The sequence below is a fragment of the Podarcis cretensis genome, assembly GCF_951804945.1.
Source record: "Podarcis cretensis genome assembly, chromosome: 9".
Taxonomy (NCBI): domain Eukaryota; kingdom Metazoa; phylum Chordata; class Lepidosauria; order Squamata; family Lacertidae; genus Podarcis; species Podarcis cretensis.
In genome coordinates this window covers 42,907,264-43,051,442 of record NC_137178.1, presented here as the reverse complement: position 1 = coordinate 43,051,442, position 144,179 = coordinate 42,907,264, and positions in this window count along the sequence as shown.

The window sequence follows — 144,179 nt, the reverse complement described above, 5'->3', positions numbered from 1 at the left end:
GATTCCTATTTGGTACAGCAATGCCAAAGCATTTTCTTATAGCAGTAGCATGAATGCTACATAAGCTGAGCCCTGAAGATAAAGTTAGTTCAATTTCTGATATAATTTAAGCTGATGGCATCAAATTGTAAAAGGTGTTTCTTCCAATTCAGACACACATCAGAAAGAAGGCAAATGTAATTTCGATTATTTTTTGATTCTGTGAAAAGGAATGTTAAATATAACAATAAAATGTTGCAGTGATGAGTGGTCCCGTTCAGGATTCCAGTTGGCCAGCCATATGGTTTTTCAGGACACTCTATTCCACTGTCCTTTCCCCTGGGTTCTGAGGCCACAGAGTGATAAGCGCCTTGGGATAAGTGATCATGTACACAAGTCTTTAAGCGATCATGAAGTTGAGGGTTGTCATGGCTTAGACATAGATCACATGCTTGCCTGTGAGAGATCCTAGAGTCAAAGACTAGCATCACTGCTTAAAGCACAGCGGCAGCAGGATCTGAAGAAAAGCCATTGCTAGTTAGTGTTGACTTTCATGGGCTAGTTCAGGTGTAACCAATGTGACACCTTCCAGTTGGACTACAACTCTCTTTAACTCCAGCCTGTAGGGCTAAAAATCAGGTATGATGTCTGTTGTAGTCTAAAACTACTGGAGAGTATCATGGGCACTGTCCAAATAGACAACGGTTCTAAGTTGATGCAAGGCAGCTCCTTATATTCAATAAAATCTCTGGCAAAATAATATTGTTGGATGTATGTAGCCATCTTTGATAATTAATGATTATTGAGCAGAGGTCTTAGTGTTCGCACACACTCACTCACTCATGAAGTCAAAAAAAGAAAATTTAATGACAGACTCAGTTGAAAATCCTTTGTTCTGTTTCTATTTTTATAAAAGCTACAAGAGATTAGGTTAGAATTTCCTTGTATAACAGTGATTGCCATGGTAACTAAACAAATTTAAAGCCTTAGGTGCTCCCCACTCTCAAGTCTTTCCTTTATATTGAATATAAGGATCTCAAGTTTTGTCCTCCTGCCCTCCAAGTCAATACACTGTGTATTGTTATACAGAACCCTATGAAGAAACCTGTTGAGTTCTCAACACCTGTGTGGAGCCTGTTTTTAGTAATTAAGGCACAACACACAACACACTAACCAAAGCCAAGTTCTTGCTATTAACTTCTATTTGCTATATTCTATTCTATTTGCAGTAATTTGCTCTTACACCTTCCATTTTTTTAACATGTCTTGGGAGTTCAACTTGTGAGAAGGTAAGTGAGACAACTACATCTTTTATCTCTGTCTTCTTATTCCTCCTGTAATTTTTCAGAATTAAAGTCCAGTACTAGGCACACTTACTTTGCCGTGAGACCTGTTTTTAACATGGTAGTCTTGGAACCGATACAGCTAGGTAATGAACCTCATCATTCAGCATCAAAGTGAGCTCCTGCTACTTCCTGATATGGAGCCACTGTAGATACAGGTAAGGTAAAATCGGAAGCTCAGCACCACCACTCAGCACCATTCCTAGAAGCTCTCGCTAAACATTTACCCCTATGAATATTTTGCAAAGCCCACAAACTTGACTACCTGCTGACCAAACTCTCCGTGGTCAACTCACCTTTTGAGAGATATCAATAACTGAATTCTCCCATTGCAATTAATAGAGCTAAGTTAGCGATGTGCGTTAATTTTAATGGGTCTGCTCTGAGTATGATTAACACTGGATGTAATCCATAATTATCTAAAGAGCCTTGCTGGATCTGAACATTCTCATTCATTAAAGGTTTTAAAGCAGAAGTTGGATGGCCATCAGTCATGCATACTTTAGTTGACATTCCTGTAACCTCACTTCTCACTGTGAGGATCTCTGTGTCCAGCACTGGTGGAGCCAATTCAGTGCTCCTGCTGGTGTGTTTCCACCACCCCTAACCTCTCAGTCATCTTGTAGCAAATCTCTTCCTCCTGGAAAGCAACTGCAACCCACCTGCTAAGAAGCTAACATAGTGGCTCTGCCCTACACAGTCCGCCTCTTCTGCATTTCAGTGACACCTCAAATTCTTTCCAATTTTTGCCCCTTGCACTTTGGGTGTTACACTGAAGTTGCAATTACGCTGGTGCACTAATGGTGCACAAGAATGACACAAATCCACTCTGCTGGAGTATCTTTGGACTCAGTAGCACTGGGGACTTATTTTATTTTTGTCCAGGGTGCTTAAGTCAAAAGTTGAATTGTACTGTTATTCTTTTAAAAAATATTAGTAACAGTGGTTTGGGTACTTGCAAGGTAACCTGTTTTTATGTCAAGATATATTAGTTTCCCCCCCTTTGGTTATATTTCAGTGTGAATTTTTGAGTCAGATACTGTTATATTATAAAAAGCTTTTCCTATCTCTTCCACTGTTAAATGTTTTATACTGTAATGTATTATAACACAACACTTAATAAATTTTGACTTGGCACCCCACAGGGCAGACACTATTTCAGCCTGACTTCAGCACTTCATGATTCTTTCTGCAGAGATTGGGGATTTGTATTCCCCTCAAATTCTGCAGAGATCCCCAGTCTTTTATATATACAGATGCACTCAGGCTGGATACTTTTGAACTGCATGGACCTTGGATTAGACCACGGCCTCCTAAGACTGATTCCTGAATTAGCTTGTTGCTCCTTAGATTCTCAAGGCTGATTTTCTATCATATCCATTCATCAAACCCATAGGAAATAATGTATCCTGGAGATGAATTTCAGAGATTTGCTTCAAGAGGCAACTCCCTCATATCCACCAGCTGATAAGTATTTTATGCATGTGTCAGGAAATGGTCCGAATGGGAGGATTGGGAAGTGTATTCTCAGTCAGATCAGTTTCTCTCCGAAGAGGAGGAGAGGAGGAAGATTCGCTCCCCTTCTCCCCAGCAGTTTTGGTAGGAGAGAGAGAGAGGAGAGAGAGGAGAATGCTGCACAGCCTCCGTAGGAGTTACCTAGCTATGAGATAGTGGAAGAAGAGGGGGAAGGGAGGGAACAGTCTCCCTAGAGAGTCTGGGCAACCCCTCTCCCCTTGGGCTCGTAGGTCTCTCCATATTAGAGAACAGAGAATGCAAAGGGGTGGAACTTCCCATTGGTGGCCAGGATGTTGCTGGGGACTGAGGGGGAACTCTCTTTGTGGAGAGATATGGATTCTTGCCTTGCAACCAGATGACTGAATAAAAAGGACTATAAAAGACAAACTGCTTGTGATTCTTGACTGTGAAGTTACCAGAGGAGGAGAGGACTCTCCACGCCTGACAGTATGTTGATTTGGTAGATGGCATGGTGTCAGCAATGAAACGACCTAGTGGTAAATCAAATAGGCAAGATCAATTACATGAGAATATTATCTGGCCTCTGCGGAAAGACATTAACCATGCCAGAGGTTTTCCAGTTCTGCCCCGTGGGTGCCTGTGATACTCAGGTGAAAACCTTTGATTCCAGCCTGGAAGTAACCCAGTTCCACCATATTATCGCTTTTTACCACACTTTAATCTTAAAATAATACCTGAAGCAGCTTACAATATGACTTAAAATACACAACAAAAATACAAACACTAAAACTGCATATTAAATATGATAATATCCAGAACAATAATAATATATTCCACCTGCCCTTGCTATCCTCAGTCTCTGAGATTCTGACTTAGATCCTGCCTAAGTCCATTCCAGAATGCTGTCCTCCCTATGGTATCCACTCAGAGGTCTCCAGCCCTAAGCAGCAGCCCTTCGTAACTGTAGTCTACCCCGGGCCACTCTGGACACTGCCTGGCCCAACTGTTAATCTGAATCTCTTCTAATATCTTCCACCAGCACCTTCTCCGCTTCTCTATATCAGACGTTTGGAAACAGTGTGGTAGTTCAACATTATTTCTGAAGTGTGAAACCCTGAGTGTTGGCTCAACAACATGCCAGAATGGCATATCTTCCAACATGACATGGCCCAAATCTGGGATGCCATCTTTTAGGTCCACACTCTTGTGTGAGTCATATGACTCGTATGAGATCACGCCCCCCCCAAAAAGTGCTATTTCCAGGCATAGTGGCCCAAAACACATGTTTTGGGGCACCATGCCTGAAAAAAGCATAAGGTTGTGGAGGCCATTTTGGCCACTGTCCTCTTGTGAGAAAAAAGGGATGCCCCATGTTTATTGGGGTAGTTGATGGGTATGTAAATGGGTTGGCGACATCACAGCAAGGCCAGACTGTTTCCATTTACAGACAGATGATGCGAGTAAATCTCTACTGGATCTCATCCACAGTTACCTGCAGCAAAATGTTTGCTCACAGACTGTTCACTTCTCTCATAGGAAAAAAAGAAGAAGTACTGTCCACTCTTGAATGTATTTTCTTCTAGTTATTTTTTAAAATTTTATTCAGTGTGCTAGTTTGAAGCAACAATTAGATGCAAGTAGGCTTCTTTTCCTTTACAGAAGTAGGACAGCTTGAGATGCTTGCAGTACCAAGTCACAAGAAAAAAGGATGTTTAGATCGCATGCAAAATATTTTATGGTTTATGTAAATCTGCGTGCAACGGTCTGAACAAAAATACTGTAAGAGATGCCTTTCTGGACACTTTATAATTTAAAAACCGATGGCAGGATACACTGAAAGGATGAGAAGATTATATATATTTATTTACAGCTGGTATCTGTTTGTTTGTATTGGGATTTATTTCAACACAGCATTCTTTAGTCAGCTTTTATTTCATTTAACTCAACTAAGAAGAAGCCATGCATCCACTTTCAACTTAAATAATAGTGACGTGCTACTCTGTATCTCCTTTTGCTTAAACATAAGCTTCACACCCACATTGATTCAGAGCCAGATATTGGGTGGGGAGGTTGATCCTCAATTCACTTGGGGCAGACTGGCCTGATCTGGAGGAGGGACAGTTTGTGCCAAGCCCAATCCTTCACCCTCCTACTTCTCAAGCTCTTCAGATGTAAGTGTGTAGTGCTATTCCCTGTCTTTCTCCCATTCCTTTCTTAACCAGAGTCCTTGGATGAGATCAGGGCTACAGCAGCATAAAGGAGTGAGGATGGAGGGATGGGGAGTACCCATCTTACCATTTCATCTCTACAACAGTAGATCCTGACATACAGCAGTTAACAGCATGAGCATGGTTAGTCTCAAGGGTCCTCATGTATTCTTTGTCAAATGGAAGCTTAGTGCTGAGTAGAGGAGGTCCACATGATATAGGGTTAGTTCACAAAGGGATGCAATTTCTAAGACTTGACAACAAATATGTCAGATTATCAATCTTTTCAGAGTTTTATGGGGTGATTGCTCACTTGTGACAATCTATTAGCCTATTTGCCATTTTGCATGGCAAAATTTAACACACTTTAACACCCATCCCTCTTGCTAAATATGGAGTTGTGCTGCACTTATTGTGTGGTGTGTGGGGCAATTACACAAACTAGCTCATTGTGTGGTGGATTCTGGTCTAATGAAATTATGCACATACTTCATACAATAAGGTGAGCACAACTCCATATTTTAAAAGTGGGACCAAAAGGTATGACATATTTTAAATAAACTGTTCTCCATGAGTTTTATTTTTCTACAGTTGTCCATGTTAAGAGGACAACCAATTCAGAAGCCATTCATGTGCTTGCTGAGGATAGAAGCTTCATGTAAATACACCTGGTGGGGATAAAAGGCAGAACATTAGTAGCTGATGGTGGGATTTCAAAGTGAAAGCAAGGTTTGATATGGGAATTTTTGCAGGTTATTATTTCCCGAATTTTGTTTTTCCCATCCCAAAGGTTAAGCTATTGTTTGCTCACCTTACGTTCCATCAATTATTAATTCAAATGGAGGTAACTTGCTTGACTGAACTTTGCATGGTTATATGAAGTGCCTGGCTAAAACAATTCCTTCTTTCTCTAAAGATAAGGAGAAATAATCATAACTGCATGAGCTTTAAGTGCAGCCTCAGTACTGCTCACAGGGAAATAGGTTGAGGATTGCTGTGCCAATGTTCTCATACAAAATAGAGCACAATATGTTGTTGCTGTGAAATGTAAGGATTTCAAAGTTCACTCACTTCCCCCTAAATTAAATAATATATATGTGTGTGTTTGTGTGTATTTAGATTGTCACCATTTCTTATTTCTGTTGCATAAAAATGCAAACAGAATGAATATGTTGGGGATAGAATGCCTTCCCATAGGCTTCCATGTCCTTCTGCATTTGCAGGATGATGCCCATGTGGCAAACAAAGAACTGCCAGTGACTAGAGCAACCAGAAAAGATATGTTTCAGGTTACTGAAGCAGGATTTGAATGTGTGAAGGATCTCATAGGATTAAGAAACGATGACAGTTATCCAAACAATGAGAAAAATTCAACCTCCTGCTCTCCTGTCATCACAAAGATCTTTCCCCCATCCCTCTTCTGGGAGTTCTCCTGACCCTCCACAGCAGATATAAAGGAGGAGAGGTGGGAAAGTCCCACTGCACCACCAGGAGCCCCTGTACTGGCTTTTGCCAGCATGCTGGGTTTATGGAATCTGGGCCTAAGTCCTATTTAGCCAGGTCAGAGAACCTCAAGCACAGGGAAAATGTGTGGTGTTCCAGGCCAATCTCCCAAGTCTTTGGACTCTCCTTCCCAGGCCCTGGCTCTTGTGCTAGGCTGGACTGTGATAATGTCTCTTGCTTGCCTTGATGGAAACCCTTAACTTCCACATGGTTGGAATGTAGCCTACTGTATGCTCTGCCTCTTTTGCCTTGGGTCCACCTACTACTACCGTTTAGCCCCCAGAAGATTGACCATAAGCGAATGTCAACCTCGGGCTGAAAAATATAGTATATATTTGCTATATGTCTGCTACAAAGTAATAGACAATCTCCCATTAAAACGGTAAAGGACCATGGGTGGTTAAGTCCACTCAAAGGTGACTGTGGGGTTGCGGCGCTCATCTTGCTTTCAGGCTAAGGGAGCCGGAGTTTGTCCACAGACACCTTTCCAGGTCATGTGGTCTGCATGACTAAAATGCTTCTGGCACAACGGAACACTGTGACAAATGCCAGAGTTCACGGAAATGCCGTTTACCTTTCCGCTGCAGTGGTACCTATTTATCTATTTGCACTGGCGTGCTTTAGAATTGCTAGGTTGGCAGGAGCTGGGACAGTGCAACAGGAGCTCACTCTGTCATGGGGATTCGAACCGCTGACCTTCTGATCGGCAAACCCAAGAGGCTCAGTGGTTTAGACACAGCGCCACCCGTGTCCCTCGCCCAGACACGTAATACCTTATGGGAACTGCTCCAATCCATTGGTAGATTCTTTGCAGTCCACACTGAAGAATAGGGCATTAGTGGGGGAATCAATACAAATTTCAGAGTACAAAGTTCAATGGAAATGTTGCACAAAACTCTCTTTTTTCAAAGTTCTACTTCTTGTATTTTGTTTAAAGTTGTGCAACCAGTCTTGCATTGGGGAGCCTAAAACAGGATTCTTGGAAATGTGCAAGTACTATTTATAATGGTGGTGCCTATCACAGATTCATTCTGGGTTGGACTGGATCAGAAAGCAAGACAATTCCAGTTCTACGTAATGGTATTCTACAATAATCTGGAAATTAAATTAAATTAGAGGTTCCAGGCAGCACTAAATAAAAGAGAGTTGCATCATCCAACAATGGCTTGTGACAATAATTCTTCAATAACATGAATTCACAGTGAAGTCTTTTTCAGTAATGGTTTTCTGCACTCATAATTAAATGTTTTATTGCTTCCTGGTCAACATATTAAGGAGCAATTCATTAATAATGCCCTAGCCACTCTAAACTGGAAACAATGCAATGGACAGAGCATGTGAAGAGAACGCTTTTTATTTAAGGCACTGCAGCCCTTAAAAGCCTCAGTAACAGTTTATCAATTCATATTGAATACGCTGGCACTGTTAATGCAAATATTAGGTCCCTCCTCCTTTTTTAAAGACCTTTATCATTTTTACATGGAAGTACAACACAAAACAGTGGAATGCAATGACTGGATTTGGCAATGGTGTGATTTGAGGTTTCTTTAAAAAGTTAATGAATGAAGGATGGGCATGTGTGGAAGCAACCCTAGAATTAAGTTAGATGAGATATTTTTATTAAAAACAGGGCACTTAGTCACTGTACAAGCTCTTTGAAATCTACTGGCAGGTAGAATAAAAGCTAGCAGTTTAGGACACCTTGACCTCGTTTATGCTGACGCTTTCAGAAATTGCATTAAGAGGCTGCCAAATGCTTTAAGATGGTACTCTGGGACAGCTTTAGGCATGCACTTACAATGGAAAGAGTGTACAGTTTTTCATTCGCATGGCTCTTTCTTTTTAAGTTTTCAACTTACCCTGTCCCTAAACAGAATAAAATGAAACCCTAATTTTGGTATGTTTTCATTTTTTTGTATTCTTTCAAACTTAAAGCAATAAACAGCACCAATAAATAACAACAGCAACAGCAGCAGCAGCAGCAACAACAACATTCATGGATGGTTTATTATCAACTTTTTACTTAAAATGTCACTACAATTTTTATTTTCTTTCACAAAAAGAGCAACAGCTGCACAGTGAGTCCTCTCAGTACACCTACAGATATGCAAATTAGTCATAGTAAAGGTAAAGGTACCCCTGCCCGTACGGGCCAGTCTTGACAGACTCTGGGGTTGTGCGCCCATCTCACTTAAGAGGCCAGGGGCCAGCGCTGTCCGGAGACACTTCCGGGTCACGTGGCCAGCGTGACAAAGCTGCATCTGGCGAGCCAGAGCCACACACGGAAACGCCGTTTACCTTCCCGCTGGTAAGCGGTCCCTATTTATCTACTTGCACCCGGAGGTGCTTTCGAACTGCTAGGTTGGCAGGCGCTGGGACCGAGCAGCGGGAGCGCACCCCGCCGCAGGGATTCGAACCGCCGACCTTTCAATCGGCAAGTCCTAGGCGCTGAGGCTTTAACCCACAGCGCCACCTGCAGGACAATATGTGTGTTGTCTATCACAGCCAATGAGAGAAAGTTTTGGGATGAACAAAATAAAGTGTTATATATATATATATGTTCATACAAGGATGTGGTATGTTGTCAGCAAAGTCCTTGACATTGTGCTTTTAAATATCATCCCCAAGAGAAGAACTGTTTTGCCACTTTATTCCCATAAGAGACACCACGAACTTGTTAAAAGAGAGTACTATTTGATTTAGTAATTCTATAGAGATTCAATTTATGGAGTCACTAATTTCTTCCTCTGTTTCTGATTCTTTCCTGATATTTTCTATGTTCCCTTATTGTTCCTATCTAATCATTATTCCTTTATTAATCCCCCCAGTATTTTTAGTTTCCTCTCTCCCACATGATAAATACATATTGCCTGCCAAGCTGTTTGCTGAAGCAACTCTGTCCTTCACCTTTCTGCTAATATCTTGATCCTAAGTATGATATACCCAAAGGTAGCTGTGCTTGCCCCAATGAAATCAGTGATACAATGAAAGGGCAATATTCGTTTGACCACAGCAATGTAACAAAGCTATAAGAAACTGAGATTTTGTGCTTGATGGTCACACTGGGTGACATTCAACTAGGTTTTACTTAGAGTAGACCTACTGAAATGAATAAACATGACTTAGGATCATTAATTCCAATGGCTCCACTGAGCAATACATAGTTGACAATCACCCACTGTGTCTATAAGTAGAACGCTTGTCAAATTCATTATTCACTTCAACTTATCATATAAAATGTGTAAAATACATATAGTATTTACTTACTTGGCCTTCCTTAACTAATAGGGTTCCTTAACTTCAAGGGTTTATCAGCTTCTGCTTATGAGTGTGATACAGGAAACCTCTAACCCTTAACTTAAAGTGTTTTCCTATTTTATTTCTGACTAGGGATGGACAAATATGCTCTTTTTGGTTTATCTAAATTCCTATTTCCCCCCAGTTTTATTAATTTCCCATGTTTCTGTTCGCATCATAGTTTTAAAAAGTCATCATTTTAGTGCACTTTTAGTAAACATACATGCATTTGTATGTCATTTCCCCATAATTCCTTTTTTGAATGCTGTTTTCACTAACATATACATTTTTTACCTGTAATATACACATTTTTATAAACATGTTTGGTAAAGGTAAAGGTAAAGGGACCCTAGACCATTAGGTCCAGTTGCAGACGACTCTGGGGTTGCGGTGCTCATCTCGCTTTAGTGGCCGAGGGAGCCGGCGTACAGCTTCTGGGTCATGTGGCCAGCATGACTAAGCTTCTGGCGAACCAGAGCAGTGCATGGAAACGCCATTTACCTTCCCGCTGGAGCGGTACCTATTTATCTACTTGCACTTTGACGTGCTTTTGAACTGTTAGGTTGGCAGGAGCAGGGACCGAGCAACTGGAGCTCTCCCCGTTGCGGGGATTCGAACTGCTGACCTTCTGATCAGCAAGCCCTAGGCTCAATGGTTTAACGCTACCTGCGTCCCCTACATAAGTTTGGTACACCAACCCAAATAGCTGTGCTTCTGTTTGCATATTGTTTGGGGAGCTGCAAATGAGGAAGGTTCACATTAACATACAAACTAAACTCACTGCCCCACTTTTTGTTTTTGACCTTTTCAAAACCATACATAAACATCAATCCTTAGTACTGTAATATCACTGGGACCTGATTATATTTAGATGTATAGGATATTTCTTTCCAAAATGTCTTTGTGGCAGATGGTGCTTCCCCATCTGTGGTATTTGAACCCTAGTTCCTGTATTCCACGAACCACCTACTGCCATCTGCTCCTTCCACCAAGTAGCATTATTAATTTGCTCCATTGCCTTTCCAGAGAAAGCCAGTAGAAGGCAATTTGCTTCTTTCAAATTTACCAGGGATCTCCCACTTCCGAGCTGCTTGATCTCTGCTTTTACTTGGGCCTCTTCCAAATCATCAACCAATTTTGGCATTTTGTCTATTAGCATGGAGTCTGTTACATTGTCTCCCAAGACAAACAGATGCCAACCTTCATACAGATTACAGGTGACAATATGTTGGTCATATCTAACAGTTCAGCTGCACTGGCACAAGGGACTTCTCTGCTTGCAACAAAATTTCCTCTCTCTCTCCTCTTCTTTCCTCTCCAGTCCCCTCAAAATTCGTTCAAGACCCTTGCTGCCACAACTGGAGACAACTCTGTACTCATAAGAGTTGTCTCTATTGAAATGACCTTGTATAAACTCTTGTATCTTTAATTCGTTACTTTATATGAATACAATTAGATTCCAGAAATTGGGGGGGGGGTGTTTGGGGGGAGAGGAGGGGATAGCTCTTGATTTAAAGGTTGACCTAGCAATGGCTTCCCCTGTCTTTCAATACAGTTCCTCCATGGCTTCCCATCCTGTACTTCATTGGCATATCATACTTGATAAAGACAGGGTACCATTTTGGCTGGTGAAAGCCAGATCAACTGATGTTTGTTTGTTTGCTTGCTTGCTAGATGGCTGTAATGTTTTATTCTGTTCCAAGCCTTCAGGATGTGCATTTTATTATGTATTAAATTTATATTCCACCCTTCCTCCCATAGGAGGAAGGAGTTCCCAGGATTTGAATATATGACAAATAATTGTATTTTTTTACTTCTCTCATTCAAGCAGTAAACCTGAATTCATAGTTCAGCTAGTAATTCAGAAGGCCCCTGACCTTTGATTAATGAAAATTCGCTTGTATTCAAAAAGGGTTGTTTTATACACTTATCTACTAAATGAAGTATAACCAACATAAAAAGTGACCTTGCAAGTTACTTCACAGCTATTTTTATGCATTGCTGCAATATATTTGCATACTACAGCAGGGCTAGTAAGTAATCTTCTCCTAATGTAAATTAGAAGTTGGCTAGGCTTATCAAACAAGACACAGCAAATTAACAAAAATCATTTTGCCACAGCACATAATTACCTCCAGGGAGCCTGTCTGAAGTTCTAAAATCAAGGCAGAAAACACAATGGAGTTTTACAGCAGATTTGGAATAGACTTCTGAATGCCTTGATGCCAACTTAGTAGAATTATTTAGTAAATTAAAAGAATATGTGGTAGATGTTTCGTATTCGTTTCAGACAATGGCCTGATTCAGCTAATATTCTTCCTTACTTTGTTCCTATTTATGATTTAGGAGGTTTATCATGCTTTCTTGCCTGGCCTATTTACTACATCTGTTCCATCTCCACCCCCACATGTTGGAATGTCTGCGCATGGGCATAATGTTTGAAGAGCATTCAGTGTATCTAAGCACCAAACAATATGATTAATTCCTAATTTATATATATATATAAAATCTTCAAGAGTGGACATTTGAACCGTATATCTCAATTAGAGCTAGACTGGTGACTGTGAGCGGCTGCCGAGACCATATAACACCAGTCTTGAAAGACCTTCATTGGCTCCCAGTACATTTCTGAGCACAATTCCAAGTGTTGGTGCTGACCTTTAAAGCCCTAAATGGCCTCAGCCCCGTATACCTGAAGGAGTGGCTCCACACCCATCGTTCAGGGCCGAGTGCCTTCTGACTGTTCCAGTAACTGTAAGAAGTGAGGTTACAGAGAACCAGGCAGAGGGCCTTCTCAGTATTGGCGCCCACCCTGTGGAATGCCCTCCCATCAGATGTCAAGGAAATAAACAACTACCTGACTTTTAGAAACCATCTGAAGGCAGCCCTGTCCTGTTTAGAGAAGTTTTTAATGTTTGATGATTTATCATGTTTTTAATATTCTGCTGGGAGCTGCCTAGAGTGGCTGGGGAAACCCAGCCAGATGGGCGGGGTATAAGTAAATAATAATAATAATAATAATAATAATAATAATAATAATAATAATAATAATAATTTTGCCTTGCCTGGGCTTTGCCTTAAACTAACCTGTTCAACATTGTTAGAACAATATTAGATACATCATTCTAAAACATCACAGGACATACTTGTAATTTTAATCGTATTTCTTACCTTGTTGTTAGTTCATTTTCATCAAACTGTTGCTGGGTGCTCTGTGGCACCCTCTGGTTTCACATTTTAATAATGCGTTAAGAACATTGTAAGCAATGCAATCATTTGTTCCTCTGTGTAACTGCAACCATTCCTTAACTCTTTCCTAGCGTTAAAAACACGAGTGTAGATCCACCCTTAGTGTCTTGTTTTCAACAATAGCGAAATCACAGATGCTTCTAAAGATACTGTAACCGTGCTAAACTTTATCCCTCTTCAGAAATGACACCCACACATTCAAGTGCATAAACAGGACGTGGGGCTGCACCCGTTACCCTGACTTCTGGTATCCATGCCTCCATCTGTAGCAGGGATGGCTTTGTATATACAGTTGGCTACAGAAAGACTTCCATGCTGCCATGAACCCCAGTAATGCAGGGGTCTCCTGCTTGGTAACTACAACTGCACATGGAATCTTCACATGAATGTGCTCAGGCTTCCTTGCTACAGCTGTGTATGTGTGGATGCCAGGCAGTAGGGCTAGCTGGTTTGGCCCCGTTCCTCGCTCAAAGAGTTGATTTAATGTGTGGGCATCATTTCTGAAGAGGGCTAGAATTTCCATCTCAGGCACTCCAAGGATGCTATATACATATTATTATTAATTATAGATCTGTATAACACCATCAATGTGCACAGTAGTTTAGCATATGGATGGGTGGGGAAATGTTCTCTTAAGATTCTTGCAATCATCAATAGGAAGGATGAAAAAAAGGTGGCATCATGTACAAGTTCTGGAAGAGCATTTTGGCAACCTTTTATTTAAGTGTCATCTGCATTAATCACTGTCCTCCTCATTATATGTCCACACTGAGTGGCATTACTGTTATCAGCTCAAATTAGAAATTCTTTAGCTGGTTATTTGGGACTGAAAATAAGCAGCTAAATTTTCCCTTTTACAGAAAACCTGTGTTTCCCAGTGCTGGCACAGGCTGAAAGAAGGCTGGCTGGACTTCACTCACCAGTCAGTTACATCCACACTTTCCAAAGAGTTGAAAGCCAGAGAGTTTCAGTGTGGGAGACAGTTTAGTACTGAAACTGATGATGAGAACCATTGGGAGAGTCAAATGAACACTGAAAAATTAATACTTCTTTCTCTCCCACACAAATAGAAAGGCTATTCATTTACATGGGGACCAGATTATGTTTGTGAAGAGAGTTTTCTGATTACAGATCTGACTTGAGCTTAATACCATCTGACTAACACATCACTGATATGTAAATGTAAAAGAAGTTGAAACTGTGCTTTTGCCTTCACAAAGCTTATTGTTCATATTCAAAACTTGTTACATCACTCCTAGATGTTCTCCTCAATGGCTTAATCACAGCAAGTCATAAAATAATGGTTTATTGTGAATGCCCAGCCTAGGTTTTAATATTATCAGGATCTGGAATAATAAAAAGGTGTGCATTTCTGACCATATGTGGAGTGCTACCAGAGTGAGTACACATGTCTGCATGAGAGGGAAAGGTTGCTATTCCAAAAAGAGTGGCTTCCATTGAAACTAGAAGCATTGTCTTTCCTTTCCTTTTTTTTTTTTTTTTAGAAAATTGTACTTCTCTAAAAATGTTTCCATTTCTCCATTGCTATGTTGAATGGATCATTACATTTACGAATTCTCACATTCGAATCCAAGATTAGCAGGTATTTTATGCATCTTGGCTGTGAGTCCTAGAAGACCTGCTCCCTGCCTTGCTAGCCTTTCCCCAGCTGGCTGACTGACTCCAGCTACAAAAGCTGAGGCTGCTGAACAGACTCTTGGGTGGGGGCATAGTTTAGGGTTTGATAGATAGATAGATAGATAGATAGATAGATAGATAGATCTTATAATTTATTTGGAAATGGCTTGATTTGGTTGCGTGCTTTTTGATGTGTTTTATTTATATTTTATGATGACTTCTGTCATGCTTGTGATTATGTAAATATTTTTACGTTGTAAGCTGCCTTGAGGATAGTTGTAACTATGGAAAAGTGACATACAAATAAAATTATGATGGTGATGATGATTCTGGGATTCCTGGAGGCCTTGTTGCCTGAACAGCAGTGGCTCATGCTGTAGAGCGTGTTGTGGTGTCTTTGTGCCTTGCAGATCATGATTGTGTGTCTGGTGGAGTCTGGTGATGACATAGATGTGGAATAGTACCATGTCTGGCTACTAAGGAGTGGGGGTGGGTGGAATGTGGTTGGCACAGTGATTGGTGATTGCTGGGAGTCAAGAGTTGGCATGGCTGCTAGGGAAATGGCTGGCAAGAATGATCCATTTAATTGTGTGTGCCTGCTGCTAGTATTATCTTCTCAGCTTCTGCGTATAGGAGCATATAGGATCCCAATTAAGCATGCTGCTAGTGTGTGTGAAGATACAGGAGCGCTTGCCTTGACTATAGAGCCCAATAATGCAGTGCATTCCTGAATAAAAATGTGTACATGGCTCTATCCAAGACCTAAATAGAAACTAAATTATGCAAGAGTATGCATGGAAATGGGTGAACTTTAATTCAGCCAGAGGGTTTCCTGTGGTGATGTATTGCTTGGACCAAGAATCTGGAGGCAGTGATGAAATCCTCAAGTGTATTTTGCATCTCCTTACATCACCCTGATGTACTAGGGCCATGGGAAGACAAACTCACACCTTCGTATATTTGAAATATTTGAAGCTTGTACTGATTCTTTTAAGGGGGCCACTGGGGCTTCTTTCCTTACTCATATAAATAGAATGACAATATAAACCCTAACACTGGATATAATTTGAAAGTGCAGAGTTTAAGTATGCATTATAAGTCTGCTTGTTAAAATCCAGGCTTTGCCAGGCAAGTGAATAAATCAGTGCTAATAAAAGGAGAAAAGGTCTTGCAGCTTCTATAACAAGCTGATACAGTCACCTTTCCCACTCCAAGGAGGAAAACAGCAGGTTCCTTTTCTTTCAGCCTCAGGCAGAAGAATGGAAGGGCTCGTCTGGTAACTCCTGAGGGAAAGAGAAATGTTAAATAAGTTCCTCCCACACTGTTTTCAGAAGAATGCATGGCTTCTGACTCCTGACCCATCTATCGCCCTGATATCCAGCCCTGAGAGGAAAAAAAAAGGTGCCATATTTGACTAGCTTGGCAAAACAGGGAAGGAAATGGTGAAATATAACAGTTGATCAAATTCTATCTTGTCTCAGGCCTATTTTCATATTCCCGTAGGATACTGTCAAGTCATGCTGCCAATGCAGAATTGTTCTCTACAGTGTATTTGCGAGTACTTTGTCTGGGCTGGTTTAAAATAGCTTGAACGAGGGTTTCAGCAGTTGCAAAGCTTATTCTTGGGATATTTTCTTTCTCTTCAGTATTTTGCCTACCCTTTCTCTACCCCCAGCTCAAGTTTAAATGATACCTTTTGGATTTATTCAGTGCTCGATTCAAGAAAATTACCATTTTACAGTTCAAATCAGGAAAAATACAGTAAATGGACAAAAGTACAAAGATTCACAAAATGTTTAGGGGTATGCGTCCTCCTGCGTCCTCCCAGAAAAAAAAGCACTGGATTTATTTATTTGATTCCATTTATGAATTGCATCCCATAAAAATATCACGAAGCAATTTTCATATGCCTACGTTAAACCTTAAATGCTTAAAGGTTGCAGTTGCCACAATGTGTCCTTTTGGACACAGTTGGACCTGCTTCTGAGCAGAAAATGCAAAGGGTTGTGCTGTTAAAAGCTGCAACCTCCACAATAAAGATTATACAAAAGAAACATTATACAGAATAGACGACAGAAGGGAGAAATTTGCCCTTCAGACACAAGGCATTTGGCCTCACCAAAATAAATGTAACTTAAAATCAGGTACTGTACTTTAAGATTAGAATAAGCTCCAAGTAGTTTTATGCAGTAACAAAGTGGCCCCACTTGGTTCTCCCCCGCCTGGGGTTGGGGTTGGGATTTCTCCAAGATGTTATTTCTGGCTATTAAAGAGCTAACATAATCTTCATTAGAAGGAATTTCCAGGAAAGAGGCTACTTCTGGGAGTGCTTCACAGGTGTGCCTCCTGCTTTTTGGGGAGGTTCACTGGAAGACCTTAAAGGGGTGGGGGGAACAAAATGGATACTTTAAGAAAATTACACCAAGAACTGCAGAGCAGCCAAGCTGGGAGAGAGTAGGGGATGTGTGGCCCAAGGAGTTGGGGGCTGAATGCCCTTGTGCTCCTGCCCCCATGTACAATGGTACCTCGAGTTACAGACGCTTCAGGTTACAGACACTTCAGGTTACAGACTCTGCTAACCCAGAAATAGTACCTTGGGTTAAGAACTTTGCTTCAGGATGAGAACAGAAATCGCGCAGCGGTGGCGCGGTGGCAGCAGGAGGCCCCATTAGCTAAAGTGGTGCTTCAGGTTAAGAACAGTTTCAGGTTAAGAACGGACCTCCAGAACGAATTAAGTTCTTAACCTGAGGTACCACTGTATTTGGACAAGAGACTACAGAGAGTATTACTGTCCAAAGTATGCAGCCGTAAATCAGATGAGCAGGGGTTTGGGGGTCCAGAAGTTCATTACTGGAAAATCAGTGCTCTGAAGTGGTAAACCCAGCTGAATGACAATTCAATGGGATTGAAAGAACAATGTGATTAGCCATTTCACACATATATTGAACCATGTAGGATTACTGTGTTTGATCAGAAAACTGAATCTGGGTCTGTAGATACCACTCTCTTCTCACCTCTCCTGCACCCAGGCCCCACCATCTTCAATCCACTAGAATTTTGTGACATTTGCATTCCTGCCCAGGAGGAAAGATTAATTGAAACAAATCCTGATATGGGCTCTTCTCAAAGTACTCTGAGTACATTTTCAGTGTTGTGGCCCCACTTAATTCTTATACCAACACTAGCAATAAAATGATAATAGAGAATTGATTTTGATGCAATTTTAATTTAAGAATTGTGGACTTTTAGAATATAGCAAAAAGATACTGCTGCTTTTAATTTATTACCCATCTTAAGGTCCCAGGGCAGGTTACAACAGTTTAAAACACAACATTAAAATGATGGTGCAATAATACACAGAACAAGGACAATTCAGAGTTAAATGATGGGGTCTTGTTATTATATATCTTGGGAGCTGGCTTCAAAAGCATACAGGGAAAAGGTTCTAGTGGTCACCTGTCCAGAAGATGGACTTTATTGGGATGAATGGACTGCAGCCGACATGTTTACAGTATTCTGCATGAAAGGAGGATCATGGCAAAGACTAAAATGGAATCATTGAAAAGTACACTTTAATTTTTAAAACATAGTTCATGTTTAAGTGAAGAGGAATAAAAAGCACATTTTACTTTGAAAAGTGTAGCTCAGGTTTAGGTGAAGGAGAGGATTAAAATATTTATCATTAAAGCACTTTGATGTTTAAAAGGATGGATAGAAGGCAACCTAAATGGGATGATTGCATGGTAGGATGGGACACACAAAGTAGCTGGGATTGTGGGTGGGTGGATATGAATTTAAAGGGAAGTAATAATGAGGAATGTTATTTCAGCATCTGTTCAGGTACTCAGGCCACATGGGCACTACAGATTTAAGAGTGGTTTAACGGCCATTCCCTCTTCTTAGTGGGGTTGGTGGTCGATGGGTGGGATCCAAAGGTGTCCCAGAACTTACATGAATTTTGGGCAATTTTTTGATCTAAGGGGGTTCATTTCAAAAGCTAGATAATGGGTGCACTCAGATGTGAGGAATATTGAGTTGGTTTTTCCTGATTATAACACTAGCCCTTCTGTTCTGTTTTCTAATGTTCCTTTCACACTCCATTAGTTTCTCCTCACCAATTATCTATATCCAGAAGACATATGCATATTTAGATATTAAACTGGAGGATGACATCAGCCATTGTTAGTTACTTGGCAGGCAGCCCACACCTTGTTAAGCTTTGGCCCTATACTGGTTTGTGGCTTACTTGGTCATCATCTTTTAGATTATCAAACATCATCAAGGAATGTAGGTCTGAAGAATATGTTTCCATATGAATAGCATTTCCCATGAATCAAGCAATTGAACCCCACCCCCCCGAGAGAGAGAGGGGAAAATGATACAACACAATACAGAACCACTATAGAAAACGATAACATCTCAAAACAGCAAAAACATAGCAACATATTTGGGAGGCATCTTAAAAAGCCCTTTCCTCTTCACCTTCTTTCTTAACAAGGCACATCCTGACTCACAGTATGAAATAGTTAGCCCACTAACACATGCACATCACCCTAATTTCTGTCTTCCAGCTGCACAAACCATACAATATTTTATTCTACTCCTGCATCCACAAGCACATCACCCACCCACCCAGTCACTGGAATATCTCACATTCCACACTCAATCACACTCAAACTGCTATCACTAACCACTTCTTCCACCCTACTATTTTTTTTTATTTATTTTTTTGCAACAGCACCAGGAGACAATGAAATCATTCACTGGACAGAACCATATAAAATATCAAAACAAATTCCCGCCTGTCAATCACATAGATGTACTGCTATCCTGGCTAGTAATCTTGCTCTCACTCAGGTTGCTAATTTCCACCCAGGACTCTCACTCAAGGATAGGTAGAACTGCACTCATTCCTCTCACCAGTGAGTACCCTTAGACATTTCAACCTACAGGATAGACACTCACAAGATATATATGTTTGTGCCTACACTGAATGTTACAATGTACCTACCAAGGATTGTGGCTCCTACTGTTATCCAAATTTCCAACAGCTCATACTGCTCCTGCTGAATACAAGATCCCAAGAGAACTCTGTCTCTGGTTGTTTCACTCTTTTTCAGACCTGCATGATTCATGGGGAAAGTTCCATAAAAAGCACACTGAAGGACTTTTTAATGAGAGCTTTTTTTTCATCCTACATACACCGACATCTTTTTATTATTGCATGAGCCTAAGCATCCAAATTTAGCTCTTTGGAATTAAAGATAATCTTAGAGCAATATGTTCCACTGTGGCTCCATCTCAAATCGCCTGACAATGTGAATTTTATACTGGCACCTTGACATGAAATATTGCTTGATGTTAGGGTGCTGGGTCTGATTCAGTGCTCTAATCAAAGCTGAAACGAATAGAGCTTTTTTCCAGTTCACAAATACAATTTTAGCAAATAGTTGGAGATTGTATCCCATTGTGACTTTGCACGCTATTTTCACCCATTCTAACTGCAGCCCTCTATGTCGTATCACATGTTGTTCCAGAGGGTCCCCCTTAAAATAAGATTTTAGGTGGGGAGGTGCAGGGGCTGCATTGGGTAGGAGAGATCAGAGCAAATCAGATACTCTGCCCTGCATTTGCAAGTGAAAGTGCTTCTGTTAGTGCAAAACCACCATGGGCTACAACCTTGGGTTTGTGATAATTTCATCTGAAGAAGTATTTTTGTCGGACAGTTGCAGTCAAACCTAACAGTGCTAGTTAGTATATGAAGGGGTTAAGGACCACAGAGTTATCAATTTTTAGAGGAGACTCACTGAAGTCTCATACCCTTTTCTGTTTATATGATAAGGAGGATGTAAGGTTTGTTTCCTGTTCTCTCACTTGCTGCATGTGATGGGGGCAGACATGCTGCAACATATCTCCTTGCCTCAGACATAAGTCTGAAGCTTCTTTTGCTGAATTTCTACCCAGTAAGCTATACCTGCAGCTATACCTCCTATTGTTACAACATAGGATAACGCATGACTGTGACCTCAGATTGAGTAAGTAAAGCATTTTTGAACGTACTTCAGAGTGTGGTCTGTTTCCTTGCATTAGAGGAAAAGTGGGGAGCCAGCTGCCTCAAACAGCTGGAATGTATTAAAAGAAGGTTTCATAACCTATTCCTTTGTTTTTTTTTATCTGCCTAACAATGGGGTTTAAACTCTGCTCTTTACGTGCTAGTCCTGTGGTTTTAAAAGAGACAGCCGTTTTGTTCTTTTGTTAGTTACCCCCCCCCCCGATCTGTAGAGGATTAAATATGGCTGATATATCTTCACACTAATACACATCATATTTTAACTCTAATGCTTGGTTACTTTGCTCTGTTTTTCCTTTAATTTAGTGGGTTTTTAAAAATCCACTTAGTCATTTTGAAATGCATTGACCAAGGCAGGTCACAATGTATTAAAAGACCAAATTTCATTCTAACATAATACGGTCCATAAAACCACAATCTAAAAATATTACAAACAACACTATAACAGCAGAACAAACATCAGCAGAATAAAAGTGCATGAATATAAAAAGGCAGCAAAAAATTAAAAGCAACAGCTATTGAATACAGAGCATTAAAATGTCAATTAAAAGCAGTTTGGAACAACAACAAAAAGACTTCAAAGACCATCCTAATGTCATCAAGTCAGCACAGGGCTAGGGCTCTGTGTTCCTGCTTGCTTTTCCTATTTCATCTCATTATGCTACTCTACTTTCTTTCTTTTCCTCTGGCATGAGTTTAAAATTGAAAACAACAACTGTCAGACTCTTTCTTAAAAGTGTTATTTGTGGTTCGAGGACCCGACCCCCGCGAAGTAAAATGAAGACACAGGGACACGTGATATAAGGTTAATGGGCTAGAAAAGGCCACAACTTTATTGATTACAGCAATGAAAAGGTATTGGCTTAGGCATTGGATCGCGAAACAAGTGGGTTTATTCACCAGGGGTTCATCACCTGTTGATGCTAATTCAACTATAGGCTCACCCCTGATGTCACCGAGGGTCGTGCCATGGCCTCCCGCCAAGCAGGCTTCGGACGGAATACACGACCGCCAGATTCCATTAACGGAATACCCCTAGAAATTGAAGGCATAGGCGATGGCCACACCTAGCACTTCGACACACCACAACACATTATTCCAATGCCTAACCTACCCACCAATACCACCAAAAAGTTGTGACGATTGCTACGAGGTAGGCGAAAAAACCAAAAAGCCTAATGCCAAATGGAAAAACTCCTACCAGGCCCCCCGGGCAACCGGGGCGACCAACCTAAGGTCCATAGCAAGGCCAATGACCTAAGCCCTAACTCAAAGGGAGTGGAGGGTGGGTGACTCGCCCAGGTCGACAAAGAGAAATGAGGCCAGGGGGGAGGCTGGCACTGCAGCATAAAGGCTGCTGGACACGCCCCCCATGGCACCTGGTTGGACAGCCACTGGGGGGGGCGTGAGTGCCAGCCAGGTGTGCTGGAGGCAGGGGGCAACGCCCCCTGCTAGGAGCGGTGCTCGGGCTCCCGTCCACAACCACTCCCCTCTCTTTCAGGGAGGAGAGTCTTTGTGGTTCGAGGACCCGACCCCCGCGAAGTAAAATGAAGACACAGGGACACGTGATATAAGGTTAATGGGCTAGAAAAGGCCACAACTTTATTGATTACAGCAATGAAAAGGTATTGGCTTAGGCATTGGATCGCGAAACAAGTGGGTTTATTCACCAGGGGTTCATCACCTGTTGATGCTAATTCAACTATAGGCTCACCCCTGATGTCACCGAGGGTCGTGCCATGGCCTCCCGCCAAGCAGGCTTCGGACGGAATACACGACCGCCAGATTCCATTAACGGAATACCCCTAGAAATTGAAGGCATAGGCGATGGCCACACCTAGCACTTCGACACACCACAACACATTATTCCAATGCCTAACCGCCACCCGAGCTAAAGGCTCGCCGCCAATACCTTCAAAGCTGCAACCAATCCCAGATGCTTTTGCTGACACTAGCTAACCAAATGTCGTTCCCCAGATCCGATAAGTGGATGCCGTCATTCCGGTATGAAGCTTGGTCGCCGATCCGGATACGGTCATGATAAATGACTCGGCCATACATAAAGCGCACCCAACGGGCTACCGCCCGATTTACGAGTTTCCTGGTTCTTATAATGGCCATACCAAACAGTTCTTTTCAAGAAGGAGGACCAGAACACCGTTGTTCTGGGACACAAGGCTGCAAATGCATTCAAGTCTCTTTTTATGCTCCACAACAAGTCCACACTCCTTCTGTTAGCGAGGTCATTCTCCCCAAATGAATTGCAAGGATGTCGGGAGGGCCGAACTTGGCTACTTTCTCCCACAGCAATGGCATAAGCTCCTCCCAACACATGCCTCTTGTCGACAACCAGGAAACTCGAACACCATGTGGAAGGCCAAGATTGTGTGCAAGGCCGCAGCTCACCGCTTGTACGCGGGCCCAATGAACTATACTGTGGCCGCAAATCCACACGCTTCTCCTGAGCATAGCTGGGGGTAAAAGACAGAAAAGAAAAGGCGGATAAGTAGGGTAAAGCTGCAAGTCGCATATTAGACTTATAACCATTGGATTTCCCACCGGCCCATTTCTTTGATCCTGTCCGCCAGTAGCCCCAGGTGCAACCCAGGCCGTGGTTGCAACGCCAATCCTAAATGAATGTGCAGCGTACTCCTGGGAGGATAGACCACAAGCCTCAATAGCCTTGTGAAGTACTCTGGTGAATTGATGCCTCAACAAGGGTGACCCATCTTCATGGACCAGAAACGGACCCGGGCTGGGCGGTCTGAGGTAGAGGTACCGCCTAGTGTCCTCTACCGAGCATGGGCCCTGCTGTGCCGACGCCGTGAGCTTAACTAGGACACCTTTACTAGCCTGATCAGTCTTGGACTGACATATACGCACTGTCATGTTAGAATCGGACAACTGCACGTCCTTGCACAGGAGGCCGCGTGTTGAACCTCATGCACTAACTTCAAACACCACCTCACCAACTCTAAGCGTGCCAAAAAGGCGATAGCGTAGCAAATTGACCTGAGTTTTATGCGTATCTGTGATAACAACTCGGAAGAAATCGGCTTACGGCCCTCGGCCCTGTGAGGTTGTAACCTGCCCCAACCCTCAATGGCTCTATGGATCAAGAAGTCGCTACCCGGGTCATGAGCAAATGTAGCTTTTGAAAAGAAGCTGATGGCGGCTACGTGAATATTTAAGGTTTTAGGAGCACGTCCCAGATCATAGAGATGGGAAAGGTACTGCAAGACAGCGTCAGTGGTAGGAGGTACGTCATGTGAGAGCCCAGATAACCCAGACCTGAAACCAAGGAAATCACACCAGGCCTTCTTGTAGGACCTGAGAGTGGAGGGTGCCACGGATGCCAATACTCCCTGTATCACTTAGCGTCTCCCACGTTCCACAGGTGCTCCGGAAAGGCAACAGTTGTGCTCCAGGTGCAAGCAACCGGAAGCGAGGTATCGGAAATCGAGACAAGGCATCGGCTATGTCATTATTGGCTCCGGGTACGAATTTGGCTTTAAGTATTATGTTGTACTCAAGGCACCGGAGGACGAATGCCCGCAAAAGGGAGGAGATCCTCTCAGACCGAGATGACTGCCTGGCTAGAATGTTCACGACCACCAGGTTGTCGGTCCAGAAGCACACGCGGTGATCTCGAAAATCTTCCGTCCAGATGTGAACGGCCACCACTATTGGAAAGAACTCAAGAAAGGTGAGATCCCGAGTGATGGCCTGACCTTGCCATGCCGTCGGCCATTGTAGTGCACACCAGCGCCCCTTGAAGTACAAGCCAAAGCCTAAGGACCCAGCCGCGTCCGATTGGACCTGGAAGTCTGATGACAGATTCAAGACATCCTGCCATAGAGATACCCCATTGTAGTTCTACAGAAAAGTCGTCCATACCTCCAGATCTGCCTTGACCGACCTGGGGAAGCAGACCCTGTGGTGCGGGTGTCTAAGACCACTGACAGCCTGGCTAGGCGGGCACAGAAGGCGCATTGGAGTGGGCCTGGAAATCAGAGGCTAAATTAAGGATTTCCAGCCATAGGGAGACTCCGTTGTGGTGTTCCAGAAATCTGATCCCCATCTCAAAATCCGCCTTGACCGACTTGAGAAGTCTTACTCTATGGTGCGGATGCTTGAGGCCCGCTGACAACCTGGCTAAGCGGGAGTGAAATGGGCGGCCTGGTGAAACTACTCTACATGCGAAGTTGAAATGATCTAGCAAGGACTGGACCTGTCTAAGAGCGACTTTTTATTATTATTATTATTATTATTATTATTATTATTATTATCATTATTATTTCGGGAAGGTTTTGACGAATTGTTTCCTTAAGGGCAACCATTTTCCCCACTGGCAGGCGGGTGGATTGAGCTGCTGTGTCAAGCTCTATACCCAGGCAAGTAAGATCCGTTGATGGTCCGCCTTATCTGCTGTGAGGGGAACTCCCAGCTCCTGGGCCAGAGCTGAAAAGGCCTCCAGAAGGGAGGCACATTCGCCAGTATTGGGCTTCCCAACGAGTAGAAAGTCACCGAGGGGAACTCCCAGCTCCTGGGCCAAAGCTGAAAAGGCCTCCAGAAGGGAGGCACATTCGCCAGTATTGGGCTTCCCAACGAGTAGAAAGTCACCGAGGTAACATGTCACCTTGCCAAAGTAATATTTCCCTTGAAATTTTAATCCCAGCCAATGAGAGTCATTGGGATGAACTGGCAATAGACAGAAGGCTGACTCCATGTCACGTTTTGTCAAGAGTGCCTCGTAACCAAAAATCCGAATAAGTCTTAGTGCCCAATCGAAGACTTCAATCGAAGAATGTGGAGAGGAGGGAGCAGGATCAGGGAAAATGCTAGACCCGGAGGGTCCCTATCATCTGTTCCCTGCTGCGGGGGCTTCCCTGGCACTGGCACCCCGCCTTCCCTAAAGGGCTGCTGCCTTCTGCAACACGCCACGGCTGGAAGTACCCCTGCACAGCTCTCGCACTCGTGCGGATACCTACAAGACTGCCTTTGGCATGACCCCTTATTGAATTCCCAACGTACCTTGACCTTGCGCTTTGGCTCCCTTCTCAGGTCCGGCTTACCAGTGCGATAAGAATCTAATGGCTTCTTCTCAACATACGGGATGACCACCACAGACCAGGTGCCATCTTCAATTAGATCCCAGCATGCTAGATGGATCCTGGAAGCGGGCTGCATATTCTGCAAAGAACCGGAAGAACTGGACGCAACAGGGTTATTGACACAGGCCGGCGGCCTCCGCACAGGCGACCCAGTGCAGATTCTGAGGGCCAGAGGCCTAGTTTTCACTGCCGCAGTTACTGCCAGAGAGCTTGGGCCTGTGCCTGAAAACTGAGAAACGTTGAAGAGGGCGGCAGAGGTGCCTGGGAGGTCATCAACCTGGGTGAAAGGCAGGCTCTCCGGAACCACCTGGGAATCTAGTATCGTATCAGGGGTAGCAGCGGAGGGCATGGGGTTAGGGGTTGCTCGAAAAAATGCTGCTCATAATCACCAATGAACGATCTAAAGGCATTTATGTAGTGCGTAATAGGTTTGGTGTTATTATCCTGTCCATGTGGCACCCATGCAGCCTGAGGTGTGAGCTGACTCCGCCGCAGAGCACTTCCTCTTAGGAGCCATGGATAACGCGCTAAAATTACTGCCACAAACACGTGCTGCTGTTTACAAGCGGTTGTACAGGCACCTGTTATAGATTCTGAAACGAATGTACTAATTAACAATTGATTCACTTATAATAAATAACAATTTTTTCCAATTATTTGGTTAAATGTTCAATAGTTTATCCAATTAGTATGTGAGGCGTGCGTGTGTTATTTATTAAGAAGATCAAACCTCTCCATTCTGAAGGAAATCAGCCCTGAGTGCTCACTGGAAGGACAGATTGTGAAGCTGAGGCTCCAGTACTTTGGCCACCTCATGAGAAGAGAAGACTCCCTGGAGAAGACCCTGATGTTGGGAAAGATGGAGGGCACAAGGAGAAGGGGGCGACAGAGGACGAGATGGCTGGATAGTGCTTTCGAGGCCACCAGCATGAGTCCGACCAAGCTGCGGGGGGCAGTGGAGGACAGGAGCGCCCGGCGCTCTCTGGTCCATGGGGTCACGAAGAGTCGGACACGACTAAACGACTAAACAACAACAAATATATATATATGTATTAAAGATGCTTCCTACTTCATATTATAATATCTCGTTCAATATGCAGGGGTCCCATACAGGGATCAAACCAGCAACCTAGGCATTATCAGCACTATGCTCGACCAGTTGAGCTATCCAGGCTCTCTAGAATTGTGTGGGACCCCGAGGGTCATTTAGTCCAACCCCTTGCAATGCAGGAATATGCAGTTGTTCCATACAGGGATCAAGCCACCCACCTTGGCATAATCAGCCCCATGCTCTAACCAATCGAGCTATTCGGGCTCTCTAGAATTGTGTGGGGCCCCATGGGTCATTTAGTCCAACCCCTTGCAATGCAGGAGTATGCAGTTGTTCCATACAGGGATCGAACCTGCAACCTTGGCCTTATTGTCACCATGATCTAAGCAACTGAGGGTTCCGCAATATGTCAATTATTTATTATAAATTTTGTTTTTATTTTTATCAATTTTATTTGTCTATTTATATATTTATCTTTAGATTGATTTATTTAATTAATAATCTATTTAATCTTGGTATGTGATGCCATTCCACTTATTCTCTTTATTATATATATATATATATATATATATATATATATATATATATATTATTATTATTATATAATAATACCCTTTATATTAATGTTATTATTATTATTAATAATATTAGTATTATTATTGTTGTTGTTGTTGTTGTTATCATTCTATTATTATTTATCTATTATTTATTTATTTATCTATTTATTGTTATTATTATTTATTATTATTGTTATTTATTACAATCTAATCAAGGAATTATTTGTTCAATCGATTACCACTGTAAGTAGAATTAATTACTGATACTATCAATTGTCTACCGTAACTGACGATATGAAATAATTATTCATCACTTGACTGTTCCGCTTGTATATGTCTATAAATTTATTTATGTGCAGTTAAATCAAATATATAATACCATTATAAGATCATAAAATGATAAACAATCATTAATGAAGATATCCCTGTATCAGTAGCAATGTACCAAGCCTAAGTCCCAAGAGCTATGGTGCCCCAGCGGCACAATACATAAATAAAATGATCAGCAGCTAAATAATGAAGTAAAGTGAGCAGCAGCTAGACACGTGGAGCTGCTCTCTTAAAACAGAGAAGCCACTCCCATTACAAAAGTAAATTTCATGGAAGCAGAATCTAAAGCATCCATTAATGAAACCAGGCTGCGAACTAGGCTTTACTTTACTATACAATAGGAAACAACACTCAGCAATCCTTTAGCTGCTAAAGAAATAAAGAAACACCACACAGAAGCAGGAAAATTACAGGGAAGCCTCAAGCCAAACAGCTCAATGTTGTCCCCAAAAGCCAGGTGGTTTTGAATGCAACAACTGCCAAGTAACAAAGTATGTCGGCCTGGCAATCACCTAATCCGGTAAAACAAAGGACAAAGATTAACTCTGGGGAAGCAGCCTGGGGAAACTCTGCCTCTTATGAAAGAGAAGGCTGAAGAGCTATTGTCCCCCTGCCTTAAGGCCAGCACAACAATGGCGTATCTATGGCTACCCAAAGAGCCAGCAGGCAACAATAGCTATCCTTTTATGGGGCAACAGCAATGGAGTTTCTATGGCACAACAGAATGAATCGCCAGCCAGACACAGAGAAAAGCACACTTTTAAAACAACGGGGGGGGGGGGGGTGCAAGCCCGGAGCACAGGGAAGTTTTAAAACTAAATGGAATAAAGAAAACACCCAGCTCTAGCTTCTCTTACTGTGGGGCAACAGGGTTTCCAATACAACTACCAGGAGAAGACACCAAGCAAACCCAGAAATACTATCCAGCTTTAAACCAAGCAAGGGGGGGTGACATGAGGGAGCTCAGAGCACCAGGAAGGGTGTAATGGAGAGCAGAAGCAAGCTGAGACAATAGCAAAATTGGGGCAATGGCAATCAGGGCAATGGCAATCAACTGAAGGAATTTCGAGCGGAGCTGCTGCACCCTGAAATGGCAATCAGCTCAGGAGAAACAAAATTCCAAGAGCAGTGGGGGGGGGGGTAATGAAGGGGGAGGGGGAGAAGCCCTCACGGAAATACACAGCAAAACAACAGTTTTAAAATGCACCAGCAATTCAAACAAACGCTGAGACTCACACTGACCACGTGCGCAGTACGCGCTCATAGAACCCACCCCCGTAGCGCTCAGATTTCCCTCCTTTCGAGCACGCTGCAATGCTGCCGACAAAGACAGGGAGAGTGTCTGTTTTAAAATTGGAGAACAGCAGCACACACACACACACATACAGAGTGATTGAATTAAAATCGGAAAAGTGCAGCACACACACACACAGAATGTTTGATACAAAGTCGGAGAAGTATTTTTGTTTTTTGTTTTTTAAGATGTTGCCAGCAAGAGCAGCCTCAATCACACAGGATATCCAGGCAGGATTAAAGCAACAACTCGCCAAAGAGCAAGGAGGGAATTAAAGTAAAGGAGTAAGGGGGGGAATTAAAATAAAGGAGTTTGGGGGCAATTAAAGTGACGAAGTAAGGATTTAAGGTCAAACGTTCAGCAATCGTTCTTACACCAACCACTCAGACACTCCAATTAAATAAATCAAACCAATACGCAGTAAGTAGGGTAGAATTAGCAGCATAAAATAAAATTAAAATTAGCACTCTCAAAAACGCAGCTGTGCTGGAAACACACACTGGAAGACCCCCTACACAGCGAAAAGGCTTTGGGATCAAAGATGAAACTAGGAGGGTACTATGTGAAAAGTAAAGGGGGAAAAGGCTTTGGGATCAAAGATGAAACTAGGAGGGTACTATGTGAAAAGTAAAGGGGGAAATGATGGTGGGAAGGAAGGACGATTTAAAGACAAGGAGAAAGGAAAAAGTAATCACAAAAGTAATGAAGGAGGATTTGAGGGCAAGACTTCCCTTTCTCAAAAGTCTTCTTCAAAGTCAGCTCCACGTGGCCGCTTCTATGCAGGAACACGGAGGTGAGGAACCTCCTGACTCGCCCAGGTCGACAAAGAGAAATGAGGCCAGGGGGGAGGCTGGCACTGCAGCATAAAGGCTGCTGGACACGCCCCCCATGGCACCTGGTTGGACAGCCACTGGGGGGGGCGTGAGTGCCAGCCAGGTGTGCTGGAGGCAGGGGGCAACGCCCCCTGCTAGGAGCGGTGCTCGGGCTCCCGTCCACAACCACTCCCCTCTCTTTCAGGGAGGAGAGTCTTTGTCCAATGAACACGGCATGTAAATATGAACAGAACCAAATTTCTCCTCCATCCCTGGATGGGAGAGAACAAGAAGCTAAAAGCACCTTGCTGGTGTAAGTATATTTCTTAGGGAATCTGATGCAGGATAGCGGTTCTGCTACATGTTCTGCTACACATGTTCTGCTACACTTGTCTCAATTCACACTCAATGTGTATATTTCTAAATAAAATATATATTACAAGAAATGCCACCAATTTCTCACTGTGCTCTCCCCTAAGGAAACCAAGCCCTGGTTATCCTGCCTCTGGAACTTCTTATTGCTCAGCAAAACAGGGAGGACATAGCAAGATTGCACTCTATTAACTGCTGTTGATTAACTCCCTCCATCCATGGAAAGACTTTCCCCTTTCTTTCAGAATATGTGACGTCTCATGATTAGGACTACCACAAGCTAACCAATCCAAAAGTGGCTAACCAGCAGTTCATTACTGTTCCAATATTTATTTTCTGCTCAAAACTGCTGAAGAAATCCTCCTTGCATTGAGAAAAGTGTGTGAGAGAAACTCTTTAAGACTCCTTAAATAAAATTAAGGCTGCTTACATTTGAAAGCCCCACATATCCTCTGCACATGAATGTGCATGTGGCTTCATGATCACATTGAGAGACAAAGGTGTTAGCATTTTCTGGAAGAGACATAGCTGCTCACAATGTAAGTGGCTGAGCTCCACACTGAAAGTGGTCAAAATATTGAAGGCTGTGCTGAGATCATTTAACGTGAATTTGCTGTGCTTGGCCTTATCTCCATGACAACCATTACATATGCTTTGGCTCATAATCATTGATTAAGATGAAGTGGGCAGGTGCTCATGTCCGGCTTGACTCAAAAACTGGGCTGGAAAGGGTCATGCACGAACTGATCTTTCAGTCTTTACAGGATGGTCACTCACTTTGAAAACTGCAGCTTTTAATTTTTTTTTTTTTAAAAAAAGCTTATATGATTAGAATTGAAATTTGAAATGGAGACATCCTGGGCTCAGTCTTGTACTCTGCTTTGCAGATAATAAAACTGTGTACTCAAATGTGCTCATCCTGACAGGGGAAATTAAACTCCAGCCATCTGGAGGACAATGTGGAAAATAAAACTCTCAGCATGAGGCCAAAGAAACCTCATAAACTGATAGATTATATTGGGGATGATTTCCTATTGCTGTGTAATATCTGCTCTTTTATTTTAAGGCTTGTAGAAAGCAAAATGGCACTTTTACCTTCCTTAATAATAAAGGGTGGAGGTCTACAATAAAATGAGAAACTTGGCCTGAACAGCTGTTGAAATTATTTGGGAGGTACCTATGGCCAACTGAGGAGTGGCGGTAATTTCTGAAACGCAAAGTGAGAAATCAGCTGTGTGTTGGTACCTCTTCTCAGTGTGTAATAAAGAGAAAGCTTATTTGCTGTTTACACTTCATCTCTCTGGCTGTGAATCTTCTGGGGGAATGCCTGTACTGGTCTCTGAAGTGGATGACAAATATAATTGAGAAGAAAAGTGACAAAACCATGAGCAGCACAGAAGAGGATCCAACACCCAAGGCAGCTTGCAGATGGAGCTTACAAGGGCCTTTTGGGTCTCGCCAAAACCGCTCACGGGAATACTGTGAAACTCTCAAGCTGAGCGATGAGACACCTTGTACTCAGTACATTATTAGACATTTCATCACAGGAATGACCTTCCTGTGAAAAATACAGCTTTGACTGGAGAAAGCATTTGAGTAAATAATACTTTCTCCATAGCTATTAATTTAGAAGTTGTATATGCAGAAGATCATGCAATTTTTAGAGGGGACTCCATGATGTCTCATCCCCTCTTCCCATCCCCTCTTCTCCTGATATGATTGTGAGATTTTGACCAGCTTCGGCCCATCTGAAGCTGAAGCTGATACAGGCTCGTCATATCTTGAGCCCAAGCAGAGCGTCGTCACACAGCAGAAGGATAAGCAGTATGTGCCACATTCTCAACTTTATTTACGCTTCTATGCTGAGAGAATACAAACATGCATCTTGCCTCTGTGAGAGCAGAGAAGCAACTCCCTCTCGGAAACAAAGAACACCGAGAGAACAGTGAAAAACAGGAAACCAGTGAACGTCACATCCAGTCTCCCATTCCCGTGGGAACCCAACAGTAACTCTGACTGTGGAATGCAAAACAATGTCCCGTGACTGCAGTTGCTGCTCAGTGAGGGAAATAGAAACCAACAATGATAAGGAGAAAGTAAGGCATGTTTTCTCTCTTGCTGCATGTGATGGCAGCAGACATACCACAACATATCTCCTTGCCTCAGACATAAGTCTGAAGCTGCTTTTGCTGAATTTCTACCCAGTAACTTATACCTGCATTTCTTAAGGATCAAGATAGCCTGACTACGCTATTATAGTCAGAAAGGTATATGCAAGCAACTGTTGCATTTTGGGGGGTGTAGGGGCATTATGTGACCAAGGCTCGTTAGTATATTGCAAGGTGAATTATAGGACCTTGACAAAAGATGGTCTAGTAGGCAGAGCCTAAACATCCTTAACTGACTTTGAATTCAGTTGGATTTATTTCCATGAAGGATGTAGCAGTTATAACTCAGAAATCTGTGTTATGTAAATAAATCTAATTCATGTATAATCCCTGATCTTCTGTGTCATCATAATATCCCTGAATTTTCAGTATTCCTTGGGTTTAAATTATCCCTGAGTGATGCTCATTCAATCTACTCCTATAAGCTCCAGAGAAGACAGTTTGACAAATGCCCATGGGAAACGTCCTTCAATGAGAAGGCATACCTAGCATTCAACCAATAGATATGCAGCTGAAATTTGCACCCAATCAAAGTAGGTAGTCCCACCTATATGAGATAGAAGGGCTTTGGCTTTTCTAGGTATAGAAGAAAAAGAATCAAGATTACCTATGGGTCTTTCTATCCAGCAATCCCACACTAAAAACCACATGCCTGTATGAAGCTCCACATGAGGGACATCGCCTTTTGCCAAACCTTAGTTCCTCTACATGTGGATACATCTCTTAAAGAATTTTGTGCTATTGATAAACAGACTGGTCTTAGGCTAATCATATCATTCATTGGCTATAAAATGAGATCAATATCCACAAAGATATAAATACAACATTGTGTTTATTATATGTGTATTATATGCATCTGTCTTGCCATGTAATGTGTGGCTTGCTTCACTGCTTTTCTTATCTGAAAACATTTACTAGCATGGACTTTTAGTTCATGCTTTTTACTTGTGGTAATTATTGCAGTCTCATGAGTAGTGAACAAATTCAGGCAGACAATGATATGGGTTAGAAAAAATGGCCACAACCTTATCGATTCCAGATCTAGGTGGATTTTGGCTCAGGCATTGGATACATATCAGTTCCAACCTCTGGGTTGGAATTTTTAGGGTTGTACTAAGGATTATGGTCTCCACAAGATGTCAATCTACCATAAAGGCCATCCTCAGGCCACTCCTGGAAACTCTACGGCCCATCAACCCCACACTTGGCTTCTGGGCAGAAACATCCACTGATATCCCTCTAACAAGGTACACTGAATCCACTGCTGACTAGGATTCCACCCATTGCCTTTATTATAAAATTTTTCATGAAAAACTCCAGTCATATCAAATTGCACATCACATATTTTAGCTTATTGGACCTCCCTCAACTTCTCTGACAATCATTCGTAATTCAAATCCTATCTTCACATTCCTTAATTTTAATATTGCCATTAAACACTATATTTCTGACCTTGTTTGCTTACTAGCAATATTCCTTGTATTTTCACAAAGCTTCTTTAAAGCACACTAGCGTTGTACAGTCCTCACAAACAGTTTTCAAATACTCCGTAAATTTCCCCCAGTCCTCAAAGAACCTGTGATCCTTTTGAAATCTGATTTTCCCAGTTAATTTATCCAGTTCTGCATAATCTGTTAGTTTTGTCCTCCATTCTTCCAAAGTCGGCACTTCTTCTTGTTTCCATTTTTGGGCCAACAGTATTCTTGCTGCGGTGATTGCATACTGAAAAAGTTTACTGTCTCTCCTATTTATGTCCATTCTTGTTATTCCCAGCAAAAAGGTTTCTGGTTTCTTAACAAAGCTATATTTTAGCATTTTCTTTAATTCATTATGTATCATCTCCCAGAACCCCCTTACTTTCTTACAATCCCACCACATATGCATGAATGTACCTTCTTTCTCCTTGCATTTCCAACACTTATTACAAGTTTTGTACATTTTTGCTAATTTTACTGGTGTCATATACCACCTGTATACCATCTTCATTACATTTTCTTTCAATGTGATACATGCTGTAAACTTCAGATTTTCATTCCATATTCTTTGCCAATCATCTATTTCTATGTTATATCCTAAATCTTTGGCCCATTGAATCATAACCACTTTTACTTCCTCATCCATTGTATGCCATTCCAACAGAATTTTATACATTTTAGAAATTATCTTGCAATCATTATTAACAATTTCTGTTTGAAATTTTGAATCCTTTTCTTTGTACCCTTTTTCTTTCACATCCTTTTTAAACATTTCACTTATTTGATAATAGTGCAACCAATCATAGACATGTTCTTTTACTTGTTCGTATGGTTTTAATCTCCACTTCCCCCCTTCCTTCACCACCAAGTCTCCATAGGTGATCCAGTCACTTCTCATATTAATTTTTTTGACACCTATAACCTCTAATGGGGATAACCAATGTGGGACCCCCATTTCTAGTATATTTTTGTATCTGTCCCACCCATTGCCTTAACTGCCAAAAGCTGTGACAGTTTGCTGTGGGGAAACTGGGTGTTTGCAAATGGGGCCAATCTGTTTGCAGGTAAATTCCTTTGCAGCCCTGAATTGGTAACCATAGCCCCACCAACACATCTGCCAGTTTTCTCTATTTTCATCGATGAGATGCTGGTGGTTACATACAAGGTAAAAAAAAGAAGGTAAAGGACCCCTGGATGGTTACGTCCAGTCAAAGGCAACCATGGGATGCGGCACTCATCTCACTTTCAGGCTGAGGGAGCCAGCGCTTGTCCACAGACAGCTTTCCGGGTCATGTGGCCAGCATGACTAAACTGCTTCTGGCACAACAGAGCACTATGATGGAAGCCAGAGAGCACGAAAATGCAGTTTACCTTCCCGCCACAGTGGTACCTATTTATCCACTTGCACTGGTGTTCTTTCGAATTGCTAGGTTGGCAGGAGCTGGGACAGAGCAACAGGAGCTCACCCCATTGCGGGGATTTGAACCGCCGAACTTCTGATCAGCAAGCACAAGAGGTTGAGTGGTTTAGACCACTGCACCACCCGCGTCCATACAAGGAAACATGAATCAGGCTGCATGGGCGTGAAATCTAGCCTGTATTATATATCTAACAGATGGGGGGAAATAAATTACTATTGGTCAAATGCGCTGCAAGAGCCTTTAAACCACTTACTCTGTTGTAACTATAGTAACAATGAGGCCATTTAGAAATCGAAGAAGCAGAACAATATTTGCAGTGTTGCTAATTTGTACGTTTATTTCAAACCTCAATCGTCTAGGCACTTTTCACAGTCTAAAAATGGTAATGTTTACAACAAAATTAGAAACAGACGGAGTTGGTTTATATTGAGGGAAACCATTGGTCCATCTAGGACAAGGCATAAATCTTTCACAGACCTACCTGGAGACACCTGGGATTGAAACCTTCCACTGATAGAACATGCTCTATGGCCCTCTCTAAAGTGGAAAATATTACATTCAAAACAGGAACAGGGAGATTCTGCATTGTATATTGAAGTTAAAGCAACTGGGAAACATAATTTCAAGAATTCCCTCACGGTTTTGAAAAATAACATTTTAAAATATGCATACATATCCATTATTCTGAAAGACAGGTGAGGGATGATCCAAACTCCCTGCACATTTTGGGGCTGGTAATCTAGCATTTAATCCTGGGAATGTCAGAAGAGGATGTCAATGTTCTTTTTATACCTGACATTTGGAATGGGCCCCTTGCCTGAAGAGCTCTCTGCTCTGTAACAAGCCCACAGCCTTTTCTGCTACATCAAAGCCCTTTATGAGATCAGGGAATCTGTGAGTGGAAAACGCTTAGAAACAAGCATCACGATAACCGGATAAAGTGCTCTGCAAGATAGATAGCTTGTAAGAAGAGCTATTATTATTTCATTTGTCTTGTCGTTTGATGGGCCAAAGCACTCCAGTGTTCCTATGACGCTCGGCACTGTTTGGCAAACTGCATAGGTGGTGGCGGGGGAGGGGGCAAAGTGGTGCACCGGTTAGAATGTTTGGCCAGTAGTGGGGAGGCCCAGCTTCAAAACCCCACTCATTTATTTATTTTAGTATTTATATGCCACCAGTTCACGTAAAAGTATCAAGGCCATGAATCTCAATGGGTGACCTAGGGTCAAACACTTGCTCTCAGCCTAACCTCTCTAAAAGGGTTGCTGTGAGGATCAGTGGGGAGGGAGACAACCACGTATGACGTTAAAAATAATTCAGTTATGTTCAAAGCAAGAGGAAGAGCAAGCAAGTAGTAGGTCCCTTGTGTGGAGAAGATGGAGAAATGCTCTTGTGTGACAAAGAGAAGATGGAACTGTTCAACGCCTAATTGGCCTCCATCTTCACCCGAAAGGAAAGCAGTGCCCATAGCTTGGTAAAGAGGAGACTGGAAGGGCTAATATGATAAGCATCTTCAAATATCCAAAGGATTGTCACATGAAGGATGGAGCAAGCTTGTTTTCTCCTGCTCCAGGGGCTAGAATCTGAAGCAACGGATTCAAATTACAAGAAATGAGTTTCTGACTTGACACCAGGAAGAAATTTCTGACAGTAAGAGCTGTTCAGCAGTAGAATGGACTCCCTTGGGAAGTGGTGGGCTCTCCTTCCTTAGACGTTTTAAAAAAGAGGTTTGATGGCAACCTGTCATGTATGATCTAGTTGAGATTCCTGCATTGCAAGGGGTTGGACTAGATGACCATTGGGTTCCTTCCAACTCTACAGTTCTATGATTCTAAAAAGGAAACAAAGATTTATGACACTCCACACTTTTTGGAATGTAGGTTTCCTCTTCAAGAGCAACCTTTTTTTACTTTTGAAAAATAAGCACATGCTCCAAATTGCCTTAACAACAGGATACACCCCTTAATGTAAAAAGAAATAAGCGGATGTCAATGAAAAGCTGTTGCCATAGTAACGAGGTGCACAGTCTAAGGGCAACAGTCAAGTTTAATCTATCAAAACGCTTCCTGTCAAAAACATAAGAAAATCCATATAATATCTGTGAGAGAGGGGAGGGGGGGGTTAATTATTATTTTTCCTAAGATGCACTACACACCTAATTCAGCTACATTCTCCATTCTAGGCATCTGATAAGATGGGTTCTAATCCACAATAGCTCTTACCATGATGACATTTATTATTCTTTCTGTTTCATGGTTGTTTTTGCTACAACAGACTAACAAGTTTACCCCTCTGGAAAGGGTTGCAGTCTTAACATTAAAAAATCTGTTGGGGACATTGTTCATAGGGGAAGTTCTACAATGATTTATAGGAAATGGCTGTCTACTCCTCAGAAGGTGAAAACAGGAAAGACCATTTTTTTCTTTCATTTGGAAAGAAAAGGGTGAAAACCCCCACCTTTCACCTAGTTGGACCATTGGCCCACCCATGTCAGTACAGTCCACACCAGGAACAGCCAACACAGAACCTACAATATGTTATTAGAATCCTAACTCACATCAGTCCCAATCAGCATGTCCAATGGTCAGGGATGATAGGAGTTGTAGTTCAACAACATCTGGAGGGCACCACATTGACCATCCCTATTCTGTACCAAGGATAGCTCATGAAACACTGGCTTCCTCCCTTAGATCCTTAGGCAAGTTCTTCCATACACAGTGATTTTAACTGAATGGCTCATGCAATTCATCAGTGGTGGGGAAAAATTCCTAAAGACATGGGCAGCAATCAGAGGCTATGGAAAGTGTCATCTCACAACATCTGAAAGAACACAGGCCCCTAACCACTATCACACATATGATAAGTACAGTGGTACCTCGGGTTAAGTACTTAATTCATTCTGGAGGTCTGTTCTTAACCTGAAACTGTTCTTAACCTGAAGCACCACTTTAGCTAATGGGGCCTCCTGCTGCCGCTGCGCCACCGGAGCACGATTTCTGTTCTCATCCTGAAGCAAAGTTCTTAACCTGAAGCACTATTTCTGGGTTAGCGGAGTCTGTAACCTGAAGCTTATGTACCCTGAAGCATATGTAACCTGAGGTACCACTGTACTACAATGAGGGAGGAAACTGGAGCTCATCCAAAGTGTCACGTCATTAGGAAAGCTTATTAAAACATATTCAGATGTTTCAAGTCTCATGTGGGACTCCATTTATTAGTCTATTATGTTCTTTATACAATATGCCTAAGAAGTGATATTTTACTATCTAGATATTAATTTGACATCTAACAGTTATATATGAAACACATTATAATTGTTAATAGGTTATCATTATAATTGTTAATTGGTTATCATCAGCAGTTAAGACAGAGAACTGAGCTGGCCAATACTCCATAGAGTCTGACATGCAACATTTAACACCAGCTCAGTCTCAGTGTGCATTCAAGGCCTGCATTATTTTTTTTTGCCCTTTGCTTCTTGCAATGCCTCCCCTGAGGATTAATTAAATACAGAATTCACAAGTGTGTTCTCTAAAGGAATGGCATTTCCATATATTTTACAATCCCCAAGTTGCAGGTTGGTTGCAATTTCAAATCAACACATTCTGTAATAATGGGCAGCTGATATGAAACAGGACATTGCAATAGTACAGTATGTAAAATATGTTCATCTGTGAAGGCTCACCTATAACCTTGTCACTGTGTTTATAAACACAAGAGGAAATAAAAATAAAAATATCCACTTAAAGAAATAGTTTAGGATGTTTAATTCTTCTTCTTACTATTATAGCAATACAGGCAACCTTCCTGTTGGCTCAGGGGCTGTGCTCCAGGTCATTGTACACTTGTGTGAAATTGCATGTAATCGAACACCCATTGTAAAAGCCAGCAAACACCCCGTTCTGCCCCTGTCCTGCCCTGCTCCACCCCCGTTCTGCCCTTCTAGTGATGTTTCAGTGACATCTTTATGATGTTTCTGGGTCACTTCTGGGTTTAGCACTGTATCAGACGTGTCTAAACCAGGAGTTACTTGCAATCATCATCATCCCCCCTTTCCTCCTAAAGAAGCCCAAAGTTGTCAGTTTAGTACACTGCTGTTTTTAATGAATATATATATTTAAGTTGATATCCTAATGGAAATTTAGTTTCTTTTCCTATGATACAGAAAAGGTGTTTGACCCAACAGATAGATTTGGGTGACATTATGCCTTGACTGCAGATATAACAAGAAATCCTTTAGACACATGAGCTGCACACACATCACATGACGGCACACACACAAACATGTCCATAGTTTGTGTTTAAACATTAAATAGAATTGCAATTCACCATCTGTCTTTGATGCAGCTTGCTTATTAAAATACTTAAATAAACTGCATTCAAGGTCTTGTAAACATTCCTTGACCTAGATTTGCGAAGCTTTCTGAAATTTTGTTTCTCTGGATACTTTGGCACATCTGCTTGGGGAGGAAAGTGGGATCTACAGTCGTACCTTGGAAGTTGAACAGAATCCATTCCAGAAGTCCGTTTGACTTCCAAAATGTTTGGAAACCAAAGTGCGGCTTCTAATTGGCTGCAGGAAGCTCCTGACATTCAGGTTCCAAAGAACATTCGCAAACCGGAACAATCACTTCCAAGTTTGTGGCATTTGGGAGCCAAAATGCCAGAATACCAAGGTGTTTGGGATCCAAGGTACGACTGTACTTTGGGGGGGGGGGAGGGGAGAGTGGTTGTCTGCCTGGAAACTTTATTTGCTGTGAAACATTTATTAGTTCATTTCAGGCATCACTCAGTCTCAGTATATCTTGTCTCAGTATTTCTTGCCCATGCCTAACTTCTCTGCAGTTCCGGGTTGGCTCTGGGTTGGAGGGGTACCTTGGCAAAGGCAGAGATGGATTTAGGGCAGTTTGACTGGTTCTCCTGAACTAGGCACCGAGCCGGGGGGGGGGGGGTTTGCCACAGGTCATTGCAACAACGACATAGTGAACTGAGCAGAATGGAAGGCAAGAGGTGGGTGTGCCAAATTTTGACTTCACACAGGGTGCCACCGAAGTCCACCCCTGGCAAAGGGAGCCTTTCCCTAATCAGTGGGTCTCCCCCTGTGGAGTGGCATGAGCCGTGGTGAGATTACTTTGGAGGCATGAGAGGACAGCAACAGTTCTTTGATCTGTTTCCAAGCTAGTGTCAGTCTAGGACATTGTGAGAAAGGGATAGGAAGACTCCCTGATCTAGCCAGCTTGCACTGGTTGGTGAGGTGGGGGGACAGGTGTCAGTGGTGGGCCCACCTGAACACTGGAAATCCAGCAGCCACTGGAAGAGTGAGAACATGGTAACAGTGGACCATATTCATTGTTAAAGTCCTACCCATGCTTGCCTGCTTGCTTGTGAATGGGGTTGGCACATGAAAAGAATGTGTCTTGTATAGTCACAATCTGGCCCTTGGTCAAATAATACAGAAGCTTTTATTTTAAATACTTTTATAGTCATGCAAGCAGGAAGAAATAGATAGTTCAGTTCAGCAACTTATGATTGTATAAATAAATCCTAGACAGGAAAAAAACAAAACCCACCATAATATTTTCAGCATGAACCAATGTTCAGGAAAACAACCCATTAGGATTTCGTCTACATTTTCTGCCCTGTAGGGATAACTAAAAAGGACACCAAGATGCAATGCCAGCTCAGTTCTAAAGAATTGTTGCAAAATGCAAAATAGCCTAAGCACCTAATATGTCAGAAGAAATCCATTTTCATTGCCGGCACATCAGTGTTTCTAACAGAGACTTCATTTTGATGGGCATTTCAGATTTTGACTGGCAACGTTGAAAGCCGCATTAGAAATATATATATAAAAAATGAAAGCAGATGTTCGGATGCCTTTTGAGGTTTCAGAATTTGTTTTTCTATGTGTGCATTTTCATGCCCTGCAAAATGTTTGTGTAGCTAATGAGCAAATAGCATTTCCACCAGAAACGTGTGCGTGTAGAGCTTGCAGGCAAATTTTTACACTATGAAATATCAACTAGGTTAAGTCAGGGGAAGCTGCCTGGAGTTGTGCTCTGCAGATTGCACTTTCATCTTGTTAGCCTAGGTGTGTGATGAGAGAAGAATGAGGAAAGGTTTTATTTTCTAAACAAATATTTATTTTCCTTTGTACTTTTCTAAGTGCTCTCAATCTTTCTGCATGAACAACAGTTGCATGCAATTTCCCCATCCTTCATTGCATCACAGGTTTCCCCACTAACCACTGGAGGCTGGTGCCTCAGGGTAAAATGGGCTCTGCCCCACAACCTCAGCCTGCCCTCAGCCAGCCTCCACCCAGCAGTCTTCTTGTAACCAATCAGGGAGTAGCTTTCTCTGTTTTTGGCTCTGGCTCCACCTACTGCTGGCCAGCAGCAGACACGGCAGCCAATGAAGTAAAACAGGGATGCGGAAATTAGTGCTTTCATTTATTTATTGCCAAAGAAGTGTTACAGGCGAGGGATAGAGGATGTAACAAACACCAGCTGCAGATTGTGGAGGTGTATGCTTGTTTAGTCTCAATGTCTGTTCATTTATTTATAACATTAAGGCCCTGCCTTTCTTCATAGGCTCTTAAGATGGATCTCACATCTAATTATATCATCACAACAATTGGCCCAAGATCAGCCAACAGCTGAGTGAGGATTTTAACCTGGGTCTCCTCATGTCAGGGACCGTGCTGAGGAGGGCTGCACTGAGGAGGAATGGTGGCAGCCTCCCCCCCCTCCTGCTCCTGAATCTTCCCAGGAGCAGGAGGACAGTATAGATTTGGAACAGCGGTTTGCAGAGGGATGTAGTTCAGAAGGCAGAAGCTGGGAAATACTGGATGGGGAACATCTAGGAGAAGAAACACTGGAAGAGAGAGGGATAACAGATTCACAGTCTCTGGACAGCATTCCTCCGCTCAGCCCAAGGTGAAGAAGAGCTCAGAAAGTGTCAGAACAGAAAGCGCAGAGGGTACAAGCTCATTTTACAAGACGTAGGAGTGGAGTAGATTAATAGGGACGGAAGGGGGATGTGATCCTTAACTGGGAGCACCACCATTCTGATTAGATGATTTCTTTTGTCCTTTGCTGTGTTTAATAAGAAACTAACTGGTAAGAATTTCTTTCGTTTGATCTGCTCATTTATGGCCAGGGGGGGAGGAAGCTGATTCCCTGAAGCCTGACACCTCACTCTTAGTCCAAAACTGTAACCACACCACCACACTGGCTGTTCCATTTCCAGTTATCACAAGCAAACATTTTCTTTTGGTGTGATCTGTCTTCATTTGGGAGGGGTTTTGCTTTTTGTCCCCTAATAATAAGATTCCTGTCAGGTTCTGTATGCAAGCATTCAGCTACACAGTCTTCTCTGCTTTGTCTTAGCTGTAGCTTTTTATAAATGCTTCTATTTGTTTAGGTTTTCTGCACTGGCTGTCAGTTCAGCTTTAGCTGAAATCATTAAATCCCCATCTAATTATAGTGTTGCCATTCAGACAGCCCATGCTCAGAGTCTGTCAATGTTTGTGTTAGAAATCCCCAGTCTTGGGGCTTTATTGCAAAATACTTTGTGAGACATATCAGGGGAGGGGGGAGGGTATGCTTTTTAGAGAGGAAAGAAAACAACACATTGTAATCATTGCAGATGTGATTTTATTCCTTACTCAGGAGGACTGTGACTGTGATGGAGGCTATAGCTCCTTAGCTTTATCCCCACCACTACCCACTGCATACAAATATATTTCTTCAGTGCTTTCACGGTATCTCAGCATTTAACATGGTGGATATACTTTAATGACATATGAGACATTTCTGCTGAGGTTCCAGGTAGTGAAATTATGGATGTAGTTTGTATGTTCATCAACAGCTAGCCATTGCTATAGGATTCCAGGGATTATTGACAAATTTTAAAATGAACAATTCATCAAGTCCATATAGAATCCTCTGAGGGTTATGAAAGATTTTTTAAAATTGCTGATCTTCCAACAAAAAGATATGGTTGCTCCCCCAGCAGAATGAAGACACACGACAACCACTAAATCTCTCAGAGAACCTACACAAGTAGACAAGGTTCCCAACTTCAAAAGTTATGTCTCCCACTTATGAGCAATAGGGATAAGGATGAGAATAGTGGAGTTGATGCATTTATTCTGTTCTGCAATAGATAAATGAGGGTGGTCTCCTTGAGATTAACTTCTGCATCTAAAAGAAACATATATTGCAAGGGGCAATGCTGATGGCCACTCAGCAGTGCAAATCAAATGTTTTAAATATTTTTTATCCATTATGTGCAGGAACACTGCGATGTCTTTAATGAAAATGAAATGAAATGAACGGGTGGGGGGATTGTTGTGTCTAGGAGTAGAGCAGTGACTGATTATTTACATAATTTCATGTTTGTATATCTGGGTAATTTAGTGAGAATGTAACATAACTCATTGTCTTAAACTAAAATTGGATTGAGAAATGATTTATTATTTTAAAATGAAACTCCAGCTACGAAGCTAATTACATATGTCAGAATCAAATACCTGCCCTTCACTCAATTTATCTTCTGTGTAGGTATAGGCAAATTTACCCATTTTGGTTCCTCATTTTTCCCAATCTTAAATTCAGTTTGTCCCATTTTCACAGTGCTTGCAAACTCATTTTAATTCATTGTGAAAATATGTACACAGTTTAATGCAGTTCTAATATATGTATTTTTGCAAGCAATTCCCCCTAAAATAGAGCATTTTCCTCTAAAGTATACATTTTTGTGTATGCTTTCCCCTCATATATGCATTTTTGTACCCCTTTCTTTGGTTGGAGATGCCACCATGATGATTTTAGTAAAGCTCCATGACCTAGCATGAATTTGAACCCTGATCTACCACTGGTAGGAGGACCTAATACTAGCACCTGAGGCCTTTTGCGTGGACAGGCTGAGTCCCCAGATCCCGCGCGGTCCCCCCCGTCATGTGGAATAACGACTCAAGACAACGTGCTATGGGATTAAATTGGCCACAACTTTATTAAATTTCAAATGTGGGTAGACCTTGGCTCAGGCATTGGGCGTTCTCCCTCCCCAGTCCCCAGCCGGGGACCTAGGGAGCATCAGGGTTATCCAGTGTGTGTGTGTGGGGGGATGGGCCGGCTCTGGAGAACATATTTTCAAGCAGAGATAGCCGCCCCCATTACGCCGCCGCCGCAGGGGAGAGCAATGACGACCTTTCGGCGTACGGTCAAAGCCTCCCTTCAGAAACCCCTTTAACGGGGAACCCTGCTATCGCCGCCGCAAAGAGGAAGATGGACTAAAGGATTCCGCCCAAGGCCTGATACCGCCAAAGTTGTGACGTTTTGCTACGGGAAAGGCGAAACCTGCCAATGCAGGGAAATTCCTTTCCGGCCCTTAACAGCGTCCTTAACGTAGCAGCGCCCGCATACCTGTGAAGAAAAGTTAACCTGCAAAATAAGACATTAACTGAGGGTGGGTAGGGTGGGAGAAGCTCTGGAGCCAAGTGAGGATTCCCAGGTAAGATCCTCCCTCTATTGTGTGGGCAGGTAATCCCTCCCCTACCTGGCCTGGTCTCCTTGGCAACGCTTCCCCCAGGTGGGATTGGACAACTGACTGAGGTAGGCGGAGACCTCCAGGTATCCCACCTGAGGGAAGGCAAAGCCAAGCCTATGCTGTTGGAGCCACTCCAGATCTAGGGGCTGCGTGCGTCCACGCAAAGGGCGCCCCCCGTTTTAGGCGGGGAGCGGTCATTGTGGAAAGCTACTTGGTGTACAGACAGAAGGCTGAAATAGTTGTCTTCTCTGTATTTCAACAAAGCTCCAGGCACCCAAGGAACTCTTTGGTCCCTGGACTGGGTATAAATGCTTCTAAGTCAGCCCTGTTTCTCTGCCAGGATGACAGACAGATTTGAGCCTTGGTTATTTAGTTATTTTTTTTTCTTAGTAGCTACATTCTTCTGGGTTTCTACCTATTTCCTTTCCCATTTTTTTTCTGTATGTCTACCTGATTGACTGCCTTGTATGTTCTGTCATGGACTTCCAAGCTCTGAATCTTTCATTCTCCAGCATCCTGGACCTTGGATTTCTCATACACAATTCCTGACACCCTAGTGGGTCCTCTGTGTCAGCCAGAGAAATGCAAAAAGTACATAGACATCTCACACACACAGTCAGGTGACATTTGATCACTAGCAAGCCTACCATGAAAAAGCTGCGAAATATGTCAGAACCCAACACAATGATCTAACCTTTAAAGGTAAAGGGGTAAAGGGACCCCTGACCGTTAGGTCCAGTCGCGGACGACTCTGGGGTTCTGGTGCTCATCTCGCTTTATTGGCCGAGGGAGCCGGCATACAGCTTCCGGGTCATGTGACCAGCATGACTCAGCCACTTCTGGCGAACCAGAGCAGCACATGGAAACACTGTTTACCTTCCCGCTGGAGTGGTACCTATTTATCTACTTGCACTTTGACGTGCTTTCGAACTGCTAGGTTGGGAGGAGCAGGGACTGAACAACAGGAGCTCAACCCGTCGTGGGGATTCAAACCGCCGACCTTCTGATCGGTAAGTCCTAGGCTCTGTGGTTTAACCCACAGCGCCTCCCGCATCCCTATGTTGTTGTTGTTTAGTCGTTTAGTCATGTCCGACTCTTCATGACTCCATGGACCAGAGCACTCCAGGCACTCCTGTCTCCACGTCCCTATACAGGAGGTCAAAAGATCAGTAGTCCTACTTAATTTCTAACCATGACCCTGTTCCTCTTTGGGTAACTGAATTTATTTGTGTGACTTGTTCAAGTGGGAGAAAGTATGCTTGCTTCACTTTCCAATTTGCTGTTGCTTGATATTCTAATTGAGTCATCTTTTGTGGTCAAAGCCTCTGAGACCCCCTTCTTAATTGTTCCCTCCCCCTGTCCTCCAGGTAGCATTATAATGGTACAAAGGAAAGTGATGCCTCCCTTTAATAGCCCTACTTTCATTTGCTTTTCTTTGGAGAAATGTTCTGAGTAATGTAAGCCTCTCTTATTACCAGTATCCTTTGTGTACATGCTCATACTGTTTCTCTAAAAGAAAAAAAAACAGTACCACATTCACTTCCAAGTGACAAGATTCTTCCTATAGGGAAGTTTTCAATGACTGTTTAGGGAAGCTTTTAAAGACTGATATTTTAATGTATTTTTAATCTTTTGTTGGAAGCCGCCCAGAGTGGCTGGGGAAACCCGGCCAGATGGGTGGAGTATAAATAATAAATTATTAAATTATTATTACTATAGCGTGTTACTCAGTGGGGCAGAGGAAATCATTACCTGTGTCAACTATGCATCCCAAATCTTCAAATCTGTTTTTAAATTTCACTTATCTAAGCAACTTTATTATGGATACAGACCATTGTGCAAAGTGGAGTGTATGCGTTTGAACTACATACAGGGAATAAAGCAAGTCTTATGATGCTGAGGTAGTTTAAAAAGCTCTATGCAACAATTTTGAACTATGCATTTCTACCTCCCCAAAATTCTAAATTCTGATGTGGTTGGCTTTTTGTTTTTGTTTAAAGCAGATGCCTGATTTACACCCTTGAATGCCACACTGTCAGATTGTGATATTTACACACGCTTTATACCCTTGGCATGAATGTTAACAATCGTACCAACATAAAAAGACTTACAAATATTTTGAATGTCTCACAACTCTGCTGGTCTGCTTTGTTTGTTTCCTGTTGACTACACAGTCCACACAGGCTGGTTTGTTTCCAAGACAGGAAGCAAGTTGGCCTCTTGCTACAGCTGGAGCTAAAGCTCTATTCTCTCCTTCACCGAAAGCAAATTAAAGCCCTGTCCGGCTGGCAGCGAGGAGATGAACTCCAAGCCCTCATAAGCTTACTACGCTGCTTACTGCAGTTCTGTCTTTATATTTTATACACCATCAGTTCATTCTGCACATTCTTTGGTATAGAAGCCTTTATTCTTTTCAAAATAAGGTCCTTGAATTAATCCTTGGTCTTGGCTGAGGTTGTGCTCTTAGTTTCAAGAGGTAGAGAGACACCACTGAAACTTGTGTTTTTTGCTCAGACATATGAGTCTCGGAGCTCCTAAGGCTCACCTCAATTTTTTTTTAAATCTTTGCAGGAGGATTTAACTCCTTTCCCCACTTGCCATTAGAAAGAGTAAGGCTGTTGCCTTGGGCGACAGATGCTGAGGGACAGGGCAGCAGTACCCACAACCAGCCAGCACATATTGATTTGTATTTATTTGCTTCAATAATTTATATCCCACCTGTCACCATCAAAGATAGACCTGGAGTGGCTCATTTTTTATATTTTAAAAGAATCAGATAAAAATATCAAAATACAATGCCAGGTACAATAGTAAACCTAAAGAACACAACAATATTGCATCTTTCTAATCTGGATTTATTGACTTGGAATAAATGCAGTCCACAATAACAAGTGCAGAGAAGAAATACATATGCATGCACTGAAATAATGTGTGTGTGAGAGAAAGAGAGAGGGAGAGAGGGGTGTGTGTGTGTGTGTGTGTGTGTGTGTAAATTTACTTTTCCAAAATTCTAACTGCAAGTAAAAAATACTTTTTTGTTAAAGAGAAGACAGTTAGGCACATGGCTTCAGAGAGCTGAAGACAATTTTTAGAAAAGGGACCACTGCTTATGGTATATTTGTTCCTTCACTAGTAAGTAAGCCTATCTGAAGTGTTTTTGTATCATTTTAATCACCAAAGTGCAATCAACATAGTAAGCGTTACCCCTCTTAAACTTCTTTCAGGTATCTTAAAAATCGTATATTTACAGGTATAGTGCTGTTTTCTTCTTTAAGCTTACAATTTCAACATCTATAAATATAGTAGTTGTGCTTAGGCATTTGCTTGAACCAGCAAAGAGTTAAATCAGGGAAAGAGCAGGGTGTGCACACACACTCTATTTTCCAGTGTCCCTGAGCTTAGAGACAGCTCTTCAGATCTTCACACAATTAGTGCAAAGGTCTGAAGAGGGATTTTAAGTGCATTCAATTGAATGCGCTTAGAAACTCATCCTGCAACTGGAAACCTTGTAATTGGATTCCTACTCACAGAGAGGTTTCTAAGCGTGTTCAATTGTATGCTCTTACAAACCCTCTTCTGACTTGGTGCTAATTGCCCAGTGACCTGAAGAGCAGTCAGGAGATGTTGAGAAAGGGGCCTGTGTGTGTACCCTTTCGGTATTCAGCAGGGAGCGGGTGGCACTGTGGTCTAAACCACTGGGGCTCTTGGGCTTGCCGATCGGATGGTCAGTGGTTTGAATCCGAGCGATGGCATGAGCTCCTGATGCTCTGTCCCAGCTCCTGCTAACCTAGCAGCTCGAAAGCATACCAGCACTAATAGAAGACTAGGTACTGTTGTGGCAAGAAAGTAAACAGAGTTTCTGTGCACTCTGGCACTCGTCACAGTGTTCCGTTTTGCAAGGAGTGGTTTAGTCCTGCTGGCCACATGACCCAGAAAGCTGTCTGCAGACAAACGCTGGCTCCCTCGGCTTGAAGCGAGATGAGCGCCACACCCCATAGTTGCCTTTGACTGGACTTAACCATCCAGGGGTACTTTACCTTTACTTTAACCTATTCAGGAAAAGGCCTGAACAAATCGAGTTGGTACCCTGCATTTCAGTTTGCATGAAATGTTGATATGCCGATTACATTTTGAATTAAAGTTAGGTCTGACTTCTTGCTATACAGTGGTGCCTCGCAAGACGAAATTAATTCGTTCCCAAGTCTTTTCGTCTTGCGAGTTTTTCGTCTTGCGAAGCACGGTTTCCCATAGGAATGCATTGAAAATCAATCAATGCGTTCCTATGGAAACCGCCTTCAGACCAGGTCCGGGGACAGTCTGTCCCCCGACCTCTTCTGAAGGCCGGCGGGGGGCAAAAGTCTTTGTCCCCCTGCCTGCCTTCCCGGGGGCTTTTAAATCGCCCCGGGACAGCGGAGAATTCATCCGCTGTCCCGGGGCGATTTTAAAATGCTCCCGGACGGCTTTTGAAGGCAGGCGGGGGGAGCAAAGACTTTTGCCCCCCTCCCGCCTTCAGAAGAGGTCCAGAGGGCTCCCCAAGCTGCGAATGTCTGCCCCGCGCGAGGGGCCCTCTGCTTCGCAAGACAAAAAACTCGCAGGACTTCCCCTGCAGGGCTCCCCAAGCGGCGAATGTCTGCCCCGCGTGAGGGGCGCTCTGCTTAAGAGCACCCCTCGCGCGGGGCAGCAGGCTGCTATCCGCAGCCTAGGCAGGAACTCTTCTGAAGGCTGGCGGGGGAGAAGGGCTTTTCTTCCCACCGCCAGCCTTCAGAACAGCCTTCTGAATGTTGGCGGTGGGGAGGAAAACCTTCCTCCCACCGCAAGTCTTCAAGACAGGTCCGGGAACAGAGGAGAAGCGCGGCGCACCTTCCCCTCTGTTCCCGGACCTGTCCTGAAGGCTTGCGGTGGGAGGAGGGCTTTCCTCCCCACCGCCAACATTCAGAATGCTGTTCTGAATGTTGGCGGTGGGGAGGAAAAACCCTCCTCCCACCGCAAGCCCCGGGAACAGAGGAGAAGCCCTTCGCGCCTTCTCCTCTGTTCCCGGACCTCCCACCGCAAGCCTTAGGACAGGTCCGGGAACAGAGGAGAAGGCGCGCTGCGCTTCCCCGCTGTCCCCGGAGATTTCCCTATGGGCTTTCGTCTTGCGAAGCAAGCCCATAGGGAAATTCGTCTTGCGAAGCCGCTAAAAAATCGGAAAACACTTTCGTCTTGCGGGTTTTTCGTTTAGCGAGGCATTCGTCTTGCGGGGCACCACTGTATTATGCAGGGGGCACAATAACATGTTTCGGGAAGTTCCTACACAGGCCCCATTGAAATTATTGACAGTGGTCTTGTTCACACGACATGGCATGTAGAATGAACACATGGAGGAGGAGCAGTAGTGAGCTTCACTAGTTCCATTCCCCAGCAAAACATGTTCAGTATAACCCATGAACAGATCCTGCACTTTGTATGTTCAGTGTGCAGTGTGGGACCCTACCAGAATGTCTTTCTTTACATTAGATCATCTCTACATTGGAACACTTTTCTGGGAGGATGGTAATGTTTCAACAAGCTCCCAATCCTCTTAAACCCCAGGCGTTGAAGGATCTATTGAGAGAGCCAGTTTTTCATGTTGCAGATTGATTATGAAACTGCCATGTAGGAGGCATGATCTGCTTAGCTTTTCATGAACATTGGCATGAAGTCCAACAAGGTTTGAATCCAACTTCACTTGATTCTCACACTGCAATTGCAAAAAAAACCCAATGCGATGTGCATGTATATTCCATGTGGATGCATATATCCCAGCCGGTATCAGTTTGTCGAAGGATTTTGCTTGGTTTGGATAGGATATTAGGCTGCCTTGGCAGATTTCCCTAAATTGACTTCAGAAGAGGGTAGAAGGGGAGGGGTCCACCCTACCTCCTTGTCTGATATTAAAATTTAAGTACAGATGCTAACAAAATCCTGACAAACAGTGGACATTTTACTTGAAATGGGATGCATGCAGCATAATATGCAGATTTCAGAACTGCTACAATATGGTGTATGTTTTATTTAGAAACTGATGGGAGTTTACTGTGTTGCCAAGTGTCTATCACAAATTGGAATGAAATGTCTCTTGCAAAGCTATTCTTGAATACCTAGAAGAATCAAAGAGCAAAAGCCAGATTTATTGCCAAAGATACCTCCATGGACAAGAAACCCTTGAAAATGCAGATACACTAATTTTTGCATTCATGTGATGCCAAATGCAGCTTTTTAGCTTTTTCAGTGGCATTTTATATTTGCTGAGGTATGTTTGTGAATAACAGGGTGTTATTTTTAATTATCACCATAGCACTTTTGAAATATGCTTTGCACTTTCACATTTTCTCACATCCGTCCTATGAAGTTACTTGCTGTAAGGGCTACTGAGTCAATCAGATTGACCACAAATATACTGGAGCTTGATTTGACCATATGAAGCTGCTAATACAGATTCAGGCAAATGGTCCAACTAGTTCAGTGTTGTCTACTCTATCTGACAATAGATCTTCAAGATCCCAGTTCATGATTCTCACTACAGGATGAATCCTACTTTGTGCAATTAAAAAATGCAAATGAAACACAATGTGTACAAGGGAAACACCTCAGGTACACTCTAGTGTCCCTGTATGCATCAGGTACGCATGCTCCACCCTAAAATGTTCTGCTTTGTATGAGAAGATCTGAATGGGTCTTCTAAGCATGTTCATCTGAATGCATTTAGAAGCCTTCTGGTAGTATTGCCATATTTCAAACAATGAAAATCCGGACAAAAGTGTTGTTGAACTTTTTTTTTCTTCAAAATTTTTGAGTTCTTATTTTGTTTTTTTTGTTTTTTGCCCAAAATTGCTTTACAAATTCCATTTTTGATCTATTTTTATGGGGAAATGGCAAAAATGGTGTTGCTGCCATGGGTTGCCATACGTCCAGATTTTCCTGGTCATTTCCCAATTTTCACCCAGACAATATCTCCAGCTGCAGTATTTTGGATATGCACTCATGTAGTGTAATAAATTCATTTGCCTCAATTTGCCTGAACTTCTTAATTAATCAATAATTATAATTATAATTTCATATTTTGTTCTTCCTTTTTTAAGTTTCTTTGTACCAGAATGGCACTCAGTTACAGAATGTTTTTGGGAAGATGATAGTTTCTCTCACTGGTTTACAGATACTGTCATTTCTGATATCACAGAATCACAGAAACATAGAATCAGAGAGTTTGAAGGGACCACCAGGGTCATCCAGTCCAACCCCTTGCAATGCAGGAATCTTTTGCCCAACGTGGGGCTTGAACCTCACAACCCTGAGATCAAGAGTATCATGCTGTACTGACTCAGCTATCAATTTATTCCTAGAAGAAAGGCACTCTGTACATGCTTAGAGATGCTTCCTCCCTGGTGGTCAGTTGTTAAAAACCAAAATTGTCTTCCTATCACCAATTCCCCCCCCCCCACCTGCTCTATGAGACATTCTGCCTTTGGTGGCAGGTGTTTTGTTTTCAAAAGGTGGGAAACCTTAGTTGAAGATTTAAGAAAGGCTCATAACTTATTTATACTTAAAAAGCTGACCTTAACTCTGGATCTTCAGAGACTTACAAATTACAAATGTGGCATTTGGGGGACAAACTAGGTCAGGCTTTGTAAATATAAGGCTCTGGGACTTGCAAATCCTCAAGCTTCCTCTTGAGGATTTGAAGTATGATACATTTAGACTTACAATGCTTAATGTGTGCATATTAAAGCAGCATACAGTAGCCATAACGGAAGCTAATGTGCGATTCTTATACGTAGCCTGACAGTAGGTTGCAGACTTTTAAAACTGGGTCATTTGAAAGCGAAGCTCTGAGATCTTTGTAGCAATGAAAACAAGCATGAAATTAAAGCATGCATTTAAGCATGTCCAGTTCAACTGGATGGTAAAGCTTTCTAAAAAGAAAGCTGTGGAGCATATGTTTAAGATGCTTCTTAGGCAAAGAAACTTACTTTAAAAGCATGATATGAGTGGTAAATTTATTGGGGTTATATCAAAATGATAGAACAAAATTTTGCAATGGTATGTGCAAACCATTTAGATATGCAGCCTATTTCCATTCAGTGTGGTGCCTAACAAGGATGCCTCTTATCCCTCTTGTTTTTCATCCTCTCCCTGGAACCCCTGGCAGAAGTGTTGACACAATATTCACTTACAGAAGTTTACCAGGAGAGGGTGAAAAGCAGCAGACCAACCTTTATGAAGAAGACATTATTTTAAAGCTAAAGAACCATGCCTGAGCGACGCTGACGTTACAAAAGGAGCTTTGCTTTGCTGAGGAAATAGCAGGACTTGGAATCAAATTTTGACAAACCTATTATAAAGTTCTTTCATATTCAACCTTCAGAGCAGGTGCATATCTGTAAAATTGCTTGAGTTCCCTAATGACATAAGGCATTCAGCTACTTAGGGGTGCATATCCCTAGAAAACTGTTTAGACGAGGGGTCAGCAACCTTTTTCAGCCATGGGCCGGTCCACTGTCCCTCAGCCCTTGTGGGGGCCAGACTATATTTTGGAAGAAGAAAAATATGAACGAATTCCTATGCCCCACAAATAACCCAGAGATGCATTTTAAATAAAAGGACACATTCTGCTCATGTAAATACACGCTGATTCCCAGACCATCCACGGGCCGCATCTGGCTCATGGGCTTTAGGTTGCCTACCCCTGGTTTAGACTGTTCAGTTTGAAATCTGACCCAGACTGAGAGAAATTTGAACAGATGGGCTAAGGGGAGCATTCAGTTACCAAGCTTAAGGGAGGATAGCAACAGTACAGATGAGGATCATGCCTTGATCCTTTTTTGTTTTAATCCCAGGCCCTCTCTATCATTCTTTCAAGGTGAGTGGTCACATCTGGCTATGAAAATTCTTTCTGGAAAAAAATGATGAACTATCTAATATTAATTTATATTATGAGGCATTGCAGCTCTGGCACGTGGAATTTATACTGGTGAAAATGCACAAGGAATGGACAAATCTGGAAGAGGATAGTACAGGAAAGTACTTTTAGACACATTACGTTTACACAGTTGGGGAAAAAATCTTAACAATTTCACTATGTTATGGACTTGGAAAAAGTGGCAAGGTCAAATTTCCCCAGCGTGTTCACCCTTAATCCCTCCACAGTCAGTGATTCTACAATACATAAGGTAATATCAGGGTTATTTTTGAATGTGTGACTTTTTCAAGAATGATGCACCTGTTACTCAGGAACAGCATCAGCTGAGCATGGGTTGGTTGTGTCTCCATCAGGTGACAGAGCCACACAGCCACTAGACCCCTCACAAAAACTGAAATTACTATTTTACACTTTAGCCATGTTGTTAAATGGAAAGGCCAGTAAAATCTATTCCAGCAAATACAGGAGAACCTGTGTTAAAAGTATATCGCAGGGTATGAGAGTGTGGTGCAGATCTCCAGAATTATATCAAACATGGCCCCTGGTTGCTGGTGAGGCTGTGGAGACCAGGGTACATATTTTCACTTATAGTGTACCTGTGCCCAGCTTTAGGAATCTTGTTTAATGATATTTAAGGATATAGGAGTCACACTTAATGAACAAATTCAAATGTCACCCCTGTCACCCCTCCTGTCTATACTTGAGGGTTACCTAGAATCATAGAATTGTATAGTTGGAAGGGAGCACAAACGTCAGTAGTCCAACCCCCTGAAATGAAGGAATCTTTTTGCCCAACATAGGCTTGAACACATAGCCCTGAGATTAAGAGTCTCGTGCTCTACCGACTGAGCAATACTAAATTTAAGGAATTACTGATCTTTTCATTGGTTGATGTGCACTTATCTATTGCACAGAGATGGAAGACCTTACAAGACTTAAACCTTGCACTATGGTACAAGGCTTAGAACGTTGCCGTAGCTGGGAAAAAAATATCCATTTAATCTTTGAGCTTTTTAGGGCACTGCAAAAACATGACGCCTTTCATGCTGCACGGTGGAACTTTATATGTTAACGAATGCCACTTTCAACAACAGCTCACGGCAGAATCGGTTGACATCTGGAACTCTTGAACTGACTCTTGTTTTCTGGCACTGACATATGCTTGTCATCATCCTCTACCCTGTTCGTTGCTTTTGTATTTTATTTGTCTGTTGGATTTTTGCTTTTGCTTTCGTATAACTATACTGAAAATCAAATCTGAGTTCTCATGTGTATTTTGCGATTTGTATGCCATTGTGCCTGATACATACACATAATTGCAAAGCAATTTCCCCTAAAGTAATGCATTTTGGTGTGCTGTTTTTTCCTAATACATGCTTTACCCCATATACATATTTTGGTACACATTACCTGGCTGTAAGTGCATTGAAAAATTTGGAGAAGCGTGAATTTAAAAGGAGGGCTGTGTTCACATATAAATGTAAACAGGATCAAATTTATTCTCCATCCCTACATTTTAAGGGAGGAAATCCCTGAGGCCTCCACCAGTTTCTTGAAATTCAGAAGATTGTCTCCTCTATCCCTCAAACTCTGAATGCAAAAGTAATTATTACATATTGTAAATAATACTCTGAAACTATTAAGAAACTTGCATCTCAGGTATGCTCACCTGGTGCTCGGTTATCTTTTTGTGTTGGATGAAAAGTTGCTGTTTCTAACTTGCCCTAGTGGTTTTGGTTTTGTTGGGCAGGGTGCTCAGTTTGCCAGATGAGTTTATCTCACTTTTGAAAAAGCTGTTTTGCTGGCTTTTTCTTCTGTTCCATTGTGTTAATTTCTAGTGAGACGATGATATATTCTTTTTTAAATAAACAACAACCCAGTTCAGACTGTTTTGGGTGGCTGTATACCTTGAAACGCAGGTGGCGCTGTGGGTTAAAGCCTCAGCGCCTAGGGCTTGCTGATCGAAAGGTCGGCGGTTCGAATCCCTGCGGCGGGGTGCGCTCCCGCTGCTCGGTCCCAGCGCCTGCCAACCTAGCAGTTCGAAAGCACCTCCGGGTGCAAGTAGATAAATAGGGACCGCTTACCAGCGGGAAGGTAAACGGCGTTTCCGTGTGCGGCTCTGGCTCTGGCTCTGGCTCTGGCTCTGGCTCTGGCTCTGGCCAGAGCAGCGATGTCACGCTGGCCACGTGACCCGGAAGTGTCTCCGGACAGCGCTGGCCCCTGGCCTCTTAAGTGAGATGGGCGCACAACCCCAGAGTCTGTCAAGACTGGCCCGTACGGGCAGGGGTACCTTTACCTTTACCTTTTTATACCTTGAAAAGCAATAAAGAAATGCTTCAGACAAATGAAAAAATATATATTAAAAGGAGTCTGGAAGGCCAGAAACTGAAGACACCATAATATCCTTTCTAATTAATGCAGATGCTAACTAAAGATGTGGAAACAGATTTCTTTGGAAATCAGGACTGGAATATATTAATTTTGGTTGCCTGCTAAATCAGTGCTTTTGTTTTTCACCTAAATACATATCTTAGAGAACTGCTTCTCCCCATCAGCTGACACATTAGCATAATGTTTACAACCAGTGAGGTTGTTGAAAAGCTTTAAAACAGAAAGTACTGTAAATGCCCTTTAATTGGGAATGTGATATCCTCCCATCTGGAGTGACTCACTGCTGCAGCAGTCTGTAGTTAGTAGAAGCTCTTCTAAAATAAACCACGTTGTAGTTTTCATCCCAAATGACTCCAGATTTAGTCACACTTTGTCCTTTGCTCATGTTGCATTCTTTTCAATACTGAGTTGTGAATTTCCCAACTTGAATTTGATAGCAAATTATGTTTGTCACTACTAAAATAAACTGGTTTTGGCAACTGGTAGGATTCTTTGGAGACCTTTTGTCTAGACACATGACTGCACTTTCCTGTATATCATGTAGGATCCAGGTATGTGTATGTAGACTGTTGCTGCCCCTAGGGTTTGCTTCTGCAGATCTGAAATATATAATCAAATCACCTTTATGCATGTTTGTATGTAATCTGCATATGCTTTGAATGGACTCACAAATAAATAAAAATAAAACAAGCTTTAAAAAAGAGTTTGACTTACAGTATCCTTTTTTATGGCGTAAGTACTGCTGGGTTGTCATGTGTGGTTTTTGCATCATTTTAAAGGATTGTATACTCTATGCTCAATTTATACAAACACCGAGAATGCACAGTTCCACTATCCTACCATGCGTTCAGGGCATGTGATTTGTCATCTATGCAAATAGGCATTTTAAATGATTTGTTTTGCTTAAAATCAAAACAATTTTTTATTATTTTAACAGGAATGTACCTTGGCAGGTATATGGACTCAGCAAATTTTACATTGCCTACTCCTGTGAAACTATGGAGTTATTTGGGGACAGAAAACATCCCCATGGAAGTGGGTATATAGGATTCTGCAAGCTGCCCATTCTCGACTTCTTCTGAGGCCAAGCAGTCTGGCTGGTATTCAACTAAGTTTTACAAATTGTAGACTTATTAAAATGATAACTATGAGCATAACTATGTTAAGTCCATTAATTTCCATGTGTGTAGTTTGAGTAAAACTTAGTCAAATACTCCTCTCAGAGTCCTCAAATGTGAAACAAGAACCTCTAGTTCTATCCTCAGGAAAGGTTGGGGAACCAGTGGCCTTAGAGATGTTTAGGGACTCCAGCTCCCATCAGCTTCAGCTAGTGGAACTGGTGATGATGGATGATGGGAGTTATAGTCTGACAACAGCTAGAGGGTTATAAGCTTCATATCTGTGATATATCCTATTGCCCAAGGCCGTGGGCTCTCATGTAAATTCTAGGCATAGCAGATTGAGGATGTAGCTGTTGAAGAACCAGGTGATGTCAGAGAATTAGTTTCCTAGTCAAGGGACGGTCCTTCCTAAAATTGCAGCCAGGGTGAGGCTTGGACTCCTAGTAGGGTATATCCATTGTGTAGTTCAGGGCTGGGGGGGGGGGTTCATCAGCACAAGGGCCATATTCCCTTCTCAGCAACATTCCAGGGTCCACTTAACACCTTAACACTGGTGGTCAGGACCAAAGGCAATAAATATAAACACTCTGCTCTCTATTTTCCTTCCAGACAAGCAAGTGTAATTATGCATCTTCAGGGTCACATTATAGTCATGTATAAAAGAGGATCACAGGAAGGCCAGTGATGTGACTAGAGAGGGGATGTGGCTTGGAGAGTATTACAAAGGCCTGATGGACTTTTGAAAGGTAGCATTTGGCCTGAGGTTCCCCACCTCTGGTCTAGGTGTTCACAGAAGCAGACCTTGTTTAAACAATTCCCAATGCCTTTGGGAGTCTCCCATGTGAGTTGACCCAGATGCTGCTGTGCCTGACAACACAGAAACTTCTATCTTCTCCTGAAATTGTTCCACAGGTCACCCTTCTTGGGCTTGTTCAGCATTTCATAGGCTTGCAGCTTTGCTGGAACATCCCAGTATTCATTCTTTTTAGGCCATAGACCTAAAGCAATCAATAACAGTATGACATGTGCTTTGGAGTGGGCAGTGATAGTTCAATTAAGAGATCAATAAGATACTTCCTAACCAAATGCCTGTCAATGATAAATCCATAACAGTTGTGTAAACTGTCTTTTTAAACCATTCATTGAATAATCCATGAGCAGAACACACAACATTAGAGGTGTGCTTGGGCACCAAGATTTGCTTTTTCTCTGTATTTGTTTATTTATTTTACAATTATAATCTATTTCTGAGTCACTGTTCTCCATAATCCCTTACGGGAGTGGGAACTGTTATTTGTTTTTTCTTGAAATAATTCAGAGATGTGTCAAGAGGTGTGTATTCCTGCTTGCTGCTTCTTGTTGCTGTTGTTTTAAAATCTTTTCAGCTTCACACTGTCCTTTGCTTTCTGGGCGTTATGTCCTCCAATAGCCTTACAGGCTTTTGATGGGCCTTAAAATGTGAAGCTGTCCCAAATGTCTGAAGAACGCTGAATAATTTTTCTTGTTGCTGTTGATAAAAGTAGGATTTTTTTGTGTTAGGAATGTGTTGTTGTTGTTGTTGTTGTTGTTGTTGTTGTTGTTAAAACCTTAAAGTTGTTGTTTTTAAAGCAACAGTTCTGCTGCTGTACTTTAGTGAAAATAAAATAAAATCCAGAGTTCTTTAATACTCCACAAGCAACATATTGGACAGCCTCACTTCTTGCAAAGCCCATCGACACATAACAAACATAAAGATATGGACAAGCATATAAAAAATCACAGGAACAGAGTGACACAAGTCTTTGCGAGGGCCCTGATCCATATCAGGGTAGGATAGTTCTTGACATTGTACTTCAACCCTGAATGACCCCAGTTTGCCTTATTATTATTGTTTAAGCCCACACAGAACAGATGCATATTCCTAGCAAATACCTTTTCATATATGTAGGATAATACCAATTACAGCCAGCAATCTGAAAAAAATATATTGTGCTCTTGTTCAGAGCACTGTGCTTTATTAAGTGCTGCTATGGGCTATTCTTGTTTATCCATCCACATAAAATCTCTGTTGTGTACTGCTGAAAACAGGAATGATGTAGATAAGGAATCCAGACGGATATTCCAATTCTTGTATCCTTTCAGCAGTTACCACATAGACCACCACCACCAAGGCTGCAGAAATCATGCTGAGTGAGAGACACTCATAGCTGTGTCATTTGATTGCAAAGTATATAGGTGGAAGCATAGCAGGAACTGGGTAAAAACTGGGAAGGCTGCAGAGCACCACCTGTCAATGCCGTCTGTTAAAACTGAACTTGTAAAACTACCATTGTGTTAACATGAGGGAATAGAAAGGCCAGTCTGGCAGCTGTGTTTTTCCATATGCTAGTTTGTGCATATGCAGGCTAATAAACCGAAAGGCCACTGTCCAGTGTTTATACTCTCGTTGACACTTTGCCACATTTTCTTTTGGTAAATATTTTTATTGATTTTTTGGAGAATATTTTTATTGAATATTTTTCTCATCTTTTCTACGTATTATTTATAGCACTTAATAGTATAGCTTTATGTTTCAGACACACCCCTCCTATGATTCCTAGGTAATTCCTTCTATCTTAACAATTTTAAAATGTCATATTAATTCCTGGGAAGTTAAATCTGCAGCAGAATCATCTATTGCTGCACTGTCTTTCCTAAACAATTACGTGATGTATGTGGAATGACTGTATCATCCAATCTGTAACACCCACAGCAGCAACAAGCCCTGCTGCTATATTTGTGATATAGGATTTAGGTTTGATAAAGCAGGCTGGGCCCCATGAAATAAAGACATTCTTTTCCTAGCTGCTCGGAACTGCAACTCTTATTTAAGGCTCAGTATGAGGTACACTACTGCTGAAACAATGGTCTCATCCATTTGCCTCACCGTTTGCCCCCAGGAAAACCCACAGTTTGCCATTGAATAGGTCCATATGGCAATTGAGATATCCACAGATTACTTTTTGTTCTGATTCAGCAGCAAAGAGCATGTTTTCCAGGGGAAAGCTGCAGGGCAAACACAAAACCACTTGGGCCCATGCCTAGAAAGCATGGGACAAATGGAAAACCACTCAAACCCATGCTTTCTAAGCAACAGGACAAGTGTGGATGAGCCCTGAAAACCTGACCTCTGTTCTTGCGGAGTCTCCAGTCTGAGCCCTGGGTGGAGCTGTCCATGGTATCATTGGATCCTGAAACTCTCAGCTCAGCCTAGACCAGGCTTCCTCAAACTTGGCACTCCAGATGTTTTGAGACTACAGTTCCCATAATCCCTGACCACTGGTCCTGCTAGCTAGGGATCATGGGAGTTGTAGGCCAAAAACATCTGTAGGGCCAAGTTTGAGGAAGCATGGCCTAGGCGTACTATTCTTCATCTTGTTTTGCTTGTCCAACACAAGCTTTTTCCTTAGGTCAGAAACCCCAAACTGCTCAGGCCATCACTTGAAACAGAGCACATCTGTCTGATACTCAAATTACTCAGAATGTGGACATATCCATTTTACAAAGCATTGGGCCAAACTGAACATAATTGTGTTAATGTAAGTAATGTACACAGATGTGGGACTGCAGAGATGGACCTTTATCTTTCTGCCATGCTCTGGGTGGTTCCTTGGGTAGCTACCGCTCTGCCATGTGGTGAATGTGGGTCCTTAGACAGCTCATCTGCTTCTTTCCCCTAATTCACATGAAATGATAGGTACACAAATGCCTGCCCTATAGCAATCTGAGTTGCTTTACTGAAATTCTCTATCCCATTCTCATAAGAGAGTTCTAAATCAGACTATCACTGATCTTTTAAATTAAAGAGTGTTACAGCTTTGCAGGTCTGGGAAAATGTTGATCACTTTCACTGAATTGCCATTTTAAAAAAATACAGTAGTGAATCAGATGGCCTATTTTCTGTGTTTCCTTAAATAATAGAAGTCCTATTCTATATGTAGAGCAGCCAAATGGTAGGGAGAAGTCTCAGCTTGATTTCAGTGGAATGTAAGCATATACTTGGCTGCTTTCTGAAACCTGCACTTACACAGTATTTTGTGGATAAACAACATTGATTGCATTCTTCTTTACAATTCCCAGCAGACACCTGCCTTTCCTAAGGTGAAATCTAAACAGTAATGACATCAAGTGGGAGATTTCCTTATTGACTTCAGTGAAGGCTACAGTTAACTCTTGACATCTGCTGCTAGCTGCTAGCCAGGTCATTTCACCTTTATGCGTGTTAATTTTATAACTATGTTTAAATTATATTAAAATGAATACATTTTGACATATCACATTTTATAGTGCCTATCAATCAGTCTTCTCAGTGATTTACAAAGCACTGAAAACCATAAAATACAAAATACAAACAAGAATAAGCTTAAAACTTGTATCAATGGACTAACAATACTGCCAGCATACAAAATCAGCACAAATTAGAAAAAAGCAACCCCACCAAAAATAGCATAAAATCAATATAAAGGTCAAAAACAGCAGGGAAATGGATGTAAATAGCACCAAACTCCTAAAATGTTCTAATAGCATACAACTAAAAATATCAGCCAATCATGAGTTTCCACAGTGCTTTCGGGGGGGGGGGGGAGTGAATGCAGTGGTACCTCTGGTTAAGAACGTAATTTGTTCCGGAGGTCTGTTCTTAACCTGAAACCGTTCTTAACCTGAGGTATCACTTTAGCCAATAGGGCCTCCCACTGCCGCCGCACAATTTCTGTTCTCATCCTGAGGTAAAGTTCTTAACCTGAGGTACTACTTCCGGGTTAGCAGAGTCTGTAACTTGAATCATTTGTAACCTGAAGCGTTTGTAACCCGAGGTACCACTGCAATGTTCTATGTGGTTCCCCTTGAAAGCAGTAAATGACAAACATTTGAAAATCAGGGTTTGCCAACTCATTAAAGAGCTTTAGTTGACCTATCATATTTATTTGACCAGTTTAGTCAATTAAATGTAAACAATCTTGGAAATGATTAAAAATCAAAACCTCATTCATGTGCTTTTTAAAATGCTTGTGGGAACTGGTAGAGAACCTAAAATTGAATAAGCAAAAGCTGCTACACATTGTTAGAAATGCTATCTTTCATTATTTCTTTTTAATGCCCTGTTATAACAACATACCAAAACAAAAAAGCCTCAGAATTATCCACATCCATGTTATGAGACACGTATACCTGATGTTGGGCCTTAGGAGTATTCTGAAACTTTTACTTGTGTACCGTACTTCTTACCTTGCTGCCTAAATGATTCCACTATAAGCTACAAGAAGCCTCAGACTTGAATTCCCCTCTCATATAAGATTCTTCCTCCATTAAAATTAAAATGTCCATTCAAGTATGTCTTGAAAGTGCTAACTAAAGCGGCCATGTTAGCTCTTGAAGAAAAACATGCCACATTTCCACTGTGTCAATGACACTTAAATGACAGCTGAGATGGCGGTGAGGAAATCAAAGAGGGTCAGATGATTGGCCCTAAATGCTCATGACTTTACACACCTTTGAAATGTACACATCATCAAAGCTTGAGTAAAGCTGTCCTATTTGCATCACACATAAGTTCTTACATTCTGCCCTAATTTAAATGTGTTATTTAAGAACTATAATAAAATATTAATAGGAGTTCTCATCACTTATTTATTTGATTAGCTTAAAAAAGTGTTATGTCATCACTCCATGGGAATTGGGTAAATGGGGAAAAATTAAAGTGATAGTTTTAGACTTTTGACATTTATGAAATGAACATTTTATTCTTAAACTTATTTCTAGGTCAAAAAACTTCGTAAGGAAGTGTGGGCCTCTGAGAGGGCATGCTGCAGCAGACTTGCAAATACTTAATGCAGTGCACTTTGTTTGGTGCCCTTTGGTTGCACGGGAGCTGTTCACTCATGCACACCAGCACACAAAAATACAGAAGGTTGGAGGAATTGATGGATGGAAGGAGAAAAACGGGAAAAGTATCAGCAGAGCAGCAGAGTGGACATAGTTTCCTCTTGCGTGTTTTCTTCACTTGAATATGGAAATTCTCATCTTTCGCTCTACATGTTTCCCCACCATAAATCCTAAAGTCTATTAAAGGTTAAATCCTAAAGTCCTAAAGTCTATTAAATCCTAAAGTCTATTAAAGGTTACAGTAGGGTATCTAGATATAGGCTTAAAGAAATGACATCTGTCCCAGCGCATTGGAATATCGATTATTAGATTTGTAAACCAATACTGGATTTTGTTGTGTTCGATAAAAGATCTGGTACAGAAAGAGAATCAAGTTAGGGTTGCTAATTGCAACAAGCACTGAGATAGCTATTAAGTAGAAAGATGGTGAACACCCTAATTCAGTAAACCAAGGTATTGGAATAGCTTAATAAATTTACAAATCTGGTTTTGCTCAGTGGTGTTTTTCTAGAAAAACAGGTGCTCACCATGAATTTCTTACAGTAAGTGTTGCACTTTTTAACAACAAATTAAAGAGGTACCATTGAGTACCCCCGAAAGAAAGCACCAATTTTGCTAATGGAGAGGCTTATTCCTTAATATCCAACCATCTCCAATGGTTTACAAATGATTCCAATTTCCAAAAATGATTGGATGTTAAGGAATAAGCCTCTCCGTTAGCAAAATCGGTGCTTTCTTTCGGGGGTACTCAAGGGCACACAGTACCGGCACCTCTTTTATTTGTTGTTAAAAAGTGCAGCACTTACTGTTAAGGAGGCATTTGGGCGGAGTACAATGAACACCATTTATGGTTCAGATTAAATGCTTTCTTCGTTAATGAACCTGTAGAAAGAACTGAAAAGATCTACTGCTTGGTGATTAATAGATTTAATTACTAGGTGTGTCTCTCTGTCTGTCTGTCTATCTATCTATTCAGTACAATTGGGTGCAACTAACACATGCCATACATTACTGTGTCTTGCTCTGCCCAATATTCCATACATCCCCAACTAAAGTACAGTAGTACCTCGGGTTACAAACACATCGGGTTACAAACACTTCCGGTTACAGACTCTGCTAACCTGGAAGTAGTACCTCAGGTTAAGAACTTTACCTCAGGATGAGAACAGAAATTGTGCGTCGGCGGCATGGCGGCAGCAAGAGGCCCCATTAGCTAAAGTGGTACCTCAGGTTAAGAACAGTTTCAGGTTAAGAACGGACCTCCAGAACGAATTAAGTTCATAACCAGAGGCACCACTGTAAATATTAGAGCAATCTCAGATGGGGAAATGACACCCATGACTTGTTATGACTGGAGATGTGGATTTTTCTTTGATTCTAGTGGTTATTTTGCCCACTAACCCATCTTTGTGCAGAATAGGAGCCATCGAAAGTCAACTCACTCCCCTCTTCACAATTGTTGTACTTCACTATACTAAGGAAGCTACAAAAACGAGTTGTTTCTTCAACAGAATAAGCTATATCGATATGATTTTCTCCCTCCTGCTTTCCTGCAGGTTGAATAATTGCAATATCCTGCTGATACTGCAAGTGAATTAGATAGGCATCAAAAATAATCCCCAGGATTCCATGTTTGAAGGCCAGCTATGCTTGTTTGGAACAAAGTTCTACTCTGACAGAACAAAAAGGGTCTCACTTCCAAGCTAAGTATGCTCAGAATTTGAGGATTCTAATTGGGATTGTACTGCCAATTTTAAAGTCGAACAATGTCCTTAAGATACTTCTGGTCCAAGTTCTTTGCAGCTTATACCGATCTCTTATATTCCACCTTGATCACTGAGCTCCTCTGATGGCACATTTCTGATGGTTCCCCATGCCTCTGAGTTTCAGTTGGCCTCAATGTCCCAACTGTGGTTTAAGCAGGCTTTGTCAGGCTTTTAACATTTTTATATAGCTATGATTTTAGTTTTAAAGTTGCTCTGCTTGATCATTGCTCTCTGTTAAATGTGTATTAAATTATTGTTTTGCATGTTGTTGAGGATTCTTTTTCGTAACCCAAAGGTAGGATATAAAGGGGATTCTAAGTAAATAAACAAATCGTTCCCCTTATTTCAGATACCTCAGCAGCAAAATGCCCTTAATGTTTGGACCCTAACACCCACCCACCCACCCTCCTGTACAGAATGCTGGTTTCTGGAACTAGTGATATTGATTCATGTGCTAAGGAAATGTGTTCTTACATAAGGTATATATTTTTCCTAAAGCAAATCTTTGGGGAAATCAAGATATTTTGAGCAATGCATCCACATTTTCCTCTTCCCTGAAGCTATATAATAACCAGAGTTCAGATGGATATATACACACAATTGATTACCTGAGAATATTCAGGTAAAGTGAAGGTCATAAGAGGCAAGAAATGTGGTAGGGTGTTTTTTTTTTTGCCATCAATATAATACATTACCACCTGCATACAAAATGTTAATGGAAGTGACTTCATAATAACATTTGTTCTTTGCACAAATACCAATAGGAGAACAGTCTTTATCTCCACTCTTAAGACAAAAAATATATTGCTCATTCATAAATGTGATGTGAAAGGGGCATGCAGTTTAACCATTACCCTATTCACATATTAATGGTGATTTATTCACACACAAGAGGTGTGTCCTGCCTCTGGCTCCAACCCCAACATTCCATTTCCAGGATAGCTCCACCTTTCATGCTTAGTTGTCTAAAATGAACGCCTGCACATGAGCAGCTATATGCAATCTGTAGGCAAGTGATTTGTGAACAGAGCTCACAAGAAACAATTCTAGATTACCAGAGCTCTGGTCTAGTTTTATACTTTCACATTTTATTGTTGTACAAAGAAGCAATATATAACGGTTAGTGACTGGTGGGATCTGCCACTATATATTTTTTTATTTTTAAAAAATCAGATTTGGAGCAGTTCCTGAAAACTGTACCCAGTGGTGGACTTTTGTCTTTAAAATTTCAGTGGCACCCTGTGAGAGACCAAAATTCAGCACTCCTTGCCTCTCACATTCCTTTCTGCTCTATTCACTATGATATAGTTGTGAAGCCCTGCAATACATTCAAATGTCAGCACCCAGTGCAGCAGAACCAGTCACACCTCCTAAAATCTGCCTCTGCTGTAGCTGATGTACTAAAGGAGTAGGATGAGACAGTGAGGAAGGCTACAAACAATCCATGCTTCATTGGTCAACTTGGTTCATATGGCTCTTGATACAGTTGATTATGCCTAGGATTTTGAGTTTGCTTCTGCTGGAGGGAGTGTCACATGACATTGCCACTAGTAGAAAAGCTCACCAGCTTCCTCTTCTCCCTGTAATCACTTGTGCTCCTAAAATTTGCTCTGGAGTTTGAGAGGGGGTTGCAGAGGAAAATAGGAATTGGCAAAATTGCCTCCTCCCTTCTGCCAGTAGGATCTTTTGCTGGCTCTCAGTTCTGTCCATTAATGAAAATTCATGGGAGTCTCATTAGGACGCAAGCCATTATATTTTCTCATTCAGCTGTGCCTTCAAGTCTAACATTGTTTTTTGGACAGTACCGTCTTGTGCAGTGTCTCAGAAAAATAAATTATATGTGGAATAGAAAGTACACAGCATGAAAACTATATTAGTGTGTCATGTGGCAATAGCTCAAGTAAAACCAAAGAAAATGTTAGCATTGAAGTTCCTGTTTCTGGCTATCCACTCTCTAAAGCAACTGACCTTTATCTGAAACATATTTTTATGTTAGAGGGGCATTTACCAAAGATAAAAGATAGACTAGGTCATAAAGCCAGCTTGTACTTTGCAGAATAGACTTTATCCAATTGGGGAAGGTAATATTGTCGACATTGAGTGTTGCAAGAGAATAAACCATCTTCCTTTCTACTTTGACACGATACAGACTTTTCAACTTCAAGAAGATACAGTAGGATAGCAGAATTGGATAAGCAGCCAACCAGATTTGAAATGGGTGTTTGAAAAGCCTATTTATATTCTGTCCACCTATTGTTTTAGCATAGAAAAACATAAAGCATTTGCGTTATAACTACAAACTCTGCAGTACACTGATTTTAACAGTATGTCTTGAAAATTACTGGATCATTTTAAGGAGATGGGATAAAAAATGTGGACTAGTCACCAAGACAGTGTCTCCAGCTACAATCCCAAATCCACTTACCTAGGAGTAAATCACACTGAATCTGAGTAGACATGGTTAGTATAGCACTATGATTACTGTCTTGGTGGAAACGGATTCCTGTTGTGCAAGTCAGGATATCCAATTTGCACTGCCCATTGCAGCTCTTTGTCCATCTGTTGGGAAGATCAACAGAAATCTGGTGCTCCAACTTACATGAGCAGAACTGTTTTCTGCTGAACCAAAATTACCATTGGATATAGCTCACAGAGTTCCTTGTTTCTTATGAGTAAAAGAACACTAAGTAAACAAATGTCTAACAAGAGAGTGGGTTTAAAGTGCTTTCGTTTGCTGATTCCACCACTAGTTCTGACATAGTACTTTATTGAGAATACTTCTATGGGTGGATGTTGGAACTCTTGCAGTGTGCATTTCAACCAGTTGTTTAAAGAATCTATGTCCCAACTGGTTTGGATGTGTGTATATGTGTGTATATATTCCTTTGTATGTGTCAGAAATCAAAACATGGGTGAGTATAGCACACTTTTAGCAGATTCCAAATAACAAACAATTCATAAGACACACATTACCAAATCTAAACTGTAACTATTGGCTAATCAATTAATCAAACGGCATAAAATATTTAAATCAGACAATATTATTTCGTCTTTCCTGATATTCAGGAGTGAGTGTTGATGCCTTAGTAGCCTAAAATGGCACTGCTCACATATGAGAGGGAAACATAGGGAAACCCCAAGGTTTGTAGAAATACAAAACATTTCTAGAAGAAGGAAAAATGTTCAGTGTTGGGGACAAACTACAGAAACAACTCGTTGATGACTGAGCATGCCCAGTGGTCACAGAATGTTATTTTTTTCTGGGAGTGAGGGGGAAATGGAAAACAAAGTGGCTGATCAAAGCTGACAGCGTGGAACAGCAAAGAGGACAATTGCACATTGCAACATTTTGTGGCAGGTCCTACATGTAACCTCTAAAAAGCCCCCACTTTCCCCATTTCTTTTATAACATTTTCTCTCCCTCTTCATAGCACAAAAGCTGGTTCACAGTCTTGGCTGCTGCTGTGGCCAACTCTCAGCTTGACTGGCAGCCTCCCCCTTGGACAATTGTTGCTGGACCTTCTGTCTAAACTCTCTCTCACAGGCTCAGGAGGCTGAGATCACCCTCCATTCCTCTTTAATGTCCACTGTCTGACAGATTTTCCTCAGGTTCCAGAGAGATCTCTCTTCCCAGCTAACTGTTCTCAGATGTCATTTTTATCCCCCTTTCATCAGTTGACCTCTTTTTTGGAATTTCCTAGTTCCCATGGCAACAGTAACTAATCAGCAGCCTGCCTTTCACCCTGGGTTAACTTTTAGTTAGCCACTCCTCACACTACCAGAAGTTACCATGGTAACACATGGCGACACAGGACATCCATGTTCATCGTCTCTTTTCATCACAGTCTTTCCCTCTTTATAAAAAAACAGTCTTTATTTTATATCTCTTTCATTACATTTTTTAAAAAAGAAAACTTTGTGTCTTTTCTGGTATGCAATTTAGAAGAGTACATAAATTAACATATAAGCATCAAGGAAAGAAATCAGGATAGATAGTCTATTGCGCATCACTTCAATCTACAAAACCCCATGAATACAGTTTGGGGTAGCAAAGGGGAGATTAAAAATGTATAAAATCTTATTGCCTTTTTATGTATCAGACATTAAGATTCATTTTTCATTATCTTTGGAAACAATTATATAGCATAATAGGTATAAATGGAGAAAATTATTAATAAAACCAGAAGAACTCAAGACAGATACATCATTCCTTTTGGGTAGTACAAAATAACTGGGAAACTCCTGAGAATTAACGTCCCTGTTGTGATAGCCTGACTCTGCAGAGTTGTTAAAGCTACAGCCTCTTATCAGTCAGGTGAGCAGGAAGAAAGGGAATGAGATAATGGAAAATAAGAGGAGGTAGGGCAATAAGCTGCTGTGTGTCAATCGAGAAGGAAGAACCAGATCACGGCACAGCTTTACCATTGCTTGCTACCTCACCTGATGACACAGATGTAATGCTGCGTGTGTTGTTTGAGTGCAAACTGAAACTATTATAGTGTGTGTGTGTGTGTGTTCAGAAAATGGTCCCGAGGCAACTAGTAGCTTTATAATTTAAAGGGGGGGTATGGAGAAGAAGTAAGAACATGCAATTTTAAGAACTGGGCAAACGGTTTGAGCAAACCGTTTGGTAAGAAAGGCTTGGAAATCTGATATGGTGAGCTCGCGACGGGATGGTGAAGAGTGAGCCTGCGTGGCTGGCGCAGCAGCAAGTTAAGCTGCCGTCCACGCCCCTTCCAAGGCACCTGGTTGGGCGCTTGCCCGTGGGCGTGGTGCGCCAGCCAGGTGAGTTGAGTGAGTTGAGTTGAGGGTGGCTTGAGGCGGAGATCGGCTCCCGCCCACAACCCCTCCCCTCTCTTTGCAGGCGGAGAGTCTTTGGAAATCTGATATGGTGAGCTGACTAATCAGCACCAATCATGGGTTTTTAAATTTTGAAACTCTCCAACTTAACCCTCTTTCAAGAAAATCAAAATTGGACACAACTAGTTTTATGAGTTAGTTTTCTGCTCTGTGTGACTTCCAGTGTAGTATAAAATTGACACACAGGCAGTATGAAACTCACATATGCAGTTTTATGGGGTATTTAACATTATGGGGTATTTTTCCTACCCTGAGCCAATTTAAATGTGGCAAAATGTCCCAAAACATGTATGTTGTGTCAGAAGAAGGGCAGAAGCTGCCATTGGGGTGCACCACCCAAATATCCTGAACTACTGATGTCAAATCCAAGACTGTGGTCAGACATTGTCTTAAGACAAACCAGCGTGATAATAGCCTTAGTCACAGAAACCAGATAGTGAGGCCCATTACAGTGGATATTCTCAGATAATATATTATGCAGAATGAAAAGCACATGTCTAGATTTGACTTTCTACCCAAGTAAGCATGGTAACCAAATGAAATCAATTAATATTCAGAGCTGCTTGTGACATTCATCCTTATTTGGAGTGCCTTATGGCTTGTCAGCTTGCAGTGAACTAAGTTGTCTGTATGATCCATTTTAATTCAGGATGCCACCAGCCCTAAGAAGAATGCATCAGAGATGAAATGTTGCCACAACTGGCAGGCATTGATAAATATGAGATTAAGGAATGGTACCAGATTCAGAGGCAGTCCCCAATTAGCCATACTTGGCATATATTATTGTCCTGCCATGCACCAAGTAGCAGCTTGATTAATAGCCACAAGCCAAGCGGTGTCATTTGTTATGGAAGAGCACATTTGTGTGTACATGTTCATTACGGGAAGCCATTCTTTCATCCCTTCAATCTTTTTTGCCTCCCTTGATGATTCCTGTCATGGAACTCTGAAGCTCACAGAGCAGTGCAGGGCACTGTGAGAAGCCTTCACTGTTGATTATTGGTGTCTCACATGGAGCAAGCTATGCTTGAAGGACCCCCCATTGGAGTACAAAGGCTCCCTTCGCCTCCTGACTACAAATTGCGAATAGTATTTCAAAATGGTGACTATAAAACGAGAGCTGCAAAGTAGAATGAAAGCAACATTGTACAGAGCAGTTTGGTGAGCCTTGGTGGCTCATCCTGAAGGCAAAGGCATTTATTTATTTCATCAACTGTCTCAGAGTGGCTTGCAATAGCATCACAATTTTACAACAACAACAAATCATAAAAATGAAATAACTCACAAAACAAGGCACGGCAGTGCAATAAAATGGGACAAAATGTTGGGCCAGCATAAACTCTCAGACACTTAGGCAAATAGAAAGGTTTCAGCCGGCATCAAAAAAAGCAAAGATGAAGCCATGCATATGGAGGAAACAAATTCTAGAAATTGGGTCCTGCAACAGGAAATACCATGTTTGCTATCCTCAGCTATCTTCCCTCAGAAGATGGTGGGACCCGGATCAGACTGATACATCTAAACAGGTTCACACAAGAGCTGGCAGTTCTTCAACTAACCTCATCCCAAGCTGTGGTTTTTGTAGGTCCAAACCGGAAAGGATCTCTCTGCTTCTGGTGGTGATGGGCTGGGGTGTGGGACAGGTGGAAGTATATATTCACAAATGTCTTTGGATTCCTGCTATTTTGTCAAGCCAAAATTGATTTAATAAGCTGAGGAATAAGGTTAGATTGTGAGAAGGCTTTGTTGTTCCTAATGGCTCATGTATCCCTAACTCCTTGGGTGCTGGCCTGCATTGATAAGTTAATTATCCTGTGTAGTGGGACAAGAAACCATGGCCTGAAAAGTTCTAATTCAGTAATTTCATCCTGAGTCTCTCTTTGAAATTCTTTTGTTGGAGATTGTCCAGTTTTCTGTTCAGCAGTGGGAGATTGAAGCGATCTCTCACTGGTATGTGAACAATGCCATTTCTGTTGTGACATGGGCACAAATACTTATTTATGTATACCTAGCTGTCCTAAGCTAATACACCAAGCATAGCTTCAGCTCTCAGCACAGGCTTCCTCAACCTCGGCCCTCCAGATGTTTTGAGACTACAATTCCCATCATCCCTGACCACTGGTCCTGCTAGCTAGGGATCATGGGAGTTGTAGGCCAAAAACATCTGGAGGGCCGAGGTTGAGGAAGCTTGTCTTAGCTGAACTGAAGGATTATGTTGCATCAAAACCACACACACCCAAAACTCAATAAAGTACAGAAATACAGTATAAAGATAAGGCCTGTTGGAACAATACAGATACACACTGATGTTACAATATTATATATGAATAAGTGTACAGAAAATCCACATAATCTTGATGTCTCTGTTGCTCTCTCTCACACACACACCACATCACTTTTTGTTGGCTACATGTGCCAACATAGCTGGTACCAGATGGCAAGTACATGCATGAGAAATCATCAGTGAGATGGCAACATGGTCAGTCTTCCTGCCAATATCCATGCAATATGTAGCTTAGCTCTGCTAAGAGATATTGCAAAGCAGCTGGACATCTATCTTTGCCTGCAGCAAGGCAGAAACTGACCTTCTGGCTATTGCATGGACTTTTGTGATGATTTATATTCTTTTGACAGTGTCTCGTCCTATTCAGAATACATTTTGTAAGACATTAATACAGCGGAAGAGCAGACAGTTAGGAATGAAGTACAGTGGTACCTCGAGTTATAAATGCCTCAGGTTACAAACACTTCAGGTTACAAATGCCTCAGGTTACAAACGCTTCAGGTTACAAACTCCGCTAACCTGGGAGAGTCACCTCTAGTTGGGAACTTTGCCCCAGGATGAGAACAGAAATTGTGTGCCGGCATCACAGTGGCAGCAAGAGGCCCCATTAGTGAAAGCAGGCCTCTAGTTAAGAACAGTTTCAGGTTAAGAATGGACCTCCAGAACAAATTAAGTTCATAACTAGAGGTACCACTGCATAGTGAAAGTGTAGAAGTTCCAGGCACAAGGTTTGAAGTAGGTCTGAGCCAAAACTACTTGCCCATTTTTGCCAAATTTGAAGATCATGCCCTGCTCTTTGGATGATCATGAGCCCTCTTTCCAATGTACTTGTCAATGTTTGTTTGAAAATTTCTATGTGTAAGCTGGTGCTTAGAACGTGTGACCTCATGGATCATAATGGGGTGTGCATGTGCCTGCATATTACTCGATTTCTTGGAAGGTTTGCTGAAGTTTGAGAAGCTCATGGAGTCACACAGGGTCAGCAGACAGGTAACTCATAAGTTGTACCTGAACTGCATCATAAGAGGGAAGTATGGGCTTCATTATAGCTACCTGAACTGATTTGAATGAGAGTGGAGATGTTTGTGTCCATTACACATCATCACTGCAGTCTAAGCAGAGTTTATTGTGGAGTTACAGTTTAGATTTTCAGAAAGGTAACCGGATTAGTCTCTAGTACAGTCTCATGTCACCTTAAAGGCTAACATTTTATTATGGTGTGAGTGTTCATGGACTTCAGGCCACTTCAGGAGATGCATTGGGCAGTGGCAGCGGGGGGTTTACAGTTTTACAATTCCTCACTGTTTACCATTTCACCTTCCAATTGTGTATATATTTGCCTGCAGCTCAGGACAACACTTCATGCCTCTGATTAAGTGGCCTGAAGTCCATGAAAATGTATGCCACAATAAATTCGTTAAGTCTTTAAGGTGACACAAGACTCATTGCTGTTCTTACAGTTTAAAGTAATCATAACAGACATTTTCCCAGACCATCTATTAAACTCATCTTTGGCATTCCTTAAATTTTCCCAGAAAAAATATGCTAATGGATGTATTATCTTGATGGATTGTATTTTAAATATTTTGTGGCTGTCCCCCCAATGTAGACATCATGTTTTTGCCCTTACAGTGTCTTTTGCTATGTTTTAATACAGCATTGGTTTTTGTAACTTTGAAAGCCTTTAATTTAATTGCCATATCACATACACTCTGGTTTTCTTTATTATCTTGGGTAATAACGAAAAGACACTTAAAGGAGTTTATAAAATGAAACAAATTTAAGAGAGAACCCACATAAAAACCCAAATATAAAACCAAATGGTAAATACTATAAACACATGTGTTGTAGTACACCTACATTAAAACCCTCAGGTCTACTACATAAATTTGAAAATAGCCCTTAAAAGGTCTGGGGAACAGAAAACCTAGCAACAAAGTAAGCACTAGGGAGAGTATTCCAAAATCAGAGGGCACCCCCATAAAGGTCAGTTCTCTCATGGTCACCCACTGAGCTTCAGATTGAGGGTCAGTGTCATGGACCGGGAGTCAGCTTCACCTGCTGAACAGCAGCCTGAAGGGGGAGAAGGCAGAGTGACTCTACCTGCAGCTGATCAGCCTTCAAGGACACAGAGGAGGGGGCATAGATGAGAATGAGCTGACCCTAGCCTTCTTAAGCAGAGCTTTCAGCAGCAGTTAGATGCTGGAAACAACGCTTGTAGTTCCTGGCCTTAATTTGCTGCTTCCTGCTCATCTTGACCCTTGATCATCAGATTCCCTGATCCGTGGACTGTCTGAACATGTAGATTGTTATTTGCCTGACCCAAGGACTGGACCTGACTTTGGATCTTTGGACTCTGCCTCCAGGCTAGTAACACCTCAGAGACTCTTCTGGTTGGCTGGTCTCCCACTCCACTGAGCTCTGCATGTTGTTGCTCAGAAATGAGACTACAACAGTCATCCTGAACAAACAAATGCTGTATGTGTGGATGGGAGGCCTCTTGCATCTTTCTGTGTGCTCAGTCCCTGGCTTCTCATGTGTTGAGTGGGAAAGATCTCCAGGTGGCTTCTGCTCATGGTTGCTTGAACATGATTAGAATGTTAAATATAATTGTTTAAATGACACTGAAATGGGAATGGCTGTGTGTATTGCTGAAAGGTTTAACACTGGAATACTCTACTGGAGTATGCTAAGCAAGGAGAGCTATCTGAGCTCCCTAGATGGGTTGATAATTAACTATTGCTATCTGTTAGCTCTGACATGGTGTTGTAACCTTAGATCAGATGGGAGGCTACTGAATTACAAATTCACCATCTTGGAAGGATGGTGGCTGAGTCTTTGTTCTCAGTCTCTGTGAGAGTAAGATGCCTCTTCAGGACCTACATAGCCTAAGGGGCTGGAATGCAGACTAATGGAGCCTGTGAGCTATGTTTGTCAGTTCTGATTATACATTTATTTGATTTCTAAGAAGATGAACCTGTGCTGGACTTGCACAAAATGTTGTATGCAATTATTTGGATGTATCTTTGATGTTTTCATTCAGTTTTGAAAAAAGTTCTGCAAGTAAAGTTCTGAACAATCTAATGGGTCTGGATGATACTTCATTCCAAAAGGAGTCAGTTTTTATGCATCCAGTCACTTCAAACTGTGCAATATTAATATCTGCAATATAGAATCCTCCACTCAACTGAGGAGCAGTAGGGTGGGGGCAAGGCTGCACAAGTGTGTTGCTGTCCTGGTTTCCCAGCACCACACATTATTGCTGCTTAATGTGAAGGTGAGGGGTGAGGTGGGAGTTCAGCACATGGCAACAGGAGAGTCAGATTTGCCCTGTGATAGCTCCCTCCACCACACTGGATTCTCTAAGAGCAGTTACACACCATGTTGGGAAGCTGGGAGAGCTGCTACTGCTGGGAACTCTGATAAAATTGGGTCACCAATCAATGTGAGTAGAAAACCCCAAATACCTTCATTGCACAACAAATGTAGAATCACATTTCAGGATTCCTGTTTGGAAACTCCTTTCCTATGTCATCTATTTCACAGGTCTTATCCTCCCGCAAGGAGGATTTTTCATCATTCTGTGTGAAACCATTAGCGGAGAACATCCCCAAGATTAATAGTGCTGTATAATAGTTATATAGGAAAATCTTATGATAGTCTTTATTATACTCTGGTCTCCCTTTGATAGCTCAACATGAAGGAAAATGGAACACACTAAAAATATTACAAGGCAAATTTGTATTCATTAACTGCACACAAAAAATCTTTGTACTGCAATTTACATTGCTATGCAATGTTTCAAGTTCAATGTCTATGCAAATGTAAGCTTTAACGATACATTTTTATGAAAGCTACTGTATGGGGTCCTCATGTTTTATCTTGTGAAGATAAATGGCAAACCTTGACTGTGATTGAAAACCGTATGTATTGGTATAAATTGTAAGAGGTATCCTGAAATTTATAACCTCAAATTACTTTAGTTCATAAAGACTAAATTGTACTTGTGAAAAAGAAATGGATTTTTAAAACAGAAATATATATTTTTATCAATTTCTATTCAGGTTTTATATTGCATTGGTATCAGATTTTGGGAGACCTTTCATCCTGTTATTTATAAGCACTAAGTTTTCTGCATGGTTTTCTAGGCTATTCTAATTCAGTAACAAAATTATTTCATGAACCATACCACAAATTTATTGAAGAGCAGTGTAGAGTGATGGGCATCCTGTAAAGTGGCATATTTCTTGCTGAACCCTTGCAACCCCTACCACAATCTTGTTGTGTGATACAAATCCAATCTCTTCCATTGAATTTCTTATTTGTTGAAGTAGAACGTTGTCATCAATGATAGAAATGGGACAACAATTTTATATCGCATCACCCCATGCCTATGTGTATGAAACAGTACTTTATAGTACAAACTACTTCTTTTGTCAAAAGTGTACAGTACAAAAAACCCAACAACAACCCACAGAAATGTAGTGAAAGATGTTTTATGAGCATGGATCTATCCGCAGTTGAATAAGGATGAGTGGGTGGCTAAAAAGCAATTCAAGGAATGAAAGCTTCTTGTAAGGACCTTGAACAATTGCATTCATCAGGACATTTATAGGTGTCCCTAAGAAAACTGTGGGAGGGGGAAGAATCTTTCCTTCTAGGTCAAGAACCCAGTAGAGGAGACAGGACATCTTCAAAAGAACTGTGTTTATTATATGGATTTTTTAAAAAGCAATTCTAGAATGGACCTCAACAACAGATTGCACTGAGCTCTAGTCATATGACTTGAGTCCTTTCCCCCTTTAGAGACTTTGTGTGAAGGAAAGTGTCTCTTTCATCCCTTCCCAAACCTGGAAGTTCATAGCTGCTCACACTTTGTCTATGGTAAACTAACATAACTCATAAAGTGTAGGGAAGGAGCAGCATGCAAGGAACTTCCCTTGTTATAGTTGTTTCAAAATGATCAGTGAACCTTTCTGTGGGAGTTTAATTTAGTAACAATTTGATTTTAAGAGAGTTTCAAGTATGTACCAAAAGGAGGAGTTATTTTGGTGCTGGGTTGTAGAACCAGAATGATTATCTGATAGTTTCTGTAGTAATGACATATTTTCAACAGCAGTTTAGGTGAAAGGCCTTGAATCGGAATTTGAATGCTAGGCACAGTTTATATTTGATGCACCATTTGAAGTGCTTCATGATGAAAACTCGATATCCATGGCAACCAGGTACTTCTCCAGGGGCAACATATGACAAGTTGCATCAGTCAAATATGCTACTGAAATACTTGAGACCATAAACAATTATAATTAAAAACAACAAAGCTTCTAGCTAGCAGTAAATAAAAAATTAATGATATTTAAATTAAATTGGTTTTGTAGTCAGGGAGTGTTCGCATCTAGAAACTGCCATGAATAACACATGAACTAGAGATGAGAGATCAATTTGAATGAAGATCTGAGAACCAGTCGGTATTTAGCTTTTTAAGTGACAGGATTATATGTCATTTTTAAGTAAAATTGCAGAATAAAAATAGGTCTCTCTCTCTCTCTCTCTCATACAATACTTTGAGAACTAGTTAGAATTTGTTTTTCAATCATTGGTATATAGCAGGGATGTCCAACAGGTCAATCACGATCTACTGGTTGATCCCTGAGAGGTTTTGGTTGCTGGCCCCCCTCCAGCCCCCCTCCCTCACCCGGCCCCACCCCGCCCCCATCTCAACAACCTTGACCTGAACCCCAATAAAATGGCGCTTTCCCCCTCCCTAAAAAAAGCTCAATAACTTTGACCTGAAATGGGGTAGATCACTGCCAGTTTTTAATTCTGTGAGTAGATCACAGTCTCTTGGACGTTGGCCACCCCTGGTATATGGAGATGGGACAGAAGGCAAACAAGTGGACATGGAAGACTTAATGTGGACAATCATTAACTAGGCAGATAACAAACTGTGCCATATTTAAGATGATCCCATGAACGAACTTCCTGATACACTGTAACCTTTGTTACTATGCTTGCTCTACACATCTGCAAACTACTTTTGCATGTTATGTGAACAAGACCTTCTGGTACATGAATGACTAGGGTGAATTTAGCTCAAATGCTAGAGAGGCTTCTCCCAGGAGTAGACCTAGCTCTAATCTGCAGGGGGATAGGCTATCATAGTTGAGTTAACTATTGAAGACTGTCCCAGAAAAAAAGCAAAGCAAATAATAGAGAAGAGTGAGAAGTGAGGTAATGGTGACCAAGGAGGCTACAAGGTAATGCTTGGAGGTTTAAGAGAACAGGAGGGGGGTTTAAGTGGTAGATTCCCTCCATTATATTGGGTCTGAAACCAGATATTTGCCTACAATGTAGACATGCAGAACTTAGATGTCTGTGATTTTTTTCCATTTTAAATTGTGTTGATTTTTATCATTTGCTTGAATATTTTTAAATACCTGCTTTTAACTGTTTTTAATGATAATTTCCATTTATTTATTTCATTTTTTGTAATCCACCTAGAGGTTTTCTTACTATCAAGTGATACATACGTTGTGCTAATCAATTAATTGTATCAAATATTTATTTACTTAAGGTAGCATTATCCCCCCCCCCCGAATGTCACTGTGCTCAGGGCAGCCTGTAGCTGCACAAAACCTTTAGCCCTGCTGCTGACATTATGCAGCTTGTTCTTGTTGCTTTCATGTTCAGCTGTTACATCTGTAGGGAAGAAGCCTTCTCCACTTGTGGAGGCACTCCTGATATTCTAGGGTTCTAAAATGCATGGAGAGCATCCATGAGGGCAGAAGGCTCTGTGCTTCAGATGTAGCAGCAGGACACAAAAGTAGCAGAAAGGCAATACTTGATGATGGGAGTGAGGCTAAAGCCATGGTCCTGGAGCCTCCTTCTGCTTGGGTTTCCACTTCATAGTAGTAATGCCTGAAGAGAGACCCAGTTGCAAAATAAACTGGGAGGTAATTTCCCTTCCTCCTTCACTATGGGCAAACTTTGTCTTTGTGTGGAGAACCTCTGAACAATCGGAGGAAGCGATGAGGAGGTTTTCACAGCCAATAAAGAGAGCTGTGGTCAAGGGGTTGATAAGATCTAATCCTATACCCACATTGCCCCAGGACAGGTGATCATAGTTCCACATAGAAATGGTCATCATAGGAAAACTGATTTTAGCAGAGCTTTGAAAAGATTCTGGGTAAAGGACAGGGCGGGAGGGGGCTAGCACTACTGAACACAGTAGAGTTCGAAATCTGAGCAAGCAAAGAATTTAGTATCACCTATTAAAATAGTGCATATGCTGCCTTATTCCTTAAAACAATATACAATGTTGGTGTTGCATCCATCCCCAGACAATAACTGTCAACAAGGATTATACAGATGGATACACTTTGTAAGGTTACAGAGTTCTGAAACTGCCAAACTTTAAGGGCTATATTCCTTAACTGGACCATGGCATTTGCAACTAGTCAGTGCAATCTGTTTGGGCTTAGAATTGACTTAAGAATTTTATAGTATCCTGTAGCCCTTGGTAACTGAATGCAAGGTTCACAATAATGCATTAGGCCATAAGAAGACAGAGCAAATGAGAAGAAACTAAAATGGGCACACAGTTCATTAATGCCTTCTCCAACCTAGTGTCCAACCAGTGTTTTGGGCTTAAGCACTTATCAGTCCCAGAAAGCATGACCGATGGCCAGGGTTGGTGGCTGCTGTGGCCCGAAACATCTGCAGGGGGCTATGCTGGGGAAGAATGACCTGGAGTATAAATATGGAAAATATATTTATGTGTTTATTTCACAAACTTTATATATCACTTCACTGTAAAACAAACCTCAAAGCAGTTTACATAAAGAATGAAATTATCAGTAGAACAGCTATTTAAATTATTTAAAGCACACAGAAATAATTAAAATCAATGATAAGCTTAAAACCCACCCACTTCAGTGTTCTACATATCTGGGTAGGCTTACCTAAACAAAAATAATTTTAGCAGGTGCCAGAAAAGTGCAGTGGAAATATAAACATTGAAACTATTTTTAATTTCTGCTTGAAAGTCAACAATCCATTGCTGCTGCTTTTTTTTTTTTTTGAATTGGGGGTAGAGTTGTTAGAACAGGAATGTAGTTCTTTGCTGCCAAAGTGTGAAGGCAGCTGCTAGAATTATCTTTCCTTCTCCTCCTCCTCCTCCTCCTCCTCCCCCAAAACAGTTTGTTAAAAAAGTACTGTGAGAAACATCCAGATCTGCAGCAAAGGAGATATGAACAACACATTTTATTTTTGTAGCCTTTTCCTTAAAAATAAAACGTTTCTGCATACCTGTTGTGTATTCAGTTTCCATGGCCACCTCAATAATTGCCAGAACATTCTATCTGCATAGGGTGGGTAGCTGTTCTTACTCTTACCAGTATATAGACAAATAGCAGATCCTGTTCTTTTCTCTTGCTTTCAGTTGTGTGGGAGTCTGCCGAGGCAAAGCTTTTTTGTGGGGTGTCAAGGACATTTGTGGAATGAATGGAACAAATCAAGAACTGAAGAACAAATAATGCCGGTATAGACAGTGCCACTCTGATGCCATCATTCCAGCAAAACAGATAGCTTTTCTTAAGAGAACTGAATGGCATGATTAATTAACAGTTGCATGGTAATAAATAGAAGTGCGCAATGGGCAATGCACTGGCAATTTATGATGTGCAAAGCCCATTGCTATAAATGGGACTTGAATAAGAAACAACTTTTCTTATGCTGTTCCTATTAATATAAATGGGGCTAATGTCGGAGAATTGCAGATGCCCAATGCATCAGCACTGGCATCCTCCAAAATAGGTTGGCAAAACTGGTCTAAAATGATTAGCACCTTCCAACACATGCTGGTTGCTAAGAAGCCTTAGACAAATCTATGGAGGATAAGGCTGTGAGTGACGGCCAGTCCTGATGGGCAGTGTGCTTCTGAATACCTGTTGCTGGAAATGGCAGGAGTCGAGAGTGCTCTTGTGCTCAGGTCCTGCTTGACGGCTTCTATAGGCATCTCTGACCAGCCACTGTGAGATGAGGATGTTGGACTTGATGGGTCACTGGCCTGATTCAGCTGGCTGTGCCCGAATCATAGAGTTGGAAGGGACCATGTGGGTCATTGTTTTGCTGTTTGGTTTTAATGATTTCCTTGTTTTTGTATTATATTCTGTGAACCACCCTGAGCTCTTATGATGAAGGGCTATATATAAATAATCACCATCATCTAGTCTAACTCCCTGCAATGCAGGAATCTGTTTGCCCAACATGGGGTTCAAACTCACAACCCTGAGAGTAAGATCCTTATGATCTATGGGCATAGACATAGCAATAACCATTCTATCTCTATGAAACTGAGTAAACACCTAACCAAACATACAACAAATGCATGGTTAACTGGGAGGGAGGCTGCACTGCTGCTCCTGCAGCTATTGCCTTGTATGACCCTAGCACCACCCCTGATGTCTGCACATTGAGCACAGAAGTCTGAAACAGGAAGCCTCTACATGGGCTACTCATGTGTAGGATCCTCTTTTGATCAAGACCCCTGTGTGATCTGGTAGCTTGGGGTGCCTGCATGTGAGTGGCTGCTAACTCGGTTTCCCTTTCCAGACATCAGCACTCAGTATGCAGACATCACAGGGTGTGGTCATTGGTGGATGGTTAGCAGCATGGTCCCACTTTTCTTAATTGGATGGACTCCCCTTGCAGTTCTGTGAACTGTTGTAAGAATGCATATCTAGATTGTGCAGCTGACTTGAGGTTAAGGTGACGGTGTGTATCTGGCCCTGTGCTGTGATAGATATTGGTCTGTAGTGCTTCTTTTAAATCCGTGGATCTATATTTGGCCTCAGATCTCTGGGGATCTGAACTCAAATTTAAATGTAGGTTGTGCCAATGGAAAATAGCACATTTTGCAGATGGCATGGCATATGAGTTATACTTCCCTCCTCAGCTAGCCACCCTCATATATCACACACTGGCTTTATACCTCAGAGTGGTATATCCTCTACATAATTTCTGGCCAGGCTTTCAATCTTGGTTGACATTACCACCCCTCTTTTTCTGACAAGCAACCTGTTTTCCATGCGTAGGCATGCAGCTTTAGGTCACTGTGTGTTTTCCTATGAAATGAATGAGAAAGAGTTGGGAATAAGGCAAAACGTGAGTGATTTTAAATTTATGGTTTTTGACAGTCTAAGTTAATTGGCATTTTTATTTATTAAATCAATTGCATTCCATGTTGTGACTAGAACAATAAATGAAAATAGTCAGCTGTGGATAAATGCAATCCTGAAGAGAAGACACAAATCACACCTATTCTTCCATGTGCAGAGATGCAGACAGATTTTGTCCCTGTCTCTCCCCACTCCCCACTATACTTTCCAGCTGTAGGCAGACAGCCAAGGCACTCGGGCTTTTGGATTTTTCCATCTACATTTCCTACTATTCATTACATATGAGTCATAGACATTGTGCTTTGGATTTCTACATTTGCTCTTGCCACCTACTCATCCATTAGTCAGACAATCATCTTTGGCTGTAAGTGATGGAAGCGGAAGGGTAACTGGGCAGTTACATAACAATACGGGAGCTGATTCAACACTAGATGAAAACCCACATCCATTTCCACCAAAATGATTACCTAATTCTTCTTTAAAAATTATGGTGGCATTTGCTGCTCATTTAGGATGAAAGGATAAGGCGACATCGCAGCATTCTTATACCAGGAGCAAACAGATGAGATGCAATTGTGTGAAGGGCTTTCTAACAGTAAATAACAGGCTCAGGGCCCAGTCTGGATCAAGACCCTGGCAAGATGATAGGACAGCTATAACATTTTGACTCCCCCTTTGTCCCAATCTGAATTGCATCACCTGTGTTGTACAGGGATGGGGAACTTGTGGCTCTACAGAGGTTGTTGGACTCCAACTCCCATCGGCTCAAGCCAGCATGTTCCATTGACAGGGATGATGGGAGCTGTAGTTCAGCAACTAGATATAAAAACTGCCATGCATGCCAATCCATTCTTTTCTCCTATTCCAAATGGCAGGTGTGAAAAGCCCAATAAGGGTTGGAGCTACAGTGGATGGGAAGGGTTAAAGTCCGCATCCCTAGTCTCCTAATCTGCATTGGCCTGTGCTGGTTACTCAGTTTTAAAAAGCCATTCACACAATTGCTAACTGTATGAATGACGTATTTTCTGGTCTGATCCTTACTTGGGAGAAATTTCATTGATTCAAATTAACATTACTTAGCATAAGTTTCCCTAAACTGCTTATTTGTGTGACAATTACAGAATTATTTTATCAGATCTACTATATCTGGACATAGTTATCTTAAAATAAGGTGAGGAATAGGTCATTATCCTGGTATGCCCCAGGAGGCAAAAGTCTTCCTCATAGTGGAAAAAGTTATATCTGGCTGATGTGTATGTCTGTAAGTAAAATCAGTCAGTAGCACTTGAATGGCCATACACAGGGATCCCATAATGGAGGTTAATTCCCTCATCTCTTCTGCATGTTGCTTTGGCCCTTTTAGAATCCTCAGGAGACCTGAAAGCCTTTCATGCATGACTCACTTGATTCAGACGAATCTTGGTTTGACCTGAATTGGCCCAGTTTGGTTCGGGATTTGAAATTCAGTCAGAACTGATCCAGCCCTATTCACTTCCCTGATTAAATTGCTCCATGATGCTGCTGATAACTGCAGAGAGAAGGCAGTTAGCCTCTCACTATGGCTAACAGCAAGTCCAAGAGGATGTTAAAATAAGTGAAGCCAGGAAAGCATTAACACCACCACCCCTGCTTCTCACTCAGCACTGTAGCACAAATCCAATTTATTTCCCCAGCTGCTTTTCAGCAACGGAAAAAATGTCAGGCTGTGAATCTTATGCGTTGTGTGTAGTTTGGCCTTTACAGTGAAAACCAACATATGTCCACTCAGAAGCATGTGTGAATCTGTTCATTTCAGCCCCACCCCCCATTTTAACTTCAATTCTCCACATTTCCACATTAGCTTGTGATTTTCTTAAAAGTTCTCTTGAAAATTCATCTCCTAATATACAAAATGCTTGAATGCAATTTTGCCTAATGTACACATTTTTGCTGTGCTATGTTCCTCATATAATACACATATTTATGTTATATGCAGTTTTATTATTTAATTTTGCAGGATGGTTGTGTTTTGTTTTATTTGTTCATTTAGAGAGGGGGGATTGAAATGTGACTTGAACTGAAATTCCCCGCCATCCCTAATTTGCTTTCTGTTGGACTTACGCACACATATTGCATAAGTGGGCATTAGACTGCAGCCTTATATAAGCTACATGGCCACATACTAATAGCATATGAGAAAGCACTGATGGTACCTGATTTACAATTCCTTTAAATTAGGAGTGGAGAACCTGTTCCCCACCTCTACAGATGTTGCTGGGCTTCAGCGTGTAGGCTCAACCTTTCATTGGCTGATCTGACTGGAGCTGTTGAAATCCAGTATCTGGAAGGCCACATGTTCTCCATCCCTGCTTTAAGGTGAATCTTCTGCTTTAATCCATCTTTCCAAAGCTACATGAAAAGGAGCAGCTTTGAATCAAGTAGAAATGATTAATGCATACAATATGATACAAAGATTAAAGCCAATCATACTTTGGTAAGAATGGTAGTTGAGTGGCTATTTTAAGCAGCAAGATATCACTTTCTGACAAAGTAATGAGGCAGCATTTCTTCATGTATCAGGTAGGAAAAACATGAACACCGTAGGCATCATTATAGCCTGAAGTCTGCTTTTTAAGCAGAATGTTGAATATAAATTATTCCCCCAAACATTCACAAGCTGCAGGCAAAAGTAGCATAGACAGAGTGCAACTTTTTAAAGCTATTTTAACTATTCTCTTTCAATGGTGTGTCTATATTTTACCCAGAAAAGGGAAAAACATATAACTGCAAAATAACAAAGTAGGCTGTGATTATCAATTCAGCTGATTCAAAACTAATTTGGCTGCAAAACTAAAATTCTGTTCGGAAAAGAAGTAATTTTCACTCTGTGATGCCATATGAAAGTCCTTACAAATGTTGATTTCCAGCAGTTTTTGGTTAATGATCCCCCATACCACCACCACCCCTCTCTCTGTTTAAAGATTGAATGTATGGCTGCCCTGGGAAGGCTGACTTAAACAAACAAGCTAACTTGGAGAAAGGTCAATGCCCCCAGCATCTCCATGGTGCAGTCATCTTGACCAGAATGATTATCACAGAATCAAAAGGATTTGGAAAGGGACAGGGAATAATTTTGGTTCAGTTCACATTAGCTAATCTAATTCAGAGTACATGAACCAAAACACAACTATTGTTCCATATTCACACTTCTGCAAATTTTGCAGTGCATACAAGGTGTATGCACAAGGGCACATAGCCATGAAAATATCAGTGAAAATGCACATATCACACAGAAATCCACCATATTAGTGAAAATTTATTGAAGGAAATTCTATATAAATGCAAAATTGCATATAAAAATGTGTATGTTAGGAGAAATGCAACCAGAGATGATTACGAGTTTTCATGAGGCCTTTTTCTACAAAAAAATAATAATCACAAACTTAATGCAGAAATGTGAACTGACATTAACATTTTTTTCCTTTTTGATATATTCGAAATATATGAGGGAGATTGGGAAAATGAGAAACTGAAACTGACATGTGTATTAATCACTAGATGTGGCATCCCCAGTGCATAGGCAGCCCCAGCACATACTGTTGGGACTGTAGAAACTTACCCACAGCTGGATCAAGAGTGAGTGAGTGAAATAATTAGTCATTTGAAGAGTAATAAATCATTGAGGTAGCAGCAGCAGAAGAAGAGACAACACACTGCCTTGTGTGACTCCTGTATAGGTTGGTGAAGCTAAGAACAGAAGGAAAAGATGGAGAAGATCACAGCCGATCAAAACAGAGCTTGAAAGCATCACCAATCAGCTGCATGTGTATGTATATGTACACACACACACACACACACACTAAATCAAACTGAATCGCAATAGACTGTGTCCTTAAAGGTGCAAAAGCATTGTTAGGTTATGTTACAATAACATATCTCATTTATATAGGAGTCACACACAAACTCCTCAGTGGAAAGGCCTGAATGTATACCTTTATGACAGCAAAATTAATTGGGATGAACAAAGCCTTGTTCATTTGAAAAGGGGTACAATATTTATGTTTCCTCAGAGATTTGCTGTCCTAGAAACAGCTGCAAAAACCCCTTGCTCCTCACTTTATTGACTTAGGATGTAATCCTATATACACTTACCTGGGAGTATGCCCCACTGAACTTAATGGGACATACTTCTGAGTAGACAGTTACAGAATTGCACTGTTACTATAGTAGCCAATATTTTACCCATGTATGTCATCTTACAGGTCTGTTATCTACATTTAAGTTATGACAGTTTCAAGTTAGTGATAAACCTAAGTGACACTTCATCACCTCCATCTTATTATATATGATGCATATAATTTACTCTGCCAATATTTTTCACTTTAGTAATAAAATGTTATATGCTTTGATAGATCGTTCTTTCTAGTCTGCCATATTTCTCAGACCAGCCACCAGTGAAAATGTATATAAATCCAATATATGTTCTTCCAAAGCTGTTTTTAGTAAGTATCAGCATTTTTCAACATTCAGCACTGAGCAGCCCTTTTGGTATTGCTTTCTATGCCTTCTTTCTGGTTGGTAATTTAATGCTCCCTATTCATCACTCAGATTTGGTTATTTTTTCATTCAGAAACAATCCTCTGGAAATAATGTTCAAAGGGCCTACAGTTTGCCAACTTTTATTTTCTAATCTACTTAGAGGTAAGGGGAAGAGGCTTTGTTTGCATGGTGATGACTGCCATGTGGTTGTCCAAGAATCATGGCAGTAGCAACGCTTCTTTTTACAGACAGACTGGTGTCTTCCTTCAATTTCTGCCCTCCACAATCCTCGCCCCCCATATGTCACATGCAGTCCAGCGCAGAAAAGGCTGGAGCTTGCACAGAGAGAGCAGATACTCAAATGCATATGAACACATTCTGACATTCATGACTTCTGAAAATGTAACTAGAAGCTACTCCACACAGAAAAAGCTTGACTGGTAGGGTAGATATACTACACTAGCTTTCCAGCAGGTGGATCATTGTTGCTGACTAGAAGGACAGCGGCAAGGTGCCAGTGAGGTTGGTGTGTCACAAATGCCCCAGCGAGAGTGCCAGATTGAACCAATCTGTGCATTTGAACCACACCAGCCTCCCTGTCATCCTGCCCCTCCCTTCTCCCTCCTGGTAAGCAGCATCCGCTTGGCTGCCAAGAAACTATCATAGCAACACTTCTCCACCTGGAAGTGGGCATCCACTCATGCAACAGGATTTTTCATTCCTGTCCTTCCTCCTGCTCACCTGTATGACCAGCACCCTGCTCTGGAGGGTTGGAGGGCCCAATAGAGCGGTTTGGGAGAACATGTGGAGAGGGAGAAGGGAAACCAGAAGTTCCAAACATGTTTCTGTTTCACAAGCAGGTAGACATCTGGACATCTGCTTTCAGCTTCTGCTCCACCCACAGCTATTCCTTTGAGTGGGTTCCACAACCAGAATGACTTCTCCACTTCTAAACAAAGCCCTGTTATATCTCTAATACAACCACCATATTAAGCCTCTATCTATGCCTTTCATTTATTTTTATTTTTGCTTTCTTATATTTCTGAGAAGAATTATAGTCATAAAATCACTGACAGCACCTACAATCAATGTGGCAAAGAATGTTAATGAAGGCCTAGTCTCTATTAATAAATTACCAATATGCCACTTTCAAGCCAGTAAATTATGCTATAAAACCATCCGGCATTGCTGCAACTGGGCAGAAACCTCATCTATTAGGTTATCAAAATCTGCAAGTGAATGCTTTTTGGCTTCTATAAATTCTAGGGAAGGAAGAAAATCTACACATGATTTACCAGATGACATATATACTTTATCATTCAGTCACTAAGGCATAAAATGTGATATTGGTAGGAAAGAACACAAATGCTAGATGCAATTAGCACCTAAAGATGGTGTAAGAACTTTAGACTGCAATCCTATACACACATCCATTGATATCAATGGGGCTTACTTCTGAGTAGACTTGTAAAAGACTGGGCTTTAAATTAAAAAAAAAAATTGACAAAGAACCAAGTTAAAGCATCATAGTATGTTCTGCAAGTCACCCCAATTTACACAATACCTAAATCTAGAGTGACTCCAGCAGCAGAATCCTTTCGCAGAACAGCAGAATCCAACAACAGAATCCTTTATTCGTGTATCACATAGCACACATGCATCTAAGGATGATGTACAAGATACAATTCTAAAAAGTTAAAAACAACAAAGAAAATAGCAGACATATTTAAAAAGCAACAAACCTATTCATCCAGTTTGGAAAGCCCATTGGAAAAAAATATTTTCAATTGTGTCTGGAAAGTGCAGATAGTGGGTACCTGTCATATTTTGACAGGTATGCTATTCCACAGAACATAGGGCAGCCATGCTCAAAGCCCAACTATGAGTAACTGAGAAGTGGGCTTCTGATATCTTTCAGACTTGTGGGAGAAGCTCTTCTGGTGACCATAATGAGCCACTGGGTATATAAGGAGTAAGGCAGTTTCTCAAATAACCTAGCTATATGTTAGTACAGAAACCTTGACATGAGATCAGACTCACACCTGGTGCAAATCCCACAAGGAAGGTGTTAGATGATTGTGGTACTTTGTGCCCGCAAAGCAACCTAGCCATTTATCTCTGTGCCTACTGCAACCTCTAGACCAACCTCAAGGCTAGGAACACACAGAGTGCATTTGAATAATGTATGGACAATTGTGGTCAAACTATCCCAATCCAGGAATGGTCATAGCTGTCTTACCAGCCAAGGTTGGTAAAAGGCACTTGCAGCTACTGAGGACACCTGAACACCATCACAATCCAGTCACAGAGTTTGATCCAATGCACCCCCAGATTACACACCAGCTCTTTCAGGGAGAGTGCAACCATATCTACGACAGGCAGCAGGACAGTTATGGCAGACAGGTCCCCCAGAGGGCATCTTGCTTAAAGATTGCTCAAACATGGCAGCAGCACCTCCCAAGATCTGCTTCCCTGCAATTTCCACCCATTAGACCAGGCTTCCTCAAATTTGGCCCTCCAGATGTTTTGAGACTACAATTCCCATCGTCCCTGACCACTGGTCCTGCTAGCTAGGGATCGTGGGAGTTGTAGGCCAAAAACATCTGGAGGGCCGAGTTTGAGGAAGCCTGCATTAGACCTAGTCTTGCCCTCTCGAGCAATAGAAAACACATCTTTTCCATCTTTTGCATAGCTTCCTTGGAATAGCTCCTGTTTTGCCTATGTGACCTACATCTGCAACCACTTTAAAAAAAAACCCTCAGCAATATCAAATGACTGAATAATTTGAAATCATTTTCTCTTAAGTTACACCTAAGAGGCAGTCTTGCACACTTTAAGGGTTCTTGCAGGAGAAGGAGCTTGCATTTCTCATGCTTTGAGACAGAGTGTTACTATAGAAAAAGCATAACAATCACCCATTACTTGATGCCAATGTGTTCATCTTGAAATAACAATGCAATGGTTTTTCAAAGGGAATAAGTGAAACAAGGCATCTGTGAGTGGAATAGGTTTAATGAACTAGGAAAATTATATATCTTGATGTTGCTTTGCATCAGTTTAATGTACAATAAGTGCTATTGAGAATGAGTGGCAGTTGTCCGTAAATGATGTGCACCATTTTTAATGATGCCCCAGTAGGATCCAACACAAACAAAGGATGAAAACTACCTAAGTGTAGCACACACATTCTCCCCGTATTTAACAAAAGGCTATTATTGCAGATGAAAAGAGATTAGAAGCTCCAGTTTGGAGAGCTGTAAACCTCTACACAAGTGTGGAACATACATGCGGAGACACCCCTTGCAGGACCCTGGATAGCTCCAAGAGGGCCTGCGTGTCTTAATGAAATGTTTCTACAAGGAGTTAGAACCAACTGAAGCCTAATAGAGCCTGACAAGATCTGGTGTGTGGTAGACTTCTGAGACACTGGGAAGACAGAGATGCTGCAGGGGCTCATTATCTAAGTAGGAGGAGGATGGCAGGGGTGTGCCTTCAGTCAATGAGGTTGTGGAATATGCTGCTGACAGTTCTCTTGCCCTTGCCCAAGGAAGCAGCCTGAACTTCTTCCTGACCAGAGTCCTCTCCTATGCTCTGCAAAGTTCCTCGATTGTGGGTGCCAACACAGTTTCTGTAATAGTTAGATAATCAAAACACAAGAAAAAGCTGTTGTACTACTGTGAGCCCATACCATAGAAAGCTGGAAAATGCCTCCTCCTGGAGAAAGCCAGCAAAACAACCCCCTCTCCCCCATTTCCCTAATCACAAGTAGATTGGGTGATATTGAAATGCCATCTATACACAGCTCTAGATGGTAGGAAAAAGTACAACAACTTGCTGTACAAGTGAAAGACTCACAAGTTTCACAATCCAATGTAAGGGGGAAAGCCAGTTTGAATTCCAGGCAGCTGACATCTTTCTATGGGGTTGTGGAAAATTTATCATCCAGTCTAATTCAGAGACAGAAGACATTCTATACCTGTAAATATTCTAATTTCAACCAGGGATGATAAGAGTTGTAGTTTAGTCCCTATGAGCCCACCTAGACTGAGACACTCATATTTTCCCCCTCTAGTTTTCAAAGGCTACTGGGATGAATTGGCAGGTTGTAGAATGGACAAGCTGACTGACTGGCCAGTTGGTGTGAAGAAAACAAACCAGATCCCATCTGACTGGAGGAGAAGAGGAATCAGGCCTTCCTGAACAGTCCAATGAAAAGAGGGGTTTTAATTTGGTTGCTTGATTTGGGGAATTTATCTGGGGGGCAATCAGACTTTCGGTAAGTTTCTCAAATGAGAATCTCCACTACACATGGTCAAAATCATTAAGTTGTTTTCAGGCCATGATTGCAATTCTCTGAAAAGCGGCCCACTTATGTTTCATTTACTTCAATAGGATTCAAACATTCAGGCTCTGTGCAGGATTGCAGTCCATTATTTTTCTGTTGAGAATTCTTAGCAATTAAAAGATCTTCCCTTTTTTTAAAAAAAAAAATAATTTTTATTAATTTTCCAATTAAAACAAAACAACAACAACACACAAACATCAACAAATACAAACAAACACACAAATATAATTTCTTAACCTCATTTTCATAAACCTCCTTTCTCAGACTTCCCCATACCTCACCCTTTTTGCATCCTTGTTTTACAGTTTTTCAGCAACGCTTTTTACCAATTAAATTTAATCTTATTATCTTTCTCAATTTCACCTTAAATCATCAAACAATTTCAGCTGTAATTCTGCCTCTTCCCTCCCCTTGACATTTTAAGGTAAAGGTAAAGGTAAAGGTACCCCTGCCCGTACGGGCCAGTCTTGACAGACTCTCGGGTTGTGCGCCCATCTCACTTAAGAGGCCAGGGGCCAGCGCTGTTCGGAGACACTTCTGGGTCACGTGGCCAGCGTGACATCGCTGCTCTGGTGAGCCAGAGCCGCACACGGAAACGCCGTTTACCTTCCCGCTGGTAAGCGGTCCCTATTTATCTACTTGCACCCGGAGGTGCTTTCGAACTGCTAGGTTGGCAGGCGCTGGGACCGAGCAGCGGGAGCGCACCCCGCTGCAGGGATTTGAACCGCCGACCTTTCGATCGGCAAGTCCTAGGCGCTGAGGCTTTAACCCACAGCGCCACCTGCGTCCTCAATTTTGTAACAGTTCTTAAGATATAGTTTAAACTTCTTCCAATCTTCTTCCACCGTCTCTTTCTCTTGGTCACGGATTCTGCCAGTCATTTCTGCCAATCCCATAAAGTCAATCACTTTCGTCTGCCATTCTTCCAGTGTGGGTAGTTCTTGTGTCTTCCAATACTTTGCTAGAAGAATTCTTGCTGCTGTGGTGGCGTACATAAAAAAGGTCTTGTCCCTCCTTGACACCAATTGGTCGACCATGCCCAAGAGAAATGCCTCTGGTTTCTTGTGAAAAGTACATTTAAGTACCTTCTTAATTTCATTATAGATCATTTCCCAGAAGACCTTAATCTTTGGGCAGGTCCACCAAAGGTGGAAGAAGGTCCCTTCAGTCTCATTACACTTCCAACATTTGTTATTGGGCAAATAGTAAATCTTCGCAAGCTTGACTGGGGTCATGTACCACCTGTAAATCATTTTCATAACATTTTCTCTTAAGGCATTGCATGCCGTAAATTTAATACCGGTGGTCCATAACTGTTCCCAGTCAGCGAACATAATATTTTGACCTATGTCCTGTGCCCATTTAATCATAGCTGATTTAACAGTCTCATCTATTGTATTCCACTTCAGCAACAAATTGTACATTCTTGATAAATTCTTAGTATTGGGTTCTAACAATTCTGTTTCTAGTTTCGATTTCTCCACCTGAAAGCCAATTTTCCTGTCTTGTTTAAATGTCTCCATTATTTGGTAATAATGGAGCCAATCTCGTACCATGGACTTTATTTTTTCAAAACTCTGTAATTTAAATTTGCCACTTTCTTGCTCTAAAATTTCAAAATATTTTGGCCATTTAGATTCCATATTAAGCTTCTTCACCTCCTTAGCCTCCATTGGTGATAACCACCTAGGAGTTTTATTTTCCAACAAATCCTTATATCGAATCCAAACGTTGTATAATGCTTTCCTAACAATATGGTTTTTGAAACCTTTATGAACTTTAACCTTGTCATACCATATATATGCATGCCACCCAAATCTATTGTCAAATCCTTCCAAATCCAAAATATCTGAATTCCCAAGAAGTAGCCAATCTTTCAACCAGCAGAAAGCTGCCGATTCATAGTACAGTCTTAAGTCCGGCAGGGCAAACCCCCCTCTTTCTTTCGCGTCAGTTAATATCTTAAATTTTATTCTGGGTTTTTTGCCCTGCCAGACAAATTTGGATATATCTTTCTGCCACTTCTTGAAACAATCTAGTTTATCCACAATCTGTAATGTCTGAAACAAAAATAACATTCTTGGCAATACATTCATTTTGATTACTGCAATTCGGTCTAACAAGGAAAGCTTCAAGTTCGACCATATTTCTAAATCTTTCTTTACCTCTGTCCAACATTTATCATAATTGTCTTTAAATAAATTCACATTTTTAGATGTCATATTAATCCCCAAATATTTTACTTTCTTTGCCACCATTAACCCAGTTTCACTTTGAAACCTCTCTCTTTCAACATTTGTTAAGTTTTTTCCCGAAACTTTGGTTTTTTGTTTATTCAACTTAAATCCTGCCACCTGACCAAAAACTTGAATTAGTTCTAAGACTCTTTTTGTACTAGTGTCTGGCTCTTGTAAAGTCAAACTTTACAAAAGATCTTCCCAGCCTGGACAGGAGACCGTTAGCTTGAGAGTGGCATTAAGAACGCAAAGAGCAATAAAAGAAAGCATAAAGATAAGTCAACATCACATAATTAGCTGCTAAATATGTTAAACATTTTCATTTTTAAAATAACCAGTAAAAATAGGTACAGTATTAATATCATGGTTCCATTCAAGCCAGCAGAAATTTAGTTGGTTTTGCTTGGACTGCACATATTACGCTTTCTCAGTTTCCAAATGTTTCTTGAATATGCTGCATACACTACATGCCATTGTCTGCCTGGAGGCTTAATTTTACACATAGGAGTTATATTAGCCAGAAATGTCTTGATAACGTGCTGCACTGATCTGATCTCCAGATCACAACTAGGTTTCATGTAAATCTCGTGGTAGACATGGGTAGAAAAATCACTAAATGAGCTGATAAAAATGTCCACATGAACATTGAAGCATAGAGAAGTGCCAGATTTTTCCATTTGAGAGTAATTACCGTATTTTCTGGAAATGGAATGCAAGGCAGAGGTTTACAGGTAGGCTGTTAACAGCCTTAGCAATATATATAATATTCATTAAGTGCTTAAAAAGTGCCATGATGCTGTACAATGTAAAACATAAAATAAAAGGCAGCCCAACCCAGCCTGTGGAATCAAAATCTAAATGAAAAGGCTCACTAGTGAAAGGGAAGTGACCTGCCATTGTATACTAATGTCACACACCTGCTGTGAAGCCATCTGCCATAAAACTGTGAGCATAAGCCTCTGGTTATATTTGAAGTAAAAGGCTTCACTTTGCTGTTCCACATGGTTCTCAGAAAATTCTTGATGATCCTTCCTTTACCCCTAACAGAACTGTTTCCTCACCCTAAATGCCTGCACCACAAGGCTAACCATTTAGATTACCTCATTTAAGCCAGTTCACCTTGACCACACTGGTGATGACTAGAACTTCAATTCATCACAATAATCTGGAGTCGGGGTGAACAGCAAGAAACCAAAACATTCAAGGTACTGAAAATGTAAGTAGGCTGTAAAGAACTCCAAAGGATCTCTCCAAAGTGGGTTAATGGACAACAAAATGGCAAATTAAGTTCATTGTAACTGGGAAGTGATGCCCATGAGGGCAAAACAATCCCAACTTCATATGTTCACTGATGGTACCTAAACTGGGTGTGACTATGCAGGAAAAAGGTTTTAGGGCTGCAGGAGATACTGGAGAATTCAATGAAATAATGAGTTCCATATGTATCAGTGGTGAAAAAGGTAAAATTTGGGTAAACTGAGAAAAAAGTAAGCAGTTCTGTAATTCCTTTATATAAATCTATGGTGTGGCTGAATTTGGAATTCTGAGTATAATTCTAGTCACCATGCCACATCCATGCAGTTTGGTTCCCATTCATATCCTCTATTAACGAATTGGCTGATGGAAGGAAACCACAGAATTCTCAGATGGTTTCTGCAGAGCCCAAGGGTTGGGTACAGAGATCTGGAGGGCTGTATTTGGGTCCCCATTCCTGATTGTAGGCCTCCTACCTGGCCATGGATAAAAATCCTTCACCCCCCCCCCCAAGGCATTGCTTCTTATTTCTTTCTCTCATACTTTTTCTAATTTGCAGCTTGTTAATGAACTTGAGAGAATTAAAATGAAATCAATAATAAAGCACATCACATGGAAATAAAACTGTCTGTGCCACTCAATAAAGTGCTTTAGGCTGTATACATGCCTGCCTGCCTTGGGAGTTAAGTCCCAATGAACTTGATGGGTAGACATGCAGAGACTGGCATTGTTTATACCCTTACATTGCATTTTCTAAAGGTTCATACACTTCTTGATGCAAAACCCTCTCTCCAATAGCAGGCATTTTAGTAGTCATAAGGGAGCTGGCCATAAATGTCAGTTTTAAAGTATATATGCATGGTTCAGAGAGCTGGTATGAAATTCCAGTGGAGATGCAAGCATAGGCAATAATATGTTGTTAAGTGGGATGCAGAGGTCGTTTCCCCAGGTAGCACTTCGATTGTGGATAAGTCATTTTAAACCATCATGTTTTGCCTCTGGGATAAAGATGTCCTCATCTGGATATCTATTGCTCATGCAATTTCTAAGTATGCCCTGGTTGCCCCAGATGTCAAAGGCAATTTATTGGGTATCACTGTTGATACCCCATTCCTCCCCATCCACTTATGCAGAAGTATTTTGAAAATTATTTCCCACCATTTATACATGTTATTAGACTAAACATTACATGTTTAGTCCCCATTGTAGCACTCTACTTTGAATATTCTTTTTATAATAATAAAAAAGGTGAGGGAAGAAATTAGTAATACCTTCTGGTGTTACCCTGCCATTTCTTGCCCTTGTGCAGGGGGACAGGTGTGTGTGTGTGTGTGTGTGTGTGTGTGTCCCCGTCCTTATCCTTGTGTTTTTCCTTTTAAGAAAGTTCTAAATTTCACACTTCTCCTTGTATTTCATTGTTGTAGCACAAATCCACCCTGGCCCACTCTTTTGAAAGAGAGAGAAGGAGACCATCAAACAGGGGGTTCTCTTACACAGGGGTAAGAAAATTATTGCTAGCTTTGCCACTGAGATTTTCACTGTTGTGGGCAATAGCTCCACTTAAGCATTATAGGATTTCAGTAATCTTGTCAAATGTGTGTACAGAACACTTTACTATAACCTCCTCAAATAAGGGCAGAAAAATGTGATTTCTCCTATGATAGATACCTTTCCACAGCTTCTATCGTAGATCTAAGTAACCATTGTGATAACAATAGGATTTAGTTGTGTTATTTACAGCAAGAGAAATTACCAGAGGATTATTGCCTAGGGGCAGAGTTCACTAGAAAACCATATAGCTGTTGCCATTATTTATTTCTATTCATGACATGGAAAATTAAGGGGGAAACAGAAACAGAATGTTTTCCTTAATACAATCCCACTGAAAATGTTGCTAATGTGTGTTACTATGAACAGAATATTCCCTTCAAGGCTATTACTTAAATGCCACTATAAAACACTTCTTCATCATTTTAAATTGCTAGTAAAACACCTTTTCTTTTCTTAAGGAAACCATGCCAATTAAATCAATGTAATTAATGGTATAGCGTTTTAAAACTATTTCCAATGATGTGAATATAAATAGCTCTTTAAATCTCAGATCTGAAGTTATGCCATGCTTAAAAAGAAAATGGTGAATAATTTGAATGTTATTTTACCTATTTGTCCAATGGCTACAATAGCAAAGAAAGATAAATTCAGACCTAGTCCGGTTGTTCAGACACCACTTCTGCCTTTGTGGGTCCTTGGGGCCCCTGGATTTGGCACCAGTGGACCATGGCAAGGAACTGATCAGTGCTGATGCATCTAGATGCTCATGTCCATGCTTACTTTATTTTGTAGTCTTAAGCCTGCATTACTAAAGACCATCAAGTTTTTGATGTCGTGTAACTGTGAGCAAACTGCACATGCATGGAAACACTGGAGATTTAGAAATGTGGAAAGATTTGAAAGCATGGCTATGCAACTATCTGGAATCTGGTGAAACCACAGTTTGTAATCCAATTAAAAGCAGCAGACTTAGACCCACTGCATGCATTAAAGTTTGTGTGATTCTACTGTGCAGTTCATAACATGTAAAACAGATATGCTCACTTACTTCATTGAATGTATGCATGTGTGATGGGTAACACATGTATTTGCTTCACATGTTATGAAGTACTACATGGTCACTTTACCACAAATCCACTCAAGCCAAACTGGTGAACATACAGTTCACTCGACCGTGGCTCATTTGTCAGGCAAGTCTTCCTCTGCTGATAGTGTGGTTGTGCCATTCTACATGATGCTGCTGAGTCAGATATGTTCATGGACTACAATGCAAGCACATTCTGCTGCTTTTTCTTTCTGACTCACATAGTATGGCTGAATTGGAGGCTGAGTACAAGGATTTATGTAGTGTTAGCTACAAAAGTCCTTGTACTCAAGCTCTCTGATTCAGCCATACTAATCTGTAATCTGGCAGTGGAGCTGTCAGCATCCACATGACTTCGCCCCTCATTTTCTACAGCAATACACCTTTGAGGGAGCAGGCAGAATTACAGCTCCTACTCACATTCCCTGCAAGCTATGGTAATGGTTTTAATTTAGCCTCTTTGCAATGATGGAATATAGACTCACAGATGTACCCCCCCTGGTGAGCTTATCAAAGCGTTTGAGTTCAGCATGTTCAGCTATGGATTAATCTCCCATGGTTTGGTGATGTTGGAATTCTATCTTGAGGAGAAAGTGCAGATCTCTGCGGTGAGATGGCATTTTGGTTGGCTGCACAGCTGGGAAAGGAACAAGAGGTAACATTGCAATGCAGTGGGGACCAGTATCAGGGAAAAGACAAAGCTGTGACATGAAAATGGGAAGGTCAAGAGATCCCTGTCTGCTTAGGGCGTTAAATGTTATATGGGAGTGCTACTTTAACTAAGGAAGACACATAGGCACAGCATCAAACTAAGGATGTGTTCACTGTCTTGGAGACCACTGAAGTTGAAGGGGAAGGGGGAGGGCTTGGTTCATTTCACAGCTCTCTCTCCCCCTCCCCCAGTTTCATAGTGACAGTTTTGTTTCTGCTGTGTACACACCATGGGTGTTGATGGGATGGGAATGTCTTTACCCTATGCAAAGGTTGGTTAGAGATGAATTAGGAGTGGTTTAAGGATTCTGATTCATTGTGAAGCTGGTTTTTAGAAACAAAACCTCAAACAGTAGTATTTTGAAACAAAGTACAGGCTATGGATGCATTTTTGGATAATGCACACTAAACTGGAGTGTGTACACAGCTTAAGGGCAGGTGGGAAAATAAAGGAGCAAAAGGTGCTGTCAGAGCTGCCTCCAGGTCCCAGCTCACAGAGGACCAACGCTAGGCTGTAGTTATGTACAAAAGTCTTTATTGAGATTCAGTCTCCATTTCAAAGCCGCAGCGTGCAGCTCTACGTCCCGAGCTTAGACCGGCGAAGTCCTGTCTGAGTCTCCTCCCCCTCCACACCAGTTTAAGACTCTCGCTTTGCTCCACCTCTTCCTAAATTCCTTTCTCCTCTGGGCCCTCCTGCCCGCTAGGGTCTCATCCTTCCTCGACTCCTCTGACGCTGACCCTGACGATTCTTGCCCCTCCTTCCGGCGGGCTTTAGGACCTGGTTCCCTATCCGGGCTACCTTCTGTGCCGCTCGCCTGTACCTTTGAACTTGGCGCGCGCGCCCAGCCTGCAACTTTCCTCTTAACCGTTAACTCGCTCTCCGATGGAGGCGTGGTCCACCCTGACTCATCTTCTCTCGCTGGTGGTGCATATGTGGGCTCTGACACCTGGGACTCCTCCCCCCCACTACGCTCTGGTGGGGAAGCTGGTCCTGATTTGCAACTGGTGCTCTGGGAGTCCCCGCTGGCCCCTTGCTTCTGGGGTGTCCCCCTTGGGTCGCCCCTTGCCCTGCCCATCGGCGCCCCCTTCTGTGAATCTTCCGATTCGCTGGAGAGGCTCATGGAATCTATCGGGCTGCTGTCATATTCTCCTACGCTGCCCTCGGATTGCTCCCCCTCGCTTTCCATCTCCTCTCCTCCCTGCGCTCCCGCTGAGTCCCTGACATCCATCCCCCCCTCGAAGCCCCCCCTTCCCCCCTTCCCCTCCTCTGGCGTGGGTTCCGGGTGCTCCAATGCTGTGGGGGTGCATGCCAGATACCGGTCTTCCCCCCTGGCATGCTGCCAGTCCGTGACGGGTACATCGACGTCGCTCTCCTCCGCTTCCATCTCGTTGCCGGCGTGCTCGAAACCAGGATCCTCCCCCAACCCGTCCATGCCCCCTTGTTCCCCCATTTCCTCTGGGTAGTCTGCGTGCCAGGGCCCTCTGAGCAGTCTCCTGCGCCACTCCTCCTCGGGTTGAGTGTCCCACCAATAAGAGCGCTCCGCACCCAAGTCTGAGACCGACCCCTCCGGCGAGGTAGTCTCTGGAACCGTCTCCTCAACCGAGGAGAACCCCTGAAACGTACTGGCTGAGAGTGTGGAGGTGAAAAGATATTCGTCAAAATAATCCTCCGGCATGGGCCTGTGTGGGAAGAGTGCGTGGAACTCGTCTTTGAGGTAGTGCTCCTCCACCGCATAGTACGGCACCCAGCTGTTGGCGCTGGCCGGGGCACCTTCCCTTGCGATGAGATATTCGACTCCCTCTTCCCCCCATCTCGAGTCCAAAATCTCCGTCACCTCGTTGAGTGGCCCCGCCCTCGGCGATCCCCCTGTCATGGGTGCATCTCTAAGCGGACTGGGAGCTGTTCCTGGCTCCTGAAACCTGTGAGGTGCCTTGTAGGGCATTAGCACCGATCTATGAAAGACCGGGTGCATTCTGGAACCCTCCGGTAGTGTCAAACGGAAAGCCACTGGGTTGATCTGTGCCTCGACTAGGTAAGGGCCCAACTGCTTGTGTCCTAGCTTCTTCTTAGCTAAGGACCTGGCCGGCACTGCCTGGGCCGCTAACCAGACCCAGTCCCCTACCCGTATGTCCTCCCCCACTCTTCTGTGTTTGTCTGCTTGCATCTTGTATACGTGTTTTGCTAGGTCTAACTGTCTACGGAGCTGTTCATGGACCTCCTGTAACTCCTCTGCCAATGCCTCTGCTCCCTGTGGCTCCCCCTCCCCCTCTTTCTCTAAGCCCGGGAAGGTCCTGGGATGTCGCCCGTGGTTGGCAAAAAACGGTGTCACCCCCGTGGACACGTGTTGTGTGTTGTTGTAGGCAAACTCGGCCAGGGGCAGATAGTCCACCCAGGTCGAGGGCTGCTGGTTGGCGTAACATCTCAGGTACTGCTGCATGACGGCGTTGACCCTCTCCGCTTGTCCGTTGGTCTGCGGGTGTCTTGCCGACGCTAGGTTGACCTTGACGTTCAGGATCCCCATCAGCTTCCGCCAGAAACTCGAGATGAACTGGCGCCCCCTGTCAGACAGGATAGACCGTGGCAGGCCGTGTACCTTGAACACGTGGTCTATGAACAGCTTGGCTGTCTGTTCCGCTGTGGCCACCTTCGCGCAAGGAATGAAGTGCGCCATCTTGGTGAACATGTCGACTACCACAAGTACTGCTGTTTTGCCCCTCGAGCTGGGCAGGTCAGTGACAAAGTCCAAGGCTACCCTCTCCCACGGTTCGGACGGGGTCTGTAGCGGTTCTAACAGTCCCGCCGGCGGTCTGTGTACTGGCTTGGCCCTTTGGCAGGTGTCGCACCTCGTGACGTATTCCGCGACTTCTCCCCGCATCTTGGGCCACCAAAAGTCTCTGGCTACTAATTCCACCGTCTTTTCCCTGCCGAAATGTCCGGCGCTGGGTGCGTCGTGTAGCTGTTGCAGTACTGTCGCGCGGAGTTCATCTCCCGGTACATAGATGGCCCCCTTGCGGAGGAGCAGTCCGTCGCGTATCTGGAACTCGTCGTCCTTTGCCGTGCCGCTGCGCACCTCCTCCATCTTGGAGCGCGCGAAGGAATCTGTTCGTAGCTCGCGCCGTATCGCTTCCAGGTCTATTGTGGCAGAAGCGCATGCCCACGCCTTGGGTGCGAAAATGTGTTTGGCCGCTACCGGTGCTGCTTCCTCCAGATACTGCGGCTTCCTGGATAGCGCATCAGCCATGACGTTGTTGTCTCCGGGGATATATTCTATCCTGAAGTCGAAATCCGCAAAGAACTCCGCCCAGCGGATGTGTCTCTGGTTCAGGAACCGCGCCGTGCGCCAGTACTCCAGGTTCTTATGGTCCGTGCGAACTTGCACCGTGTGTTTGGCTCCGATGAGGAAGTGCCGCCACGCCTTGAATGCTGCATGAATGGCCAGCAACTCTCTGTCCCAGATGGTGTAGTTCTGCTCCGACTTGCTGAGCTTCCTGGAGTAGAAAGCACACGGCCTCCAATCCCCTTGCGGGTCTCGCTGCAACAGGACTGCCCCCACGGCTCTGTCGGAGGCATCCGTCTCCACCCTCATGGGCTTGCTGGGGTTCACATGCAGCAGTTGTTCCTCGGAAGCGAAAAGACGCTTGAGTTTCTGAAAGGACTGCTCCGCCTGGTCCGTCCAGATGAACTTCTTCTTCTTGGAGCTGAGGGTGTCTGTGATGGCCGCCGTCTGCATAGCGAAACCCTTGATGAACTTGCGATAAAAGTTAGCAAAGCCGACAAACCTCTGGACCTCCTTCCGATTGTGCGGGCTCTTCCAGTCCAGTACTGATCGTACCTTGGCGCTGTCCATGGCGATTCCCTTGTCGGACAGCTTGTAGCCCAGGAAATCCACCTCCGTCATGTCGAACTGGCATTTCTCCAGCTTGGCGTAAAGCCTGTGCTCCCGTAGTCTTTGCAGGACTTCCTTGACATCTCTCTCGTGAGCCTCCTGCGATTCCGAGAAGATCAGAATGTCGTCCAGGAAGCAGACGCACTTCTTGTATAGGAGCCCCGCTAACACGTGATGCATGAAGGCTTGGAAGCAGTGGGAGCCATTTTGTAAACCGAAAGGCATAACCCTATACTCATAGGTGCCCAAGGGCGTGAACATGGCCGTCTTCCACTCGTCGCCCTCCCGCATGCGTATAAGATTGTACGCCCCTCGTAGATCCAGCTTGGTGAAGATGCGTCCCTTTCTCACCGTCGCGAGCAAGTCGTCGATCTTGGGCATCGGGAAAGCCGTGGGCTTGGTTTTCGAATTTAAAATTCTGAAATCAACTACAAGCCTCTTCTGGGGCGTGTCTTTTTTCTTCACAAAGAAAACAGGACTGCCCCCCACTGCTTTGGATTCTCGGATGAATCCCCGCTTCAAATTGTGATCTATGAACTCCCTGAGCTCTTGCAGTTCGTCTTCAGACATGGAGTACAGTTTTCCGGTCGGCAGCGTTGCCCCCGGCAGGAGGTCAATCTTGCAGTCGTAGGGTCTGTGGGGAGGCAGCTTGTCCGCTTCCTTCTCGCAGAAGACCTCCAAAAACGCCTTGTACTTGTCGGGTACAGCTTGCAGCATGCCCAGTTGTAGCTGTGGGTCATCCTCTTGCCCCTCGTCCTCCTGGTTAGTCATGATGCAATGTTCTGCGCAGTAGGAGGAGCAGAAGGTCAATTTACGCTGGTACCATGCCAATGCCGGGCTGTGCCTGTCCAACCAGCTCATGCCCAACACTATGGGCGTGTCTGACAGTTGGGTGACGTTGAAGCTGATGACTTCGCGGTGATTTCCAATGCGCATCACCATTGGCGGCGTTTGCTGTACCACCTGTCCCCCCAGCAATTCTCTTCCATCGACTGTCACTACTTTCAGGGGCATCGTGGCAGGCAGGAGCGCTATGCTATGTTGCTTGATGAAATCCACCCCCATAAAGTCTGCATTGCTACCAGAGTCAATGGTAATAGGCACTTCCATGGTGAGCCCATTGGGAAGCTGGAGTGTTGCGGTGAGCTGCACCACTGGTTTGGGCGGGAGGGGGTCTGTGGGCTGTAAGATTCCTGGGGACTGCTTCACTGATTCGTCTGGCTGGGCCCCAGCGGCTCTGCTTCCAGCCAGACTTCGTCGTTTCCCTGCTGCGGTTCCCTCTGCTGAGCTGCTTCTGTTACTTTTGCTGAGGCTGCATTGTGCTTGTGGAGCCTCTGGGGGCACTCTTTTGCCATATGCTGAGCACTTTCGCAGATGTAACACTTCCTGTTCCCTCTAGGAGGCTTCACCTTGGCTGCTCCTGGTGTGAGGGCTCTGGTCGCTGACTGAGCCTTGGCACCACCTATCTCCATCGGCTCCTCTCCCAGTGGAGGCGTGGATTGAGCGTGCGCTGAGTCTCTGGGGAAGAAAGGAGGTGCCCTTGCTGGCGTGCGTCCCCAACGCCCTTCATCTTTGCTCCAGGGACGTTCTTCCAGCCGCACACCAATCGTCAACGCCTTCTGGACCACTTCTTGAGTGCTCCGTGGCCTCTCCCCCCTTGCGATTTCGTCTTTCACAGCCCCGTTCAGCCCCTCCCAGAACAGGTCCCTGACGGACGCTGAGTCTTTTTCCCATCCCAGCGCGTTGACCAATGCAAAAAAGCGGGAATGATATTGCCTTACAGTGGCTCTGCCTTGTTTCAGACCGTGAATCTCTTTTCTAGCGACATCGACATCTATCTCCGATAAAAAACAATCGTCCATCGCCTTAATGAAGGCTTTTGCGTTTTGGAGGGCTGGATCATTATCTCTCCACAGATTGCGCAACCACGCTTTAGCTTCTCCATGGAGATGCGTTAGTATGAAGCCTCCTTTCTCCTGCTCATCTCTAAAGTCCTTCTCCAGCAACTTTAGCGCAAAAACTACGTCTGCTCTGAAGTTAGGATATTGCTGCAGACTCCCATCGAAATGCGACACCAGGCTCCCCCCTCTCTTCCCGAGCCCGATCCCTTCTGATTTGGCTGCCGGTGGCCCCTGTTTAGTCAACATTTCCAACCTGTTTTGCAGATCCTTGCAGACAGCATCTGATTCCTCTTCTCTCCTCCTTGCCGCTCGTATTTCTGCGTTAAGTTGTACCACGGCTTCTTGCAAAGCTGCCAGTCGTTCTTCTGTAGTCATCTTGTGCTGCTTTTGTGAGCTCGCGAAGCACCAATCTTCGCCCCTCGCTGCGTCCTCTCACGTTGCGAGGTTCTTTGAAATCAGAGACAGGACTTACTGTCAGAGCTGCCTCCAGGTCCCAGCTCACAGAGGACCAACGCTAGGCTGTAGTTATGTACAAAAGTCTTTATTGAGATTCAGTCTCCATTTCAAAGCCGCAGCGTGCAGCTCTACGTCCCGAGCTTAGACCGGCGAAGTCCTGTCTGAGTCTCCTCCCCCTCCACACCAGTTTAAGACTCTCGCTTTGCTCCACCTCTTCCTAAATTCCTTTCTCCTCTGGGCCCTCCTGCCCGCTAGGGTCTCATCCTTCCTCGACTCCTCTGACGCTGACCCTGACGATTCTTGCCCCTCCTTCCGGCGGGCTTTAGGACCTGGTTCCCTATCCGGGCTACCTTCTGTGCTGCTCGCCTGTACCTTTGAACTTGGCGCGCGCGCCCAGCCTGCAACTTTCCTCTTAACCGTTAACTCGCTCTCCGATGGAGGCGTGGTCCACCCTGACTCATCTTCTCTCGCTGGTGGTGCATATGTGGGCTCTGACACCTGGGACTCCTCCCCCCCACTACGCTCTGGTGGGGAAGCTGGTCCTGATTTGCAACTGGTGCTCTGGGAGTCCCCGCTGGCCCCTTGCTTCTGGGGTGTCCCCCTTGGGTCGCCCCTTGCCCTGCCCATCGGCGCCCCCTTCTGTGAATCTTCCGATTCGCTGGAGAGGCTCATGGAATCTATCGGGCTGCTGTCATATTCTCCTACGCTGCCCTCGGATTGCTCCCCCTCGCTTTCCATCTCCTCTCCTCCCTGCGCTCCCGCTGAGTCCCTGACAGGTGCATTTTCCCAGGTTAGCCAGAGCAAAACCCCAAGGCAACATCCCACTCTCAGGCCACTGCTCAAACCTTACAAGATAGAATTAGGTAAATGAATGACTAATTATGAGTTATCAGCATGAAGAACAGATTTGAAAGCGTCTGTCTCTCAGCTGTCCTGCAGAGAGAGAAACTGATATCCGTTCCAAGGTGCATCTTGTACCGACATTGTACAGTGGTTAAGAGGCACCTCTTTGCCTCAGCTTTTGGAGGACTGGGGTTCTTAGCTGATTCCAGCCTCCCTGTTATATTGATGCATCAATGCTTTATTGTGTATTTACTTTTATTTGGGGGTATTGTATATTTGCATGTAGCCTTTCCTGGGACCAGTGCCTTTTTCTGGGGGTACGCATACCCCTGAACATTTTGTGAATCTAAGTTTGGCCTCATTGAGGGGCAGTATTTCAATATGGGTAGGAAAATGAGAGTATCCCTAAACATTTTTTTTAAAGAAAAAAAGCACTGCCTGGGACTGTTGGGTAAAGGGAGACTAATAAATTTCAGAGAGAGAGAGACAGTCAGTCAGATAGACAGACAGACGGAGGCTGTGTCCACATGAGGGCATTTATGCATAAGCCAGTTTCCTCTGCCCTTGAGCAGCAACTGAAGCAAAGGGGAAGCTGTTTTCAAGCCCAATAGCTGTATGGAAGGAATTTTCAGGGGAGTCACAATAAAGAAGAAAGGGTCCACTTGCCATGCACTGTGACTCCCCACCCCTGCAATGGCAATTAGGCTTGAGGAAGGGAAATCTTGCCATGGGCTACATTGAGAGGCTGTTTTCAAACCTACTTGCTCTGTGGGAGGGGTACAGGGAGGGAGCCACAGTTAAGGAAGGAAAGGGTTATTTATTTATGTACTATTCCTCTTCTCTTTTATTTTGGAAACATTTTGTATGAAATATCTCAAAGCAATTTTATAATAACATCAGCAATAAAAACCATCCAACTTCATCTATAAAAACCATGATGGCAATTAAGAAACAATAAAAAAATGCTTTCATATGTAAAAATGATTTCAAATTCAATATATGTACAGGCTGGGCTAACTCTGCCCTCCCTGTACGCTGCTCCCTCCCATCAAAACCATGTGGCAATTAGGCTTGAAAAAAGGCCTCTGGGGAACTGTTTTCAATTCTAATTGCCATGTGAGGGCAATCTTTGTGCACAAATTTTTACTGATTGCTCCCATAGGTCCCACTGGGTGTGTGTGGTGCTGCTCGCATGAGCCCCACCCCCATTTGTCCAGTTTTTAAAAATAAATACATTCTAATTAGAATTATGGATAGTAATGAACACATCAAACAGCACTTCAAACAAGTTTGTTCTGGGTCCTGATAGGATGCAGTGGGAGCAAACCCCAAGTGAACCCAGCGCATAAAGAGGTTTTAAGCTCTTAGCCTTTCTTCCTGGTCAAGTTGTGCTCAGTGCGCCCTGTGAGTCAGACCCTTTTGGTTGGCAACACTGTGGGAGTGCTGGGGTCAATGTCATGAGATCTCCTGGGCCAATCCAACTTCCCATCTCACAAATGCATCTATACCATGTCCAGAGCCACTGTGCCACCCAACACAGGGAGCCCGCAGGGTGCACCAAGAGGGATTTATTTGCCCAGGAAGAAAGGCTGAGAGCTTAAAAGCTCTTTTCACACCATGTCTTCCTGGGGCTTCCAAGTTCCTCCCACCTCTGATTCTCTCCTTCCCTAGCAGCCTCATAAAAGGCTGGCTAGCAGTGGGGTGGCTCCAAAGGCAATTTTGGCTGTACAGTGGTACCTCAGGTTACAGACACTTCAGGTTACAGACTCCGCTAACCCAGAAATAGTACCTCGGGTTAAGAACTTTGCTTCAGGATGAGAAGAGAAATTGTGCTCCGGTGGCACGGCGGCAGCAGGAGGCCCCATTAGCTAAAGTGGTGCTTCAGGTTAAGAACAGTTTCAGGTTAAGAACGGACCCCCAGAACAAATTAAGTTCTTAACCTGAGGTACCACTGTACATGATTTTTGCATATATCTGAAACCCTTGGAACTGAACCCCCACAAATGATGTGAAAATGTTTTTATGACCCCCAAATGTTCTCTTTAAAAAATGAAATAAGATTGGTTATGTCCACATTGACATCTTGGCCACACCCACTTCAACATGCAGGCTCCTGAGGGCTGAGTGTGGTCAATGCAGTGTTCAACCTGACAAGGGGTAGCCACTCTTGCACCAGAAGGAATCGGCAAATGCAGAACAAGATGTGGGACCCTTAAGAAATCCAGATGTCACAGTTGAGAAAGCTGGAGATTCCAGAAAGACTCTGTTGCCTAAGCTACAAAGACCTTGTATTTGCTCCCAGCTCATAGCTGTCAACGTTTCCCTTTTTAAAAGGGAAATTCCCTTATTTCGAATAGGATTCCTTGCAAGAAAAGGGGAAAGTTGACAGCTATGTCCCAGCTGGTGCTGAAGTAATTTATCTTTTAGCTCAGCTGAAGAATTTTAAGATATGTCCTGAACTTATTCTGAGAGTATCTGGTCCAGTACCGGCAGTACTGCCTAGGCTCCTGAACATGTCCCGAACACGCCCTGCTCTAGATCTGCACCAGCTAACTGCCTGACCTTGTACCCTCTCACCTGATTGGTTAGGCCAATATGTATATGTGTAGCATTGACCCTATATAGCCACAACTGGCTATGTAGAAGGTTAGTCACAATGGAATGCAGCCCTCAGACTAAAAAATAAAATGTACCCCACACGTGCTATATATCTAGTATGCCTCTTTTTGTGTGGAATGAGTACCTGAGTCAATTGCCTCAAACATTTGGGCTGAGTGACATTTTGTGAAAGCCATGGGAAAGAGTTGACTAAGCTGAATTTTCACTGGGTCAGCTTTCGTGGCATAATCATTTTTTAATCCCACAAAAGTGTCAAGTTTCAATCCTATTTGGAGTTCTAGCTTTCCCTTCAGGTTTTCCATGAACCAGCCTTATTCTCACAGTGAAGAACTATTAAAACTCATTATTGCGGAGAGGATAAGCCTGTGGCCAATTCAGACTTTTTGGCTCAAGGCTCTTATAACTGAATGCTTCTCTGTACCCCCCCCCAAAAAAAAAATCATATAGAAAACTGGATATCAAATTAAAGGACTCTAGTCTAGAACTCTCCTTGACGCACCAGTGTCTCTGTGAAGCAGATTCTTGAGAATGCAGATTCAGTCATGTGGATCCATATACATAGTCTCAAAAAAGTTAAGTTACTTGGCCTGGTCATGGAATGGGTTACACAGTGTGAAAGCATGCACATTGGTGGTCCTGTCTCTTTCCTGCTTTTTTGGATATGGCAGCTACTTTAAGCTATGCCATGGCAGCCATTTTATGACTGCTGTTCATGGCACATTCTCAGAATTCCAAATGTGCCTAGAAACCCCAAAAAGTTCGTGGCCGCTGCCATACAGATTCAAGAACACACAGTCAGTGACAACAATGCACATCTTGACCGATTAAAATACATGAGTCTGCAAACTTAAATACTTTTACTAGGAAGTAAAAGCAGGTAAGATTGTGCTGTTAAACATGCAGCTGTGTATTAGACTGTATGCCATGTTAGGCACACGATACATTAGGCCAGATTTTAATTAGAGCACACTTTGGCATCAGAACCAGCAGAATCTTTATTTGTACCAGCCACTAGCCATAGCAATAAAATAAAATAAAATGTACTGAAAATAGAGATAAAAGCTTAACAATACAAAATACATTCTGGAGTTTTACATCAATAATCAAATAACAGATCTTATTCTAATTTCCCCTGCTAATCCCCCCCCCCCCCCCCAGTTTTTGCTGTTACCTGGTTATCTTGATCTACTAGAAGAAAGGACACAGTAGTAATGGTTGGGTGATCTGGTATGGATAGTAGTAGAGGGGTAATAACCTCACTCCTCAAATTTTTATAAGGAATGCAAGCTAGAAGCACATGAGCTACTGATTCATTACTGCCATCTCCACATGGACATAAGCGTTTTTCCATTGGAATTTTAGAAATTGACCCTCAAATACAGCTGAAGGCAGTATATTTAATCTTGCATAAGTGAAAGTGCATCTGTATTTTGCAATTGTTTAATTTTGCAAATAAGGTGCCAACGTATCAACATACATTTTGGCATGTCAGAATCCCATTTTGGCCTGATAATGAAAAACAGCATGTCCATCTGGGCAAGCAAATCTCTAAAAATAAAAGACGTCCTTTCTCAACATTTCCCCCCTTTTCTTGTTTTGAAGGTTTGCAAATTCAAGAAGTACAAAAAAAGCATTATATAATAAGAGTGCACAATTTTACTGCTGTGATGGAGTCAAATGAAAGTAATTAATTAGCTTCAAAAGCTCATTCTCCTTGCTGTGGAAACAAGATTGCATCATGCTTAACTTGGTATTAGCCATGCTTAACAGAGGATCTGTAAATCCCTTCAAGCTGTGCCTACTGTCTCCAAAGTACTAACGATATAGTGCATGATTCTTTTGCTTTGTATTTGGAAGATCGATTTTCATAATACCCAAGAGGGGAAAGATTTTTATTGTTAATATTAAATATGGCAGTGATGAGGTTGTTTTGTTCTGCTCCTGAGAGTTTTCAGTGAATATTTATTTTTAGATGTATGCACCCTGATTCAGATAATCCAAGATGCATGCAGCAAGACATACAGTTCAGCCTGCAGTTTTCTGTTGCTGTTGCAGCTTTTTAGACTGCCAAGCAATTAAGCAGCCAAAAAACCCTAGCACCACTTTGGCTGCAGTGGCACAAGCTTGGGTAAATTTGGCTGTTTAACAATCAATCCCTCTCCCCAAGGAACTCTGGGAATTTTAGCCCTGTGAGGGGAACGGGGAACTTCTAACCATTCTCAGCAGCCTTAACAGAACCCATGATTCTTTGGGGGAAACCATGGTATGATACTGCTTTAAATCTGTAGTGCAGATGGGGCCTGATCCTCCATACTGGACCAGCTAGCACAACAATGCTGAGTGTCAGAAGAGCTGCCCTATGTAGGAGCACAAAAGCCAGGAGTTGATCAGGGCAGGGGCAGCATTGTGCAAGGTGAAAGAGAAAGCACACCACATCGAGTTACTAAAGCTCTGTGCAATATCAGCAGTTGCCTCATATCCTGCCCTTCATGGCATGCTGAGCTCTCACACCAAGCTACTCGATCAGGCACAGTTCCTCTCATGCAAAGCATGCAGGATGAGAAAATGATACAGAAAGTCGCTGCATAGAGAGAGAGACATATGGTGCCTGTGCTCAGCATCTCAATGATTCTTTTCCGGGATTCAAGGACTCTCGCATGCCAATCCGAATCAAGTCAAAAGGAAAGCAGAATATCATTACAAACTAAAACCATATTCAGAAAGCATGCCCCAAAAGTCCGGGCCTGAACAGAATCCCTTTCCTCAACAGACATCGAACAAAGCACTGCAAATGGAAGCAGCGCATAAGCAGCACTGTGCAGACATGCTGAACAGGGATGGGGAACCTGTGGTTCAAAGGCTGAATGTGGCCCTTTGGGACACTCTGTGGCACTTAGGATTCTCCCCAGGCCTTGCCACTTACCATCCCTGCTCAATTGCTCTAGCATGGTTGGAATGTTTTCTCCAGCCGCGATAATCCTTTCTTGTTTATCTGGACGGCAAGATTAGTGGATGTGTTGAAACCTCTGGTTTTATGTGGTTCCAATGTAGCCTGTAGTCACAAAAATAGCTTTAAAAATAGGTTCAGCACATTGGGGCAGTTTTATCTTGGATGTATCCAACATCAGGACTTTGAACCTCTGTTTCCCCCCTATGAATCTTTCTATCACCTCATTTCCTCCTATGAACTTTTGTGCGGTCTCGCTGCCCCCATGAATTCACTCTGCCCTCCTAATGAAACCTGAAGGGGTGTCCCTAGTTGGTGGTATATTCCGCCTCATCATTGTGTCTGTTGGTGCCACCCCCTTCCTTTGCATGTCTCCACAGTCCGAGAGAAAGCTGGGCAATAAATAATGTATGAGAAAACTGGAATAAGAGTTCAGGAACAATAGCTTAATTCAGAAGGCACTCCTTACAATGCTCAGCCTCCAGACAATCCTTGCAGTTATAGAAGTGAAAGCACACCGCGGGGGGGGGGGGATCCTATTGGGCTTTGGCTTGCAGTCAATACAATAAAGCTTCCTTTCTCTGTCTAAGAAGTGAATGTGTGGTTATTTCTTTCATAAAGGAGGATTTTGGCATTCAGCCACTTGCGAGCCTCTTCCCCGTTCTCCCTCCTGCAAGCAGCTTCCTTTTCTCCTTCCGTTTGCCTGACTCTCCCAGGATCTGAAGTCCCAATAAATCCCATTCTGTTTATAGTTCAAGTGCTCTCTTTTGTCTGTGTTTTAAAGATTGTGTTGGTGAGGCTGTTTTTATATTATCCCCAGTCCAATGTATGCCAGCCTCCTACATATTACTCTTCTTAAAGAAAGGGTAGCTCAGCATGTTTTAGCATGGGGCTTTTCTACGACCATAAATTTTATCATAAGAGACTCTTTCAGGGGGTATTTCTTTTATGAACAAAACTGCTGTTTCATTTCAGAATTTGGCATGGGATGTCTTTCTTGCAGGCAGCCTGATCTGAGTCACTCCTGCAATTGCTCTTCTGCAAGACAAGCGGCTGTCCAGCTCTGCCTTCCCTTGATCTCATAATCCTCCTGGTTCCCTTAACTGTTCCCTTTTTTATTTTTATTTTTTTTGCCGCACCTCTGATCCAGGACTTGCTCTATATGGAAGAAACCAGAGCTTGGAAAGGCTCTTTCAACAAGTATTTCTCAGCAGTCCGTCATCCTGTTCTCACAGTGGCCAAGCAGATGCCCTACAAAAGCTTGTGAGCAGAAACTGTGAGCCAGAGTGCTCTCCCCATTTGTGATACCCAGGAACTGGTGTGCAGAGGCAAAGCATCCCAGACAGTGGAGGCAGAGCATTGCCATTGTGAGTGGGAGCCACTGGCAGCCGTAACCTCCTTGATTTTGTCTAATATCCTTTTAAAGCCATCCAAGTTGGTGACTAGCACTACTTCTACAATTCAACTATGCACCGTGTGAAGAATTAGTTTTGTTTGGCTGTCCTGAAATGTAAGAGGAGGCTGCATTTATCCCAATGATTTTTGAGATACAGTCTCCTCCCCACCCCCGAGATCTTTAGAATTAAAGGAAGGCGGTTGGAGCTATTAACTTCTCCAGTATTAACATCGACAAAATATCCTCTTTAGGTATGGTCCAAATCTAGTTCAGAATCTCATTCTTTAGCTGTCTCACTGGCCTTTGGGATGTTGCCTGAGTGGCAATTGGCACCTTTGGCATGAAAACCCCCCACCCCTGTGCTATATGGCAAGCATTTCCCCCATATAGCAGTGCAATGTTATGTGTTCTCTCTAGTCATCATCAATCAGAAATGTCAGTTCTGTTGGTCCCTAGAATGGGGCATATTCCTGGGTTGTATTTTTGAGGTTCCCCTTGGTCTCATCTGTTTACAGTGTACACTTGAATCTCTAGTGGAGTCCTCTTAAGAGGAAACCTGTGGAGCAGATCTTAAAATTGGGTTATTACATGCAAAATCACATTTGTTACCTTGAAGATCCCTGCGCAAATTGAGTTTTGCTTGCTCCTCAAACTCATTATAGCAAATATGATCCTGTATCAGGTACAGACCACAGTACCTACTAAGTCATATCAAGACTTCCCAGCAATACGTCTCGGTTTCTATAGACCAGTGCAGGAATTCTGTCAGAAAACAATTAGTTACACTGTGTGCACTTCTTAATGCGGCAATGTTACTTGTTGCCTAGCAGCCACAATCTTAGCTGAGGCTTATACTTGATTCCTTTTAACACTGAACTAACCAGAGATGGTTATACTGTGCTTCTTATCCTCATCTGAAACGATAGATTCATCACCCACAAAGTAATATTTTTGCTGCCACATGAATAATAGCTTGGTCTCTTACAAACTTGTTAAAAAGCATTAGATGGGGAAAATGGAAGCCTAGGGCATGAAAAGAAGGTGAGGCCATAGAGTTGGATATTTATGTTTTGCTGCAGCTATTCTATCCTAAAAACGGGGGATGTATTATAAATAGTCAGGTATCTGGTGACATTTTAACTTGGGCATTAATATTTCCATGAATAATATAAACCTTCTTCATTTGTGTGTACATATATACACACAGCAGTCACATCAACATCATAATTCCTCATAAAAGAAGTTTTCTCTGTATCTGAGATTCACTCAGCTCTGTCTGAACAGGCCATCACAGAATTTTTTAAAGTGTGAATTAAATCCTCTGTGGCTGATTCATCATTCAGCCTAGCTGGTATTGTTTTTCCACTAAAGTGTAGAGGACATCAGCTTACTAATGAAGCCCCAAAGCCTGGCAGGAAAGTGATGTTAGCCATTTCAAAAGGTCTCAGTTCCTAGTGGGCATTTCCTGCACATTCACAGCTACGACACTTTCAATTAGCACTAGAGGTCAGAGGGAAAACAAGAAGAAGAAAAGAGAGGGTTGCAGTGCATTGGGATGCAAATGCATTTAGCAATGAAAAAAGGGAATTTCATGCTACTCTGAGTAGATAGGCATCTTTTTATTGGAGGCATTTTACATATTTATGGAAGGCAACAGGCAGTCAAAGTAGGATACATCAGACTATTTATAGTAAGGGTCAGCCTAATGCTATTGCCCATCTTGTGGCTAACAGTTGGCACATATAGCAAATTTGTAGAGCATGCATTTATGGGGATTTGGGTTAACTTCAGACATTTTGCTGCTGGAAGCAAAATCTGCATCACATTTTTGGAGCAGGGAGCAGAAGGTCATGAATGACGCTGCCTTTGCTCCAACAGGAGCAGATCATAAGGAGGAGTGTGGTAGCACACTATTGACTTGTTTGCTCACAATGGTGCAGAATTTTTGATCAAGCATCACTGTTCATCTTAACAAGCCCAAAGGAAGGCAAAGTCCAGATAATTTGGACCCTTGAGCTTAAATGTGGGGCTAAGCTTAGAATTACTGTTCTGAACTACCACCACTTCCTCCACCCCTTGCTCTGGAGCTACCAAAAGTGGTTTCTTTATCACAGTTTATGGTATGGCATTATCAGTCTCAAGATGTGGCCTTGGGGACAAGTGAAATAGGGATGCAGTTGTGACCTGAGTGTATGAAGCAATCCATCAACACATGCCGAACTCAAACCATATGACATTCAACTCAAATTCTTAACACATCAGTTTGGTAGTGTGTACTGGTGCTCTGAGTATGGACACAACGTGCTATTAGACTTTTTTTTGCTCTAACTGTGCAAACAGGCACATCCTTCAGTATATTACTATTAATTATGTCTGATCTAGAAGCCTGGAAAAGCTTTTTACTTAAGCTTTTGTAAGTTACCAAAAAACAACAACAACCCCACAATCTTTCAATGTTTGTTTCTAAGGGGTTCTGCAAATGGGTTACAAATGTCTGCATGTTGTGTGGAGCAAGCCCATACTTATAGAGTGGATGTTTGGGGATAGGAAATGTGTCCCTGCTGCTGAGGCAATTGGGTCAGTGTTCCCGGTTTTCCTGTTCTACAGAGTAGAACATCGCAGCAAATCACTGCTGTACATTGAGACAAAACAGTGCCTATCAGCCTGTTGCCTTGGCAATAGTGATGTGCTTGCTCTCCTATTCATATGAGTGGCAATGAGATCTGTTTCATTTGTCCTTAGTGAGGCCATTTTGCAGCCTTACCTGATGTCATCATACTCATCACATGATTCCTAATTGGCTTGAATCATGTAATAAAGAAGAAAGAAGCTGGAAAAATACCACAAATTCTTCACAATATCTGAAACTGAAGCATATACCGTACTTTCCCATGAATACGCTCCCCCCCCCCGTGTATAAGATGACCCCTATTTTTGGGACCTCAAATTAAGTAAATGTGGGGAGATTGCCCAGAGTTGTTGAGATTTTTTTTTGGGGGGGGGGGAGGGGAGATTGCCAACAATCACTCACCTGCCTGTCTGCTGCTGCAAATCGCACGATGCCTAGCCGAAGCCACCAATCATCTGCCCGCTCACCAACAGCAGCCACCAATCGCCTGCCTAATTGCTTCAGCAGCAGCCAATCGCCAGCAGGCCTTGCCGCAGTCACCAATCACCCGCACTACCGCCGCTGACAGTCTCCTGCTCGTGGCTGCCACCAATTGCCCATCCCACTTCTGCACTATCCATGTATAAGATGACCCCCAATTTTAAACATGTTTTTATAATAGAAAAACATCATCTTATACACGAGAAAATACGGTAAGTGATCAAAATGGATTTTCTTCACTCTTTTTTTAAACGAATATTTTACACACATCTTGAAAGTGCACATCTTGAAAGCAAACTCGACTAAAGGTAAAAAAGATGGATCCTAAATGTTTGCCAGGCCACAAAATACCATTGCTTTATACTTTAGGAGCAGCATGTTGCGATTGTGCAGTCATGTGGGTATATAGAATGTCAGTTAGCCAAATGGTCAGCCAAGTGGCATCTTTTAGGTAGGGTTTGGTATGATCGGACGGCAGGCCTGGATAATGGAAATGCAATCAGATTTCAACTTTTTTTTATTTGTTAGTATAAAAGCTTGTCTCAAAGGGGAAATGTCCAGCCTTTCTGGAAGAACTAAGCTTCTCATCATGTTAATGAGAAAAATGCAACAAGGATGTCATTCTGAAGCCTTTTCATGCAGTATTGCAAAATACAATGGTGAGGCCTACAGGCAATGAGATGTCCTAGACAAGCAACACACATGTATTAGCAATCCTAAGATTCCAGTTATTAAGTGCATTAGTCAAGCACATTCCAGGGCTATGTAATATTCTCTTAAACAGATAATGAGCTATTGTTATTTTTTTTTACCTTGAAGGTCAATCTTCTTTGCTATTAAAAAGCAAGCTATTGTTCCTAAATAATCCGGACCAGGAAAACTTGCTTATTAATTAGTTTCTTTTCTAAAAAGTACTAACTCCCCACATCATGGATGCCCTATTTTCTCTTAATAAAACCAAAAGAAGGCAGATCAGGCAAGTTGTTGTTGTGATATTTTTCCAATTTATTCTGGCAGATTCAGGTCATTTCATTTATATTGCGTTGCTTTGGGGGGCCACTAGGGGGCGCATCGGAAGATGGCTGACAATGACATCTCTCTGACCCACACGAGGTAATTTGGAGGCTATGATGGGAGTAATTAGCCTCCCTACCCCCCCCCGGATGGTGTGTGTGTGTGGGGGGGGGACTGGCCTTGCCTGCTGTGCCCAATACCACCCCCGAATTTGTGGGGATGGGGGCACTAGGCACAAAGCCCTCCTGTGAGATTCCGGTGCTCCTGGATGCCGTCCCTGATCCACGCCACTAGCTGCAAGAACTTCAAAATAAACAATTTGGATGAAGGAATGCACATATTTCAAGGAAGGAGGGGGAGTAAAGACTGCTAACAGAAGAGATCTCTGATAAAACAAGACAAGAATAAAACATGAGAAGATACGCCAAGATACGGTATGGCAAATGACTGATGGGGGAGGGGGGAAAACTTTCCTTTCTTTTCTTATGTGATTAAACAAGAATCCCCTCCCCTCACAAGTCAGAAATGTCGTTTTAAGGACTTAAGCTGTGGATTTAAGGCTGTGTGGAGATAAACTTTCGAACCAAAGCATGTTTTAAGAAGAGCGTGGAATGTATAAGAGCTTTGGAATGACGCAGTTAAAAATGCCGTCGCCATATTGGGAAGTTCTGTCGGAGGTCTTGAGTCTGGGAGGAGAAAGAGAGAAATAGAGCTGTTTATACATTGTGGGTGGAACTCCTCAGAGGGACTTAAGAGTGACAGTTTTGCATGATGGAAAGAGCGATGTTATCTATGAAGGTGATATATGGAAACCGTCCCGATTTGAGGATTGGAAGAATGGAAAAATTCACACAGGATTATTATTGGTGTTTATCGGCTTAAGGAGACTATCAGAAGAGATCATAAAGAAAAAAGAGAAAACATATGAACAAGATGTGATGTGGAAACAGCAAGACAAGACTGGATAGAATTATGAACTCTGTTTGGACTGATTTGGATTGATTTGGACATTAACGCAGTAGCAAGAAGATGATCAGAATCCCCCTTCGGATCTTGAAATATGGGTCCCCCCAACAAAATATAAAATTCGGCTTTGTAATTCGGAATTTATGTGATGTAATTTAATTTGATTTGATTGGCCGGTTAATAAAAATTATTTAAATATATATATATATATATATATATATATATATATATATTGCTTTGCTTTTTTGTCATCAGCTGAATGGCTGCATGAGGGTTTAAACAAAATAAGAGAGCTACGTGAATATGGAGATCCGTCAAAGATTAATTTTGCTTCCCAGTATATACACATGGTGCTTCCTTATTTTGTTGTTATTTAGCTGCCATCTGTGAAATAATTTGTTCAAATGCTTAAGTTGTCTTTGGTAACCTAAATAGGGTGAATGACTACTATATCATGTGTGCATATCAAGCAATGGTTATAACAAAAAGCATTTCAGTTTGCAATGAAGGGCTTCAGTTTGGATCACTCTCTGTTCAATGATGCTATAAGCAATATATCTGATGGGATTTATTTTTTATAGGAGGCAGAGGCTGCAAAGCGGCATGGCTCAAGCTACTATGTAGGGCACCTTTTGCACATCACTGAGCCAAGTCTTACGTATGGCCACACTGTGAAAATCACTGGAAACATGACAGAGCATCCAATGATGGCTCTAATGTGTCCAAACTTTTCACACTGTGATCTACCGCATCACATGATAAATTTCATGCCTGTGATATCCACTATACAGAATGTGTATTTCAGAAATTGAAATACTACTTACTGTTAAAGGCAGTGCTTTTTTACTGGGGGAGGGCTACGCATACCCCTAAATATTTTGTGAATCTAAGTTTGGCATCATTGAGGGACAGTATTTCAATATGAGTAGGAAAATGAGAGAACCCCTAAACATTTTTTAGGGGGGAAAAGCACTGATTAAGGGTGTAGGTGGTGCAGCGTCTATGGGAAAGAGCTCTCATGCTTCTGTCTCAAGAAGGAGCATCAGAATTGGCCACATATGAGTCAATTTTTGCAGTGTGTGAAGTTGATTTTGACTTTTCAGGATTTCCCATCTTTGTCTTAGCCTCCAGAAATGACTAGAGCATGGGTAGGCAAACTAAGGCGTGGGGACCAGATCCGGCCCAATCGCCCTCTAAATCCTGCCCACCGACAGTCCGGGATTCAGCGTGTTTTGACATGAGTAGAATGTGTCATTTTATTTAAATAGCATCTCTGGGTTATTTGTGGGGCCTGCCTGGTGTTTTTACATGAGTAGAATGTGTGCTTTTATTTAAAATGCATCTCTGGGTTATTTGTGGGGCATAGGAATTTGTCCCCCCCCCCAATATATATATATATATATATATATAGTCCGGCCCCCCACAAGGTCTGAGGGACAGTGGACCAGCCCCCTGCTGAGAAAGTTTGCTGACCACTGGACTAGAGCCACTCTTTAAAAAAAGAAAAAAGCAGGGCCTACCTGATTGCTGGACTTTGCTGTGGTGTTTTCACTTACATTTGTAATGCATAGAATACTTCCTTGTTCCAGCCAAGACTGATGAGTCTAAAAACAACTCTGGTATTGCACTCTGAGAAAGGCTCCTGTCTAAAACCCCAAAGAGCTACTGCTGGTCTGTATAGACTGCACTGAGCTAGCCTGATCCTCCTCCTCAACTCCTCCTCTTTAATGGTGTTTCAAGACCAAAATGGTGTTTCAATTACCATTGCTTTCCAGCAACAATAATATTAACTCACAGCCTGTCATAAAGCCCTGTATCTCCCCAAAAGCTCCACAGAATGTCTAATGCTGGGGTTACTGTACCATAAGGTAAAGTGGCTCCTACAACTCTGGGAATAAATTAGCAATTTCTTCTCCACTTCCCACCACAGTTTCTTTGCTTATAGGACAGGTTTGTGTGTCTCTGGTATGCCTTTGCAAAAAAGCAATGAAGCACCCAAGAGCAAAATGGCAGAAACTAGAGGATATTTACAAAATTACAAACTAGACTGAATATGAAAAGACAGTTTGACAGTGAAAAATGACATTTGGGCCTCTGTGCAGTGATACTTGAAATGTGCAGTGTAAAACATGACAAGAAAGGCTGCTAAACAGGAAAATAAATTGTGATGCTGAAACACTTTATTTACGTGAATGTAATAGTGATGTGCACAGGGCCCAAGATTCACCTTGTACTTGTGCATTTTTTTAAAAAAACCCATCTGTTTCTGCAATTCTGTGCTCTCTGTTTCAACCTGCAGTTTGGGTTCTGAGACACTCCACATTAAGACTCTGTGTCCTCTTTGACATACAAAGCAAGACCACTCTTGGTTTTTCATTTCCCAATAGTAAGGATTGCAGCAGGTAGAAGCTAAATCAGACTGTTTTATGAAGCATTAAACTGGAGTCCAAAACCAAACATTTAGATTGATGCAAATCTCTAGTAACTACTCCCCCACCATTATGAGCTCATGTTAAGTAGACCCTCTCTGCTACGGAACCTGTTACAGCCTCATCTGTATACACATTTAGCACAGACTGCAAACTTCGATGTCAGTTTTCACCCTGCTAGATAAGGGAGAATTTCAGCAGTCTGTAGGCTGTCAAAACACACAATACACACAATTGGCAATCTAGATAAAGGAAGCATTGTTGATAAGCACTTGGATCACTTATTGTACTTGTTCCAATCAGTCACCACTGTTTTATCTTTCTGATTCTTTCCTCTCTGTTTATGAACAAGACATAGAAATGCTTCTCCTCACCACCACCACCACTACTACTATTACTACTACTAACTTTATTATTTATACCCCACCCATCTGGCTGGGTTTCCCCAGCTGCTCTGGGCGGCTTCCAACAAAAGATTAAAAATATATTAAAACATCAGTCATTAAAAACTTCCCTAAACAGGGTTGCCTTCAGATGTCTCCTAAAAGTCACATAGTTGTTTATTTTTTTGACATCTGATGGGAGGGCATTCCACAGGGTGGGCACCACTACCCAGAAGGCCCTCTGCCTGGTTCCCTGTAACCTCACTTCTCGCAGTGAGGGAACCACCAGAAGGCCCTCGGTGCTGGACCTCAAAGTTGTCAAAGCATGGGGCCAAGCCTGATGACAATGCAGTATCCTTTTATCTCTAATGTGAACTGGAATTCTTGTATTCCAAAACTACCACAACCTTTGACACCCTTGAAGCAAAAAGCACTTTGAAACTGTAATTGTGAAGCCTTTACAAGAAATTTTTTTTGTTTTGTTAAAACATAATGAAAATGATCTATAGGTGGTACATGACCCCAGTCAAGCTTGCAAAAATCTATCATTTGCCCAATAATAAATGTTGGAAATGTAATGAGACTGAAGGTACTTTTTATCACCTTTGGTGGACCTGCCCGAAGATTAAAGCTTTTTGGGAAATGATCTATAATGAAATTAAGAAAGTCCTTAAGTGGACCTTTCCTAAGAAACCAGAGGCTTTTCTCCTGGGCATGGTTGGCCAATTGGTGTTAAAGAAGGATAGGATTTTCTTTATGTATGCTACCACAGCAGCAAGAATTCTACTGGCAAAGTATTGGAAGATGCAAGAACTGCCTACTCTGGAAGAATGGCAAGCAAAGGTGATGGACTTTATGGGACTGGCTGAGATGACGGGCAGAATCCGTGACCAGGGGAAGGAGACAGTGGAAGAGGACTGGAAGAAATTTAAAATATACCTTAAAAACTGTTGTAAAATTGAGGAATGCTAAGATGTCAAGGGGTAAGAAACAGAGAATTACAGCTGTAACTAAAAAAGTAAAGGAAATTTAATGAAAGGGAATCAAGATAAATTGACCAAAGGGTTGCTAAAGAACCATAAAACAAGGATGCAGGGATGGGGAGGTATGGGGAAGTCGAAGGAAAGAAGGTGTATGAAATTACGATTATGAAGTTATACTTGTTTAAATGTTTTGTATGTTTTTGTTTTGTGTTTTGTTGGTTTTTATTATGTGTTTGAAAAACGAATAAAAATTATTTTTTTAAAAAAAGAATTTTTTTTTGTTTTGCACTTATTTCTTTAGTTAACATTTTTGCATTTGGGGACACTCATAAAACAATACTGGTATATATTACAGAATACACACACACTCCAACACAAAACCTATGTACTGGATACAAAACACAAGTCCAAGTATTTTTCCACTTCTCTTTTATTGAACACAGTTACACTGCCACAACTTTTTTGCCCTTGGACACTTTTTCCATTGGTGAAGAATACAATACAGGGTCATTTTCTTTTCTTTGCTTTTCTTTTTTGGTGGTGTGCTGTAAGGCTTAATGGAATGCATGTATCATGTTGCACAAGGCATTCCATTGTGTTTAAAGAGAAGCAAGTCAGATACAAGCTATTAATTTCTCAGACAGCTAAAAAAGGGCAACAACTTCACTACCTCCTACATTCCCCAAACTAGCAGGTTGAGGACATTCTGCATATGTTTAAGGAAAGGATGCTAATTATTTTTATTACTGACTGAATTGTACTGATTGACTTGTCAGCCATGAAAGATAACATGACAGTATCCCTTAAAAGCATTATTTGCTTTGAATTCAGTTTGCCTAATGGGACTGTGCAATGGTTGCCATGGTTCTACAAGACAAGCAATTCTTCCCCCAGGAGTCACTTACCTTGCAGAAGCAATGCTCAGCTGGCTCATAAGATCTTCAAGGAAGGTATAATACACCAGCAAGAACATCTCCCTGCTGGACTTCTCTGCTGTCCTATGACTTTTTAAGCTTGCACACAATGCATATCACGCTGATAGAAATCAGTTATGTAATTAAGTCTTGTTGCATTTCTATCCCCTACAACCAACCCATGATCGCTCCTTACACCGACATAGGAAACCCACTGTTAGTGCAAATGTTTCCACTAAGAGGTTTCATCAGTATTTCTTAATGCATGGGGAAAGGCTTGTTACCCTGGTCCCATTGCACTATTCTGCACCCCTGTTGATGTAGTCAGCCAGCACTACTGCTTTACTGTAACCTTTCATTTCATTGGATATTTTGGCAGAAGCTCCGCCCACCGATTGAATCTACACTCTGTGAGCCCCTTTCAAATGAATGAAGTTGTGCTTGGTCATCTATGAAGATCTGACTGGCAGTAATTTGTAAGAGCAGAGAAATTGCTAGTATTTTCCAGCTATGGAAACCTGCCAGCAATTCACTCGGTTCTGTTCAAACACAGCCTACATTTTATTGTCATTTCCTAAAAGCTAATTCATCAATGTATTTTTTTGCAAATACACTTTGCCCTTTCAAACATTTCCTTTTTATGACAAGATATGCTTTTTAAAAAGTAATGATTATTTGTGAGAGGATAATCTTCAAAGTTGCATTTGACAGAAGAGGCTAAATGTGTTTTGTGTTTTAGCTGTCTCTAGCTTCTTTACCTATTTCTTAGAGATTAATCTTTCAAATTTTATTCTTCCAGGAAAATGATTTTTTTTATTTGAACACACACACAATCTGCATAACATGTTAGAAATTAATTTCTGGGATTTTTTTTTAAAAAAACTCCTAATAGAGCTTGCTTCCCCTAATTTTCTCTTGGCACCAAGTTCTACCTCTACTGTCTAGGTCAATCAGAACCATGGAGAGCACCCTACTCTGACTTTACTGTATGCACTCAGTGTTTCAAAATACACTTTCAAACATGAGGACTAGAAAACAGCACTAAACTGAGGTTCTTGAAATTCTAACAATATTTGAGCTGTGAGGACTTGCCAGTTCAAAAACAACAGCCTGTCAGGAAAAAGCCAAACTGCAGTACACATCCTAAGACAAACCAGCTTTCTCTTAATACACAGTTCTTTCAATGCTGAATTGGAGTTTTTATCTTTCAGCCAACAAAGGTCCGTATAATTAAAGCCATGGTTTTCCCAGTAGTGATGTATGGAAGTGAGAGCTGGACTATAAAGAAGGCTGATCGCCGAAGAATTGATGCTTTTGAATTATGGTGCTGGAGGAGACTCTTGAGAGTCCCATGGACTGCAAGAAGATCAAACCTATCCATTCTTAAGGAAATAGCCCTGAGTGCTCACTGGAAGGACAGATCCTGAAGCTGAGGCTCCAATACTTTGGCCACCTCATGAGAAGAGAAGACTCCCTGGAAAAGACCCTGATGTTGGGAAAGATTGAGGGCACAAGAAGAAGGGGACAACAGAGGACGAGATGGTTGGACAGTGTTCTCGAAGCTACAAACATGAGTCTGACCAAACTGCGGGAGGCAGTGGAAGACAGGAGTGCCTGGCGAGCTCTGGTCTATGGGGTCACGAAGAGTCAGACATGACTAAATGACTAAACAACAACAATCTTTCAGCATCTGTGTTTCTTGCTGGGAGTTAAAGTTTTGGGCAGAACATATTTAATCTGGTGATCTCCTGGGGATGTCATACCACACTGTGGTACGGTCCAAAGGGCAGAATATTGAAAATGGAACTGAGAAACTTGGTAGTAGGCATTCACTTCAATGCTTAGGTTTGATTTTTATAAGGATTGACAAAGATATTGGAAGAGTATGGTGGTAGGTACAGAGTAATATGAATTGAAAACATGTCTTTGAAGCAAAAAATACCTGAAAAAATTAAACTGTGTGAGGCAGGAGTATGGTGTTAAAGTTAGCCTTTTGAAACCCCACACCTGTGACCTGCAACATGTTTTCCCATTTAGTACACATTAATATTTATGGTCCATCATATAAAAAGGTAGACTTGGCTTTCCTTATTTTTGAATTCCTGTCTCTGAACACACTTTTTGAATTAGGAACTGGACTGAAATACAGAAAGGTAACATGTCTGAGCTGATGTGAAGATGAAAGCAGGGAAGCTTAGAATGCATTGAGAATGCCATAACAATATACTGCTGGAGCATTTGAAGTCGGAAAATAAAATTAAAGAACTAAGGCCAATGAACCATCTTAATTGCTATCAGGAGGGAATTCCCTCACCAATTAGGATTCCTCACTTATTCTGGCGTCTTTTTCAAACTTTACCAAAGGTTTGTTTGCTATTTAAACACTTGCTCTGTTGACAGAGTCCCAAAGGTATCTCTGCAGTTAGCTTTGCTTCCTCCTGCTTTCTATATGTGGCATGCTCATGTGGCCTGAAACATTGGATAATTAGAGAGAAATTAGCAGGGTCGCAACAAACTCTGAAATGCACTTTTAAAAGTGGAGTCCTATATTTGGAAAACGTTTCTTTGGAATGGTGCACTAACTTGGTTTCAACATATAAAAAAGGCAAAAATGTCTTTTTAGAAATAGTAGAATTTTTAATTGATTTGATACACAAATTTCACTGCCTGTGTGATTCTTAAAAATCTTCTTCCACACAAATAAATGAACTATTAGACAAGACACAAACACAATACATTTGATTCCCAAGGAAGCAGCTTTATGCCAGGTCAAACCACTGGTCCAGCTAGCTTGGTTTTGCTTGCAGTATGGGAGCCCTCCATATGTTCACAGAATCATAGAACTGTACAGTTGGAAGGGACCCTGAGGGTCATCTAGTCCAACCCCATGCAATATAGGATTATGCAGCTGCCCTATGCAGGGATTGAACCTGCAACCTTGGTGTTATCAGCACCATGCTCTAACCAGCTGAACTAACTGTGTTGGACTACAGGTCCCCGACCATTGGCTATACTGGCCAAAGTTGATGGGAGGCGGAGTTCAATAACATCTGGATGCCCACAGCTTCCTTATCCCTGGTCTGAATTCGCTGGCAGTGGTTTTCCAGGTTTCAGAGCAGAGTCCTCCCAAGCCTTAGCTGCCTGGAGATGCCAAGGACAGAACATGGTACTTCTTGCATGTCAAGCATGTGCTCTGCCACTGACCTATGGACCTTCCAAGTAAGAAGGGATTAAGAGGTGTGGGATGTTGGTGAGCCCAACACATCAGTTGAAAAGTAGGAAAAAAAGTTCTTTAGCTAAACTCTTATGGCTAGGAGACTTCAGCGGTCCAGGAAAAGGAACCTCCCCCTTGGAGCATGGTTTCCTCACACAGCTAATAGGACCAAGGAGCAATAGGCCTGTGTGGATGTGTGGCAGTGAGGAACCAGCAGCAGATACAGCAACTGCTCCTGGAGGCAGAGCCATGAATTTTAAATATATCCATAAATGTTAGGAGGGTTAGCAAGTGCGGTTTCTACTAATGGTGTTAGGGACTGGAGTGAAGAGGATGAGGGAAAGGAGGAGGAATGGTGGAGATCATTCCCCCTTCTCCTGTAGCTTCCAGAGAGAGGAGAGAGAGAGTCTCAAATTGCAGCAGGGTTTTGAGGAAGATAGCAGCTTTGAGACAGGAGAACAGCAGAGTTATGCGGTGTTAGAAGGAGGAGGAGGGGAGGCAGGGCAGCTAGCTGACACGTCATTGGACAGCATAACCAGTCCCCCTTCTGACAAAATGCAGCATTCGTTAAGGGTGCAAGAACAAAGAGCACAAAGACATTTGTCCACAGACAGATGCCGTAGAAGCAAATACTGTTGCTAGAGGGGGAAGGGGGAGGTGTTCAGTGTGAGCAACTCCATTATGGAAGAATGACCAGAATTCTTTGTCTTTACCGTGATGACTGAATAAATCATACTTAAGAAATTTCTTGTTTCCTCCCTGCCTTTTGGTGCCAACAGGGTGGGGTGGGGGAGAGAATTCCTCAAATCTGACAAATGATAACTCTAAGTGTAATACAAAATATATTTTTATCTTTTTAAAAAAACACCATCTAGGCCAGCGTTTCTCAACCTGTGGGTCCCAGATGTTGTTGAACTACAACTCCCATCATCCCTGAGCTCTGGCCTTGCTAGCTAGTGGTGATGGGAGTTGTAGTTCAACAACATCTGGGGACCCACAGGTTTGGAAAGCCTGATCTAGGCACTGTGTGGCAATGATAACACTAAGTTACGGTATACAGTGGTACCTCGGGTTACATACGCTTCAGGTTACAGACTCCGCTAACCCAGAAATAATACCTCGGGTTAAGAACTTTGCTTCAGGATGAGAACAGAATTCATGCTCCAGCGGTGCGACAGCAGCAGGAGGCCCCATTAGCTAAAGTGGTGCTTCAGGTTAAGAACAGTGTCAGGTTAAGAACGGACCTCCGAAACGAATTAAGTACTTAACCCGAGGTACCACTGTAGACTGCTTCAAAAAACTGTTTATTTTCCTTCCCCATGTCCAAATGCCCTGTGACCTGGTTTGCACATAAACCTAAACTATGGACTATAAACCATGAACAGCTTAGTGACCTGTGTGAATCCTACCCATTGGCTGAACAATGGTTTGTCTACTGCCAACAAACCATGAACTGAATCAATGGGTAGAGGCAAGAGTGGTTAGAAAACAAAACAAGCCACAGTTTGTTAGGTTGTCCATGGAATCACTTGTCATTAACTCTGGTTTGTTAAACAAACATAGCTTAGTTTTACATGCAAATCAGGCTCACAGTTATCCAGGTGCAGTCCCAGATCCAGGAACAAAAGTGTATTGGAAACTGCAAGATACCCAGTTTCCTGTGTATATCCACAGGGCTCCCATGACATTTAGGATCAAGGGCAAATATGGTTACAGTTGCTGCCAAAGTGCAACCCAGCACAAGTTATGTAATCTTTAAGTCCCACTGAAATCAATGATATGGGCAAGGTTGTAGATGGACACATTCTGGAGGGATGGGGTAGGAATTCCTGAATATACCTGCAGGGATCTTAACTGTGATACATTTTAATCCCCAGTAGATGTGTTTGTTCACGAATCTAGATATGCGGTGGGAAATAAGCACAAAATGGCTACAAATTCAAAGCTCTGTACATTGTGGATTGTTTCGTTCCCCTCTGGGTACTCTTCCAGTGGAAGAGAGCATCTGGCTTTTGATGAAGTCATCCATAAAAGTCACACATAACTGGATAGACTAGATTATGATCAAGACCTGTGGGGAATTAAATACAAGAACATTTCTGAATGCAGATAATAACACATGTTGCCACCGGAGGAAAATGTGACATACAAGAGTTGTCTCTGAAGTGCTACTTAAGACACCACTGTTTAAGTAATAGTGGGACTGTGTCACTGTTATTCATTTCAGATTCCTGCTGAAATATTCACTCAGTAGCCTCCTCCTCCAACTCAATGAGTCTCCAAAACCTCTTACCTGACTGCTGCTGTGTTAGTAGCCCTTTCTGCTGCCTCAAATTCTTCTTTGACCACAAGGAATGTGGGTGTTTTGTGTTTCTCCATTCCTTTACCTTCTCTTTCATCTCTCCCCTCCCCTTCATAGTGGATGAAACACTACTGTGTCAATGATGTCTGCTCAAGGGATGCTAGGAGATATTTCTCAGCATGGCTGGCACAAGCAATATAGCCCAAACAGTGCTTAAATTTCCAGGAAGAATGGGAAAGGGAGGAGCATGATGTTCCCACAGCTGCTGCCAGGAAGGTAGGTGGGACTGGGAGGAGAGACAGGAGGGGAGTTCTTTTTCATCTCAGATTTCAGCTCAAAGTTCAAGCACCAAAACAGAGATTTAGTCATACTTGGTACCACACATCCCACCAGTGCATGCATCAGCAACATGCACACACACTTCCTGTGCCAGCATGCGACTTAGCCCAATCTGCATTCTGGCCTACACGTGTACAGTGCCTCCTGTTTCAAGGGAATTCTGGAACAATCAAGGGCCACCTCTTAGGTAGAGGTTCTCTGTGTACGTTAGGCTGCTTTGCATACAGATTGACATTGTAGCTGGTGGTGGCATGACATCCAGGTACAATATATGAAGTGTGTTTGTGTGAACACCCTACATGGAATTTTATTTTCCAGTACAGCATTGAATGCATGCATGTGACAGGTGATGTGATGGATGGGTGAAGTGATTTGCTTCAGATGACACCTATGGAGTAATTATAGGTGAAGGCAGGGTCTGGTGTGTGAGTAGTGTGGCAAGACTTTTTAACGTGCTGACCCTAGCAGGGAGAGGCAGGGTCGGCACTTGGCCTCTGCTTCAGGTAGCAAAATATCTTGGGCTGTCACTTTCCATCAGATTACAATTCCAGCTTTCATTTAGAGGGCAAGTTTCTACTGTTACATAAGGAAAACAAACAAACAAAAGTTCTTACAGGAACATGCTTTTAGACTTCAGGGAGACAGCGGAAGCTAGCTATATAGGGCACTTTTGCTGAAAGAACATATTAAAATATCATTATCCTTCTTTAGAAATGCTATAAAAAGCAATAAGAACAAAAAGGCACTTTGAATTTAAAAAAAAAAAAAACCCACAACAGGGCATCATAAATAATGAATTATATTAATTCTAGCACAATGCAATATTTTTTCCAAATTCAGCAGAAAGTAATACCCTGACTTGAGTTGAAAGTAGTTTTAGCCTTATCCATTGAGTGGAAAGATTCCCTTGTAATGCGGGAGAGCATCAGTCAGCTATGAGGGAGTCCAGACAACTGGAGAGAAGGAGCAAGAGAAGCCGACCCTTGTCCCCACTTCATCATTGTCAACAGACCCACACCCCTCAGAGAAGCATGACCCCCCAAGTGCACGGGCAGAGAGAGTCTTGCGAGTGAGTACATCCTTCTCACATTCAAAAGGTGGTGGGAAGGATGTGACCAGTCATTAAAGACATCTCTGTAGCTTTTGTGTGGTCTCCATCCCCTGTTGTTGCTCTTGGACACTATAGTCTGACCTGTGCCACCACAAACCTTGAATAAAGCTTACTTCCACACTCACGGGCAACAGCCTCGGAGCCAGGAGAATCTAGGATATTGAGGATCAAGGGTAGGGGATGCTTTGTGCTTGACCACAAAAACAAAACAAGCTGAATGTATGCTAGGTGTCAGTAAGTGGCCTTGGGGAGTGCAGTGGAGAGCTGTAATGCGAGGGAACTGGTAGTGCTCTACGTCAAACCATTTTAGCACAGCAATAGTCAGTCACGGCTTCCTATTGCTTTGTGATCATTCTGACATGTTATTTGCTAAAGTGAAAGCTTCCTGCAGGAAATGCAAGCTCATCACTCTCCTTTTGAATACTGAGATGCACTTCCCTCTGGAAAAACACAAGCCAGACATTATGTCTCGATAAAAGGAAGCATTCTTCAACTACACAGGGTTTAAGTGACATGGGGGGGGGGGGACGACACCCGGTGAATTAGAATAACCAGGAGCACACTGGATAAACAAAGTCTCTAAAGTAACGCAAGGTGTCAAATATTTGCTTGTTGGAAGGAAGTCGCATTAAGTTTAGTGGGGCTTCCTTTCAAGCAAGTGGACACAGGATTTCAGCCTTAAAGTTGAGCTTCATGTGTAACTTGTAGATAAAAAACAGAAAAGCAAACATACATATCAATAATTGTTACCAATTCACAGTCTAGGCTGTGGTTCACCAAGTTTCTTTTCTACTGTTGTTGTTGTTGTTTAGTCGTGTCTGACTCTTTGTGACCCCATGGACCAGAGCACGCCAGGCACTCCTGTCTTCCACTGCCTCCCACAGTTTGGTCAAACTCATGCTGGTAGCTTCGAGAACACTGTCCAAGCATCTTGTCCTCTGTCGTCCCCTTCTCCTTGTGTCCTCCATCTTTCCCAACATTAGGGTCTTTTCCAGGAAGTCTTCTCTTCTCATGAGGTGGCCAAAGTATTGGAGCCTCAGCTTCAGGATCTGTCCTTCCAGTGAGCACTCAGGGCTGATTTCCTTAAGAATGGATAGGTTTGATCTTCTTGCAGTCCATGGGACTCTCAAAAGTCTCCTCCAGCACCATAATTCAAAAGCATCAATTCTTCGGCAATCAGCTTTCTTTATGGTCCAGCTCTCACTTCCATACATCACTACTGAGGAAACAATAGCTTTAATTGTACAGACCTTTGTTGGCAAGGTGATGTCTCTACTTTTTAAGATGCTGTCTAGGTTTGTCATTGCTTTTCTCACAAGAAGTAGGCGTCTTTTAATTTCGTGGCTGCTGTCACCATCTGCAGTGATCATGGAGTCCAAGAAAGTAAAATCTCTCACTGCCTCCATTTCTTCCCCTTCTATTTGCCAGGAGGTGATGGGACCAGTGGCCACGATCTTCGTTTTTTTGATGTTGAGCTTCAGACCATATTTTGTGCTCTCCTCTTTCACCCTCAATAAAAGGTTCTTTAATTCCTCTTCACTTTCTGCCATCAAGGTTGTGTCATCTGCATATCTGAGGTTGTTGATATTTCTTTTCTACTACTGCATAGCAATTAGCAGTTAAGTAATATTTCATATTTATTTGTTATTATTAGAAAGGAGTTTTATGTACTTTTCTTGGTGATATGTAAGAATGAATTAGTTCACAGTAAGCTAGCTCCTTCATGGATCACTGCCTTATCATGGTGAAGGGGCTTGAATAACTCAGAGAAGCTATGAGCTATGCCGTGCAGGGCCACCCAAGATGGATAGGTCGTAGTGGAGAGTTTTGACTAAAGGTGGTCCACCTAGAGCAGGAACCGGCAAGACACTCCAGTATCCCTGCCAAGAAAACTCCATGGACAAAGACAACAGGCATATAAAAGTTATGACACTGGAAGATGAGCCCCTCAGGTCGGAAGGCATTCAGCATGCTACTGAGGAACAGTGGAGGACAAGTACAAGTAGATTCAGAGCTGATGAAGTGGCTGGGCCAAAGGTGAAAGGTTGCTCAGTTGCAGATATTCCTGGAAGCGAAAGGAAAGTCCAATGCTGTAAAGAAAAATATTGCATAGGAACCTGGAATGTAAGAACCATGAACCTTGGTAAGCTGGATGTGGTAAAAAATGAGATGGCAAGAATATGTTTCCAAGCACAATTCAAAGTGTTGGTGCTGACCTTTAAAGCCCTAAATGGCCTTGGTCCAGTATATCTGAAGAAGTGTCTCCACCCCCATAGTTCTGCCCGGACACTGAGGTCCAGTGCCGAGGGGCTTCTGGCGGTTCCCTCACTATGAGAAGCCAAATTACAGGGAACCATGCAGAGGGCCTTCTCGGTAGTGGCACCCGCCCTGTGGATCGCCCTCCCACCAGATGTCAAAGAGAACAACCAGACTAAACAACAACAAGCTAGCTTTAAGGCCATATTATCAAACATCTGCCTTTGTAGTATCACGTCCCGCCCCTCCGGTAATCCAACAATAACATTCAATATATCGCCTTTCAGTTTTGGTTTCTATGTGTATGCACATTTTCCTCCTTAATATTTACAAGGCTCTTTGAACTCATTCATCATCCATAAAATATAAAACTCACAAGGTGGTAGTCAAATACTCTGATGAAAGAAATCTCCAGAATCCCAATGTGGACAGCAACAGGATTGCTGGCAGTAAGTCATGTCAAACTGTGTTTGTAGTGTTTGTGGCTGTATCAAGACTTGCCAAGAAAAGGTTTTAATTTAGGATTACAACCTTTGATTTAAATGAGTTAAATTTTAGATCCCACATATACAAATAACCAGCAATTGCTGGTCCTCAGTTGGCAACTGATCATTGCTGGTATGGCTGCTACTGGCTAGAGTTATAAATGTCTTGCGTCTCCCAGGACCTATTCCAACAAGGAGAGAGAAAGCAAAATGGAAGATGGGTATTAATAACAGTGAGTGTTCTCATTATGTAGTTGCCAGGATCCTGCTCAGCCCAGGTATTCTGTCATTTCTTCCTCTCCCCTTTTCACCCATTCAGCACACGTATCTAACCTGCAGTTACAGATCTAAAAGGAGTCACTGACAGTTGAAATGAAAGAAATTTCAAAAGAAAGCCTTCCTTGCCCCAGAAGGTGAACACCATTAATAACACCTAGGTGGTTATTTGCATACGGAGAAATATTGCCACTTACTACCAAAACATATACTGTTCTGTATTTCTGTCTGTTGGATAACACAGACAAAAATCCAACAGGAAGACTTATAAATGGATGCCATGACAACAGATAAGAGCATATTTACTGCATAGTAAAGGAAAAATGTATTGTGGATTAGTTCAAAGGCTTGTTGCCCTAGCAAGTAAGGCTCCAGGTTGGAATAAACTCCCAGTACGTATCCGAGCACAATTCAAAGTGTTGGTACTGACCTAAATGACCTCAGCCCAGTCTACCTGAAGGTGCGTCTCCACCCCCATCGCTCAGCCTGGACACTGAGGTCCAGCGCCGAGGGCCTTCTGGTGGTTCCCTCATTGAGAGAAATGAGGTTACAGGGAATCAGACAGAGGGCCTTCTCGGTAGTGGTGCCCGCCCTGTGGAACTCCCTCCCATCAGATGTAAAGGAAATAAACAACTATCTGACTTTTAGAAGACATCTGAAGGCAGCCCTGTTTAGGGAAGTTTTTAATGTCTAATGCTTTATCACATTACAGTGGTACCTCGGGTTACATACACTTCAGGTTACATACGCTTCAGTTTACAGACTCTGCTAACCCAGAAATATTACCTCGGGCTAAGAACTTTGCTTCAGGACGAGAACACGGCCCGGTGGCAGTGGGAGACCCCATTAGCTAAAGTGGTGCTTCAGGTTAAGAACAGTTTCAGCTTAAGTACAGACCTCTGGAACGAATTAAGTACTTAACCCGAGGTACCACTGTGTTGTTGTTGTTGTTCTGTTCTGAGCCACGAAGAGTGGCTGGGGAAACCCAGCCAGATGGGTGGGGTATTTTTTAAAAAATTATTATTATTATTATTATTATTATTAGCTGGCACAGTGTACCAGTGCAACATCACAAGCCACAACAAAATCGCACTGAAGCCAACAGATGGATTGGTGGAAATATTAATAACTGATGTGCCGGTTGGTCTGCAGCTAATTATATAGGAATAATTATTTCAGCTTAAACTGAAATGTGGCACCAGCCTCCATAAACAAAGGGGTTAACCTAAACACATTTATTGATAGCAACACACAACCCCCACCCCCAATCTAGCTTTCAGGTAAATCTGTTTAGGACCACAGTCATACATATTTGAAATTCTTACATAACTAGTGGCATAAGGTCTCCTTTTCTAGAAGTAGCTTAAAGGACAGGATGTATATTTCCCTGAGTGGATATGATGAAAAATAAGCAGCCTAAAAAGTCCTCTATAAGGAAGCTGCTGTTTTCATCTTGACAGTTTGCACCTTGTAGCATCAGAAGTCCCCCAAATGTCAACTTAATCATTTGAGATGTAGAACCTTTCCACTGTGTTATGGCAGATAGGCTGGAGGTTATTTCCCTGCAATCCCTGAATTTCCACTTCAAATAGAGAATTGTAGAAAGTAAATCTGGAATTACCTCCATTATCACCATCCCTTCAGTATAAATGAGTCTGGAACACATTTGTAAGCACTATACATTGACTAATATACATTACAATGTATAACAGACTGCGCCTAATGAATAATAACAAAGAAACATTAGCTGCAATGCAGCATTTAGTGATAGGAATGTTCAGTCGCATTAGGATCAATAGCGTGCATAGTTTAGTAAAGGACTATGGCACAGAATTATTCTTTCCTTATGGTAAAATAGATTAAAGAAATACATCAAGGTAAGGTGATATCATTATAATCAGTGGCAATTCACCAAAGAAGTACCGGTATGTAATGAAGCAAATTAAATGACCACTAATTTCCATAGACTAATATATATATATATATATATATATATATATATATATATATATATATTACATATAAGGTGGATCTGAAATTGGAAAATTATTTATATTACATAGGTTCTCTCTCTGTAGAAAGCATTGTCAATGTGAGCCTGGAAGTGACATTGTTTGTGGGTTAAAGCCTCAGCGCCTAGGACTTGCCGATCGAAAGGTCGGCGGTTCGAATCCCTGCGGCGGGGTGCGCTCCCGCTGCTTGGTCCCAGCGCCTGCCAACCTAGCAGTTCGAAAGCACCTCCGGGTGCAAGTAGATAAATAGGGACCGCTTACCAGCGGGAAGGTAAACGGCGTTTCCGTGTGCGGCTCTGGCTCGCCAGAGCAGCGATGTCACGCTGGCCACGTGACCCGGAAGTGTCTCCGGACAGCGCTGGCCCCTGGCCTCTTAAGTGAGATGGGCGCACAACCCCAGAGTCTGTCAAGACTGGCCCGTACGGGCAGGGGTACCTTTACCTTTACCTTTTAAAGATGATCATCCGCTGAGTCTCTTTTTCAGTTTCTTTAATCATTCTGTTTTAGTCAGTGCTTGGAATGAACTAATTCAGATAAATTAATTTACTGAATAAATTTTTAAAAACCTCCAAATTACACCTGAAAGTCATTCCTATAATTTCCAGGTGAACTGAATGTGTATTAAGGGGGGGGGGGTTTGCATGGAAACTTGGGGTGATTTTTAATACAATCCCATTTTAATTGTAATGAAATAATTTAGAGGTATTGGTGTTTCATCACACTTCACTCTTTGACAGTGGCCATTGCATTTACCATTTTTACATTGCTCGTGTGAATTTGCACCAGGATCACTCTCCCTCCCCCCCCCACAGCCCCAGCACTTTCTTGGGGCTGTGATCTTGTGCAGAGCACGGCCCTGAAAAAACACACATATCTTTTGGATTCTGTCATCTTGTGTGGGTCACATGAATCATGCGGGAGAATTCGCACGTCCTGGTTTTGGGACTCAACTTGCTGTAGGGTATGTTATCTGAACAGTGGGGTTTTATTAAAAAAATGAATAGTCTGGTGTGTTCTGTGGATGGCCCCTACCTCCCAACTGGTCCCTTTTCGGGTCATTGGCAACTTCTTCTTGCTTATATTAGTCCAGGCAACAGCACAGCAGCCCTGGGAGAGACTGGTACCTTACTCCTCGCTCCTGGTGGTAAGAATCAGGGCCCCGCTGGGGCTGCTGTGATTACATGCTAGCACTGCAGACACAGGCAAGGTGAACTGATTTAAAGTTAGACGAGATGCCAGGCATATGGGGTACCTCATGGGAACACTTTCCTTCCGTACATGGGGGTCATGTTTAAATGAGATCTAAATGCTAACACAAATATTTGAGTAAGAAATACTAATTGCAATAACCTTGAGGGGCTTAAAATCATGCCACACAGATGCTCTAGAATAGAACATCCCTGGCTATTGTAATAATTATCCAAGCTGATGAGACCCAGAACCATCTGGAGTGTCAAGCTGTCTGTCTCTGTCCAGAAGGCATAGAAATCAATGCTGTGGTGCTTGCAGAAAATCTCTACTGGTTACATACAAACCTTGCTTTGCTATAAATTACTTTTCAATGAATTTACATCTGCTCCATTCTGTCAGCAGAAATCCGCCTTTCCAGATGGCAGTGGGAATTTACAAGAGACCAAAAGCCAAATCGAATTCTTAATTATTGTCAAAATTCTAAGTTGTTGAAGACCGGAGTCAGTAGTCCCATGGGAAGTCATTGGGTGTGATGGTTACTTTGGCGAGACAGGGAAAGCTGTTACTTTCTTTTTTGGAATCCAAAATCACACAAAAAACAAAGCTACTGTTTTCCCCATTGCTTTATACTTGCCACATATGCACAGCTTATTCCTCTTGGCCCATTCACATTCCGCAATCAGGGTTGAGAAATGGTTTGAAATAAAGTAGGCTCACTTCAAACATGTTCCAGAAGCAATAAGAGGTTGAAGCATGAAAAGTAACAACAAGACTTACTTCTGCTGACAAGTGAAGGAGAGAAAATATGGGTGTCTGCTGGGAAGATGGGCATTTTTCCAGTGTAGAGAGATATTCTCTCTTTTGAGGTGCCACAAAAGCAGAAGGGGAGCAGGATGTGTTGCTTGTCTCTTTTCCTTTATTTTCTGCAGTGGGTCATAATGATACTTCAGCATGATGGGGAAGGAGTGAAGCAAAATTCTTTATGCCATGTAATACCACAGAGATAAATAGGCTTGCATTGGATTGTGTGAATGGTGGACATGTCACTGTATATTTTATATCAACAGTGGGGGCCATCTGTGCTGCAAGCCCTATTCAGACCACAATATAGTGGAAATATAGTGCCACATTACACAATGTGCATTTAATGTATAATATGTTAATTTTGCAATAATATTACATATAATCAGTTGGACTTCTTAAAAACACAACAGTAATGAGCATGCACAAGCAGCTTGGATACAAGCAAGCACTCAATGCAAGAGACAGTCGGATGATGACAAAGTTCAGTCAGGCTGGAACTCAATAGTCTCCTATTGACTATTTGTAGATGCATGCATGTGGAACTGTTTTGTTGGAATACAATATGCAGACAATTTGCTGTAATATGATCCCATTGTTTAAATCTATTAGGAATCCACAATCAAGTTTACAGGGCCACCTCTAAGAAGCCTTCTATAATATGACTGCTCCCAAGAAAATGCTTTTATGAGCATGCATATATCAAAAGTGTACAAAAGCCTAGCTGATTCCCATTTTAAATCCTTTTCTACACTTATTCTGCAGAAACAGTAGGGAAAGCCATTTTGTCTGTGTGGGTATGGTTATAAATTGTCTTCTTATAAAACAAATAACACTCCTCTTTTGTATATAAAGCCTTCACTGCTGATTAATAGAAAATGATTAACTATTTTAATTAAGATGATAATAATACCTGAATACAGAGGAGTGCAATCTGTGAAGCAGCAGCAAATACAACTGAGGCACTATTAGCTTGACACTGATAAAAATTAAATTGGTCTGCTAAAAATATGAAATCATTAAACAAGAACAAGCAATGCAAAATAATGCTGGAATGCTGGCATGACAGGTATGGCAATGTTTTCTAGGGGTGTACATGGGCCCCCAAATTAGCCTTATATAACAAGATGGTTTTTTAAAAAATCCAGTGCATTTCTGAATCTCTCTGCTCCAGACTGTGGTTCAGATTCCGATCTTCTCTATGATGTAAAATGAACCTCTGTGTTCCCCATTCATTCTTTTTGAGAATATAAAATGGTTATAACTTATAGCAAGAATTCTCTCTTGGCTTTATCCCTTAGCTCCAGGCTGAGGGACAGGGAAACCCAAAACTTGCAAACTTTTAAAGGGCTTTTGTTCCTGTCAAGTGGAGAGAAGGTAACACAAATGGAACAACCAGAACAGCTTGAATGCATCTATTCTACATGATGTCAAAATTGCTTCTCCCTGCTAAATTTGCTAATGCATTGTTGGGGGGAATTGCAGTGGTTGGTGTCTGGATATGTAAAATTAATTGTGCATATATATGAAATCTAACCCTGAGGAATCCTCAGCTACATATCCCTCAGCCCCACCTAATAGCACTACATGTTCAGAGTTAGGTTTCCATACCCACATCATCAGCTGGATGGGGAGTTGCATGAATCTGGTTCACCTAACCAGTTCAAGACCTTGGGGCTGTGTGCACACTCTCCTTTTCCACACGGTATTGTTGACCTATTTGCAGAGGCTCCACGTGTTCTCCTTTGGATCAAGGAGCTAATCTATCAAGAAGGTATTGAGGCACATTCCCCATGGGACTGCCTGCAGTGCTCCTCAAGTGCATGCCATCAGAAAGAAGGGCAGAGAGCTGCAAATAGAAACTGGAACAGGGTAGGCTCCATTAATCAGAGTAGAATGTGCTATTTCCATTAGAGTAGTTTATCTGCATCGGGTTATGAATACCATGTTTGTTTGCTGGACTAGGAATGGTCTGAACTCTGGTGATGGAAGCAGGGTGGCTTTCTTAAAGTATGGAAGCTTCGAGGGCATTTTCATGTTTCTCTGTCAAAGCCAGAATCTAAGTTTCTGATGCATTTTACATCGGGGGCTAAATACTGCTGGGAGACAGTGTTGATACTGGATTATTACAAATGTAACCTGTGGGACAAGGCAGGTGGTTTAACCCTGCCTGCTATGTTTGGAATATAGCTCTAGAGGACATTGTAACAGAAACCCATGTTGTTTCAGCCATGAATGTTCCATTGTGGTGTGGAGCTCAAGCACACCTGGGATGCGCCAGACCAAAGTTCTTTTAGCCTGCAAGAGACGAGCAGGGATTGAAGTTGGGCCCTACAGGTTCAGCTCAAGGAAAGGGCCCTAGCCCCATTCATCTGGTAATTTTGATATCCAGATAATATCCAAGAACAGATGATGCCAAGTATTTGTTGGAAGGATTTACAAAGGGGTTTAGTATCCCTTATTAAGGACTGAGGGAACCATGTTTTGTAATTATGTGAGGTTGGTAGAAGAGGTGATGGGGGGTGGATAGAAACTGGGGGAAAGTAGGACATTAGGCTTCTTTTCCCATCCCTCTTTGCCTACACTGTACATCACTCCGTTGTTTGTCATCCTGAAAAAAGAGCCAGAATGGTTTAGGGTGGCACACTATCTTTCATATCCTAAAGCGGGCTCATCAAATGGTTTCCTCCTGGATCACCTGGGCTCGGTACATTATTCTTCATTTGATAAAGCAGTAAAAATAGTGCACAGATATGGCATAGGGGCTTTGATGGCAAGAACCAGCATTCAGTCCACTTTCTGACTCGTCCCAGTCTTATTGGGTTTCTGTTACAAAGACCAATTTTATGTGGGTAGGGCTCTCTTGGTGGGCTGAACTATTTTATGTGTAGCATTTGAACATTCTGGTTCTTTCCTGGAATGGGATTTGGGGAGCTGAACTGGTCTTTCAGAGAGAGAGCATTATTATTTTTTTGCTGGAGCAGCTAGGGTTGGGTAAGTATATACACTTGATGCAGCAATTTCAGGATTTATCAAGAGACCTGGGAGTCTCATTGTTTGCAGATAACTCTGAGGGTTGAATGCTGTCTCAACAATCACTAAAGCATCTATTTTGTTATGCTGATTGGCTTCTATGGAAAAAGTTCCCGTTTGGGACTGTGGCAAAGTAAATGGGAGCTTCCCCAGGACTTCAGAACTCATTCATTCGGAATTGGGGCAGCAAATACCCAAAAGATCATTTCCTTCTCTATAAACCTTCTTGGGTGCAGATATTGGCACAGCGTGCCCTGTTGGTTGTTCCACTGCCCACAGAAGCTTGGAGCATGAGGCGGCCATTCTCTGTGGCAGCCCGTAAATTGAGAAACTCCCTTCTGTTCCCACAGAGGTACATCTGGCACTTTCACTATTCAGCTTTTGGGGAATGCTGAAGATTAACTTCTTTACCTTGGCTTTTGACACTTGAGATTTATATTTTTAGGACTCACTGTATTTCTGTAATCTTAGGCTGTTTCAAACTGTTTTTAATATTGTCTTTTCCTATTAAGGTTGTATTTTAATTGCTGTAACTCACCCTAGGGGTGAAGGGTGTGTAATAAATTGTAATCATCATCATCATCATCATCATCATCTGTGCATTTGGGAGTACTGCAGTCTGACATCTGTACTATTGACAGATGGAGGTCATCCGCTTATAAGCCATATCTATGGTCTCTGAAGGGGAGGCAGAACTAGTGTTAACATGTGTAAATTGTTTGTTATCATTGTTTTCTTCATAGGTGGCTGGGATGGAGGCCACGTTTGAGTCTTCATCATAGGCCACAAAATGGTTCTTGGGCCAGCTGTAGAGTGACACACTCAAGGTTGGAGACCTAGTTGGGGCATAGTCATATGGCAGCAGTTCAGTGGTTGTGTAGGAGGGACTTACATGGGATAGGATGTGGCTCATCTTCTGGGCATGATCAAGCAGCCACCTCACATTCTGGTTCTGCATGTGGATGGCAATGACTTTGGACTGTTGAAAGGCAAGGCTTTGATTTTAAAAGCTTGTTCTGATTTTGAAGTTATTATCCAAAGGTGGCCTGGAGAGAAGATTCTTTGGTCAAATATGTTACCCAGGAGAGAGTGGTGAAGTGATCCAATAACATTAGATAGGGCACAAAGGAAGGTGGACACAAATGGCACTTGGCACCTCCTTCTGAGTCCCAAACAAACCTTTGTTGCAGCTGGACAATTAGCCCCTTAGTCTCCAAGAGCTTCTGCTGCATTAAAAAACATCTGGCATCCTCCCAATTTTGATTCTTACCTTTTAATACTGGTGGGTACCAGTTGCCCACCGCCAGTTTTTCAATATATGTACAAGCCATGTAATTGTGTGTCCTGCCGTTTTCTAATTTACTCCCTTGTCCTTTTCTCAGTATTAAGTTAGCCTTCAAAAAGGTGTGGCAGGTTTACTGGGGACATTGGCAGCTGGTGAGGTTGGGAAGTTGGCTGAGGTCCAACAGCAGATGCCAACCTCTCCCCTTTCTCAATGCCAGATGTGCAAATTCAGTGGCCAAGAACCCATGAGCTATAGGATTAAGGCAATTTAACATTGCCCATATTCTGAGCATATTTACCTAGAAGAAAATTCTGGTGATTTTAATGGGCGAGTGGTGCCACTGTGTGCATGTTTCCCTCTATGTTCAATGGGGCTAACTCTCTTGTAGGTGTATTTAGGGCTTGCTGTTAAAATTATGACATGACCTATTCTGTATAAACAGTGGTTTGCACCTAAAAATCAGTGCATTCTTTTCTAGATGCTTATAGACCAATTATTGTTGACTAATGCTTAAAAATCTGTTGAATTTTGCCAGGTATTTACACCAGACCTGCCTTTTCTCTCTTTTTCAAAGGACATTTGCCTGTCTCCAGTCTTCTGGGATGTCACTCATTTTCCAAGAATTCTCAAAGATTACAGCCATTGCCACTGGATCTCCAATAACATCCACAAGCAACACCCTGGGTTGTAATTCCTTCTGTGCTGAACTCATTGAAAGTACCTAGGTTTTCCTAACCTATGCTACTTGGGCTGAAGCTCCCTCTATAAATCATTTGTCCAGCTTTGTCCAGGTTGAAGACAATATCCATTTCTGGAAAACACTGGGGCAAAGCAGGAGTTAAGTCAAGTTGCTCTGTCATCTTTCCATCTCCTGAAGACCTTAGGGCAGTGTGTAAATGTGTGAATAAGTGTTTCCCGGAAGGTAAGCCCATGAGGTACACTTAAATAAAAGAAGTGTGAACATGAAAAGCAGATTTGCTTGTGGCAACAGCTTCATTGCATAGCAAAAGCAGTCATTCATCTCCGGGGCAGGGGGGGGAGAGAGCTTTATTCTTTAAAGAAGTCTCATGATTAAACTACTTGGAGGTCTGAAGAATTTCATAATGTACAGTTCAACCCATTTCTCTCCAAGACGTCTCTCATGCAGTTTCCAAGAAAGCACTTAAACCCCCTTTTGTATAATGTAATGCTCCGGAAAATAGAATCTTTGACAGTGCCATACCATCCAAAACAAATACATCTTCTAAATGTGGGTTATAAAGGTTTCATTTAACATGCTACAGCTATCTATAAAGGGGCCATAGCTCAACAGAAGAGCACATAGCTTGCATGCAGAATGACCCAGGCTCAATCCCTGGCACCTCTCGGTAAGACTGGGAAATATTTCTGCCAGGAACCCTGGAGTTCCACTGGCAGTCAGTGTGGACAATGGTCTGTCTTGATATAAGGCAGCTTTGCATGTTCCTCAACGACTGCAATATGAAAGACCCCCACCATTCCCAATCTGAGGTCATGTTTTTACTGTATGGATTTGCTGTGTGTTGTAGACTTGTGTGCATGGTTATATCTTACTGATCTAAGTCACAATATCAAGCTAGTAGTGAAGGAGTAGCCTTACTAAAGCTAATGGGATTAACTTTAGTCAAGACTGTTCCCAAGGGGAAATTCTCTGGGCTGAGGATCAGGGAGCTGTAGTATTTTCAATTGCATTAAATAGTAAGTCCTTTTTCCCAAAAGAAAGAGGGAACTAGAAAAATAATAATAAAAACAAAGAGTAGAAGAAATATAATAAATGTTACAGGGTAGTACTTGACTCAACAAATAAAATTTTACTCGTACTATAAAGGACAGCTAAACCAGAGGTTGGCAAGTTTTACCTTGCCTGGTCCAGTTCACTACAGTGGAGATCCCTCCGTGGGCCAGACTGCGCCCACGTGTGAGCGTACCTGCCTATGATTTCTGGCATCTGCATCTGCTCAGACGCAATTTCCGGCACTGCGGAAGTGAGTCCCCGCACTGCGCTGGTTTAGCGCAACGTGCGGAGACTCGCCGAGTGGGCGGCTCAGTTCGGGGGTGGCTCATGGGTCAGTTAAATGACCCCCATGGGCTGCTTGTGGCCAATGGGCCTTAGGTTGCCTATCCCTGAGCTAAACGATAAGATAGTCATCCCACAGCGTATCGCTGTACCAGAAACTTGTCAGAAAGTGAAGTGAGTTGAAGCAAACTAAATACTAGCAAATTCACTACATAACTGATATTGTCAAAAATAATAACAGCCTCATATTAAGTCTATCAGCACCAGCATATGAATGCACAAGAGTTTGGCTGTATCCACAGCAATCCTAGTGTAACATCACAAAATGTGGTATTTCAGAACTGTTGTTCCAACAACTCAAATATATACATTTGCTAACATATTGTTGATATTGGAGAGGAACCTATCAACATAGAAACAATATATGTGAGCTTGACTGAGTAAACTGACTGTTCAACTCCTTTGATCTGTGGAAGTGACACAGTCACAGGTGCCACATAATACACCTTGCATGCTTGTAAGAAATTAACCTTTAAGTGTGGCAGTGTCCAAATTTTGGAACTCTCTGCCACTCCAAGCCATCCCACTGTTTGAGTCAGTGTTTTGGGGTTGGTGGCTCAATTGTCCCTTTCTGCTACTACCCTTTCCATGACTACTACTTCACCAATGTTTCATTTCTTTTTTGGCCCTATTTCCAGCGTGTTCGTGAATGGTGTATAGCTATAAATTTTCTTTGGTCCCTCAAATTTGAAGAAAACTAGAAAAATGCACAAGTAAACAATTCCTACACCTGATATCGCACAGCAATATGAAAAGTAAGTACTAAGAATTTACCATGGGTTTACTTTCTTTTCTGTCCATATTTATCACTATTCCTAGCATGCTCTTGAATGGAGGTGCATAAACACAGACACACAAAGCGCCGGATTTACGTATAAGCTAAACAAGCTATAGCTTAGGGCCCCACTCTCTTGGGGTAGCTTAGGGCCCCACTCTCTTGGGGGTCCCCGGAAATTTCACTATTAATATACTTCATCTTAATTCTATTTCAGTTCAACAATTACTTGGATAAAATACATGTTTTGTTATGTGCAAATGGCTTTAGATACCTATTAGGTCCGTAAATTATGATATAGCATATATTCAACACAAAAAAACAATTTGTTGTTGACAAAGGACAGCTGGACATATAAAGGGACCCGTTACCTTCAGTAGCTTAGGGCCTCATCAAACCTAAATCCAGCCCTGCATACACACAAAAACACATTTTGATTCTCACATTTGCACAAACCCATAAAGCTATGAAAGTGTGTGCTGATAATTTACAATGGCCTGACAGTGTGCTTTTGAGCTGTTTGTGGCTGAGGAATTTGTAAAAAACAACAACAAGGTGAGCATCTGTGTCCTTGGTTGGCATCCATGTGTCTTGGGAGGCACTGGAGGAGTGTGCCTTTGGGGGTTACTAATTTGGCATAAAAGAACCGAAAAATTAGAAGGCAGAGACAAACAAATGGAAATGCCTGCTGGTATGAATGAGACAGACCGGTGTTGCTCCTCAAATACAAATTCAGATATGTGCAGGTGTGGATTATTCTGGTCTAATTCAGATGGGGGAAAGTAGATTAACAGCTATATAATTTTCTCATGTGGACAAGCTAGTCTTTGGAACCCAATCGCGGGGGGCGGGGAGGCCAAAGGCCCCAGGCTTACCTTTTGGAGCAAGGAAGTCCAGCGACCTCCTTCCCGGAGAAGCTCTGGAGCCAAGTGAGGATTAACAATTAAGATCCACCCTCTATTGTGTGGGCAGGTAATGCCTCCCCTTACCTGGCCTGGTTTCCCTGGCAACGCTTCCCCCAGGTGGGATTGGGCAACTCACTGGGGTAGGCGGGGACCTCCAGGTATCCCACCTGAGGGAAGGCAAAGCCTATGCTGATGGGGCCACTCC